General features: G+C 43.2%; 3 protein-coding genes across 12 annotated transcripts; 1 reads left to right on the plus strand and 2 right to left on the minus strand.

Moving 5' to 3' along the window:
* The first annotated feature begins 1,554 nt into the window (after positions 1–1,554).
* LOC135252858 (transcription factor JunD-like) lies at positions 1,555–3,391 on the plus strand. Its single transcript, XM_064331452.1, has one exon. The coding sequence runs from the start codon at positions 1,943–1,945 to the stop codon at positions 2,822–2,824; it is 882 nt and encodes a 293-aa protein (XP_064187522.1). The 5' UTR covers positions 1,555–1,942; the 3' UTR covers positions 2,825–3,391.
* Positions 3,392–6,311: 2,920 nt separating this feature from the next.
* LOC135252859 (ras-related protein Rab-3A) lies at positions 6,312–20,807 on the minus strand. The gene is made up of 5 exons (XM_064331453.1): positions 20,657–20,807; positions 13,663–13,890; positions 11,330–11,448; positions 10,903–11,027; positions 6,312–10,564 (listed from the first exon to the last, which is right to left on the minus strand). Exons 2-5 carry the CDS (start codon positions 13,888–13,890, stop codon positions 10,374–10,376), a joined length of 663 nt encoding a protein of 220 aa, XP_064187523.1. The 5' UTR covers positions 20,657–20,807; the 3' UTR covers positions 6,312–10,373.
* Positions 20,808–27,114: 6,307 nt separating this feature from the next.
* Positions 27,115–118,675, minus strand: LOC135252860 (3',5'-cyclic-AMP phosphodiesterase 4D-like). Of its 10 annotated transcripts, XM_064331454.1 has the most exons (18): positions 118,545–118,675; positions 114,742–114,808; positions 104,998–105,212; positions 41,630–41,821; positions 40,539–40,580; positions 39,706–39,742; positions 38,722–38,795; positions 38,182–38,231; positions 36,767–36,879; positions 31,747–31,840; positions 30,233–30,405; positions 29,987–30,085; positions 29,571–29,735; positions 29,367–29,466; positions 28,685–28,839; positions 28,234–28,356; positions 27,875–28,057; positions 27,115–27,758 (listed from the first exon to the last, which is right to left on the minus strand). In XM_064331454.1, the coding sequence occupies exons 2-18, from the start codon at positions 114,760–114,762 to the stop codon at positions 27,243–27,245; spliced, it is 2,352 nt and encodes a 783-aa protein (XP_064187524.1). In that variant the 5' UTR covers positions 114,763–114,808; positions 118,545–118,675; the 3' UTR covers positions 27,115–27,242. The 10 variants fall into 10 exon arrangements, with proteins under 10 accessions (XP_064187524.1, XP_064187525.1, XP_064187530.1 ...); XM_064331457.1 differs by lacking the exon at positions 40,539–40,580 and having other exon boundaries at positions 27,128–27,758; positions 118,545–118,668; XM_064331455.1 differs by lacking the exons at positions 104,998–105,212; positions 114,742–114,808; positions 118,545–118,675 and adding an exon at positions 82,041–82,579.
* Positions 118,676–121,896: the final 3,221 nt, after the last annotated feature.

Consider the following 121,896-nt stretch of genomic DNA (forward strand, 5'->3'; position numbering starts at 1 on the left):
TTTTGATGGATAGGTGGATGATGCACATATTTAAAGACTGATGCTATATGTGTGTTTCCCTGAACTATCTAGATTATTGTGATAAATTATTTGAAAATGTGTTTTAGTTGAGATCAACTGTATGCTTTAAAAAATTGTATCTATTGTCTTTTTACCTTTCTATCATTGTAGAGCATGTCTTTGTCTAATTATATAATTTACAATATTTGCCACTGCTTACTTTTAATTCAATGGGTTAAAAATTCAAGGTTATATTTTATGAATTTGCTAAGTAAAACCACCTAAGTTGCATAAAACTTCACCAATATTCATTCTAATACTTTTTTCTCAGCAATAGGCCTACTTACATGCATCACTTTAAAAAAGATTGTGGTAAACTATTTGGTTAACAGCTGTGATGAATGATAAATTGGCAGTTATAGAGAATGGAAAACTAAAATTTATTGAAAGGCACAATTGTTGTGTATTCCTGATGCAGCAACAAAGCAAAAAAAAAATAGTTTGTGGTACTGAGCATTATGTGAAGCTGAATCCAGTTGTAGTTTTTTCACAGAAGTGCAGCACTGGAGCCACTTGATTAATAAAACTGAGAAAAAGTAAATCATAGAGAGATCTCTTGACCTAGATGAGAACTGGTCTGTGGGAGACAGATGTTTCTGTTTGACTCGCAACGCCATGCACCATACTTCAGCAATCATAAACCATAATAATAGAGTGGGGTGGGGTGGGGGTGGGGGCACAGGCTTATCAACAGTAAGTGTATACCAGCACAGGAATGCCAAAGGTCCAGTTGAAAGAAAATTTCTGAACTTCCCATCACTGTGTCTACGCCTGTGATTCTGACATTTTAATTCTCGTAACAGAAACCACTGAAATTCAGAAACTCTACCAATTTAATTATGGGGTGCAAAACAGAGATGTTTGGGAATTCCACCATATATATATAATTTCTTTTCTTTTTTTTTACGAGAGAGGGGAACCCCGTCTTGTTTGGGAGATGTTTTTTCACTCATACCCCTTGATGACAGTGACTGGTGTTTGTCATTGCTGTTAACAAAATCATCCAAAGGATAATTAGGCCATCCAAACACGAATGCGCATGATGGTATTTCATGCTTTTGGACGTATGGTTCATTTAAGTAAGTTTTTTTATTCTAGAAGTAAATTAGGCTACTCTGTTGTCAGTCGGGAAGAGAGTAAGATAACTTCTGATGGCACTCCCTATGCATATGCTAAATATGTACGATGCTGGATATGTCGATCTGAAAGCAAATTATACAAACACCATGTGTTCCCACCCTCCTCCTTTCCCTTGTCGGTGAGGTTCTCACATTTCTCCCAACAATCCTATTGCACCCTCAACGACCCTGGATTCGCTATGACATCAAACCACAATGCACTGCTCTGTTTGCAGTTTACCCGCCTTCTCCATGGCAATAGGAGCTAGTACGTCCCCTTATTCAAATAAAACAGGAAGAAAACGTCATTTCTGTCCAATCTGAGGGCTTTCTAATGACATAATGGAATTTCGAAGGCTAGAAAAGCTAGCAGCTGCGCGTCGGCGCTCATAGCGCCAGCCAACAGGGACACGGAACGTAACGTAGCATAGGAGAAGTTTCTCTATATACAGTGCCAGCTTGAGCCCTAATGAAGTAGTTCATACCATTTGCCACATAGGAGACGGATCGATTACGCGACATAGGCCTAATATAGGGGAAAAACGCTTGTATTGTTTTAGTGTAGCCTATGGGAGCGTCTGAACAAATAGAAAAAACTTACGCCGAAAGGAGGAAGTTAGTTAGCCGGATTGGCTAGTTTATTAGCAAAGCACATTGAACGACTCCCGAGACGACAGTTTCATCTGCCGACTGACTGCTGACTACTAATCGCCACTTGTTCTGAGCAAGATCGTTTTTCCCCTTCGAGTGCGAAGGGGAATAATATGGAAACTGCCTTCTATCATGATGATGTGTTGAATACTACTAGCGGAATCACGAGTGTGCTCTCTTACTACAACATGATGAAGAAGGATATGAACCTAAATCTGAGTGACCCAAGCTCCGACCTGAAGTCACCTCTTCGAGAAGCTGATGGCATCCTCAGCTCCACGGACCTCGGGCTCCTGAAGCTGGCTTCTCCTGAGCTGGAGCGACTTATCATTCAGTCAAACGGCATGGTTACGACCACACCGTCGTCTCAATTTCTGTTCCAGAAGTCTTTGAGTGACGAGCAGGAGTTCGCAGAGGGCTTCGTCAGGGCTTTGGAAGATCTACATAAACAGAACCAGCTGAATGCGGGAGTGGATGTGCCAACGAGCAGCCTAGATCTGACGAGTAACACTGCACCCGTCACCATTCATCATGATCTACCCGTTTACACGAACCTGAACAGCTACGGTAGCGGCCCATTGGGGACCACAGTCAATTACTCTACGGACACTGTCCCTTTCCCACCACCCCCATCACATCAGCAGCACGCGCATGCACAGCTCCCGTCCTTGAAGGATGAACCGCAGATCGTGCCGGACGTGCAGAGCTTTGGAGACAGCCCGCCTTTGTCGCCTATCAACATGGACACACAGGAGCGCATAAAGGCGGAGAGGAAAAAGCTCCGCAACAGGATCGCCGCGTCCAAGTGCAGAAAGCGGAAATTGGAACGAATTTCCAGACTGGAGGACAAAGTGAAAATCCTGAAAACGCAAAATACTGACCTGGCATCCACAGCGAGTCTCCTTAGGGAGCAAGTGGCCCAACTGAAACAGAAGGTGATGAATCATGTTAACAGTGGTTGCCAGTTACTACCGAATCAAATCCAGGCGTATTAGAGGTGATGCGACGGGTTTCGGTCCACATAAGCTTTCGGACAGTTTACTGATTGCCGAGGACTATGCCTTTGAAGACACTATTGAGTCACGCAGTTATGTGTTAATGAGGATATGTTTACAATTTATTTGAAATCTGTTCAAAACTCACGTTCCTTCTCAGAATTAAAAAAGAGCAAGTCACCTTTTTTATATTGTTTAACATCAGCCTTGCTGAATTACTAAACTGAGGGGTGGGGTGGGGGTGAGGGGTTGCATGTTTTAGACAAACTCGATGAATACTGTCAAACTGCAGGGTGTCATTGAGTGCATGCCCTTAACGTTTATTATGCCTTAAATGTTTACAAGCACTTATGAACAGATGACAAATGTATATTTTCTTTAAAGTTACCTGCAGTGTCTTATTTTAATGTTTTCACTTTAAATGTGAAGCAGTTATGTGTGTAGTAAGCTTTTATTTGCTCAGTTTATTAATGTCGTACTGTGTGTTGTCTCACATTCCAGGTCTATATTTCTACTTGGTTATTGTGTCCTAAAGTGTTCTCAAATAAATTTTGCTAAATAATTTCATCTACTTGTCAGTTGATTAAAATTTCATTGAATATTGATATAATTATTTTGTCTTGTACCATTGCAATACTCATCACACATTTTACATCAATGAACATTTATATGGTATCAGACAGTATCAGATTTTACTGTAAGCCCACTACTGATTTGAGTAATGCCCCGTTTTGGGTAGCCTGGTGCACCAGACCATGTGGTACTAGCAGTGGCGCAAGCTGTGAAAACCAGGCTATGTCTTGAGTACATAAAGACATACTATGCAGCTAAATCCCTCAATGTATTAGTTAAAATATAATTTTGTTTATATTTGAAATACTTGAGGTTAGGACACAGTGCACTGTTCACTACAAATTTGGCATATGCAGTTAGAGGAGGAGGGGAGTGCAATGGCTTCTTGCATAATTGATTTAAGATGTTAAAATTCTAGTGGTGAGATATAAAAATGCATCTGAACACAACATAGGGCTGGCACTGTCTTGCACCTGCACAGAGTCAGAAAACAGCGTCTTATGTTCCGTCATGCAAATGTTTAATCAGGCTAATGGGTGGCCATGAAATATGGTCAAATATTAATCTTCCCATATTAGGCTACATTTGTCAAACAATGATGAGCACAGGTATTGTGAGATTTTGAAATGTGTGGTGTACAGTTGAACAACATACCAACAATAACCTCCTGACAACTCTGGCTGTACAATCAATTACAGCATGACATAGGTACAGTAAGTCCCCCTGCTGAGAACTGTAGGTTAATGCATGTGCTTTGTTACTCTGATGTTATATTTCAATAGAATATCAACTCCCAAGAAATGCAAAAATTAAACAGTTTATTTATAAGTACAACATGTAATCATTCTACATTTTATTTAGAAACCAACTAGAATGTGTATAGCAGTTCAAAGAGGTTCTTTCTTTTGTAATGTTTATTAATTAATTTGCCTTATCCACGTCAACATACAGAACATAGAAAGAGGGCATGCACTTAGTACTACAATATAGTATTGTAAGTGACCATTCATTTTGAACTGAAATCACACCAATAGCATAATAAGTTTCAATTAATGAAACAACTTGATATGAATCAATCAAATAAAATTAAAAAAACAACAAAGAAATGACACAAAAATAACATCACAGGTGACCTAATAACAACATGAGAATCCAGGGATATGCGGAACAAGATACAAGATAAATAGCAGTTCAAAAATATCTGAAATAAATAATAATCATGGTAAGTAGAGCTGATGAACATCTGAACCTTTCAAAAATGAAATGAAGAAAAAGATTCTGGATAGATTAAATTAAATGACATAGAAGGAAAAGGAAGAGTCTTGAAACAGTCAGTCAGTCCAGTCCAGGTCAACCACAGATCAATTATTGGAAGAGCACAAGTTAAACTTTGTGTCATGTGTTAATCACAAAATGCAGGTCTGATACGGGGAATGCAATCAGTCTAAAGCAACAACATCAGAAAACAACTGGTGATGTGTGACTATCTGGCATTGATGTATTATTGAGTACACAGAAAAAAGAAGGTCCGTAGAAATGTAGGAATGGTGCTCTTCTGGTTAACTTACACTAGTGCTAGTTCGATGCATACAAAACAAATGTCTCGTCGAATTACGGACATGCACTGATAAAACCGATACCTGAAATTCTGTTATTAACGTGGTATTGTGTGCCCTCTAGTGGTGTAATTTGATATAATATTGCTTTCAATGAAGACATTCCGTTGACCTAGGTAAACACCAGCGCGTTGCATTGAAAATGAACTAAACCACAAAATCAAGTGATACTGTAATACTTTGCTGACTTTTATAATTGGGAGACATATAGTGCTAAGGTCGGTTAAAAATCTGTGCAGTGTATTTCAAGAAACCCCTCACCTCATTTGCATTGAATAGACTGTGTCAGTATATATTATCATTAGAACATTTCTAAATGCAGAAGAGAAGGCTGAGCTCAGAATTATACATCAGTTTTAATCCCAAAATGAAGACTCTGTTTTTAAAAGGGAGCATTTTCAGGTAATTCCCCTAGTCTTAATGTTATATCTGAAGATAAAGAGGCTAGGAAGTATCAAATGCCTATGCACCATTGATATTTAGTTTTAATAGCATTTTCTAGACTAACATATCCAGTAATATTTATATTAGGAGCCTGTCATTGAATATGACTGATTAAATTAATTAATTTAATCAGTCATATTCAAAGGATATGTAGCATGTTAACAAGTGGGGGTTGTCCAATGATTGATGAATTGATCTTCAATAGAGTCAATAATCTTGGTTGTTTGTTGAAAAAAGCACACAAGAAGTCAAACAGGGAAGTGGTTATTGGTTCAGATCTACTCTGATCCCAGTATCAGAAGCCTAGGCTAAAAATAAAGGTGGAGAGGAGACAAAGGATCGCCATTGGATCCGTTTAAATAGGCTTAGCTCTCAAAGCTGAGAGGGTAAGACTCAGCGGAGGCCAGGAAAGCCACTGCCATGTTCGTGTGTGTGTGTGTGCGCGCGTGTGAGTGTGTGTGTGTGTGAGAGTGTGTGTGCGTGTATGTGTACGTGTGAGCATGTGAGTGTGTGTGTGTGTGTGGTTGCAGGTTAGTGGTCATTAAGTATGTCTCTGGGACGAATACCTTTGTTTGATTTGTTCTACTATACTACCGAAACAAACAACACAAGTGTCCAGCAACATTAATCTCACTCTACCTCTTTACAGAAGTGGTTGCGATCCATCAATGGTGGCATAGGACAGAACGACATAATCTGTAAAGAAAATGCACAAACATTTCAAAAGTTTGGATTAATCCCAAATATCGTAATTTTCTTTTTTAAACTGAAGTGTGTGAAAATACAATGTCAGTGTTCATAATCCATCCATCTCAGTCCTGGCATATTTCATACCAAAAAATAAAAAATCTGGAAACTGTAGCCTCTTAACGGCACAAACTTTTATTTTTGTAGTTTTATTGATTTTCCACAACATGTACAGCAGATTTGGAAATTTTCACAATCTAACAGTTTGACACCATTTTTTTCCTTCTTGTCATAGTGTAAACTACTGCATAAGTAACTTTATTTTCATGTATACACTATAGACCCGCAAAAGTAAAACAAATAAAAAATGTACAAAAACCCAGAAAACATATCTTGCAGTGCAATGTCCAAGTGGATGCACATGAAAACAAAATTTGATCATAAATTCAAAAACAAACACTTAAAACAAACAGGGTCTTTTTCACTGGTATACACAGGGGGAAAAAACCATAAAACAGACCAGTGCCTTGCAAGAGGTTGTAAAGCAGCAGTAACAAATAGTAGTAAGACTAGACAGAATACTTGTATTTCATATAAGTGGTTACACCGTTTGATTTTTAAGGATTTATTCATTTTGGTCCAGCTCAGAACATTGTCAGATCCGAATACAGAGTACTACTGTATTGCCTGCTACTGTCAAGTAACCACAAAAAGACGCTTATGCCATCATGGAATTTGGGTAAACTGGCGTACTAAAGCCCACACTGTCAAACCAAAATGCACTATTTCCTTCAGAATGAATTTAAAATGTTACATTTTTCCATTCATTTTTGCCGCAGCCACACTGATTATTGTTTGTATGAAAATCATGAAACCTGCCTGAATTTGTTTCTCAAAATCACAAAAAACTGATGCTGTGTTCATTATGCTGTGTAAATTTTGGCTTGGATAATATTGAATATTGAACCAGACCTTAGACTGAAGAAAACTGAAATTACTCTTCAGCACAGAGATGCCAGTCTTGCTTTAGTGTTTTGATATTGCGTTTTTCTTCAATAGAAGAAAAACTTTGAAGGTGTTTTACAAGAATTAAATGAATATGTGTGGTTGAGTGAGAAATGAGGTATTTATTATTTCATTATTAAATATTTATTCAGTTCCAGTGACCTAAAAGCCACTCCAATGGTAGCCATAAAGTCCCTGCTATTAAAAAAAGATCACAAATAAAAAACCACTGGAAAAGCACACAGGCCAAAAAATATGAACATAACACAGACACTGTTCCATGCCTAAAGCAAACCTTGTGAACATTATAGAAAAAGAGCCTCATTTGTCTCCTTTCTTCCTTCCCCAAAATGAAAATCACCATAAAACACACAAAATGTTCACAGCTGCTATCAACAACCTCTTTTACATTTTAAATGACTCTAATTTCATATATTGCTTTGTACTAAGGTGACACAATCATTCACAAGCAAGACTAAAATGAATGCAGAGAAAATAAGTATTTTTTTTAGAAGTATATTTTAGTTTAATTTCCATATTTTGCTTTTCTTTTTGCAAGCCTGGAGGAATCATTACAGCACAATTCACACAAACAAAAGACTAAAACCTATTTACAATCAGTATTTACAGAAAGGAAGACCATTCTGGGGGACAGGAGGGGGGTGGATGCATGATGTTTACAACAGTTTGTCGTAAAAGAAACCTGCGGATTAACTGGGAGGAGGGAGAAATTGGTCACAAGGCATGCTTACAGATACGCGTAACTTCCAGTAAAGCAGCGAACGTCCTCACTAATGCATAAAGCTGTCCCTTTATAAAGATAACGGTATTTATAATCAGACCACTAGTTCATTTCTCAGAATCACACTGCCATGCTAATTCGCTTACAATATTACTTCTCTTTCTGAAATGCAAGACATGCTCTCAATAAAATAATTTCAAAAAGCCACATCAGGAAATTTTTTGCCATTTCATCCTTTCCAGTTGTATTAGTCCACAGAAGATTCCATATATAAATCACATGCACAAATAATTAAGATGAATCACTTTCCTCATAGTCGACTTCCTGGCGTAAATAAGTTTTTGGAAAGCCCTACCTTTGGCGACACTCAATCACTGTGACATTCTCATTTGGAGTCACGGTGTGTAGCATGACTGCAGAATTTTACACAAGAAGAGGACACTGAGAAAACAAAGTGCTTGTTGGCTGCTAACATTTGGAACCTACAAGACCAAAACCTACCCGTAACCATTGTATCAAAGTCACTGTAAGCTACCAATCAGTCCTACCAGACAGTTCATAAATTCCACACTTCAGTACACGCTCCTGTTGCAGACAGAACTGTGATTGGCACCTGTGCTTTCATCACACTCAAAGCCCAGTCGATAGCAACTCAGAAAATAATCTAAGGGACACGTCTGGCTGCTACAGTGGACAACAACTGACTTAGCTTTAGCCACATCACAAGCAAATCCTTCAAATAAGGACAATTACAATGCAAATGCTTCATTAGTATATTGCACTGCCTTTGGAGTTCAGTAAAAAAAAAAAAAAACACCTTCTATGCCCAGTGATTTATTTATTAAAATATTTGGGGGAAGGGGGGTATTGTGCCTGAACAGTCCTTGTCATTAGCGCCAGGTTTTCTGTCATTGTCAAGTCGTTATTTTCAACCGTAGTCTTTCACTCCCTTCCCTGATGTACTCACTTCTTTCAAACCTAGGTTCACTGCATGGGAATCCGGAACAGCATTCACAGGCATACGTCACAGACAGAAGATCTACCGCTAACTCCTATGAATGGCCTTATGCACAGAATGGGTGGAACGAAAACAGCAACGTCATCCCAGCAGCAGCAGAACAAATGCGTTATTTATACCACAGAATATGACACTCAAATAATAAATAAAAATAAATACAGAATAATAAATAACAATGTGTAAATTGTGTGTGTATGTTTTTAGAAGATTGGCAGAGTTATACCTTAAGTTATTCTCTCTTCATATTTGTAGTTCATTGCTAATATGCTTTCTTTCATGCTTTTAATTGTAACATCTATGCAACTGAGCAGGGCCACTGTATATAAAGATGAAATTGTTTCAATATTTCTGTATTACTGAAAGAAAAACCAACAAACAAACAAAAATAATATACTGACCTCTGCAGTAACGTTGTGTCTGCTGCATTTGTGATACAATGACTACAAATGTACCATTCTTGTTAAGGATATGATTTTTGTTAGTGTTTGAGTATGTGTCATACAGTATACATAGTGTCCAAATTGGTTTGTACATGTCTTAACATATTTATAGTGCCAATTACTTAAGGGTGGTACTAGAATCTTCAGCAGCAAATGTTAAGAATCGTTTGTTTTAACTTAGGGCAGGCTACTGAAGATTTCATCCCATCTGCGACAAACAGAAAAATGATTCATTTCAGGGGGACTGACTGTGTGACAATTCCCTTTAAAAATAAACTTAGATACTTCTAAGACATAGGCCTCTCATTTTGTACAGATCTTTTAAAGTTATCTAGATATTTTAAAATGCATTTTCAAAAACATATATCTATAGATATAATATACTGCACATTCTTTATATACACATTTAAAAACAAAAAATAAGGACATATTTATCATATCTACCAGTTATTGTGGTTAAAGATCACTGCTTTCTTCCGACAGTTTGTTCATAGAATACACGAAAGCATGAAAAAAATGATTGTGAAAACAAACTTTCAAGATTACACAGAAAATGAAGGCAATCAATTGATTAGATGCAGGCAGATTTGGGGTTCTAGAAGAGACAAGGATGAAAAAGGAGCTACATTGGCAATATAAAACACATCTACATGTACCTATTTCACACCGTGGGGAATAAGACTTGCACACAACCAGTTTGGGTTGTCTGGGTTTTGGAAAACAAACGAACTCTGTCCCAATTGCTTGCCTTGTTTAAAAAATAGATTCAATATGGCGTTTCCAGTTTCAGACACAGACTGACTACAAGCTAAAACTACTGGTGGACCCTGAAGAAAAGACGTCAAAATCCCCTCAGCTTTAAGACCACAGTGGGGAAGGAGGGAGGCGGCCAGAGGACACTGAACAGGGGGAGGGGGGAGGAGCCTAGTTTTGCCTGCCCCACCCACCCATAACAGGTGGTGGTGTCAAGGGTCAGACAGTGCGGGTGAGGGATGATTGGGGGGTAGGGCAGGGCGGGGGGGCTTTAGCAAGCACAGTCCTGGTGAGGGGCCGCCGGCTGCTCGGTGAGCTGGGGCCCCTGCTTGGCCCCCGTGACGGCGGGGTCTGCAGCATCCAGACTCTCAGACATCTTCTCGCAGATAATGTCCACCAGACGCTCGAACGTCTGCTTCACGTTGATGTTGTCCTTAGCGCTAGCCTCGAAGAACTCGAAGCCTGTCGAAAGCCCAGTGAAACCACAGAAAGCCATTAGACAGGACACACAACAACCTGTCACTTTCTCCAGCATATTTCTTAGTATTCATCATCTTTAGTAAAACTGCACTATAGCAAGCTTTTTGCTGTGGCATATCGCAACATTTGCCAAGGTATACTCTTGTTGTTCAAAGGCCATTTAATAAATTATTCAGCAAATATAACCTCACCTGTGGCTACACCATGTGGTTACACCACATACTTGACCTTACCAGCAGAGAATATATCTGTGAATCTCATCCAGGAGGAAGTGGAAGTGTTTCTAATGCGCCCATGTGGAATAGTTCCGTTACACTCACCAAGATGTTCAGAAAGCTGCCTGCCTCTCTCTCCTGCAACCACCCTCTCATCTTCCATGTCACACTTGTTTCCCACCAGCAGCACTTGTGCATTGTCCCAGGAGTACGTCTTGATCTGAGTGGACCTGCAGCAAACACACAAAGAGTACGACACCTAAGCAAAGCTAAGCCCTATAAGGCTACGGCAGTCCATCCACACCTTTAGCTATCCTTAGGAATGAACTAGCATTTCCACTCAAAGAAGTTCCTGTAATACATGTTGGGGGATTTTCATATTTTCTTGTAAATTTCACCAATGATAAGCAACTTTTAAAAAATTTAATTTCATTTAACACCCGTTAAACAGTACCAGCTCTCGTTGCTGTCTAAAAACAGCGTGGCAACAATCGTTGTGACGTCAGCACGTTCCCGTTCACGGGTCACCTACCAGTCCTGCACGGCGTTGAAGGACTCCTCGTTAGTGATGTCATACATGAGGATGAAGCCCATGGCTCCCCTGTAGTAGGCGGTGGTGATGGTTCTGTAGCGCTCCTGACCGGCCGTGTCCTGCAGAGACAGGGCAACAGCAGGACTAAAAAGACAAGCACGCCCAGTAGCCGTATAAAACCAACACTAATGCCAATCTCACCCATTTCCCTCTACAGACCTACAAAAGTTTTTATCAGTTACACACAACTGTCCGTTGCATTTGTAAGCAGTGCAATCACGGGTCAGCATAGCTCTACGGGATTCTCTGCATTCTGAATATGCGCTCCTAACACTGGTGCCCTTATGCAAAAATAATGCAGACAGATTCAGTTCAGTGACGTGGCTTGGCAGACATTTGGCTGATACTGGCAGTCTTGCGCTGTCGGACTGCCTGATTAAGTTACCAGCTAAGCTCTAATGAACGCTCAGAGAATTAAGCTTTGCCGTACTGATGCTCAGCACTGCCTTCTCTGAAAGGCGACTTGTAATAACATCTTGTAACATCACTGCAGGGTTACACAGGTTTAAAGTATTCTCATGTTCAGGACATGCCAATTCATCACATCTCTATTCAGGAACATTTTAAATGCTCAGAATAATGTACAATAAAAAGCTGTTGATTTTCAAATATATACCTAGGTATGAAGGCATATGAATGTATACGGGACATGATTTTCTATGGCTTCACATGCTTCACGTAATGTGTACAAGCATTCTGTACAGTTATAGTACATCCCCTATAGCAATACACTAAAGGTCCTTGCTAAGCTGACTGCAGGGTGTGGAGTGTACAGTGTAGTGGGGGATGGGCTGCTCGGTGGGGGGTGTATCCACAGGGAAAATGTGTGGAGTGGGGGGAGGGGAACTACCCACTCTGGCTGAACCCTCCTTCTGATAGCGTACGCAGCTTGCTAGCCGCCCTCTAGCCGCCAGCTGCTGCGGCGTGTATGCTTACGAGTCTGAGCGAGGGCTTATGGGCCACTTGTGCTCAGAATGCGGACACTGGGGTAATGTGAAGCGAAGGCCCTCGCTCACCAGGACCAATAGTGTGCCCATTATAGCATTCTGTGCGATGACATCACTTTGTGGTTGCGGACACTCATGCAGCATGGGATGCTGCATTTCAGATCAGCCCTAACACAGACAGTGCTGCTCGTGACTCCTGCTACCAGTTTAAATTCTCCTCCCTCCCCTTTAATTGTAGGGTTAACAAAATGTAGCAAAATGTTGAAAACGATGTATAATCCAGCAGTCCGGGCAAAACACCAGGTTGCATTTTAGAACATGAAAGAGTAACAATATAGGTAGTGTGTGAATTAAAGCAAATCCACAAGATATGGAAATGGTTGTCGGCAGTCCAGGTTTTCATTGGTCGATAAATCATCCACAGACTCAGCACAGTTTAAATTAAACCAGCATAGGGAGTAGCAAAAAGCCAAGCACATTTCTGAATGATACAAATATTCTATTACTATTCTGGTGCTGGCACCAAGCTAAGAAAGTTGATGGCAGAAAGCTCCATTTTAAATCACAACCAATGAATTAAAAAAAACACTTTAAAGTAAATGTACCACACTCAAGTTCCATCTCGGAATTAGGCAAAAAAATGGTTTGAGTACACAAATATGATACATTCTCCAAGCCCTGGCCTATCAAACCAAACATTGCTTTCATTGGCCCACAACAATATCATATTTTACCTTTATTTATCACACAAAACTAGTGAAGTGAAATATGCATGTTTAAATGGTTAACTGTTTAAATTTTCCTCATCACAATAACATAATTTACAACCACTGGCAGCCATTATGTTCTTCGTCAATGCTGTTCATTGCTGTTATTCCATTTTCTCATGTAAAACCATGACTCGTCTGAAATACCGCAATAAACTATGCATGCTTGCTGTAATAAACACGGTGGTAACTAAATGTGTTAAACACTATGCTCAAAATAAAATGGCTCCCAGATCATCTCCATCAACAATATCTAATCAGTGCTGAGTAGCTGGAGCTACTTTCGTTAAGTCCCTTTACACTGGAAATTTTGAGCACAGTAGGCTAGATCAGGGGTGTGCAACCATATCTGAACTGCAATTCTGCTCTTAATTTTAAATCAGCCCGATCACTTTTTCGATCTAAATCGTTTTTATAAATGTGTGTGCCACAGCTGCAGATTGTACCAGCACTGATGACTACAGTCTTCTATAATAATAGCAGATGCAATAACAGCAGAATAACTGGGAGTGGTGCACCCCCTGAGCTGGACAGCCTTTGAAAACAGGGTCTCGCTCACCCAGATCTGCAGCTTAATCCTCTTGTCGTTCCTGTAGATGGTCTTGACCTTGAAGTCGATGCCGACCGTGCTGACGAAGGCCGGGGTGAAGGAGTCGTCGGCGTAGCGGAACAGGAAGCTGGTCTTGCCCACGCTGCTGTTGCCGATAATCAGGATCTTGAACATGTAGTCAAAGTTCTGGTCAGAGGACTCCTTCTGCCCATAGCGTGCATCAGTAGCTGAAGCCATCTGACAGAGCAGCAAATGAGAAAGTTTAGAGTCTTGCATTTGAGTTTATTTATGTCTGATCTAGACTGCAGATAGTGAAGTCCTCAATCTGTCAAGAAGAGTTTTATTCCACCAAAAAAAGGAGAGAATTTCAGTTTTATTCTGCCAAATACTACAGCCAAATCTTATTGAATAATTCACAAAATAACATACAACGTTTATATAGTAAACATTATATAATAATGTGTATTGCATAGTGTGCTTGTAGAGAATTTCAGCCCTGGTTCTCGTGGAATCTTGGTGTCATAACATTTATTACCCAGCAGCTTGCTCATAGAAGGATGGAATATATGTAACTCAAAGTTGGTTCATACTGAGAAACTAAAAGATAATTATCTTCTCCATTTAGGAAATTCACCATTTCAAATAAGAAACTCATTCAAAAGTACTCATCATAACGCCTATCTTTCATGTTAATAAAATAACGGACTAGTGAAACATAAGGCATATGATGAGAGTCGGCTTGGTCTCAGGGTTGAGAGCCAGTCATGCACAGTGCCAAGAACCTGGACATTAGTGATTAAACAGCAGGGAAGGCCTGCAGCCGCCAGAGCCAAACTCAGCTCCAGCGGGTACTAAAAAAAGGAGCAAATCGATCAAAAGAGCAATTCATCAGTCCGCACAGAGCCCGTAGAATTAATCAATGAGACACAGCTCTTGTACATCAATAAACCAGGGGCACTCAAGAGGGACATCTCTTCAAACACTCTTTCATCATTTTCCCCCCAAACAGGCTCTTCCCTTATTTAACACAATGGATCAGTTATGCTACACAGTGGAGTAAAAGTGATCAGTGATTTCCATGAAAGACAAGTTAATACTCACTTGATGGAAATCGGAGCCTTTACTTAACACAATCGTTATCCTCTCACCTCAGACCTATTTAAATTAGCTTTGGCGCGGTGCCACCAACCACTGCATCACTAACGAGTTAGCTATTTACGGTACTTGATTTGGTTTCCAAATCTTCCGTTTGAGCAGCTCACAATCTAATTAATCATACTCCTTGCTATACCGACTGCAAGACTCCATATTTTTAATTCAATATTTTGTTATAACATATATTTATTGAATATATTCATAAAATATTTATGTATTTAACAGTAATTGTCCTAAAAAATATATCTATTACTACATTTCCTGAGAGACTAAGAAATAGCTGCCTTTTTTGTGACTTAAGAAAGTTGGTGTTATTCAGTCAATAATTGTCCTTTGAATGAAACAGAAATAGTTTTTTTTACTGCAGCCTGGTGAATTAGTTTGGTGATTACCAGACTATGCATGCGAGGGAAAAACAGTCAAAGAACAAATGTTGACTGAATCCAGGCCTAATTCTTTTAACCTCTATATATTTTTTAAACCAGTTTCACAGATGGGCAAACACAGAGTTCCAGGGTACTGTCACAGACACCAACATGTTATTTCAGTAAGGCAGAGAAGCACACCACAGAAGTACACAATATAATTTCATGCCAACAACTGTTTCTTTTCTGCACTGAACACTGTGTGATTCCTTTAGAAAGCAGTTGAAACAGTGGGAAAAAATCTATTCAAATCCAAATAAACAAAGAAAACTTGAAAAGAATATCTTGGTTCATTGGATAAGGGATCTTACATCTGTGGGAACACAAAGATCGTGATTCTCCTTCATGCAGAAACAAAAACAAGTAATTTCAGTGCAACAACCATAATGGGTGAGAACACTGACCTACTGTACGGGTGACAAAAATGAAGCAGTAAGAACAATGAATACGGCAACCGTCAACCATACTGGGCATGACTAAGAACCATGAGCAATGACAGGCAGCTTGCACACATGGACCATCAGATCCAGTCTGAAAGCCTGGCTATCAGCAGAGCCACCAACGAACAGCACTGGATTTGATTAGATCTGGAGTACAGGGTAGGCTTCTGAAACGTACTGACTGATGCAGCTCCACCTGAATGTCCTTTGTGGCACACCATGACTTGCGTTACAGGCAGACTAGACTACACCTGTTTTAAGAGTCGAGGCACGCTCGCTCTGGCGGTGATGGGATTCCACGTGTGAACAAGATGCAAGAAGAAATGTTCAAGAGGAACTGAAGCGATTGCGAAACACCAAATAGGGATGACAAGACAGACCTGCAGTGACTTTCATTCTAGGCAGTACAGACAGACATGAAAAACAACCCCAGAGAGAAACAAATGAACGAAAGGCAGCCCAGTCTTCAGGGGGGAACACCTGGGTAAATATTAAGCCAGGTTCCACTTCAATAACGCATTGTTTAAGGTGTACCCTAAGTGATCTAAGATATTTCTTTATAGAATGACTGAAGGGCAGAGGAAGTAACCCAGAATGAAAGCTCCCACCCTCAAAATGACTCAGATACAGATGCCCACCCCCCCACCCCCCAAATGTGTATATAAGGCCCAATCTTCAAACAGTAAAGCAAATGAAGAGACATATCAGTCGCCTATAAATGACATTTGCATCTGTCCACATCACTGCAAATAACTTTTTCCATAAGAAAATATGGTTCCTTTTACCCACAAGAGTAGTTGCACAAGTGGAGAATGTGTGATATGACATCACAGTACATGAGCGTGCAGTGCAATGAGTCAGACCAATGAGACAGTTAGATCAGCCAATGGAAAAACCCGTTATGGTGACAGGTAAGCTTGTGACAATATTGGGTGACCTAATAAAGCACCTTTCTCACAGCTACTCCCCACACTGTCTGCTACAAGACAAAACCATGCTCATAAATGATCAGACTGACTCATCTTCACTACTTCATTAAAGCATACCTCAACCATGCTTCTTATAATTCTTGTAATATATCCACACAAACATCTCACGGGTTGGATACAAGTCTTATTCTGTCCTTGTCCGCCAATGAGGTAATAAGATGTTATTTTAAAAATTCTAGCTGGTTTGGATTAATAAATCTTTCTTTCATTCCATTTGCCTTAAATCTGAGATATTATGTTTTTATAAAATAAACTGGCTGCTTATGTCATTGTTGATGGAATCACCTTTCTTTAATTTTCCATTTGCTTTATTTCTCACATTTTTTGATTTTCACACTGCACACTGCAGTAGACTCTTAAATAAGTGTAAGGAATACTGTGACCTGAGCTCACCTTACCCCAGCTGACTGATGTCCATTGGACTGCATGCAGGCCACACCCTGCACTTTAACTAGAAATGTCTTGTGTTTCAGGCTTTGTAGAAAGGAATAAGTATCTAAATGGCGGTTCAAGCAGCAGTCACAAATAAGGCACGGTCACAAATTTGTCATTGTTGTTATTTTCTGTCGATACTGGTTGACTTTTGAGAAAAAACTGAAATTAAAGGTCAACAAGGGCAGAATAATGTCAAATATCCTTGAACTTTAATTGCAAGAGGAAAATTTGTTTGACAATTTGCCAGGGTATATTAAGCCAATATTTAAATAAAAGTTTAAAGCATATTTAATTAGTCTATTTTGACACAATTTAATCAAATAAAGCAACTGTTTTACATCTATCAACAGAGCTATTAAAAATTCTTCCTTGTAGCCAACTTGTTTCTGCAGTTTAATGTTGCTTTCACTTTGAATGTTTTTTTACATAGATCCAATGTAGATGCACAAAGAGGGAAATCACAATCACAGAGACAAGGGCTGCATATGGATCTCTGAATTTTGATTTGATATTTAACTTTAAAATAAATAAAAAATAGAATACAAAAAAGAAAATATATTTCTTTGTTTAACCATAGTTGTGTTTAACAGTCGTCTTTAACCGGTTTTGTTTGCGCTTTTATCTTTTGAAAATAAAGCCTTGAAAACATCTATTGGTATTTACTTAACTCTACAGGGATGGTGTAAAAATATCCCGCACAGTTCATGCAGCAGGCAGATCAACAAAAACATGCTGGTGTAGAGCCAGCAAAAACAGCAGGGAATGTATTTAGTGAAGACAAAGTACATTGTGTAAGAGTGCCTGTATACAGCAAATATTAGATGACCTGGTTTCAAACAAGCCACAGCTCGCAGATTTAAGCAGAAAGACAATATTACTGTCCTCATCCCTTACACTGTACTGCAGAAGTGATTAAGGAGATGACGGCAAACCCCAATTACCTGAAACTTCTGTCAAGCAGACTTTACCCACGTCTTACCTTTAGCATTTTTGGTTTTAACTCTTAGTGCTTCCTTTTGTCCTTAACTCTCTTATGCAGTATGGCACAAATGGCACAATGGCACAAATGTCACAATAACAACAGTATCTCTAATAATAATACGATGCTACCAAAGACAATTTGACATCACTGAAGTGCATCTTACATGCAATCTGTAAACTCTAATGGTGTTTGCTGTGTGAAATGCACTTTTGTAAGTTGTATTGCCTAAAAGCATCTGCCAAATGTTTACATTGTAAATTTAATTGCTGGATGTTTACTGTGTCCACACAAAAGCTTATGGCAATGTGGGGATGATTGTGATGCAGTATATTATTATAGGGTCTATTGTGGTGCTATGTATGTTAACTATTTTCCCAATTTTGTATTCTCATAAATACACCTGAACCCTCATAGACTTCATGTTGTCCTCCACAAAACACATTACAGATGTGTAGCATGAAGCTGCTATTAAAAGACCAGTTTCAAAGAAATAAAGAAAAGCAAAGAATCCCAGTGGAATCCTAAGTATCATTTCATACACTATACCTAAATAATACATGTTTCATACATTAATATTTATGCAGAAGAAACCAATCCTACATGTAGAACATTATTTTGTCATACCAAATCACATGATTTACATCTCATTAAAGTTTATATTGCATACCATTTTATGCATTGCACATATTAATGTACAATGAATAGCATTTTGCTGAACAGAAATATAAAATTGTTAGTTCCTATGGGTGGGGCGGATCTACAGAATCTGCATGGCAATGCCACGCTGCAAACAAACGCATTTTTGCAGCACAACATGCCGACACAAAAATGCTCCAGCGGTTCATTTAGCCTTATCCTGTTCATCCCTATTTGATTAAACATTACAGACGCAATCAAGCTATAGCTAAACAAAGCAAAATTTTGGGCAGTTTTTCTGAGCCAATTTCATTACAGGAAGAATACGTTCCGAAAAGCTTGCCACTGTCTATGTGAGGGATAGCAATTACAGGAGTGTGTGTGTATGTGGGGGGGTGCATTAGAGGGATGGGGGTGTTTTAGATTTGCGAAGATGGGGAAAAAAATCTGCTGCAGTAAGGCTGGCTTGGGGATGCATGCAAATCTAATGGATATTGCGGTCCATACTGACAGGAGAGCACTATTAAACCATTAAACATTGAAGAGGTTCTGTCACTTTTTTTCCATAGCTACTGCCCCCTGTTATTCTTTCAATGCTTTTATTTCCAAAGTCATTTGTCTGCACAGGGCTTTACAGTAGGAAACATTGCAATTCATCTCTCAACGATAATAAAGCACCCTTACCATGCATAGCCTGTGTTTGAAATAATGACTTGCAAGGATATGGGTAGTCATCAAGGAGGACTGGGTGGTTTTTCACACTGAAGAGGAGCTAAAATGTTTACTGGAATACTAGCTTCTTTGCTGAACGCTATCAGTAACATTAATAAATATGCCTTAACTGATCCAATGTATCTATTGTATGTATAATATTATACAAATGTAGCCAGCCATGATAGGCCTGGTTCAACAGGAGAGTAGACGTCTGTCTAAATTCGACGTATTGGCAGATGCACGTTATGCTTCTCATGGCGTGTAATGAAACAGTGGGCTGGTGAACTTTAACCAAATAAAAACGGACTACTGTATTACAATTACATTTATAGGCTACCGAAAAAAGCACTGTCAACAGAGCTGTTCCACCCAAACAGGCAAGGAAGACAGCCCTAAAATCCCTTAATGATTCTCGCTCAGGTTTGGCCCACGACAAAGCGGAGCTTAAAGGTGCATTTTTTTTCAACGGACAGAAAAAAGGATGGTCCATAATGAAACTTTTAAATACATTTGTAACACTACAACCATAGATAAACACTTAAAAGGTTTAAAATGATAGAATGTGTAGCATACTCAGAAGAGTCTATAATTGTTCATAGGACCTGTCCGGTGTCCTTTTGTATTCTTTTGAGTAGCCCATCTACCCATAAATAGACACGAGTTTTTTGTTTTTTTTACAACAGCATCGTGTTCCTCCATTTCCAACGTATTCACCGCGTTGTGGATAAGCTACATATTGCCGTTTCCATCGCGCAGACAGTCATTTATTCAGAGATTACGCCAAATGTCTACAATAGACTCAACCCATCAAGTCGCAATGAGAACAATATTTTGCTATTTTTTCTGATTATGTTTACAATTGTGAAAATCATTTTGATCCCCTAAATGAACGGAGTAGCAAGATGTCGCGGAACGTATGGGCTAGCCTGATGGATATTACTTTCAGGTCTCAATAGAGTAACGCTACATTCAAGATGCGCGCTCCGAACGCTGCTGTAACATACCGTGCGAAAATAATACGCAAACCTGCCGCACGAAAAAAAAACAAAATATTTTTTGTAAGTATATCTAGTTATTGCTGCTCCTCGCCGAAGCATCCGATGTCAAATGAAGGTTATTCTTTCCTTATTACATGAAACAAACGTCCTCCAATAATACCGCTGGTGTTATTGCAAATTCAACAACATCTTCATAATAACCGTTTTGAAAATACAGCCATCTTCTTACCGTTTAATGTCAATTTTAATTGCAGTTTCTATTGCTTCGATGCAGCACTTCGTCTTGCACCTGCAGAAGCACGAACGTCACTTGATTAGGCTACAAGAGGCGGGCTTCTGATGCAGCTGGAGGTTGATTGATACCTTAGAACACTAATCCGGACTGCGCTCTCACGCAAATCTTAAAATATTCATTACGTGTTAAACCAAACGTCATTCATTATTGATTCCGCCATCTGAGCTTCTCCATCATTTATGAGGAAAGCAGTCTTTTAAAAATACTTAATAAACAGACTACCATGTGTTTTTAATGATTGTAGCACTGTAATAATCTGTCGTTGTTCTTGCAAGACAACTGAAAACAGACGCAGACTAATTATCGTATATCAGTTTAGGTCCAAGCGAAGCAACTCAACCATAGTGTTTAAATAGTTAACGGAATATTATATCGATAGCTAAATATGGCATCAAAGAAATAAACGCGTTGTCATTGGTATGATAATGGCTACATCAAAAAATAAGGGTAATCATGAAGCAAAGGTGATATTAGTGGTAATGTTGTTGACGTTGTTGTTATGATGATGATGCTGATGATGAAGGTTATTATTATTAATCGACGTAGTAGTCGTATTAGGAGTAGAAGTAGTATAAGTAGTAGTAGGTAATGACAATATGTCAATATTCACTTCCTGGAAAAATTATGATTTAATTTCTTTAAGCGAGCGATAATTATAATGATTAATTTTGTGAATCAGCCTGAACAGAAAATGATAATGATGTATAATAAAATTAATTCCTTATCTTCAGTCATAGTGGCCTATTCGTCTTTCCAATATTCACATAATATTACTAATGGAATACGTATTAACGCCCCCAAACCCTCCTCCGCCCCTCCACCCCCCCTGCCAAACTCATGTACTGGAGTATCTAACCATAATAATGTATAGTGCCCTATAGTTGTAATGGTTGCTTAAACTAATATGTATCTCACTGTGAAGAAAAGATATATTCCAAAATACAAAATCAACAAGTGTAAGAGTCTTGGGAACTGTAAATTAATTGGCGCTCGGGGGCCACTCAGGTGAGATTTAAATTCAGTTAAATAATTTCACATCTTATTTAAAAAAGAAACAACTGAATCATACGTCTTACCTAATTTGGCACACCTGATTCTACTAATTAGCAGCTCAGAGAGATCTAGCAGGATCTCTAGCTGTTGAATGAGATGCGCTTTGTTAAGGTTGGAATGAAAGCATACAGGACAGCAGATCTCCAGGAACAGGATTGGGCAGCCTTGCTATAGAACATGACTTAGGACAGGGGTGTCACACTGAATTCCAAGGGGGCCACAGGGTCTGAAAGTTTTTGAGTTTTCCTTTCAATCAGCTGCCAATTAAGACCTTGAGAACAAGTAACGCTGTGGCCCTCCAGGACTGGAGTTTTACACCGGTGATGTAGGATATCCTTGCCCAGCAGCATCAAACACCAGAAGAGGATTCGGAATGGGTGTGTTCTGTGGTGTCCTATGGAGATGGCAGGTGCAATGTCTATCTGTCTCATGCATAAGCAATGAGACACGGTGAGGGTTGTATGGTTTCTGAGGATCCCCTGAAAGGCATGTGTATCAAACAACTGAAACAAGTTTGTTACATCACCTTATAAAGCAGGTGCGCTTTGTATGAAACAAAAATGTTCCATTTTGTCATTACATTTTTTCCCCTTTCCTGACATGACCATACACGGGATGTCTGCGTGACATATATAGATATAATAAAACACCATTACATTTCTCAACAGAGCAGCACTAACCCAGTACTGGAAATATGAAATTGTGTATCTAGTATGAGTCCAAAAACAAATGTAATTACCATCCATCCATTATCCATTCTCGCTTATCCTGGGCAGGGTTCTGGAGCCGATCCCAGCGTGCATCGGGCGAGAGGCAGGAATACTCCCTGGACGGGCCACCAATCCATCGCAGGGCACACACACCATTTACTCGCCATTCACTCATACCTACATGCATGTCTTTGGACTGTGGGAGGAAACTGGAGTACCCGGAGGTAACCCATGTGTACATGGGGAGAACATGTAAAGTCCACACAGAAAGGCCCAGGCCTGATTCGATCCCAGGACCTTCTTGCTGTGTGGTGACAACGCTACCTACTGCAGCACCGTGTGGCCAATAAACGTTTTTTTTTTTTTTTTTCAATAAAAAATGATGAATTATCTTGAGGAAATGTTGCAAAAGGTAGTTGCTCCAGGTAGCTCACATAATCAGGGAGGTAAGAACTAAAATTGTTTTGTCTCAAAGTTGATGCCATGGGTTCAATCCCCGGCAGCGGTACTTCCGGCTTGGTCAGACGTTCGCGGGTGGGAAAGCCAGTGAGGGTATGAGTCCTGATCGTTGCATTAGCGACTCCTACTGGTTGGTTGAGGTGCCTGTTCAGCAGGGAGGGGATCTTGGGGAGATAGCGTGAACCTCCACGTGCGTTACGCTCTCCCAGTGAAACTCCTCGCTGTCAGGTGAAAAGAAGCGGCTGACGACTCCACATGTATCGGAGGAGGCATGTGGTAGTGTACACCCTCCCCAAAAAAGTTGATGCCATGAAAGTGTCCATACAGTCGAGTGCTTGCTGGGTAGACATACCATTACAGACATTAACTTTTTTTGGCTGGACCGCAACAGTGGGGCCAGCCCTACAAACACGAATGTCTGTGACTGACTGAGCGAGTGATTGAGTGAGTGATGAAGTTACACCATTGGTCGGCCAGATCACGTGTGTTAGGTCCAGCCATAGACTAGGTTTTAACCTGGTCTTGTTGTTTAATGTATCACCACAGTCTCGTATACTGTACTTTGTTATTTTTAATAGCATCAATCTAACTGGCATAGTTTCTGCAACTAATAATTATTTTAGATATATTCAGTTATACATGTTTTTTCAGTTATGTTTATGCATTTGACTGATGTATTCCATTTTGAGCATCAGAGAACAAATACAATGCAAATAATCGTAATGTCCATGACTATGCCTCAAATAACATCCAGAATTCAAAGAACATGACCCTTCTTTCCTTTAATGACACAGACAGGTACAATCGTCAGATAAATTGGGAACTACAAATCAGTAAAGGTTGTTTGGATTGTCAAGACTGACTGCAGCACAAGTCAGACCAGAACAGAGACAACAACAAAACTTAACATCACATAGGACAGGTTCCTAAATTATTTATTAGTATTTCTTTCTCTAGTACAACCTGAATTATGGAGTCTTTTTGGCTTTTTCAATGGTAAACAAAATGGAACAAATAAACACGTTGGAGTGGTTAAAAAATGTTCCGTTTCTTTTCTTGGAAGGTACACTTGAATTCTTAGGCTCCAAGACACACAAAAAAATTAAAGTCCTTGTACAGTACTTCATTTCTGACAGATACGCACAAAGAATAAATAGCAAATATTACACAATGTAAAATAATAAGAAAATAATAAACAAAGAGAAAATGAAATGAACGGCATACTATGACATGGCACTGTTCCAAAGCCGAGCGAGCGAAAGACAAACGCACACTTGGCTAGAGGCCTGACTGTCAGCACTTGCACATTGTATGGCACTGGGTATCCTGCAGTTTGTACCCTCTATAGGGTTGAGTTACTCTTCAATGAAATTTAAGGCTCTGAAATTTCAGACGCTTGAGTATTCATTACAGAACAGCTGACCGGATAAAATACTGCTGTATGAGCAGACTGGCGAATGTACATTTTTCTTAATCAGGAGATAAAAAAGGCAGTTTGCCACTATGGCTATAATTGTGAATAAATACAACAGATATTGTGAATAAATACGACACATGTTTTATGCAGTATTTACATGAACAATTAAATGTAGTGTACATTTAAATCCTTCCTTTACATAGTAGTGGTCCTACCCTATCTATGTTTGAAATGGAAACGATACAGAAGCTGCAATGATAAGAATACTGAGGGCAACATATACACACATAAAACAAAGATCTAGTGTTAAGAGCCACGTTCAAGGACCTGAACTGCACTCCATAAAGGGTTTTTGATACAGACTTTGAACTGAAGTCAGGACACCAAGCCGTACTGTAGTTGCCTTAACCTAATATTTGTAAAATGTATTGATCTGTATTATTTTCCATAATTTCTGTTAAGTTTTGAACTTTTAAATGAGTCATGATTTACGTTTATTAACGGTATCTGCAATTTATTCGTAGCTCACAGTGATTTTTTAATGGACTGTTTCCATTGGCGTAGATGACCAACATGAATGGCACCCTTGATTTCATAAATATTTCAATCATGTGCTTTTGCGAGAGAGAGACAGAGAGAGAGAGAGAGAGAGAGAGAGAGATGTGTGAGCATGTGTATGTGTGTGCATGCTTTGAAAGTCTGCATGTGTATGTGTGTGTATATAAGTGCATATCTGGGTTTAAATATATGTGTGTGTGTGTGTGTGTGTATGTGTGTGCGTGTGCTTTGAAAGTGTACATGTGTATGTGTGTATATAAGTGCATATCTGGGTTTAGAGATCTGTGTATGTGTGTGTGTGTGCGTGCATTTCAGATAGTAAATAGGGATGCAATAATAAAAATGCAGCCATCAATGGAAATTAGCCTGTGGCCAATGGAAATTACAGTACGCGTTGTGTCATGCTTGCTTGGCACTTACATTGTCATTGGCTGTGCCTCTGCAAAGAGCAGGACAATAATCAATAGTGGTAAAAGAAAAAAAAAGGTCTGGAAGAGAGGTTGTCTTGTGGCTCAACATACACAATTAATCTGAACGCAATCAGACTGAATAACCGCAAAGCAAAACAGCAGGTTAGTTGCGACTCAACAGCACCCCTCAGTCAGTTGGTCTGTGAATGAACGTGGTCTGGCTCAAGCCCTTTGAAGCTGGATGGTGTCTGTGGCTAAGTTGGTAAAGTGCTGTAGTGGAGGCAGCCTGATAACACATCAACAAAGGTCAAGAAGACACAAACGTGCAGACAAAAATAATTATAATACAATGAAATTCCAATCAAATCAAATTTTAAATCTGACAAGAAAATAAGGTGTCACATAAAAATAATACAAAAATGAGTGTAAGTGGTGTTTCTAAATCTAAAATTATTCGTTTTGGGTACCCCTGAACCTGGACCACAGCAGACCAAAAATATTTGGGAAAATACTATGAATGTCATAATATTTCAGCTATACACTCCCCATTCTATATATATATATATATATATATATATATATATATCCAGCACCCAACCATGTTGATTACCATTTCAAATTGCTTTAGTTCCCAAACTATGGGTGAAGTTCAAAAATGGTACAGTGGATGGCGCCAGACACACAGAAATAATTAGCCTCAAATCCAAGCCTTTTTCAAGACCGTTTTTAAAACTCACAGAGCCTTGTAAGAAGTGGTGCAGACTCAAGACAAACAGCCTAGCTATGGGGGTACCCAAGAAGTCATTGCTACATTAAAACATTATTCTCTTCATCCCCTGAGGTTAATGTCACGGTTTTCTCACTAATCTGGTACATATTTGGTGAAACTGCAGCCACAGCTTACTGATCACTCTAAAATTGTTTTAAGCTACTAAACAAAGAAATAAAATAGTGAATTAATTTTAAGTCAAATAAATTTCTTCAATTAACAGTTTTGGTACAAAAGTTCCAGGACCCTGTAAAGTGAATATATTCCATCCTCTTCTTCTGCCGAGCATCATGTAGAGTCATTCAAAGGAAGACTGTTTTCAGTAGAATTCCTTGCTCTGTCAGTAGACCTTATTGTGGCTGGTTTGCCCGCAGTTATGTTCAGGAACTGTGTAATCCCACAGCCAAATACAGCAGTCGGTGTCTAAGACACTTAACCCAACAATAACATGAAAGGAGGGGAAAACAGGCGTATCTGGCAAAAAAACAATAAAAATAAAGCATTCATTCTTGTTCTACAAGATCAAAAAACACAAAAAAAAAAAAAAGTCAAACAACTGTGGGCTTATTTCAGAGGCATCTCCAGTGTAAGGCGACAGTAGTCTGAGTTCAGACTCGCTGGAAGCACACCCTCTCTACCACTGTGCTCCTCTGTGCTACCGCTCAGCCCACCACACACGCGTGCACACTCACCGGGAGGGAGAGAGGGACACACACACACACACACACACACACACCGGGACGGAGGGAGGGACGCACACACACACCGGGAGGGAGGAGGGAGGGACACACACACACACACACACACCGGGAGGGAGGGAGGGACGCACACACACACCGGGAGGGAGGGAGGGACGCACACACACACCGGGAGGGAGGGAGGGACACACACACACACACCGGGAGGGAGGGAGGGACACACACACACACACACACACACACAGGAGGGAGGGAGGGACACACACACACACCGAGGGAGGGAGGGAGGGAGGGACGCACACACACACCGGGAGGGAGGGAGGGACACACACACACACACACACACACACACCGGGAGGGAGGGAGAGACACACACACACACCGGGAGGGAGGGAGGGACACACACACACACACACAGACGCAGAGACAGGGTCGTGAGTCCGCTGTTATGTGCCGTGCTGTTGAAGTGTCACGCTGTTTCCTGCCGGGACAGGCTCTCTGTCCTCGGCCTCGCTCTCCGGGGCCCCGTCCGCCTCGGAGGGCAACGTCCTGTGGAGGGGGCTCCTAACCCCAATGCTGGCCAGGCTCAGGGCGTGGCCCAGGCAGGGGGAGGCCGGCCCGGCTTGGCCGTCCGCAGGAGTCCTGGAGGGCTCCCCCGAGCCGGGCGTCAGCTGCTCGTCCTCGGGGGGGCTCTCGGTGTCCGATTCCCCCTCCTCCTCCAGGGTCAGCTCAAACTGGAACTTGTCTCCTCCTGACGCTCCACTGGCCCCTCCCACTCCCACGCCCCCCGCGCCGCCCTCCTTGTCCTGGTCCTCAGGAGTGGGGGAGGGGCTGTGGGGGATCATGCTCTGGTACCATTCCCGGTTGTCCTCCAGCGTGTCCAGGATCTCTTGGGCATCTGGGTGAACCAGATCTGCCCAGGTCTCCCACAGTGGGTGGACAATGTAGTCAATGAATCCAACCTAGAGGAGGAGGAAAAGAGACGTTAAGGCTTTGGATAAAGAGGCCTCTTCTCACTCTACTCTGCCCCAGTACCAGTCTGTGTCTAATTAACAGAACTGAACTCCATTCTACTGACCTGGGTCTTCTCGATGGAGGCATTCTGCTTGTCACACATGGGGCTGATCTCCATTCCCTTGTCCCTCTCACGGTCTCCCTGGGTGAAGAACTCCCCCATGATGCGGTCGGTCCACTGCCGATAGATCTCTAGCGGCTTGGTGGGGTTGCTTAGATCAGCACAATGCACCATGTTCTGGAGGACCTGGAGAAGGAGCAAGAGACCTGTATGAGACCTGCTCCAGTAAAGATACAGGCCAACTAGGTGCTGCTAGCCACACTCCTACAACTATATAATGTTTACAAGCGATCCAAAAGAAGAGATTCAACCCAGCCTTTATGGATGTTTGATCACAACGTTTAAACGTGGTGTGCTCTCACCTGGATGCGGTCAGAGTAGTTGTCCAGCAGGAGCACCCCTAGACTGGTCACCTTCTTGGTCTCCACCATGGTCTTCAGGTCTGCCAGCAGGTTCATGTGTTTGGACATGTCTGTGGCCAAAACCTGCAAAGAAAAACACGGTTTACGGTATTCCTTTCTCCTTTCTACCATTACCAGCCTGTAGACAAAACACCTGGCCATGAGGTAATGCACTCTCTTCACTGGATTCAATGAATCCTCACCAAACAAGACCTTCGGTTTCATTTTCCCGCTAATTTAATTGTGATATTGGAATTTTACAACACACCACTTCAACTACTAAAGCTCATGTGATTAATCTAAAGCAAAAGCAGCAACATGACATCTAGGCTAACTGACTAAAGAATCACTCCAGGTCATCTTTTTCCCCACAGCGTTGAGCTCCTGCCTGTCAGTCCGCCGTCCCCCTCACCATGTCGATGACCATCTTGCGCAGGGACTGCCTCTGCTTCTTGCTCAGGTTCTGGAAGATGTCACAGTTGTCCTCCTGCAGCAGCTTGAAGCCCACAGCCAGGTGGTGGTTCTCCAGCACTGAGGCATCATTGTACATCAGTGCCAGCTCAGAGTCTGAACACAAAAAGACAGCAACACATGTCAGTGAGTGAGCCCACAGACACATGGCTTGATCGGTATGCTTCTCATAAGTCTTAAATGGCTTTTTAAAATGCATTTTGTTTCCATACAGTAACTATGAAAGGGTCCACTAATTTCAGCTCACGGGATCACCAAAGATGGCTCTAGATTAGAGAAGCATACAAGTACAAACAGATGTAATCAAAAAGATGGCCTCGTTCATCCAAAACAGTTTTACCAAAGCATGTGCAATGCCTAGCCAAAACCCGACCCCAATCCAAACTGTAACTGAATTTTTACACGCCAGTGGGATGGCATCCATCCATAGTGCTAGGATCCTGCAGTGCGGCGCAAGGCATTTTGAATAAGAACTCCAGGTGACCCACTTGATTTCTCAAATCCAAACTCTGAGTCCCAGAGCGCTTCTGCTATACTGGCCGGTTTCCTGGAGGAGAGGCCGTGACCAGAGGAGGACTTACTGGTGTTGATGAGGAACTTACTGGTGTTGATGAGGAACTTACTGGTGTTGATGAGGAACTGGTTTGAGACCCCTGGATGGTCCACATCGTGTATGGCACTGGCGAACAGAGCCGCCAGGATTTCCAGGTCAGTGAAGACAGCCTAGGAGAGACAGGTGAGAAATGAGCAGTCCAGCCAAGCCGAAAAAAAAAAAAAAGTAAAAACACTGAATATTTAGTCCTTTTACTCTCTCAGTCAAAACTCACCTCCAGAGCAGGAGTGGACAGAAGGACGTGGGTGGACTGCACCACGTCGGCGGCGTGGATGTTGTTGTGGTAGGCCACGTCGGCGTGGTAGTGGTCCTCCAGAGTCATCATGAAGGTGATGAAGGTGTCTGCGGGGATCTTAAAGGACTTGAGCAAGTCTCTCTCCTGTGGACGAACAGGGCAGTTACCAGTCAACAAGTGCATCGACCTTACCATTGCCATCATCATGAGTAACAACACAAACATTACTATCATCATCAACATCATAAACATCCAATCACATAACGTTTTTTTCTGCACAGCAGTAAAGAGAAGACAAAGACAGCTCATAACAAATCTATGGACAGGAACAACACCAGTAAATAGCCTAATCTAGGCTCCAGTGAGGACTGAATACTTCGTCCACTTGCTCTTACCTGAAAAACTGAGTACATCACTACCGTCAGCGGGCGGTTCCCAGAATATTCTGATATCTTGAAAACGTCTAGGCCCCATCGATTGATTTCTTCAAACTCCTGAAATCAAAACCATTCCATCCCAGTGAGGAAAACAGAAACTGAAAAAAAGCCCTCTTCCAAATGTGGCGTCTGGTCCGCCACAGCGTCTTTTAAAAATAAACGGTGGTCTGTGTACGCATCTGGACCCACAGGGGCCCCACCCACCTTGGCCAGAGGACCCTCCTGGTCGGTGGTGACCCCGAAGCGTGGGATGCTGGTGGGGGCCAGGCTGGGGCTGTGGGCCAGCTTCTTCACCCCGCTGATCTGGGACATGGGCCGCTTCTTCTTGTCCTTCTCCTTGGGGGGCTGGGACATGATCTCCACATCTTGCTGTTTCTCTGCACCACGCGCACAAAGTGCATTTTAATATTTACCGCTGCTTCAGATTGGTTACGCTAATAGAACCAAATTTTCCCCCCTCCCCCCTCCCCCCTCCCCCAGAACATGTATGTGTGTGTTATAGTCAGTATCTTTGTGTCTCCCCTAAGCGCAATAAGAATCCAAGAGATTTGCATACAGTTTTCACATACTGTACTGCAAGCACCAGCTGATCAGCTCATGTTTTCTGAACTTTTCAGGGCACACTCAGGGTACAGCAGATCACACTCAAGTAGCACATCTTCAGTTCACACAGTGAAATCCAGGAAATTGTTAAAGAGACGCCCTTTCAAGTCGAATGAGTTCATAAAAACTTGACACAAGGAAGCATAGCTTCACATCTACAACCGACTCAACAGTTACTGCACCCGGCCAAAATGCACATCACAAAAAAAGAAGCTGGAACAAGACTTGATTTAGATACTGTGAAGTATCTGAAATTCTACAGGGCACACCAGTCTTTAGGCAGGAACGAAGTCTCACCCACAGGTACTTTACATTTCTCCTCTATTTCTGTCACCGAAGCTTTCATGCCGAAGTTCTCATTGTTAAAATTAATGCCAAAACAAAATGAATGATCTTAAATGTACTAACATCACTGAGGTTTATCATCTCCCCATCTGTACCCATTTCAGTGCAGCTCCATTCCATTACAATATTAGTTAAACACTGAGTATTGACGCAATAATAGTCTAATAATATTACTGTCCCCATGGCAACAACAGACAATGTGTCGTGGAATGTTGGTTATTCCTTTAAGACCACGTTACTGTCCCTTACTTTCAACTCTGAAGCATATGCTCACACACTTGCTCGAATATACACATGCAAACACATGCCTTTACAAATTCCCTATAAAACCTGTTGTACATACACATTTTAAAAGACAATTTAAGCACACTCAAAGGTGTGTGACTTTTTTTTTACATATTTATACAAAATGTAAAATTATAATATAAATTAGCAACACATTCTCAAACATATTCATATTTACATATGCATATGCAAAAAGACGTGTACAAACTTTGCGTAAGTGTAAGTGGGTTCACAATCATAGTCCAGTACTCATAACTCATAAGTCATAAATCACCACTTGTGTACATTTATGCTTACTATGCTTACCATAGATGTTAATGCTTGCTCTCCAAAATTGTTTTAAAAAGGTTTCAAATATTTTCAGTCTTTAAAGATGTCCCTCTTTAAATGTATCCTTATTGTGAAATACCTCCATGTTTGTCTGAACAGTTTCAAGTTTAGCTATAGAAAGATGGCCCCCTTCATTTGACGGCTTAGTCACTTACCTAAAAACGTGTTGGCGATATACTCTGACACCTGGTTTCCTGACCGACTGGTTTCTGACAGCTGGGTGAGCTCCCGATTCAGCATCCTTTTAAACTAGGGATCAAACAGAAAACACAGAGCATGAGTCTACCTACCCACACACAGTATTTAACCCTTTAAGGTGTAAGATCACAAATATGTGATTAGCAATGTTTTCACTCCACAATCTAAAGCTGATGATACAATCACTACGGGTGGTTGAATGCAAAGCAAAGTTCTAGAACACTACCTTGGAATTTTGAAAAATCATTCCAGAAAAACTACTCTTGAAAGTGCAGGTGCTTCAAATTAGGTTTAGTGCCAGAAGGAGATAGCCAGAGCAATAAACATCTTTACATCATTGAGTTTCTCCCCAAATACAAGTCAATGGCATTTTTTTAAAACTAGCTTTAGCTTCCTTCATGAACAGAAAGCTGCAAGACCAAGAAATCAATTTATACTTAGTTTGTATTGAAGAACCACATTTTCCATATAAAAGATTACATTTACCACAAGTATAAAACTACCCTGCATCCTATAAACATGAGTAAGCACTCTGAGGGTTAGTGAGCTATAAGAACCAAAATAATGAAGATTATTCTGATAATACCACCAGAAAAAAATACTTTTTAAAACACACTTTAGAAAATAAAAAAGTAAAACAGGCAAAAACAGGTCCTGTAAGTCTGTCAAAGCCAGTCAGAAAGCAACAGGAAGGCTGCACTGCGTGAGACAATATGCCTGAAAATATTGGTAAGCATATTGGGAAACACAGAATCAAATTTTATGGAATGTTAAGGAACATTCGGTAGCAGTAATAAACAAACATAATAAATGGAGAGAGGTGAGCTTAGGCCATCAGGACAGTCTTCAAGAGAGACAAACAGCAGGATATCCAGCATGAGTTACAGTTCTGAAACAAGAATCGAACGCTTCGCAGTAGCTGCGGCTCCCCCTTACATTTCTGCACTCAAGTTAACTTTCTGAGACCGTCAGTCAGTCAGTCAGTCAGTCAGGCATTCAGTCAGGCATTCAATCAGTCAGGCAGTCAGTCAGTCAGTCAGTCAGGCAGGGGCACTAGTGTTTCAAGGGCGGCTTCCACACAGTACAGCACAGTCTGTATAGAATCATGAATTGGCGTTTCATCATGCAATAATGTTCCGTCATGTTTATATTCCTTCATTTACAACAAATGAACCATCAAACCATAAGACATAATATAAAATATTAAATAAGTATACATACATAAAACAATGTTCTAAAAGTGAGCTCTCTTGACTGTTTTGAAGCGTAAAAAATCTCCATATCCGTTCTCCGAACTGCAACACGTTAAGTATAGGGGTAAAGTGAGGCAAAGTGTCATGCTGTTGAAGTGGGTAAAACCGCTTGTGAGGCACATCCTGTACATAGCTCTCCATGCACCCTGTACCACCACACTACCACTCAGAGTGGCTACAGGCATCTGGGAGCAATGCTTACTCTCTTGGGGGGGGGGGGGGATCAGTCTTTCATCTGTGCAGAGGCTCTTATGTAATCATACACGTGGGCACAAAATCAAACTGTAATGAAACAGCGTGGAGACACGCGCACGCCTGCCTGTGCACAGAACCGCTCGTTTCCAAAAGCTCTCCCGCAGCAAAGACATCAGCCAAACAAACACGAAACCCCAGCTTCCTCTGTACATCACAACACAACCAGTTTAGCCTAATTACTGACATTTCCAGCACTCCGGCTTAAAAGGCTGCAGCCGAACTAAAAAATCATGCAGCACTTCACGCTCTGCAGACACAAAGCACACGAGCGATAGCAGCAGTTTAATTTCTCTTTGAAAGAGTGAGTGTTCAGTCTGCAGAAGGGAAGCGCGACCCTGCACACACTTTTCCGAGCGGCGGCGTCCACGTGCGCTGAACTCTCTTACCTGAACGAACGTCCGCGAGACAGAAATCAGGAGGTTGACTTCGGGCATTTCCGCGCGGGAAGACGCGTGCGGGGAGGACGTAAACGAGGAGGTCCGCGCGCAGGCTTGCGTGCGCCTGTCCTGGCTGCCCAAGCTTCAGAGTTCCAGTGCGATCGGACCCTCCGCGGCGCGGGGAGGCGGGGGGGGGAGAGGCGCTTAACTGAAGACCAGGTGTCCCAGCAGCCACGGGCGGACACGGAGCAGGGAGGGGGGCAGGGGCGTGCGTCCGGCCGGACGGACCGCACGGGGACGCATGACTGACTCGCGATCTCACCTTCTCTCCTCCCCGCAGCACTCGCTCCCCAGCAAACTGAGGCAGGCTGAGAGAAGAAGGTTCTCTCCAGTTCACTCCCTCCACCCCCCCCCCCCTTCCCGCTACGCATCTACCCTTGAACTACCCGCACGCGGGATGCCCCCTCAGCCAATCGGCAGCTCTCAGCAACAGAGACTGGGAAGACTGCGGCAATCCGATTGGTGGGCCTCGGTAAAGGGGGGGCGGTGCCGGTTGGAAGGAGCTGGATGAGAGGGGGTGGGGGATGCACAGCGCGCCTGGAGTGCGAAGCGCGAGGACGGAGCGATCAATAGGCTGCTTAACTCTTTCAACGGGACGCTCCATTCATGCGTGCGCACGCCTGAGCCAGGGCGCCGGAGCTGCCTGGAAGGGGCGTGTGAAGGAAGCCGGAGCAGAGCGCTGAGGGTGAGCGCTCGATTCAGAGCTGGATTCAGAGCGCGTTTCAGCGCTCGTTTCAGCGCCCCTGAAACACTGCAGTGTGAAAACGGTCATCTCTTCACGCCGAAACACAAAGCATGCACAGGGCACCACTGGCGCACTCGTCCAGACCCTGCTCAACCTCCAAACGCACCCTGGCAATACTTTTGTGCTCTAGAGCAATTTACTGCATTCTAACTGCATTAACAGGTTACAGAATGTGTAAACACACCACCGCTTCACAGACGAAGGAAGTGTGCTAGAATATTTCAGCTATGTGCCAGTTTTCATTGTTGAGAGTAAATTTAATGTCAGTGTAGCTAAATTCTTTCAATTTAAGAACCTATGCTCAAGGCTGAAATAAAACCAAATTCTACTTATATGTAAAAACTTGATAAATAACATTTTAAAATAATAAAGGATGTACTGTGCTAAGAAGGTAATGTAATAAAACTCAGAATTCAAATAAATAACAAGAATCAAGCCTGTAATCCCCCCAATTTAGGAGAGTAAGGGTAACGGTGTAGAAGCCAAATAAAGGTTTTTGTGGTGGTCTGAAGCACAGCAGAAACAGCTCTCATGATGGCCTCCTGAGCCAACTCTCATCCTCCTCTGCTGAAGCCCCTCGGTAATGGGAGGGAGATGTAGAGCAGTGTGTGTGTGTGCGTGCATCTGCATGGGATTGTTGTGTGAGTGTGTGTGGGTGTGCACGCATGTGTGTATTTACATATGACTGTGTGTGCATATGTATACGTGTTTGGGTGTGTGTGCGTGTGTGTATGTGCACGTGTGAGAGAATGTGTGCATGTATATATGTGTGTGGGTGTGCGTGTGTGTGTATGAGCATGTGTGTGTGTGAACGTGTGTATGTGCATATGTGAGTGTGTTGTGTGCATATGTATACGTGTTTGGGTGTGTGTGCGTGTGTGTATGTGCATGTGTGTGTGTGAACGTGTGTGCATGTGTATATGTGTGTGTGCGTGGGTGTGCATGTGCATATGTGTGTGCGTGTGTGTGCATGTGTATATGTGTGTGTGAACGTGTGTGCATGTGCATATGTGTGAGAGAATGTGTGTATGAGCATAGGTGTGTGCATGTGTGTGCATGTGTATATGTGTGTGTGGGTGTGCGCGTGTGCTGTACACATGACTGTAGCATGAAGCAGGTCAGCAGTCTGAGAGATGAGCCAATGGTGGAGTCCCACAAGCGTAGAGCTGCAGTGTGGGCGGGGGATGGGGTTAGCTCGCTGTAGTGTAACGTGACATCACATCCTCAGCCCCACACTCATTCACATTTTCCAGCACACGACAGGGAAGGAGGAGGGAGCTGGAGCAGTGGGGCATGTGCAAACACCGCTTCATTCAAAAATAGCAGGAAGTTTTCCATTCAAGAAGACGGCAGAAACACGGCAGTAATGGTGGCCGATTCACCTTACTGTAGCTGGCCTCTGCGTTACAAACGCCAGAGACGCCAGCCCGCCGAACAGGCAGCGCTCAACATAACCGCCTCACACGCAGCTCACCAGCACCCGCGTGCGGCTGAGACCTCGCTGAAACACACGCAGCCAATCAGAAAATGTGTGGGGAGCGAGACGTTATGCCGTTGTACTCAGGCACTTAACCTAAATTGCTTCAGCAAAGCAGAGAATGTAAGCCATGCACGTCCCGGCGGATGAGACCATCTGCTAAATGGCGTAAAAAAGAAGCGTGAGCGCACAGCTGTCCTGAATGGAAGTGTCACGGGACGCCAGTGACGTCCTGCGGAATTGGACCGCGTTCAGAAACTACGCCAGCGCTCTCCTGGGAGTTGCGCTGCGTCGCACCTCCGTCACCTGATTACATTAGTTCCCCTCCTGACTGAATGAGGTTAACCCTATTCACATCCACAGGCTGGTGGAGCAGGGTTGCCAGATTTAGAATTTGTGAGAACCGGACGGCAGCGCGCAGATCTGAAAGCTTTGCTGCAAACGAGGTGGGCAGCTGTCGGAAACGATGGCAGACCGGGGGGTGGTAGGGGTATGGGGGTGTTGGGGTGATGGGGGGGGAGGTGTCACTGTCAGGACTGATGGTAGACCAAATCACAGACTGGGCATAGTTGAGATGGCCATTCATTACAAACTAACAGTAATTGTTTTCCCATCAATTACACACACCGGATATTATATCGTCCAGTCAGCACCACAAACCGGACCCTTACAAATAAATGAAATCTGGACATTCCGGAAGAAAACCAGGCATCTGGCAACCCTGCAGTGGAAGGCCACAGATCTGCAGGCCTGGGCGTGGGGTGTGGGGCGGGCCACAGGGCCCGCAGGCCCCGAGCGTGCGCTGCTCACCTTGTTGGAGGCCATCTCGCTGACCGAGTGGCGCGTCTGCAGGGTCTCCAGCTGGTCCAGACACCAGTCCAGCTCCTCCAGCGTCTCGATGGCCAGCTTCTGATAGGTCTCCTCTGCGGGGCACAGGCACATTCGCGGGCTCAGCTCTCCGTCGCCTCCCCGGGTGCCCGCCGCCACCCCGCGCCTCCCCGGCCGCGCCGCCGCCTCCGCGGGCAGCCTCCCCTCATCGCCGGGACCTTCCGCCGCCGCGTCCCGCCCTCTAAACGGCCCCCTCCCCCCCCCCCGCCGCAGCCGCGATAGACCCCCTACCCCGCCGCTTCGGCAGTCAGACCCCCCTCCTCCGCTCCTGCTGCCTCCAGGATTAAGTGTCTGCTGCGGACTGTCTGGGCTCGGTCCGGACGGCCATTCACAGTGGCGTTCGGAAGAGAGAGCTTTTGTGTCTGACTTTATCCCTGAGCACCCTTCATTCCCTCTGCTCTCCCTCTGCAGCAGGTGAGCAAAGAGCTCTTTGTTTTGGGTCTGGCGGAGGAGGCTTCATTCAAAGCTGGAGACGCTCCCGTTCATTCAGTCAGTTCGCTTTTCTCTTCCTCCCTTCTAATAAAAGGTTCATTAAAATCTAAAAAAAATTTAAAAAAACATTCAACCAGCCTCTTTTTACAGCTAGATGCCTGAAAAAACTAACGGTACTCCTTCTGAGTAGTTCTGTCAGCGAACGGCCATCTTGTGTTACCATAGAAACCGTGGCCCATGTTTACATTTGTGATAAGCAAAAAAAAAAAAAAAAAAAAAGGAGGGAAAAAGGGAGAGGGATGTGATTTTCATTACTGACACCTTCGGGCTCTGTATGAGCCCATTTATAATCCTTTTGAATTAGATTTATTAACTGGCAGAATGCACACAATTTTGAATGGAATTCATTTGTATCTTAGATCAAAGGGGAAAAAATAAGGCTTGAAGGGAATATAGCACACAGACAATCAGACACATAGAAATCAGCATAGTATTCGGCTGTTTTAGTGTTTATACCATCATTTAAGGGTGCCTGACGGACTGAGGTGAAATCACAAAAGGCTCTACACAAACTCAAAACGACCTTTTCTTGCTTTCCTTACTAAAACCTTAACAGAATTATAGAAATGCAATATAACACTAACAGAAGGAAAGCACTCACAAGCATACAGCCCTGCTGCATGCTACACCTCCCTACTGTAATGTCATGGTGGTTACCAGGATTTTCTTCATGGGGTGGCCACGTGGGCCACACTATTGCCAAACAGTAACATTAGCCAATGATAATGCAGTGTTTTAGGTGGAAAAATAGGGGAGGCCAATCAAGTTCCAGAGGTGGCCAGTGCCACCCCGGCCACCCTATGTGACACGCCCTGTGTAGTGTGTGGCTGTGCTTTTGCACTCACCTGGCAGGCTTGGCTTGCACATGGACTGAGGATTGCTCCCGGGAGTCCTCCTGTAGGAGTGGACAGGCAGCATGAGTGAGCAGGAGCAGGCAGAATCATGTCTGCACATACACAACCTGAAACCCGCAATACCCCATTCCACCTGGCCCTTTCTCTCTGCTGGGCCTGTGGTGCTTCGTTAATATATGGGTTTCTGTACTGCCTAAATAATATTTAATACAAACCTGAAAAATGTTCATTAAAAAATGACTCTCTGCATTCAGGTTGGGCCTTATGGTTGCCAGGTCAGACCAGGTTAACTATGACTAGAATCCACAGAAGTGGGACACATATTGCCAGGAACTGGCAACCACAGGTGCCCATAGGCTACCAGACAAGCCCCTCCTTTCAATCAGTATAAGTTATCCCATATTACTCATTCGATGTTTGGTTATACATTTAGGTACGTTCATTGTATGAAAGCACTTTGAGTGACAGTTTCATAGTGTAAGGGGTTGACCGAGACGCTGGAATGTTGGGAATTTGTGTCCAACAACTTACTTTCCGGCCACTCGATCTTGTAGATGAGTCAAAACCGCAAAGTTGCTCCTCACCGTCCGCAGACTGGCAAGAACCTACAACAGAGGAGGGCCACGGTGTGCGATCACCCCACAGTTTCAGCGACAGCGTCACACGGTCCGAGAGCCCCGCGGCCCCCCCGTCAGCAGCCAGCACGTAAACGCTCTCGCCTTTCCTAAACCTAGAGGATTCCTCGCCCGTCAGCATCCGCCACCGACGCACTCGGTGTCGGGTTCGCCACTTGTTTGGCAACCTGAGCGGAGCGGTGACACTCGCTCCTCGTAATGCGTGCCTCAGCACATGAAGAGGGCGCAGACCCCGCGTCTGACTCCGGGGCCACGGAACCCCCTCCTCACTGACTGCGCCCTGGCGCTCCTTCCTGATCGAGCTGCCTCGGGCTTGAGTGACAGCTTTTGGCCAGATTTGAAGGCAACAGACAGCTGAGTGGAGGATAGGCTGGTTCTGTAAGCATTAAAAAAGCCAGTATCCGCAGAAACTCACCGCTGAAGGGTTTAGTATGTGTACACATCTTCTCCACTCAGCACTGTAAAGCCAATTTCTATTAATTGTGCTTTGTAATTATTTTTTCCAATTACTGTGACTGCAAAGCTTGTCATCATTATGTTGAATGTTACATTTTAAATGGGACCCCATCATGTTTTACTGTGTTTGGGGTGTGGGGGGGAGGTTAGGGTGTGGTGGGTGGTGGGTAAGCTTGTCTGTTGATTTGGGCACAAACAGCTCCAGCACCTGTTACAGAGTATGAACAAACAGTGCCGTTTGTGCAGTGCTGGCACAATTTTCTGAAATATCTTCCAAGTGTTCAAATATGTACACACTCACAAGCATCCTGTTGCCAGTGTTTGTTTTTAATGAGTAATATTATTAAAATCAATATATTTAAAACATAAAATCCTAGAAGCAAAAATCAATAAAACACAAATATAGTATTCCATTTAAACTGACCTGTGCAAATGGCGTCACAATCATGTCTTCTCCATGTCTAAAGCAACAAAAAGAAAATGAAAGTGATATGATTCACAGAGCACACAGAGGAAAACATGCATCAAGGAATGAAAGAGAATTCATCAGACTTTCAGCGAAAGCCTGGTCCCAGTGTCATCTAAAAATAGCCCAACTGTCCCAGGAAAACCAGATCCCCGGGCCTGCGCCAAAGCCAGCGCAAGCAAGCATGACCCTTACATACGGGGACAGGTCAAGGAGGGACTCAGATGCATGACCACAAAAAATACATACAATGCTGTACACTTGCAGCGGCTAAATAACTGCACAGGCTAGAGGAGTGCTTTGATGGGATAGCCATACTTCAAGTATCTGACACTGAAACTCCCAGACATAAAAACTATTTTAGAAAATATAAAAAACACTGTTTTATTTCCACATACATGGTTAATTAAACACTTAGGTCCAAAATATTAAGCAACTGAAAAGCAAAGCTCTGTGGAGACAAGGAGAGCGAGTGGCATGCATGTAAACTGTAAAAACTGTGGGAGAAGAAAAAGTCAGACCCATTTAAATTAATGGGTCACGCACAAAGGCATCTTAATACGGTAGCCAAAGTAGCTAAGACAGCTCCCTTGCAGTTATACATGCAGCACACACACCAGCTAAGCTAGGACTGACACTTCGTGTTAGCAGGGATTGTGAGGTGTTAGGGCGGGTCAGGTAGGGTCAGGCGGGGATGTGTTACAGGTAGAAGGGAGAGAATCTCTCTGACCCTCGTGAAGGAGCAGCGCTTTTAAGGAAAAAGACAACAATTTTTCACACGCTTCTCTCACCGAGCCAGCCAGCTGACTTCCCAGTGCTTCAAGCCCTCTTCCCTTTAAAAACACAAGCAAGAGTTGACCTGTGACTGCGCAATGCCTTCTGTAACTATGTTATTCAGAAAAAAGGGGGCCTGGCTTCCGCCCAGGCTGGAAAAACAAACAAACAGAAATAAAATGGCCGCCTGTGGACTGAGCGGCCCTCACAGAAAAAAGCCCCGTGTGCAAACGTGGCTGGGATGGAAAGAGCATCTGGACGGGGGTACTGGCGGCTTTTAAACCGGAGCTCATGACACATTTTCCAAACCCACAGAAGGGCAATATGGTTTCATGAGTTGCGCTAATTTGCCTTTGAATTTTTTAGAAAACTCAGCCTTTTTATTGGATTCAGTCTGCTGAGCTGAAACGTGTTTGAAGTCTTTCTGCTTCCCAAAAGGACATTTCTAATTTAACTTCATAAAACGCAACCCTGCAAGTATACCAAGAGACTGTGATTATAAAACTTCACTGCCCAATGTCATAACAGGATCTTTTGAAATATTTGAATATTAAATACTGTTGCTTGGACCCCGGCTTGTATTCAGTCAACATTTCTGCTTAACTTTGACTTGCAAATAAATGCAAGTGGCAGTTTGTGTTCACATGGTCTGTTTGACAAGATTGCTAAACTCACTAAACTCTGTGTTTGTAAAGAAAAAAGACTTGTTATTCAAAGTTAGGGGGGCAAATCCTGACTGAACCCCAGCCCCAGTCTTTTTCTTTTAAACTAATGGTTGTAATGTTCATTTGGGCAAAAATATCATAGTCCTATGAAGTGGACAAGGCATTTCTGAGAGCAGAACTTGATTATCATTCCCAGTTATATTTAATAATAAAGACTTAACAGTGCATCCTGGGTCACCATCTTGCCAGAATGTCATTAGCCCCAAACAACCTCTATGTCTCTATGTCAAAGGCTCCGGTCCCCCATGTCTGCCCCAACAGAAACATCTAGTCTGATTACTTAAAACACAACAGAAAATGGTGTATGTCATGTCTGATTGGGAGGGGGGGTGGGGGGGGGGGTTGAGAGTGTCCAGATGACCTGAGAGGGTCAGTGTACTCACAGCTCGCTGGCGGTTGAGGAGTTCCTGGACATTGCCTTGGGCGAGAGGTCGAAGTCCGAGTCGGACCGATACAGGAAGGACTCCCGGCGCTGGCTGTGCGGGAAGTTGGCCTGCAGCACGAGGCCCGACCCCGGGCTGGCCTGGGGGTCCAGGGGGCTGCGGCCCACGGACAGGCCATTCTCAACATCAAAACTGAGAGACAGAAAGAGAGGGATACAGAGAGGGAGGGAGGGAGGGAGAGAGGGATAGGTGTCAGCATTAGTGCACTGGAAAGGGCCCCCTCCTTCAACTCAAACGCCTTCAAAGGAATGAAGACACCCAAGGCAAGCAAGGAATCCTGACACTGCTACGAGCAGCGCTACTTTCTGCGCCTGATGGACTGCACACTGTGAATTATGTTTGGCAAATGCAATTTCATCCACCGTCATGCTCTCCCTGCCAGCAGTAATTCCGCGCACTGTAGTAAGATGAGAAGAAATTCATTCATGAATTCAACTGTGTTTTTGTTGCCAACTATTAATTTCACAAACTGTATTAGCACAAATCACCGTGTTCACGCAATTCTGTACGCCTGTGTTTTGTTCTGAAAAGGCAACAAAAAAAAGGACAGTGGGAAGGACTGAGAGGCAGAGCTAGCGCTGAATAGAGGTGTCCGGGGTGGCGTTGAATCAGAAGCTCTGTGCGTATAAAGAGCCTTTTCTTTAACTCAATCGCACTGACGTCAGCGCTGACTTCACCTGCACCCTTCAGACGCGCCCAGCCTTCGCCTCTCTTCCGCCGCGCGCACTGAAACAAAGTGCGTGGCGGCTGACACCAGACTCGCAACCGCTCTCGCTTTCTAAACCCGACCTAAAAATATCAAGCAATCAATCTATAACCAGTTAATTTCACCAAAGGGTCATTTAGACCATTCATGCACAATGGCAGCATTTCCCGGAAAAGACGCTCGGACCGTTACGCACGTCATCCCGCTCGCCTGCCCCCGTTACGCGCGCTCCAGAATGCGGGAACGCCGAGGGACGGCAGCCCCCCGGTCACGCAAGCACGGGCTCACACTCGGCACGCTCTCCCTAGCTGGATCGGCGGCGTGTGATTGGACGGCGGGGCTGCTCTTACGCCGGCTCTCTCTCTCTCTCTCTCTCTCTCTCTCTCTCGGTGGGAAAGGAGAAGTAGTTCAACGATGGCGATTCAGGCGGCAGCTGCAAGGTCACTGTGATGTATGAGGCGGAGTTCTAAAAATAGCTCTCCCTCACTGATGTCGGAGCATCTGCGGCTATAAATAGGCCCCTTCAGGTGTAGTAAAATCCCAATCACTTGGCCTATCGCCATTTTTGCCCACTCCACTCTATGAAGAAAAAAATTTCACATCCTTTGCATACCTGTCTGTAACAATTACAGCTTACAACCTCGCTCCTCTGATGCCTGTGTGGTAATGGGAAATAGCATTTAAATCATTGCTGAAGGAGCAGCACTCTTAGATGCCACAGTGCCTATTCAGAGATTTTGGTAGCAAAACATAAACAGGAGTTAAAATTAATTTATTCCAGCCTTTATTTTAATGAGACATTTTCCCCTTTGTCCACAGGTGAAGTGTGGGGCATATTATCTTTCTTTTTTGGTCCAAAATAGACCAGAAGCACTACATGCATCGGACTATAGACACGACCACTACCAACAGCAATAATGAGGGGCATCTGGAAAAACGGACTGAACGAAGAAGCAAGTGAAGGAGTGATAGGGACATCACCAACCCCGAGTGCAGGCAGTTCAGTGCAGTTTCTCTCTGCAGTACAATAGCGTCCTTTGGTTTTAGTTCTGCAAGGAGCACGGACGAGTTCTTCAATGCCCACTAGCTGATGCATGAGGAGCAGATATTACGTAATCTGCAGCGAACGCTCCATTCATGTGAGAGAATATCTGTATGTATGAGAGAGAGGGGGGCGGGGCGGCTGCACGTGGCTCAGATACGCGTATCGAAAGCGCGGTTGTTTACATGCAGTGGATTCACAGGAATGGCGGGGGGACTCTGAGGGAAAGCGTGGGCGGCGGGTGGGAGGGCGGGCCTTCTAAAAATACCGGCGCTCGGGGCCGGCGCTGTCGCTGCGCCTTCTCCTCTTGCTCCTCCGCCTCGTTCCCTCCTCGCCGTGCGTCTCCTCCTCGCCGTGCGTCTCCTCGATCCGCGTCCACGCGCCCTGACAGCCGGGCTTCAGTGCCACATGGCCGCACTGGTCAGGCTAAAAATAGCTTCCTTCGGCGAAGGAGCGGAGACACTCGTCTATTTATAGCTTCTCAGGTAGAGTGAGCGCTCGACTGCACCGGTCCCAGATGCATCTCCCCATTCATAAATATTCATGTATGTAGCTTTTGAAGGCTCTGCCTTGCTATTTGTGTCCTTTGGGGGGAGAAAGAAAAGATCCACCCATGCCTTTTCTTCATACTATCTTCTCTGTTAATTTATAAGGTTCCCCTTCTGAGAGTGGATGTTACTTTTCATGAATTGATTGTGCTTCCTTTTTCTTAGCATAGGCTACAGGTTGTGTGAAGTATCACAGTCCACACAGAATGGTTCCTGTGCACATTCTGACCCACTGTAGGGGCCCGCAACAGCAAACAACGTGATAGACCACGGAAAACTACTGCAGTGGCTGACCATAGAAAACTTTTAATTGTGAAGAAAAACACTTTTTCAGTTTCCTCAGAGGGTTCACTGCAAGATGCAGACCACTGGTAAGCCTCAAGAACAGAATGGAACAAAAAGGTTAGAGTTTGCCAAAAAAAACCTGTTACGGTGTACTGAAACAAACTCTTATGGACGGATGAGATGAATATTAACTTGCACCAAAGCGATAGAAAGAGGAAAGTGTGGGGCAGGAAAGGAACTGCTCATGATCCAAAGCACCCTGCTTCTTCTTTAAACATGGTGGAGGGAGTGTTACAGCAGCTTGATGAATTCTGATCAGAAACAACTTATCTGCACACTTACACCTTCAATCATTGCAAGTAACACCCCCAACAAACCCAAGGTTCTGCAAAGTGAACCATGACCTGAAAACCTGTAGAACCATGACCAATTTATGAACAGACAAGGAGAACTCAGCATTGCAATGTAGCATCAAGCAAAAAGCAGGTTGTGACTTTAGTGTGGTGACAGCAGAGATGGCCTTTTGGCAGAGGACTGGAATTAGCAAGCCTGGCATTTTGTTTATATATCTGTACACTACAGAGAACAGAATAAACATAAATGAATAAATAAATATGCAGCCCCATTCTCAGGCTATCATCTCCAGACATCTAAAATAAGCCTTGAATGACAAATTCCTGAAAAACTCCTTCCTAGAATCGATATGTTTTCGCTGGGGTCCGATTAAAGGAAAGCTTAACTTCGGCGTGGATTTATTAGGCAGTTATACAACGATAACAAGAATGTTTGCATAGTATTATAAGGCTCCCAGTCCTATTTCAAGGAGTCTGATTGTAACTGTTGTTCATAAGTGTTGCCTAGGGAAGCTGAAGGAACTGGAGACACTGGGCCTGATAGGCCGGTGAAGTTTAGCGCAGATTAAAACCATATAGCTTGATTATGTAGAAGTATGACTCAGAGGCACTGATTTGAGAATGAAACTGAATAGTTTACATATTACATTGTACATTTAGTCTTTTGGTGGATGTAGGGAAAGTGTTTTTCATTAACGAAATGCATAAATACAATGTACTGCCCAAAGAAGAAACTGAATATGCCTCTATCTCCACTTTCTTCACAATTTTTTTTTCTCACTTGATATTTAACATTTAAGATTTAACAGTGTATCATCAATCCCCGCTGCACAGTAGACCACCTCAAATACGAACATGGCCTTAAAAGGTATAATGTAACCAAACAAATTGTGTGGAATGGCCAGGGCGTTTGTGGGGAACGTGGAGGGGGACTGACTGACGCTCCAGTTGCGGCCAAACAGGAAGCGCTCAGTGCACTTATCAGGGCCCCCCTGCCTGACGGACTGCAAGCCAGCGCCATTGTCCCCACACCTTTCACAAAGATCCCCATTCACTCAGGATGGCAAAAACAACAGCCAAGGAAGAGAGAATGACAAGAAAAATAGCCCCAAAATAAACTGGGTGAAAGAAAGGTTGAGAAACGCGGGGGCGCATCGCACGTTATTGTTATTCATGAATGCCATGCTGACAGCTGAAGGGCTTCCTCTTGGGAGAGGTTCCCTCTACTGGGCGGAATTAAAACCTCATATTAAAATATCTGTAAAATCAAAATTGCAGAGGCCGTGTGAGAGGAGGACAGGAGAAAGTACGTTACAGACCAAAACAGTGCATTCAAGGCACTAAAAGCTCGAATGTTCTTTTCTTTGAAATTGTATGTAAAGAAGAAGGGACTCAGTGTTTCAGTAATTCACACGGCAAATAGAAACACAAAGAAGGCTCGCGTGCTGTTTCCGACTCTCTTATCTACAGAATACTCCAGGGACAAATTATGCATGGCCAAAGTTTTTAAGCATTATATCCAAAACCAGTACATAACTGGTTTGGACACATACCTGTATTTCTTTTTCAGTACAAGTAGTGGTTTTTCTATTATTACAACAGTCTAATGTATGCTAGATGCATCCCAGCTGGTGAAGATTAGCTTTTTTTTTTAAATTGATGGCACTTCCCTCTCCTTTGCTTGCATGTCTTACTAAGTATCACCTTTCACACAGAAAGGTTCCTGTGAGCATTCTGACTCCTTGGAGAAGCCCATATCTACACATGAAGACATGTCTGTATTTAAAAATGTGAAAATATTTCACTATGATACCTTGAACTATTGCATATAATACCCCTAAATAATCCTTGTAAAGTGAACCTTTATCTTGACACCTGTTGACTCATGACCATGAATTTATTAACAGACATGGGGAACATAGTGCTCCCATGTAACATCAATTAGAAAGCAGTTTGTGACTTCAGACAAAAGTATTTAGTCTGCCAAGAAGGCCTTTTTTTAGCAGTGGACTGGAATTAACAAGTCTTTTGTTGATACCTGCACAGAGAACAGCATAAACGTCTGATGAATAAATATGCTGCACCACTCTCAGGCTATGGGATGCATCTAGCCTGTCGTTGACTAGTGTAGACATGTTGATTTTTATTTTCCGGTGGCTTTTTTAGAAAATACGTTGTGCCAGAGGAAGTGTTAAAATTAGACAGCACTCACCAACAGACCATCATTCTCAGAAATAAGAATATCTTGCAGCTCACAGTGCAAGAAATACGTCTAAAGGAAACTCTGTCAGCTAGTTAGCTCTGTACAATACATTACTGCTGTTGATACTGTATGTAAGCTAATAATCAGAAAAGACTATAATTAGAACCTGTTTTTTCTGCCCAGACCAGGGAAGACACTGGTCCATCGCTCTGACATCTGCTTTCTCTACAAATCCAGGCATTGTTTGTCTGCTTTGACATTTTGTTGGGTTGGCAGTTGCTCATACAGAAGGAGACTCTGGATTATTTGTCCATGTTCCATTTGGGGTTTCTCCCATGGAGGTTACCATTGCATTGAAACTGAGCCAGCCTTCCAAAGCCAGCAGAACACACACACGCACGCACACACGCACGCACACGCACGCACGCACGGTCGCACGCACTCACACTCACTCACACACTCTCTCTCTCTCTCACACACACACAAACAAAACAGACACACATACACACACACACACACTCACATACCCACAGCCCTGGCCCCACAGAAACTGTGAATGTCACACTGTACACTGACAATTAAAACTTTAACGAGCACTGCATAGCAACATTGAGAAAGGCATTGCTGGCACACCTTTATTTGCTCCTTTGAGGTCATGAACACTGGCACCGAACAATAAAACTATGACCTTTAAGTTAGAGTATCTCATACATAAACCATTGGAATAAACTAAATGTGTCAAAGGCACTGTCCATGGATAAAACAAAAGCAGCCTCAAAAATACCTCACACCTAAGGGTCTATCTGCACCGATGTTATGGACATATTTCAATTCAGAAATTCAATCAGAAAGAAAAATTTAAATGTATTTATTTAACCTTTATTTTACTAACTTAGTCCCACAGCTGTTTTTGTATAGATTCACCTTGTCATTCTTGGTACTGCAGTAATAAGGGATTGTCATAAAAGCCGGGGAAACTGATGCACAGGGAGCCATCCTGTGTCACCGCTGGCCATCGGCGCCTTGCAGATTGACACCAGCTGAGTGGGATTGGGATGTCCATGGGAACCCATGGGAGGGGGGGGGCAGGATCTGAGCACATGCTCCTTTTTGTTCTGAGAAGCAGATGTTATCATTGCAGAGTAGTGCTAATTCCAGACCAGAGGTTGACTGACACAGCGCCTGTTAAAAAAAAAAAACCCTGTTTTTTTTTCTTTCAGTAGCGTGTGAAAGAACAGAGCGGTGTTTTGTTCAAAGACCAGTGACAATCGGGGGGAAAAAAGCATATACGTTTGTTTTGATGCAATTCCTGAGGCCTGCGAGAGCCGCAGGGGTGAACACCGGGCACACGAAGCCCCGCCGTTTGAACGCTCCCCTCCGTGTTGCATAACCAGTCTACAGGGACCCCCAGTTCCTGGTCTGGTCTGTTTACTGCTTATTCTGCATGCCCTCTATTGTACATAATCAGACCTCCACAGCCCTAAAGACGAAAAGAGTGCACGATGATCCACGTCTATAAAGGATGTGCATTTATTACCTTTTAATGGACCCATCCACGTACCAACAAGGGATCAGCCAGCAGCCAGGAACTTTGTTTTTTGTGGCCTTGAGAAGAACACAAGCTGTTTTACGACAGCCAGCCAGGCCTTGACTCAGTTTCCTTACTTTGATTTCACGTTTATTTGTTCTTTTATTTACAAGCTTTCCTGCCAGGTAACAACAAACAAAAACATGTAATTTTTCATCACTTCGTGCATACACTTCATTTTGCACATTTCATTTTAATTCAAACAGTAAAATGGGGATGTTTGGATTGGGTGCCTCAAGTGTTGAACACTGACATATAATCCCTCCTTTGCCAGTTGGTAAGGCACTGGGATTGCTTTGGGGACTAATAAGTGTAAAATGTGTAAAATATAAACACTAACTGACGCCAGTGGTAACCTCAGAGTAGAGCATGGTATGGGCTGTCCCGGAAAAGGCAGTCAGTGAATCTGGGGTCAGTCAGAGGATGGAGGACATCCTCGTTTCCAAACATCATATTCATCATTTCAAGGTGTACAGCCTTTTGCTAATAAGAGCCTTTTACTCAGAAAACACAGAGTTCAGATTTTGGTGGATATGTACTACGAACACCATACATCCACCTGCCCCTGTAATGCCACTGACGAATCTGCACAGACACAGGGAAATGGAACCCAAGAGAAATCCCTGGCTTGTTCTCAAACCTGGGATCCTGTACCTGGTAATCTCTCCAGAAGGGGGCTTCATCCAATTTGAAACATGTCAAAAGGAGATACCAAGCATGGATCAATGAGAGAGGGCCAACGGGGACAATTCCTGTTGGGTCGCACCCTGTTGGGGTCTTCTTCAATAATTGGGTTAGAAGAAAATACATCAGTATTGATTTACATAGGATAAGATGGAATTTTCCACAACAGCCTCCCTGACCTGTAACTGGGAGGGAATGCCTTATCCGTATGCACCATTTGTTGACCTACACCCATTATGGAATGTAGAGTGTTACCATTTGCTGTAGAAGCACATTGTAAATTGTGGTTTGCTCTTGTAATCTGCTCTGACTTTGTGTCTACTAATTCTCTGTAAGATGCTTTGGAAATGCACTTCTGTCCAATAAAAAGAATAAAACAATAACTCAACCATGCTGATTCATCTTTCTTCAAAAGCTGATAGTAATAACAAATTTGCCATGGCATATCAAACCGATGGTAAGTTTTGACTGTTGCACATATGAAAAGATGACACCAAGCCAACAGAGTGCTTCCCATAACTGCACAGGTTTATAATTTCTGCAGTGGCCTTTTGCCTACCTACTGTCGCTCGCTGCACTCCAGAATGTTTGGCTGGGTTCCCACAGCGAGGAACAACAGGATGATCTCCCATAAGACGCTGACAAATGGCCCACAGCAGGACAGAAATCGGCGCTGCTGCGTCAAGTTTTACAAATTACAACCACACTGACCTCTGCCCCCCAAGTTATATTTGTTTTGCGGCTTTACTGTATATATGGGTGCATCAACCTGGGACGGTAACCTATTTCCCATCCACTTGTCGAGTCCATTCTGAACTCTGAACTTTGAACATGCTGGAAGAGAAAGGCACGCATAGTTGAATGGTCAACTGCATACAACTTGAACAGTATCAGTTAGGCCTATAGCACTGAAACTTAAAGGATGTATAGCCCTGTTGCAGTTCTGACCTTGCGCCATAACTTCCAGTGCAAGCAAGGTAGAATTGAAGCAGGATCTGCAAACACTGAATAGCACTGCCCTTTAGAAATGGCATTACATTCTCAAATGGAACGGGACCTTTCAAAACAGAAATGTCCTGTCAAAACTGAATCAAATATTTTTCACAGCCATATAATTTATAGCAAAACAACTGGCATCATGAGCTAAAAATATCTGTAACTCCTGCAGTATATACAGGACATTAATCTTAGTGGTGAGCAGATTGATAGCAGCGTATGAATACTGCCAACACCAGATGAATATTAAAAGTATCAAAACAGATGACAAAGCATGATTACTTCTGATTACATCAACAAGAAATGCTTGATGATGTAATTGGAAAATGAGCAGAGTTCAGCAAATCAGCATAATCTCAAACATATTTCATGAGTCAAAAACAGTCAATTATTTTGCGTCATTATATCATCAAGAGGTACTGTGTGTCAAAGTGTTGTATCTATGCAGTGCTTTTGTATTTCTCTTGCTGGGTTTTGCCAAGTCTGGGAATGAGCCCCCATCACTGCCTGTTCCGTACTTTTCCGTACTTAACAATTACCAAAGCCCCTGAACTAATGGTGACAGACAGACAGCTGCTCGCCAGAGAGCAACAAAAAATGGCTGCCAAGAAATGTGTGCAGATCAAGCTTCAGAATGAGACAGCTAATGAATGAGAAAACTGTAACGATTATATAACCAACTGTGAGTTGTTCACAGGTTTTGTTTGGTTGGATCCTGCTTATGGTCGAGTTACTGAATTGACATACTGGACAGATGATTGATAAGCTTACTTTACACTGTACACAATTATTTAGCACAATATACTGTGTAACACTATCATAGTCGGGTCCTGAATTAATGGATACTTGATAAAGTTCACAAAAAAGAAAACAAATAACACCATTTCTGAGTACTCCATTCATGATTCAATGGAATCAACAAAAATATCATGCAAGGATAAAAGCACTGAGCCTTTTCCCAAATATGTGATAAGGTTGGAGAACATATTTGAAGGGATCTTGAACCATTCCTCCATAACCATTGGAGATGCTCAATAACCTTAGGTTTGGACACATGGACTCCCTCTTCAATTCAGACTACAGGTTTTCAATATGGTCTAAGTGTGACTCAGATGGCCAATGGAAAACACTGCTTCATTGCTTTTCTTTTCACAGAACTATTTTTGTTTTGAACCTGAGATATGTTTGGGGTCATGGTCTTGATGAAAGACCCACTTACTGCCAAGTCTCAGCCATTCAGCTTCCTGGCAGAAGCGACCAGGTTTTCAACTGAAATGTTCCAGCACTTGGTGGAATTCATTACGCTAGCAATCTTAACAAGAACTCCTAGACAATGACAGTAAAACAGCACCAAAACCTCAATGATCCACCTCCATATCTGATAGTAGGTATGAGGTGTTCTTCCTTGTATGCATTCCTCATTTTATGCCAAACATGGCAGCAGTGTACGTGGCCAAAAGTTTAATTTTAATCTCTTCTGACCAAAGCACCTGGTTCCATTCATAGTTACAATGACGTTTAGAAAAGTCCAGACCCTTGAATTTGCATAGTACTCTCATTATGGCTTTCTTGTTGCAACCCCTCAAGAAAGTTAGTTGGAACAGAGGTGGCATTTCATGATTGATTTAGAGTCTTTGTGACCCTGAGATGCAATTAAACTGCAGTTCTTAAACTGGTATTTTTGAGTTCTTTCCCTCACCATATTCCTCACTGTGGGTGGGGACAAAAGTACTTGCACTCACTTTCTGGCAAGGTTGAAACTGTTGCATATGTTTCAGACTTTTTGATAATTACACAGTGCTTAGTGGCTTATCAACCCATTAACGTATTTTTATACCCATTACCTAATTCGTGTAGGTCAACAACCATCTGTCTCTACTGATTTGACAGTTCTTTGGCTTTCGCAATGGGGATGGATGGCAAAGGGATTTTTCCATGTGTTAACTCATTTTAATAGCCCAATGAAACAGGAGATGATGGAAAGCCATGAAACCGTTCCTTAAGACTGAGATTAATTTATACCTTTTGAATTTCACTGCAGATTTAACCTTGTTTTAATTTACTTAAAATAATCTCTATTGGTGCCAATCATTTGTACACCTATGTTTTGATAAAATAGTATTACTCAATGAATTTTTTTAAAGAAAGATTTCATTTGTAATAAACAGTATATAGTTTTAAAATTATGTTTGAGTGTTAAATATAGTACTTATCTGTGTTGTTTATATTATAGAGTCTTTTCCATTCATTTTCATCAAGGGTGCAAATAATTCTGGGTCAGACTGTATATGCTCAGACCTCTTTCTTTTAATTGTGGCAAAAGGATATCCACTGCAGTTTAATGGTTGTGGCACTGGGCATGCAACTCAAAGATTGTGGGTTTGATTCCCAGCTGAGGCAATCCTGCAATACAGAGGAACAATGTATTTAACCGGTATTTCAGTAAAATATCCAGCTGCATGGGCTTTATGTAAAAACAGAAAAAGTAATCTGTGTAAGACTCTCAGGATAAGTCTGCTAAATTTCAAATTTAACATACTGTCCAGGTGAACAGGTGCTTGTGCACCTTCTCACCACTGACTGAGCAGCTAAACCAGTTTACCACAGTTCAGAGGACAGTGCCCGTGCTCCCTGGTGCTCAGGAACTGTTTTCTCTTGTTTAAAGCCAACCATACCGCACCCCTGTGAAGTCTTTAAAATGTTTATATTACTCCAAACTAACCGTCTGTTCCTCAGCTCACTTCCCTTTCCTCCCCTTCCAAGGTCTCCCATCTGCGCCGAAAGAAAAGCAAGACTCTGATCGGCCTTGCGGAGCTTTCCAAGAGATGCCGCCAACCTGAAGGCCCCTCAGTAAGCCCCTCCCCCGCAAGGATCAGTCAATACCCACCACACAGTCACTCTTAATAGGGAGGAAACAGTAATTACCTCCAGGGGTACAGACACCTGTTTATTAACAAGCAGGAACCACTCCGTTTTCAGAGTGCAAGAAAACAGCAGCTCACTTTCCATGTGTCAGTGACTGCGCACGGAACTTAAAATAAATCTGTGCTAGTTCAAAATTCCAGAACCTTGCCAAGTCAGATCAGCCCACGGAAGGCAAGGTGCAGCTTATTCAGGGGATGGGAAATGCACATTTGGAAAATGTAACGAAATGACAGTCAGGTAAGATCGCGCATGGGTAAGAAAGCACACGCAAGCGGAGAGAGCGGGTCACAGCGCACCGCTGAAGGCAAACAGAGCTAGCGTGGGCTGCGGCACGTCCCACTCTAAAATACGTGCGATCGAGCTGAACTCGGTGGAGGTGACAGCAGTAAACTGTGCCCGACACTTGGAAGTAAAGAAAGCAGGACATGAATGTTGGGGCCCACAGCTTATGAATGTTCCAGGGTGGACAAGGGAGCCGTACCATCATCTGTAGAATCATTAAAGTACAATCACAGAACTGAATGACTGTCAGAGCATTAGGACCATCAGAGTAGATACAGAGTAATCCTTGGCCTTAGCTATTACTTGTTTTTTTGTTCTAATATGTTGAATGAGGGCAAAGTGAGAAGAAAGCTCAAGATGCAATAGACATTTTCCTCATGTTGCATAATCTTATGGACAGCAGCCAAAAATGTTTAAATGTAGGTTTTCACCCCTGGTTTGTGCAGTAGACACTGAGTAAAGTGGCAGGTTGGGGGAGTGTCTCCCAGAACCTCACAGAACTATGACAGAACTCAGGAACTCTGAACTTCTACCAAAACCATCTTTCAGTATCCTGCCAGATCACAGCGCAACACCAGATACTCTTGGATCCAACATTCTCAGAAGGTTAGGGAAGAGAAGACATCAGAAAACGTACTAAATTGCGTATTTACCCACAGGGCAGTCAGTCAATTCATTATTATTTTTTTCCATTATTATTCTTACTAGTACTGCATCCATTTATAATCTATTTCATGCAAAACCTATTCTTGCCAAATGGTCTTCAAGAAACATAACCTATATTTCCATCCACAGTATCATTTGGGCATCTCTATCCTGTCAGACAATAACTTCAATCAAAAATAACATGGAATGTTTCAATAAATAACAGTGTAATATAAATATTTTTTCTGATTTATTAATTATTCCCCAGTCAATACTGCTCCGACAGAACAACAGTACTACACTAATACTGCTGCAGTAAATAATGAGATGAGGGAAAGTAGGCAAAGGTTTATACCTAAAACTAAAAGCAACAGAAAAAGTAAATATTTTTAGTTGAGGACAGACAAAATACAAACCACTGTACAAGGTTCTGGGGTTAAGAGGTGAGGTCTGGGACAACAGCAGGCCTCTCGTGGAAAGGTTTTTATGCGTAACCTTTGCACCTCTGCCTTATTCATCATCGGAATATGACTGAACTCCACACTGGCCTGCATGAATCAACAATGTGAGACAAAAAGTGGCGGCATTAAGTAATATATTATCAAGCAGGACGACACCGCTAGTTTCCTAACGGTATATGTACACACACACACACTTCCATTAACCCACAGCCAGGGAGCCTGTCTATTTAAGTGGCAGTACTCCAGAGCATGTGTATCAAATGAGGCCACCCTGCTTCTAGAATGTCACCGCTGTTGCATTCCAGAACACTGAACTATCAATCCTAGCTGCCCGTGTGACGTCAGAACGGCCTGTTCCACAGTCTGAAAAAGACAGATAAGCTGCTGTCAGACCATGTGGGCCCATCGCTGGCCTAACCACAGAGCGAAAACTGCCACTGCAGGATACCAGTAAGGGGGGGCGGGGGGGTTTACAGAGAGAATGCACTTTTTCTGCTCAATAAGACGGACTCTGTGACACATTCTTCTTCGAGTACCCTGCGCATCTACTTGCTTCCTCTAAAATCTGCCGGTGCTTGACTTTTCCTGGACGAGCCAAAGAGGAAAAACAGAGCAGGTCGGCGTAAACATGCCAAAGCCATGTAACCCGATAAAGAGATAGAGGAAGGGGTCCTGGCACTCGCAAAAATATCTCGCTCACCTTGAATTGAAACCACGCGGCGAGAAATGAAATCCAACCATTCACCAGCCTCTCTCATACCAGCGCCAGGCTCCCTTACAAAGTATGTCAAAGCATCGATCACTGACCCCTCTGTCACACACAGCGGCCTCCACTCTTCGTGCACTACCTGCGCCTCTAGCTCTTTGTTCATACCCCCCCCCCCCCCAATGGGAAACCAGATAACTGGCAGCCATAAGGCAAATATTAGTAACAAATATGAGAAGCAGGGAGAGGGAGGCTACACCACGCATGAAATGCATGTTACATAATTAAACGTGTGATGTATTTACTTATTTATACATCTTATCTTTACTTTTTCCAGGCTTCAGGCAGGTTATTTTCAGTGCATCTCGCTGCCAGCACTAGGCTGGACCTGTCTTGGCTCCTTTGGCTTTATTTGTATTTTAAGTAGATTGCTTTGTTTAACCACCTACTTGAAAAAGGGGAGCGCTGCTGTCTGTTGTGCTGATAGGTGGAATGCTCGGGAATGGAATCAGAGCAGAGATATGGGGGGGGGGTGGGGGGCTCGTCCGAAGCGGTAATCTCTGCCTTCTCATCTCTCGGAAAAACAAAGATGTGGAAAAGCGGAGGACGTATTTTTGCAGCGGGGGCCTGCAACCTCTTTGCTGAAAATGGGCCGGCCCACGTGCAGCTGGCGGCTGACGTCAAACACATCTGTAAGAGCCCTCCCCAGCGCCGCGGCGCCTCTGCAGCGGCTGTTTGTTTGGAGACGGTGCCGTTCGCGTCTGGAGATGCGCCCTTGCAGGAGAATAACAGACGAGGGCCCGGCCCACAGTGTCTCCCGGCCCGGCTGGTGGTTTGACTAATACTGTGCCGCGCCGCGATTGGTGGATTATGCACTGGGATTAAACACCTCCGTGTTCACACAGACAATGAAGAGAGAGGCTCTGAATGAGGCCCTCTAATTTCTCACAGTCCCTTAGACTTTTACACAACAGTGAGCTGTAAAACCACACCGTAAACTGCTGTGCGTTGAGGCCACACAATTAATCCAGGGATCGCCAAGCGGAACACAGAGTTCTACTGACAGTAATTTGAAGCTTAGTCAGTACTCTTCAAAACAAAAGAATGAGAAAGAGGGCAGTTCAGATGTAACCCACACATGTGCACAAGAACATGCACACACACGCACACACTCACACACTAACACGCACGCGCACACACACATAGGGTTAGAACACACACACTCACACAAACACACAAAAACACACATGCACACACACACATGGGCACACGCATGCATGCACACACACACACAGATGCACACGCACACACTCACACATTAACACGCACGCGCACACACATAGGGTTTAAACACACACACTCACACACATGCACACACACACACACATACACACATGCACACACACACATGCACACACACATACACATACACACACACGCACACACACACACACACACACACACACGCACACACACCTGAGAGCAGTCCGAGCCCATCCCCCAGAGAGGACAGTGACAGCTCTCTGGCTGGCGCACGCTCGCAGCCGTGTGCCTGTGGAGCCTGATTATGGTGACAGCAGAGGAGTTCTTTATTTGGACCCGGCGTCGATGCCGATCGATCACCCTATACCATTCATTGACCGCCACAATTAAGCAGTGGAGCAGCTGGGCATACAGGCTCAATCTGCGAGAAACGGAGAGAGGGGCGAGACTGCCTGTTTTTCTCTCGGAAAAAACAACGAGGGGAGGAGGAGGGAGGGCACGGCGCAGAAAAGCTTTATAGAGAAGCTCCTGTGGCTTTAATAGGTACGTTTCAATGAGCGAGTGATTAAGGCCGGGCAAAAGCCGCCTATGCCACCTCCACTCTAAGTAAGCCATTACAGCCTGAGGTGGAACAAAGAGCAGGGTGAGCTCGGAGTGAAGCTCGGCAGTCTCCCCTCCTCTCCTCCCCCTCCTCTCCTCTCCTCTCAGCTCGCACCACCACCCCTCAAATGATGAAGAAATGCAGCAGCATGACTGGATTGCAAAAACAATGGGGGGAAATGTTAGAAATCATAAAGGAGGGAACATTCCAGGTGCCCCTCTCGTATCACAAAGCCTTCAACGTTTCATTTTATGCACGGACATGACAAATATATTGTCAAGGACAATATACAAGGAAAATGCCACAGAACTTCTCTTCTACTCAGAACTCAGTTTTTTGGATAACTTTGTCTTCATCCTTTCTATGTGGTGCTGGATTCTAAGAAGAGATCATGCGTAGCCACATACATGATTATTCCAATATCTGCACAGCAGCGCTTATCATTGTCCACAAGTGCCCAGTCACTGAACACAGCTTTCTTGGCTCTGAACTGTTTCAGAATGCGCTTCAGATGTATTTTAAAAAGGCGTTTTTTAGCAACAGTTCCTGATAATTTGTTATTATTTAAGAAGGCAAATTAACTTGTGGCCCATTGAATAAACAGGCCGTGAAAAAGGTCACTCAACAACAAAATCGAACACAAAGTTTTTTGTCATCATAGAGATGAGCTGTGCCTTCTAAGACCTTTCCATTCAAGCAAATAGCATGGCTTAGCAGCGCTGAGTAAAACTGACCTCTGTGAAATTATAGCCAGACGTCTTCGGTAACATCAGTCCAAACTTCTTATTGCATACAAGTGATCCTGTGCATTTCGGCTGAAGTGATGCCAATTAATCAAACTCTTCCCTTCATAATTACCTCACCAAGCCAGCCAGGTCAGAGGCCAACAGGATATTCAAGAAGCCGTCCAGACTTAAAATATTGCAGCTGATGTTTAACTCTCATTTACACAAAAAAACCTGCCACAACAGTGCACCTAAATAGAAACAAGAATCCCATATTTCAGACATATTTATTGAGTTACAGATACAGTAGAAGTTGATTTTGACCGCAACTGATGCCTTCAGTACCAAGGCTTGCTTTAAATCAGCAGATCCATGTGCACCCAGTCACAAATACAGGTACACCAAATCAACGCTACTGATATATACATACATACATTTATATACTGAATACACATTCATTCATTCACACACACACACACACACACACAGAAATACAATATATGTAAAATGTTTGCGTCTGCTCATCTGTTCATATTTTCCAGCCCAGCTTTCAGCTTCTTCAGAGATGAAGAAGCGGCACGGGCACTAAAGCTCAGAGCAAGGAAAGGACACCGAGCTGAATCACTCTCCACTGGCAGATCTGTGACGTACCGCGTGGCCTGGCGCCTCCTCCGTCCGACGCCTGTCACAGATCCTCACAACAGTCGCAAATGAAACTCATCATCTGCAAGATGTGAAGTGAATCACGTCCGTTTGAACGCTGCCAGACGAGGGACACTCAACATGAAACAGTTCGTTTTCGGTGGGCGGACTCTAACCAGTATGAAAAGCACAAATTGAGAACTACGCTGCGAAATGAGGAGAAATTATTAGTTAAGCATCCAGCAAATGAAATACAGAAAATGGATGCAGAAAGACCACAATATTCAGTTGTCTTATGGTTGTCATTACGTATTATGATGATTACCTGCTTATGTGGTCATCTATTGCATGTAGTAGGAACAAAAAGGCACTATTATAAGTGGACACTGATATTGCACGCACGGACCAAACACAGCTTTTGTGATGGAGTCAGGAAACTAGAGCAGGATTACTTTGAAACATGATCAGTTGGATCCCCAGAACAACCAGTTTAATAATCACCTTAATCCAATTAATGATATGGTTTTAATGAGGCTGACATCCACAGTCAGAAACACGCAAGTAAGACACACCATATTTACTGTACATGTGCCAGATAATCACTTCTCAGGCTGCACTGTAATCTGTCTGTTATGATCAGACAAGGATTTTACCTGCAATACAGGGGGAATATCCCTTAATGAAAATCACTTTATAAGCATGGGTGTTTTATCACTGACTATGTGTATATGACTATACTAATTGATGGTGAATTCCAAAATGACAAGAAAACCTCCCCGTATACACTCCTAGGCTTCTCTATCCATGTTTCTGTCAGGTATACTGTCATGATAAACTTTTATGCCTACATCTGAATTTCCCTTCTGCTGACTTAATTTCCCTTCTGAACAGTATGGAGGACATTTCTGGATTCTTCTACTCCCGTTACTTTACTGTTAATGATGGCAAGAATACAAATAATTGTTGCTAACTGGACAGTGCACATTGGACAGGGCCCTGGCAAGCAAGGAGCATGTTGGGCTTTGTAATAACTTTCACAGATGTTACCTTATACACTGCCTAAGTCCAATAACAGGCTATCCCTACTGTGCAGATAAAAGCAACACATTTGTCATAAAGCCATCTTATGACACAGTCATTTATTTTGACTGAGGAGCTCTCCTGAACTTTTTTTTAAAACAGAACCCCCAAAGTATTCAAGGGGAAAACAATTTATATAATTACTAATGCAGTTTTCCAAGGTTCCAGGGTCATGAGAAGTTCAGTACTCTCACTCTGATATTTGCTATTCATGTAATAAGGACCACACATGAACAAAATGAAACCCCTCACAACACATTTTTGCTCTGCATAAAACAAAATGACATTTTATGAGGAAAAAGAACAGTAACCAAGAGAATGTTATCCTTTTCAATAAGATAAAAGTTGGCTAAAAGTTACTTGATCTAATTTGACGAGATCTCAAGTAACTTGAAATCATAGAAGAACTATAACTGTTAACTGCAGGAAGCTGAACTGGTCACATGGGCATCATATTGGGTGTTCCCAACTCCAGTAAATAGGGCATAGATGGTAAATGGTGGAGAGTAGGGAATATCGCAGTGAACAGACAGTAAAGAAGCTGTGAACAGGGAGGACAGAGATGCATACAATCTGACTCCAGACACCCTAGCTATGGTATCAGCTTCTGCGCATCATTTCCTGTCCACCCCTAACGACAAACCACTATTACAGTATTTTACAGTACACATATACCCTCCGAAATAATGTGACGGAGTGGATATTTTTTTACTATGCGTCTTTTTTGCAGTATTCAAAACACAAGAAATTTCTATTTAAGTTCTAACTGACAGGCAGAATCTTTTCACTGAGCAGATGGGCTGAAGCCCATGCAACACTACAGCTCTGACTGACTTATTATCTGTACCTCAGCTTCTGAATTTACCTTCTGAAGAAGACAACAGCGTGAATATATCTGAACTTATTTCACCAATCTACCTCTCGTACAAGAGCTTGCCATCTCGGATATAAAATGTCAGATTGCTCATATTTCCTCAGCAGTTCCGACCTTTGACAGGAGCAGGGTAACTTGCATACATGTGTGTCCTTGTGGAATGAAATATAATGGTTCCTTTCAGTCACTGCCATCTGCTAGAGTCTACACTGTGTCCTGTGTGTCATGCAACAAAGCATAAAGGACACAAGTAAATGAGACTTTTAAAAAAGAGAGTCCACTGAACGAAACTGAACAGTCCCCACTTCACCTGTGTAACAGAGCAATGTGTTTGCAATTAAGTGCAACCTTAGGCCAGACCTTAGGCTCCGCCCACCAGGAAGCAGAAGTAGCCACCGCTGCAGCTGTGTGTTTCTTTCTTACTGCGTGGGGGACGGAAACCACAAGCTGAGCCACCTAGGATGAAAAAAGTCCAACCCCAACCCTAACGTACACCAGCTGGCACGGTATGCTGTGGCACTGTGGGATGCCACCCGTGGAAAGTCTCAACAGCGATGGTCAAATCAAGCATCTCGCTATCTCCTTTCAGAACCACACCAACCCCTGAAACTACAAAGACAACCAGTGAGGATGCCGTTAGGCGATGGTGCTTCAGAGAGCCCTCGAGGTTCAGGAACACAGAAAGTAAAGGAAAAATAATTACCGCCTGCGCTTCTGGACGATGTCAATGGGTCGGTTGACCGCACACGGGGATCCACAGATGTTCCCATTTCGCACTGTAAATGCCCGATCAGCAGGGGCGAGAAACGCACAGTTCGTTGGCAAACTCATATTTCCCGCGGTCTCTTTTTCTCCTCTCTCTCTCTCTCTCACACACGCTAGCTCTCTCGCTCCTTCTCTCGTTAGCTCCTTCCTTCTCGGCAGGAGCGGGAGCCCTAACGTGTGCCTGTGCCCTTCCTTTCGCGCGACCCTGGTTTCCTCAAGCTAAACCTGGTTCCCATAGCCGCTCAAACGTTACGTCCGAAAGGAAAAAGTGGAAAAGTGGCAAGAACAATAACGGTGTCCTTCCGAGAGCTTACTCAAGCTGTAACGGGCAATTCTCCTTGTTCGTCTCTCTCATAACTCTTCTCAGAAACACAAATCAAATCTTGCTCCCGCAGATCCCATTTGTCAAATAATCACATTTTCATTCAGTGACAGCCTTCGGGCTGGCTGTGCTGGTGAGATTTCTTTCAGTGGGGAACTTGCCATCCACATGCTTCATGCACAGCCTGGCAAGAATGCAACACACTGTTGAAGATCTTGAAGAAAGTGTCCAGATTCGCCCAAGGCTGAGGCAGAATCGATCACAAGAAAACCAGACCCGTTACCTGGGCTCTCTCTTCTCTGTTAAAATGTGTCCTGCTTTCACCGCCTTTTTGCAGTTATCCATGGTTTCATTCTTTAAACAGCTCTCATGCTCACATGCTCCTTCACTCTCTTCGTCTCCGTCTCCGTCTCTCTCTCTCTCTCTCTCGGTCTCCCCTGCGCCGCTCAGCTCCCCACCAGCCACGACTCCCTCTGACAGCTGAAGTCATGCAAGAGCAAGAGACTGTCTTCCGCACACCCAGACACACGAGCCCTGCGCTGTGTGTGTGTGTGTGTGCATGTGTGTGAACAAGTGCCAATTTAACTGTGAGGTCACAGCTCTGAAAAGGGGTGGGCTCAGGGGCAGCATGGCTGTAGCCTCCTCAGACTGTCTCCAGGGTTAACCCTTCACTGCACAGCCCTCAGCCTGAGAGTCGCTTCACAACCCAGGCAGCACAACGGGAAGGGAACTCTGCAACCTCTCACATGCTGCTTCAATTAAACAGATGAAACCTGAAGAAGGAAACATTCAGAGCGCTGTTTGGCTTTCAGCTTGAGGTGCTTTTGTAGTTTTCTTTTCTCAGATCCAAACGAGAGTTAAAATGTCAGTCAGTGAGAATGAGCCACAAAATTCTAAATTCTACATTCTGTGAAACTTGTTTATTTCACACAGTCATATGGCTTCAGGTTAAAGCTTTAAATGATGATTGGGGAATAATAAAAAGGGAGCAGTCTCACACACCATTCATAAAAAGAGAGTATATATAAAGACAGAGTAAGCTTCAGGTTACAACTAGTCATAAGAAAATAATTATACAGTTTACAGTCTATTTGAGTATTCAGCTTAAGGTAAATAACATATGGTAAAGCAAGCAAACTAGCATGAATGACATCATCTAAAAGAAAACCAACACCAATGTCAGTTTACAGATCAAACCATGAGGCCAGGAAATAGACGCTGGATGCCTGCCACAGTAATATCCCCCAGCCTGCCCACAGACCTGGACTCTGGTCCAAAATCACTCACTCAGAAAAGTGGACTTTAACTGCAGTGTCACCAGCGGGAACCTGCAGGGTCGAAACCAGTAACTCACTGTAAATATTTATTCAACTGGGGAGTAGATCCCATCCAGATGTGAGTGAGGGTCAGTGGGCAGGGGGGGGAGGCATTTTCCCATCACAGTTAGGTTAGGACGTCCTACGTACTGCATCACACTCGGGTGAGTGCGAGCGTGGGTTTTACCGATTCCCGGAACCTGTTTTGGACAGGAGCTGGATTCATAACCATGACTACCCTACCACCCCCACCCCCCCCAACAAACACATCCTGTTGATGATAAGAGGACATTGAAACAGCTTCTGCTGACTTCCAAGGCCAGAGCTCTGAAGATTCATGGTCCTGAAGAATGAAACATGAATCTTTTGGGCTCGTGTTACCAGGATCAGTGCCACGCAGTGAATCACAAAGAGACGTGAACAGAGCCTTCTGATTTACTGATCGTTTTTATGCTCCGTAAATGACTGCTAGACATGGACTAGCGATAATTATCTCAGCAGAGCAAAATAGGTACAGGCCTGTAGATCAGAAAGACCAGAAGTGGAATGGTCTAAAGAGGTAGGAAGTGTTATATCTTATGTGTTAAAAGAACAAAGTGTATATTTAACAGGTTATAAAACTGCTTTCATTCAGGAAAAAAAAAACAAGAAAAAGACACAAAATAAAGATAACTGCACTGCACAATGATGTTACAAGATGTACATTTTCACTGTGGTACAGCAGAAAATTGCACCACTGTTTAGAGGGTTGATTGTGCTGCTTTGCTTACACATATGTGCAGACCTCTGAAGCATATTAACCCAAAACAGTACATTGATAGTGTAGCCACAGTACTTGCCGTACACAAGCGATACAGCACAACCACAGCTCACTCTAAACACAGATGTTATCCCAGCGGGAGAGGAGCACAGCAGACATGGACTACAGTTCAGCTCAAACTATCTAGCGTTTCTAAACTTCTCATATTCATCCAAGACATGTTGCGAACCACTTTGCATAGCAGGTATACAGCACAGGGCTTGCATCTGTCAGGCTAGTTTCCGTTCACTAACCCAGAGCAGACGATAGACCACAGCAGAGGCAGGTGGAGGCCCACGGAATGAATCATAGTTTTTAAAAAGTCACACTTCCGGCAGAACTTTACTTTCATACAGCTCGCTCACAAGGGCTGAGGAACTGTCCCCATATATACATAGAACAGAACAGAGCCAGACCATTTACACAAAATCAGAGTGGGCAGGGCAAGTTTATGCCATGTATACTTCATTACACTTAATCCTCTATTTCCATTTATTTATAGACCAACGCCCATTAAAACATTTCTGTTGGTTAAAAATGATTTTTGTTTATTGTTGTTTATCTTCAGCGATTAACCCTCTCAGTGGCGAAGCAACACTGCATCAAATTAATTTTAATATACCACAAGGCCATTTTAGAAATATAGTTTTCTTCCATTAATTTGGCATTCAAACCACATCTACCCCACCTGATTGCATTTCCTCATTTCTGCTCTGTGGAAATGTGTTAATAAACAAGCAATGTTATGGTTAAAAAAAATATCCAGATAACTTACTGTATTCCCAGACAACATTTTCCAAAAGTCCTTGTGCAGCATTACGCCAGGTTCTCTAAGCAACGGGTAAACGAGTAATATCTGAAAAAGGCTGAGAAAGTCACATGACGATGCTTCAAGTTTTAACAAAAAAGGACCGAATGAACCCACCCACGGACAAAAGTAGCATTCAGCAGCTGAGATGCATCATCCTTTTAGGGGAGACAGGACATCCAACATAGCCATTATCGTGTGTTAGCTGGTGAGCTCTATAAATAATTGGCTACATCCTGTCCGTTATCACACACCCTTGTTTCTCTTTATATAAAGCATCTTCCTATAATTAAAAGCTATAAAGCTGTGCATACGTACATGCGTCAGCAGGATCCTTTCGCTCACTTGTTACCTCATCCCCTCACAATGAACAGAAGGAAAACGATATTGAACAAAAGCAAGGAGCACTGACTCCCCCTCCCAACTACACACACCCAAGCTGGAGATCCTACCTCATTCAACTTCAGAATTACCACTCCATTATTCCCTGGCCTTATAGAAGTATAAAGGCTTTAATACATGTCTCAGCAAACAACTGAGGGCCAGCTATCTGCCAAAATACAGAGAAATGAGACACATTAGAGACACAATTGTCTGCAGTACTGGGCTGCGATTGCTACACTATGGATGAGGATTTTGATGCATGTGACCGTGAAATCATGCACGAGAAATCCTTTCTCTTCGTTTTCTTTTCATGCGAGACGTTTACTTGTCTTAAACTGCAAAGAAGTGGCTGAAGTGAGGAGCTACAGTCACAACCTAGTAGTGGTCGCAGGTTTGATTCCTGTGAGGGACCCCGTGACTGCAACCTTGAGCAAGGCACCAGAACTGAACCAGCTCCACAAAGATCCAGTTGCACTGTAAAAAGGATCATGGCGAGGAGGAATGCAAGCTATATAAGCCACCTGTGGAAAGGGTGTGTCCTAAGAAAATAAAAAACGAGTCATTTCGGGTCAAACAAAATGAGGAGTAAATGAAAACCACAAGGCACTGGGGACACTAAGGCTTTCCGTTTCACTGCACAGCCCTGTTAAATCCGTTACCCAAACCTTCCACATCCGTTTCCCTGCCGTGACGCGGTGCTTGGGCAGAGCGAGTGGCTCCACCCCTGTAGGTCTGATCTCAGCTCAGCGTGGTCCAACGAGCCTGTGAACAACACTACATCATCTCAAGTGTTTCAAGTGTCGTCGTCCCCCCCCCCCGCCCCCCCAGAGCAGCTGTTGCTCACAAGGCCCGAAAGCGCAGGCCACCGCCCTTTTGGCCCCAGGCTTTTCTCATGTGTGCGTCACCATCTTGGACATCCCCGCATGCGCTGCGCTCTGAGAACAGGAAGCCGGGCAGCAGCGGACTGCCTTCTGGCTGTATAAAGGAAGGGGCTGGACCCGGCCGCGTGCGTTTACTTCGCTACAGGATGACTCTTGAGCAAACAACTTCCACCGTGGACTCTGGGCCAATAAACACACTGTGACAAAGAGGCGGGTGAGAGGCCAGCCAAGACTGTGTGATTAACATCCCGCATATCAGATGGGTGATTGCGATGGAAATTTTGTTTTCCGGGCCTCGTAAATGAATGTGCTTTCCCTAACCTTTCTGCTTGAATTCCATTAGTTTTATTCAAAGGAAATGTTTTTGTTGTTTTCTCAAGTCCGGCTAATCGCTTCGTAATCTGTCTCAGGGTCTGGTTCAGGAAGGTGAGTCTACTGCTCTGCCCATCTCCTCTGTGGCCGCTGACAAGGGAATCAATTACCCAGACCTTTCAGCTGTACTTCTGGCTTTTCCCTGGTTGGCTTGGATATTGAACAAAGGAAGGAGAGGGTACAGGTAATATCTCTACCCACACTTTTAAGATGTAGCTATAATTTAGAGAGATCACATAAGCAAAATGACATCTGGCAATAGCAGGGAGCACTAAATCTCCACAATGGCACAGAAGCCTCAAACCAGCCCGGTCATAAAGATGTCCTGTGGTCGGTCACACATTTTCAGCCTACCCCAGAAAAGTGGTACAGTCCACAACGGTAGAATAGTAAAAACAGCTAAACCTGAAAGCGTGTGGGAAAATGTCAAAGATTTAAAGCGCATAATTCCACCTCGCAGTTATATAGCTCTATGTCACCCTGGCCTGTGAGTCAAAAAAGGTTACATTACTTACAAAACCTTACTGCGTCAACACAGTTAAACTTCAGCTACAAGCTCTCAGCTTGTAGATAACAAGTGTTCCATTTCACCCTTTCTGCTTAGTCAGTGTACTTCTGATACTGTACCCCAAAAGTCAAACAAAAAAAGACACCAGGAACATCTTCCACTAATATTTGTCTATTACTTGATCACACTGTCCCTAGCGATACAGAATGTTGAGAGGACCAATCACATATAGAATGTGGAGAGGAACAATCTCATACAGAGTGTGGAGAGAACCAATCATATACAGAATGTGGAGAGGACCAATCACAACAGAATGTGGAGAGGACCAATCACGAAACAAAAAGCTGAAAAAAGAGAGAAAATTACAGGCACAGTCAAAATGCAGGACTCACAAAAGGGAGTTTCCTGGAAGATTAAAATACATTGAGTCTGACAGCAACATGTGCCTTTTTTGAGCTCAGAACCAAACAGATCCCACAGTGCAGTGGGTTTGGAAGCACTGCTTTCAGCTTGTTCCCTGCCCGGTGAACAGCGTGGTGCTGGAACAATGCGTGATGTTTCACAGGTGGTGTGAAAAACAAAGCTCAGGTGCCTGAACCGCTCTGGTTTTGGATGACGTGTAAAATGGCATTGACTTACCCCACGCAAATGCAGCACAGCTCGTACACTACATGACCAAATGTATCTGGACACCCCTTGGTCTGGGGATATTTTTACTGGTTTGGGCTAGGTCCTTTGTACCAGTGAAGGCAAATCTTAATGCTACAGCATGCAATCACATTCTAGAGGATTTTGTGTATCCCCAACAGTTTGGGGAAGACTCTTTCATGTTTCAGCATGACAGAGCCCCCTGGACACACAGCAAGGTTGATAGAAATGGTTTTGTCAAGAATGGTGTGGAAGAACTTGACTGGCCTGCACAGAGCCCTGACCTCAACATCCAACACCTTTGGGATCAATTGGAAAGCCAACTGCCAGCCAGGCCTAATCACCCAATCAGTGCCCGACCTCACTGATGCTCTTCTGGCTGAATGGAAGCAAATCCCTGCAGCGATGCTCCAACATCTAGTATAAAGTCTTCACAGAGGAGTGGAGGTTGTAATAGCAGACAAAGGGTAGACCAACTCCATATTAATGGATATTGGAGATGTTGGATGTCAGGCGTCCACATAATTTTGGCCATCTAGTGGATCATACACCCACAGCAAGGCAGGTCAGCTCTCACTGCCCCCTCAAAGACGGACAAGGATGCTAAACCTGTGAGGAGAAAAAACCCTCAGAATATCTGCTCATGTGAATTGATCTCAGAGAAAACCAAGCCAGATTTGTTCTGTGTAATCAATTCAGTTTCCACAGAGCGGAGCATAGGAGCCCTGTATAAAATATGGAACATCACACATTCATTGTATTCATTTTGCAAGCTGACAGAGTGCATATCTCTCCAGTCAGTTATTATCCATAGAGAATTAATGGTTTCATGCAGCACACTTCAGGAATAGTGGGGGTTGATTATTTGAGCATTAAACCTTAGCAGCCATGGAACACTGTAATTATTTCAACTGTACTGACATAAAAATCATCCTTATATTTAGCCACTCACAATATTAAAAATATGAAATGCTTTTTTCCCCCCATATTCTTGTGTTCCCCCCTCTTCTCAGCTGTTTGCAAGAAACAGTCTCAAGTGTTGTTCTGAATCATCGCTCCTTATATGGTTGGCCAATCCGCTGCACAACTTTTCGGGGCAAAAATAAACGGCTTTTCGGACCAGTGACTAATCGTGCATTATGCAGATGGATAGTACATTTGAGCAAATATGATCAGCAAAAGCCCCATTGACCTGAAAGTCTCGGGGGATGAAGAATGAGAGCCTGGGAGAGAGCTTCACATGTGACGCATCAATGCAGATGCAGGCCTCTCCTTACAGCAAAAGTACAGGCATTAACCGGCCGGTCCTCACAGTGCAAAACACAGACACACACACACACACACACACACACCTCCCACAGCTGAGCTGGAGGCCGCAGGACGGCTGAGGTCTGCCAGACTCCCATGTTTAGGCCTGGTACGTTTCTCTCTGTGTGGTTTCACTGGTATCTTAAGAAGACAGAGACCAGTATAAGCAAACAATGGGAAGGGCCAGCCTCAGGCCAATGGCTTGGCTAAATTTTACAGGATGATACACAAAGACTGATAAGAATTTGTCATCTAAACACTTATCCATGTTTGAGCAGATAAAAGGAGCAGAGTGTTTATAAGGTCTTTGCAGTAAAATATACCTAAGTGGTCCACAGGAAATTTTTTCACAGCTATTTGCGGGGTTTGCCTTTGATTGAAATAATCTTGGCTCTTCTGGACACAATGCCAGGCAGTAGTTGTACTGTAATTCAAAATAATGAGGGAAAGAGAATGTTGCACCAGAAACAGCACAAAGTGCAGTGACTGTTCAATCAGGAAACCTACAATATACTTTCACTTGTCTCACATTTGGTAGTGAAACCTTGCGCTGTGTCCATTTTGAGGAACCTTGCCAATCCAAAAGAAAATTTAAACTAGCTTTGCCTTATTCCGTATTCAAAACAAAGAGTAGGAGATAGCTAAAGCCCAACCACCCGCTTAACCTGTCATCTGAGATTGGGAAGTCATTATCATTAGAAGTCAGGCAGGAGTATCTATCAGAAAATGATTTGTGAGGAATGACGCTGCCACTGATGCAATGACAGAGGTTTACTGCTAGAGCTTGACCTTCACACTTGCTACAAATAAACTAAAATAGACCTGCACTGTAGACAGTCAAATCAAATCCACCTGTCCACTGCAGAGTACAGGGTAGAAAATTCCAGAACATTACCGCAGGTAAGATGGGAGTAAAAAAAAAAAGTACAGTTCCAGTGGAAAAGGTCAATTCCAGCAGGAGGAAGGAGGTCCAAGAAGAGTCACTGGGCTCTGGGACAGGCATTTGCCTTGGTAGAAGATGGCATGGGCCCAGGGCACTGCCGTGTACCAGGACACCATGTGTGATCCGTATAAAGAACCAGCGATGTGCCAGAGACAGAACGCTGCTCATGAAAAAGACACAAGGAGGCTGGCCAAGAATGTGCCATGTTCCGTGCCACATGGCCTCCCGCTGGGGAACCATACCCAGAGATCCCTGGCATGCAGATATTCCGTGCCTGCACCCAGGGGCTGAATAATGTGCTAGGCACACCCCAGCTTACAGGCACAGCAAGTGCCAGGAGAGCAACTTACAAAAGCCATATAACAGCAATAGAAGCACCACGATACAGTATGAGCAGGTGTGTACATGTTAATGTATTTATGTAGGTGTGCACGGCCTGAAAAGTGTATTGAATTTAATCAATCCACTACATTTTATTCATACTGCACATTTTGCAAAGAATGTGCTTCTCATTATATCCTGGCCCAAACCCCTGCAAATCAGCAAATTATTACTTTTTGATAAAATTAAGCTACAAAATATACAGTGGGAGCTGGATAAACTGTTGCACATATAATAGTGTATTACAGAGGTTTTGAAATATCAATAATACATGTCTTTTTTTTTTTACAATAGGATACCTTACAGTGTCTCCAGTGCAGTAAGAGTCTTCAGCTTAGACTCTTGCACCCCCTTGTGGAACTTTGGAACAATCAAAGCATTTACAAGTATCACAATATTACACAAAGGACACGTTTATTAGTACAAAACAATACATTTTGCCACTGTAGTGCTGAAATAGCTGAAAAGGTTTAGTATTGAGAGGCATACTGTGCCTGAAAAATGTAAATACTATACCATACAATACAAACAACTGAACACCGTAAGTCATTCCGATCATCATGTGGTAGGTAAACAAAAAATGCTGCCACTAACAGATTTTAAATGTTTTTTTAAACTAAATTCTACTATATAAAAGTCAATTTTACATTATAAAAACTGTACAGCTGAAGAGGAGCCAAGTGAAAGGGGGCAGCTCTATAAGAGCATTGTTTCATTTGGAACGGAGCCATCGAAATCGCTGGGCGTTTGAGTGAGCGGGGGAGTCGTTCGTGCCGAACGCACGGGACACTGAATTGACACAAGCGGGCGCTCGCAGATCAGCGTGCGGCTCTGTCGGCCGTAGCAACCGAAGCGCTGTTCCCCGGCTCTGGCCACAGTGACACTGCTGCTGCCTTAATCGCTGTCGTATCACTTTCCAGGAAATACAGCAACATTGTGACGCACACCTTACCTTCAGCATGGCATTATGGGCGGGGAGGGAAGCGCAGAAATTTGGACTTGCAGATCAAGAAACTTGTTCTCACAGACCCAAGGCCCTAGCAGTGGCAGAGACCCAATGAATATTCAAACCCAGGCTGTACACTGTGGACACCCTCCAGTCTGAAGATAAATTATGAGCCTGGATGGGCTGAATGGTTTCCCTCACTGTGTATTCTGCAGTTCTTCGACTTTGGCCCTGATTCACTAAGACTTTTAGCATGTGCAAAGCCCTTTTTAGCACACACATAAGCAATAACCTGACCCATGATTGGTCAGTGTTTGTTTTGCACCAATCATTGGTTGTGTTATTAGTTTTGTGTGAGCTAAAATGTTTTTGCACATGCTACAGTTCTTAGTAAATCAGGCCCTTAGACTAACACCCGTATTCAGGGCTAGCTGAATTATCTCACACAAGTGGTTGTGAAGACTTCTACGGTTAAAGCGCTCCAACCATCTTTAAGGCCCCTTAACTTTGCCATTATCTGACAGACTGACACACGCGATTAACCAGCCAGTCCAGCCAGCTGTGTCCTCTGAGCCTCCCCCAGCACAGGAGAGCAGGAGTGGGGGGGGGGAGGGGGGGATCGCCCGTCACAACAGGCCATTCATCTGAGAGCAGCGGCAGGTGTTGCTCTGCAGAGCCCGCATCAGACCACTCATTGTGGAGAGCCACATCTGCAAACCGCTGGAGCACAGGCAGCTGTTTGTCTGAGCCCCGGGAGGGGGGAGGGGGTGAACTGTTGTTTTTGAGCGTGAAAAAGGCTTCCCTTGTGAGCGGAACCAAACCGCGACTGTGGGAAGCTGCGACGGGACCATGAGGGAAAAATTTGGCAGGGGCCAACGCTTTTTACCGTTATTTTGCCTCGGAACACGTTCGCAGGCAGTTTTTGGGGAGTTTTTGACAGCTGAAGAAAGAGGATCAAAACCAGTATCCCCAGAAACATGCAGCCAATTCCCCCAGGCTTGCTGCTAATCCTGATAAACCACCTCAGCCAGCCCTTCCCCACCGTAAGCCCCTCCCCTTCCCCTCTATTCCTCATAGCTTCAATTGTTTGGTATTCCGGCAGGCTAAAAGGCTTCATCCTGAGGGATGGGAATCTCATTTCTGCGCTGCGATGGAATGTTTGGACTACGCCGTGGAGATAATTAGTACGCCACTCTGGAACTCCGCTCTCATCTGACCGCCGGCTTGCTTAGAAGGCCGCGCCTTTGATGTGTTCATGTGATTATGACATCAGCACATCTGGAAGGGGTTGGAGAAGGCCTTGAGGCACCGCGCGGGGTTAACACTGTAAGTAACGGCACGGTGCTTTGAATCGCTCCAAAAAAGTTTTTTTTTTTAAAAAGCAGGGCGGGACCGCGTTACATTTTAATCAAAAGCTGCTTTCGGCTCTCATTTCCAATATATCGGCAAGTAACGCGAGTACAGGTTCACCCATACAGGCAATCCAGTTAAAGATGGCCAAAGAGAAAACCCTCAATGCCCTGCCGTGCTCTGGCATTGAGTTGGAAAATTAATTCAGCTCCAGCTCCAAGACCAATCCAAATAACCCACAAAACACTAAAGCACTTCAGTACAGACTGTAATGTGCTTGTGAGGTGGGGGAGAGCCCCATAAACGGTACTTGCAAAACAGAAAAAGTTGTATCCCAAAATGGGATCACGATGTGCCTAAGCACCCCGTAACCCCCCCTTCCATCAGATTCGACATCAGTGGACACTAACGGTGCCATCGATCGCCTGGCTCTCCTCCCCCCAGGGCAGCCAATCTCCATCACTGCCAAGTGCACAAACACACAGAGCAGTGGCATCCCATAACTCCCTCACACAAACGCCACACACGCAACGCAAGAAACCCACTAAAACTAACTATAAACACACATGTAACACAAGGAACCCACTAAAACCAGCTATAAACACACACACACAACCAAAGGAACCCACTAAAACCAGCTGCAAACACACACAAAACCAAAGGAACCCACTAAAATCAGCTACAAACACACACACACAACCAAAGGAACCCACTAAAACCAGCTGCAAACACACACACAACCAAAGGAACCCACTAAAACCAGTTACAAACACTCGCACAATGCAACAATGCGTTCCCACATACACAACACTGCCACCCTGTCCCAACCCCTCCAATTCCAAAATCCACAACAAGCTCTAAACATACAGCAACCCATGCAGGTTCTGTAGTATCATAAAGGCAATGAACAACTCATTTATATTTCTAATACTGCACAAAAATCACAAATAACAGACATCTGAATTACAAGATGTTTAGGAAATGTCCAACACACAAGTCTACTGCTAAGAGATATAGCATCCATATATATTGCATCAACTTTATTTTGATGTGTCCTACCAAGAGTTACAGTTTCAGTATGACTTTGGCTGCATTCATACACATAGGGCACTATAGTACAGTACTGTAGAGTGTACAGTACAGTGTTTTTTAGTGAACTCCTTCGCTGCGTGATGAAAGACAGATTTGTATCTGTCATGTGCAGGGCCAAAACAATAGGATAACATGAAGCCTACTGAAGGTATGTGTGTGGCCACTCTCGAGGATCTGTCAGGCTTTAGTGCCCATCTGGTCACCATGACCATCAGCGGTTTACAACACAGGGGCATATTCTGGGGCCACTCCAATTTGCAGAGCAAAATCTTCTGCATGGCTATAAATACACCAGGTTTAATTCCCTCCAGCGTTCTGCATTCCCAGCAGAGATGGGGCTTTTAAAGGGAGCCAAATGAACCGGAGCACTAGTGCAAGAGCTTTAAAGAGCCAGACAACAAGAGGCTGGTGGCTCGGTGGAGTGATGAGTTTCATCAGCATATGCAGGGAAGCCATAAGACGTCTCCCAACGATCGGAGAACTCATTGAGCAGGCTGGTAGAGTTACACACGTAGTCCTGTGCTCCCATATAGTTTAGGGACGTCCTTTTCAACTACCGATGACTGCCACTGTCAGCGGGAAAGTGAGGTATTCTATAGCTTCAAGTTTCAACAAGTTTTCCTCAGACTTTGTTTCTACGCACAACGGTGACTCTTCGTAAATACACAAGTTATTTGCTTGTATAAATATAAAGTCTTTCAGACGCGAAAAGTAAATGGAAATCCGATATGTTATGATGACAGAGGAAATGTGATACAAAATGAAGGTTAAAGGGTACATACCCTATGCAAGAGTGCCTCCGAGCAGAACCATGGTTTAACAGCATACCCTTCCTGGGGAAGCGAGAGTCTTTATTCATCATAGCTGCAGCTTATCGGCACGACTGCCAGTCGTCACCAGCAGAAGAAGCGTGTAGAGGGCTTTGGATGGCTGCAAAAGAATGAACCGGAAGGCATGCTTTCCAATGGTCCTCCACAGCCTGTCCCCAAAGCGCACGGTGTCGAGGAAGACAAAGAAAGCTGGAGCGCGGTGCCCGTCGACAGCCTCCAGCCCGGCCCGGGGCGCCGCGGGAGAGGACACCTTCTTCACAGGCGAATATCTCCTCACAAAATCAGCATTAAGGCGAACTGCCGTAAAAACGACAACCCGAAAGGCAGGATCCTAAGCAGAGGGAGGAAATGAGACTCTGTGCAAATTCTCTGGTTCATTTGCCCTTCAGAGTTTTTCTTTTTTTTTGTGGCGGTACTTTCAGGTCCATTGAAAGGGACCTCCTATAAAGGAGGCTGGGCACCCAGTGATGTGCTTGAGGACTAAAGGAAACGTCCGCCCTCACATGGGCTGTGAGGTGTTGGGAGCAGCTGCTTCCAAAAACGAGGAGGAGTCCATGGAGTACAAGTCCCGACAAGGCTCAGGGTGACACACAAAACCTATAGTGTTTAATATCCGGCAGGCAGGGCTGATTTCACTCTGCCGTTTGTGGATGATATCGGCTGGCAGCGCACATTTGCAGCTACTTCTCTGCTTGATTCGCTTGGGTGCCTACCATTGCACAGACATGGTCAATCTTAAATACTGACTTGCTCATGCCTACATGAGGAATGGCAAATTCCTTCTGCCTTTCAACTGCAGAATAATGGAGTTAATCCCTCCAAATATGGTTCTTCCCAAGTCACTCTATTCTCCACAGTCCAACAAATAAGCCCTGTTCATCGTAAAGAAAAGCTAAATCCCTCAGATTTACCAGCGATGAGAAAGAGAAATGGGAAAAGTTAAATATTTTTTAAAAATCTATTCCTCTCTGCAAAGCGGCCTGGCACAATCCCTTCAGTCCCATCAAGTATCCATGTTAACTTCCTTCTTTTAATGGGTATCCGCGAGCTGGAACGGAAAAATTTCCCCACCGCCGGCCACTGACGCACGCCTGTTTCCACGCAGCGCTGAAGGGACCCAGGCGGAGCGAACTGAGCGTGCTCAGAAGGAAGTGGGCGTGACGACGCTCTCGAGACCTTCGGGAGACGCCGGGGTTCCGAGGTCTTGTTTTCCGGCGCGTGGTCTGGGAGCCCAGACTTGCCCGAGACCCTCCCGCCTGACGCGCGCTCACACCGGGCGCCCCGGCCCGGCCTGCCCACACGGGCTCCCCCTGACACATGGAATCGACATGCTCTCCAACAAGCCAGCAGCTCGCTCGCCCTGCAGCTAAATAATGACAGTGGGTATTGTTAGCTCAAATAGATAAGGGGAGGGGCGTGTGTGTGGTGTGTGTGTGGAGGGGAGTTGGGGGAGGGGGGGGGTGAGGGCAGTGGGGGTGGGGATATGCACTGAACATTTAACACATTCTTCCCAAGAGAAGCATTCGATTTAAGTTCGTTTTCCATACAGAGCTGACGAGGAAGGCCTGTGTAGACACCCTACAGCATGCATTTTTTGATGAGTTTCAAATCCCCGTCCATTTCATGAACGTGCACATTTCCAGCACTACACTCTGCCCTGCTAGAAGCCAGCCCCTTAAAGTTCAGAGCTTTTGTTTCCGTAAGTTCCTCATAATTGACACATGGATGAGGGGGTGGTTTAAGACGGAAACAGTGCAGCAGGTATGTGTCGGCTCTAACTAAACAGGTTTTGGATTTGACTGCAAGTTCTGGAATGTTGTCCTGCCATTCTACTGTTAACATTACCTGTACATTCAAACACACTGGGGGAAAATACACACGCTATTGCAGTGGCATACAGTAAACAAGCCTGCTTTTCTTTTCTCTCTCTTTTCCTCTTTTGCTTTCCTTTCTTCATCCATGTTGTCTTTTTCTTTATTCCTGTCATATTTTCCTCACTACTCTATTTGACGATCCCATTTGACCACCCCTACTCAAAAGCATTTCTGTGAAGGACTTAGGTCTAGGCCAGCTCTCTTCCTCAGCTCAGTTCTTTTGGAATTCTGATGTAGCATATGGGTTTGGAACTCTTCATATTGCAGTGTGCACTCTGCTCTGCTTTTTCCAACATGCCAACCAAAATAGTAAGCCTCAGTCCTTCTGTCCAAAGAGCCCACAAGTCAGAGTTGCAGGGAGATCAAACAGACTCATTAGAGCATGAAACTGACACAAATAAATGCTTGTCAACCTGTCAGTCACCACAGGGTTTTACAGAAAGAGGGAATCTCTGTTTGTTAGGCCAGAACTGGAAGTGAAAGTAAATACTGTAGGTTAAAACTTAAATTTCAGGCCTGCCTAACCTCACTGCCAAGACACAGTGCCAGAAAACAACCCGCCTTTCTGCCCCCAACTAAATTATCCACCCACAAAAACTCTGCTGCGCCCTCTGCTGTTTGTTTCAGGAACTACCAGTATATGATTGATATTGAAGATATTGATTCAACCCTGTTTTTACTGAGTCTCTATGGTTTTGGATCCTTATGGAACCACTTTACCAAAATCAACACCGTGACGCACTACAGTTTGGCAGATATAATGCAGAAGTATTCTCCATTCACATAAAATTTTTGTTGTTTAACAAATTAGCTTACAACAATCAGTGTTGTTATGTTGAAAACATTAACTGTAGCAAGCTCTATTCTTGCATGTTGAGTTAAGGGAAAAAAAATATTTAGTTTAGGAAAGTTTAAGAAACTCACTGATTATTTTCCTCACAAATCTAGTCCGTAGGTCTACATGTTTATGAACACAATACTGAAGTATTAGTGCACTGAATTTTCCTGGATTTCTTTCTAAATAAAAGATGAAATACAGCTTTGTTTTACGGTGGGGCCGATGTTTGGACAGGATAAAATGAACATGTCTAATCTTGTTAAAGTTTACGAGACACTCCACTGCTGATGAGCCGTTCAAGGGTACACTGCAAGCTAACATGTTTTCCCCTGGGGTTTCAGTGATATTGCTATTATAAAGCACAGCAACAGCTACAAAATCAATAGAGAGGCCAAAGAAAGTACTTAAATGCTAATTATCTAGCTGGCATTGATACAGTGATTCATGTTTCCTTTTGATCAATGCCCCTTTTTTCCCATTAGAACCTGGTCTTTTTCTGGTGTCCCAAAAAGGCTAGCAGTCAAGAAAATTAAAAAGATATGAACAACTTAATCTGAAATATACAAGCTTCTGGAGCGCTATTCACTGTAACAAGTGCCATTCTGTAATGCCGAACAGAAGAAATTCTGCGTTACTTTCATTCACGTATTACTTATGGTCATGCCTGGGCTTCTGCAAAACTCACAAACCGAATACAAATTTACCAACAGCAGTTTTTTTTTTCCCTTTTTCAAAAATTTTTTTTGGTTCTCAGCGTTACTTCTCAGTCCAGAGAAGGGGCCCAGGAATAGACCGTGGAGGCGCTGGTCTGCCTCTCGTCATGGGCGTGGAAGCTGAGGGGGAGCCTGTGGCTCTGTGGCTCTGTGGCTCCAGCAATGCTAAAAAGCAGAGGTCGCGGGGGAGAGCACACAATCACACGGGTAATCACATGCGCTGCAGGGACGCCAGCTTAGAACAGCACTTTTGATTCGGCCTGTGATTTCCTATCCTGCGTTATCATCTCCAATGTGATTTTCCGCAAAGGTGGGGCGACGAACAATATGTCAGAGGAAACTGACTTCATGCAATAGCGTCGGACATCTGATCAAAACAAATAGCCTTATAAGATGGTATCTGACCAGATTTGAACAGAGGAGGCAATGAAACACACGCACCATCTGAGTCATATGGAATTAATTAAATTCATATGAACAAGCACATACAATGCAGCTTAATCTCGGTTGTGTAGATGAGTATGTAAATATACACCATCACAAATATATCCCTTCCAGCCATCTCCTGTGGGGGTCTCTGATTTCCAAATGCCTGTCAAGACTTGTTGACTGAATATGACAGCTTTAATTCATTAAGGCAACAGAAAATATCAATTTTCAGCTCCTAAAGCAGAAAGAATCAGGAAAGAATGCTTTTTGTTGAAATACCTCACATAACTGGAACACATTAAGAAATCACGTCAAATCCATCACAAATTATACCCCATTAAGAATATCTCCATTCTTGTTTCTTGTGTTATTGATCTCATGAGATTCAACCTTGGTTGGTTGTACGACATCTGAATCTCATGTGGTTTCGGTTATTCTTTAATCTATTTTTATTGGTTACTTACTGAATCTTTAATCTATTAAGTATTGTATGTTCTTAACACAGTGCTAATAGGATATTTAGTTACCCATTTACTATAACCTCTAACTGACTACGTTTGACTAGATATCTGACTCACAAGTTTTATCTTAGTGTGCATTGTAATCCTTGCCTTAACTGTATTAGCTGTAAGGAGAAATGCATTTTTCTAAAAACCTCCTCGATAATAAAGGGTTTAGGTCGACCATAAACTTTCAAATTAAAGTAAAATAAAAATCTACCGCACGTCCGCTGTCTAAGCAATGTGTTTCTCTGACAAACCCACACATGCTTTGTAAGTCACATGTTCACAAGCTACAGGCACATGTACGCACATGCAACAGGGACACATGCACTTTAAGCACTTTGCTGACAGGAGAAATCACACAGCTGCTCACTGATAGAGCGTCATTGTGTTTATTCTGCCACGTGTTTATGTTCCACAGACCCTCGCTAACCACAGCACCTCCAGAAGCCTTTAAAGGGTCCCTGTGAAACAACGTCTACATCCTCCCTGCCGTTCCAGCTTCATTTATCTTTGGTGACACTAAAGCAAATAATTTATGCCGGGATCTGAGCCTCCTCCCTCCAGAACACCACGGCTCCTTGTACTACTTCAGACACATGTGCAGGTCTGTTTTCGTTCCACCCCTTCCGTAACTATTCTGCTATTGATTACCTTTTACACAGCTTGCCTAGTTTTAGTTCCTGAGTGATAAACTGTGCTTTGGCTTTAATGTCCAGCTGAACATTACACTTATGCAAAATTATATATTTAATAAAATTATAGTTTACACGGCACTACCACAAGTAACCAGTCAAATATTTAAATTGAATTGCCTATTTCTACATAAAACACTAATAAACCATGGTGATTTACTGTTTATTAACATCTTTCAATCAGAAGTAGGAAACCAATATTATTTTAATGGTGAGGTGCAAAATAGAAAAAAGCAATCTTATGACAAACACACAGATGAAAAGGTAGTTGTGACAAGAATTTATAAGACCATAAAATGGTTTATGGCACAGTAAATTTGCGTTTTTGGGTACAACTATGTACACAATTCCTTTAAATTATGTTTCAGAACTAAATCTATGCGAAAAGGATCAGATATAGACACAAGCTAAATTCCAGCAATATCTGTTAGTTTGAAGATATATCCATTTACCCACAAACATGTACTGTACCACAAATACACATACACACAAAAACACATGCGCACACACACAAAAACACACAGACAGACACACACAAGCAAATCAGTTCTATTTATTTCATTTATTTGTCAGGGACCATGTACGGTGCTTAACGCAGATATGGCCATTTGATGTACTGCAGCAGAGCTAGCCAAGGCTAATTTTCGGCTGCAGTCCCTGGGCAGGTTAAAACCACATGATACAATGACTGAAAATAGAGAGAATGCACAAAATGTTCAAGCTGAGGGCACTCAACCACAGCCAACTACAGCAGATGGTTTAGTTTATTAATCAGCCCTAAATCAACAGCGAGAATGGGAGATAATGGAATGACAGGAGATTCTGCTTTGTGATTGGGCTCTGCAAGGCCAGGCCGAACTGTGCGGCTAATCCTCACCCATCTGGGTAATTTTGGTACTGACAAGGCACAGATCGCAGTCCTAACAACACCACTGATTTTTTCCACATTACGTTTCACATTTGTCTTTTACTTTCCTGTCTGATCCTCGGTCGTCAAACCCGAACACTCCACCATGCCTCAAGGACATCCAAACAGCAGATTAAAAAAAGAGTAACATTTGAAAACAGATTTCTGGAGCACCTGTCCCCTTCCCATGGCTGTATGGGAAGACTGTTCATGACGAATGCACTGCAGTTTTTCTACTTGTCACTGAATTGACAGCCCATTTGTAAACCAAATCCACAGCTAAGTTAGACGCACATCTGTTTCATTCTGAATGGTTGCTCAATGCAACACCTCTAATATCTGTTTGCCACCTACAGTATGACTTTTACATGATTTTCAGTCTGGGTTCCAAAACCTAGTACTGAAAACCATTCCAAAGCACATACCACTGTACCTCTTCTGCGTGTACGTACAAAAATCCTTAAAAAAGCAGAAAAGTAGGGCCTTCCAGTGGTCTGCTGCACAGAACCGCTCTAACTCATCTTCAAAATGTAACATGGCTCATATACAGAAGAAACTTCATACTGACAGAAGAAGCTGTTCTTTGGGAAAATACAGGTAAACTCTGCTTTGAGTTTCCTAGACAACCTTTGTGACATCACACGCAGCCTGCTATGCTGTAATCATCACACAGATCAACTTCTACAGCACACAAATCAGACTACATTTGAATAATCGCAATTAGTGAAAAACTCAAATCACTGTAGTGTTGAGGAGCCCAAATAATTTCACACCGAATTTCATTAATTCTTTAAAATGTGACATTACAGCACAATGAGGAATTAAACAATTTAAACTGGATGGCAGTAACACAATTTACGATAATGAGGCCAATATGAATATCTGATATTAACTGGAATGTGGTATGATTACAAAGACAGTGATATTTCAAAGGGGTATGGCTTAAAAAATTACATGTTTTTCTAATTTACCAGACTCATCCGTTTAAAAACAGCATTCCATTGATCTCGGGGACATGCTCTATGTCTTACTGAAGAGCTCATACTGAACTGCGCTGAACCGCAGCAGCACTTAGCAATGTGAATCATCTGAGGTCAACTGTGCACTTCACATAAACATTTTAATACGGTTTCTGCTCGTACGAACCCAGGGAACAGTGTCCTTTGGGCAGGAAGGAATGATCCACCGCAAATTAATGAAGAGTGAGTGAAGCGCACGGCAGGAGAGGAAAGCTTATTAACTGAAGAGCGAGCTCGAAACCGTCACGAGCGCCGAGCCGCATCTACCCATTAACTCAAAGCAAACAAAGTCCAGAAAAGGGGACGGAGGAGAAGCGCGCAGCGCGCGGAGGGAGAGTGTTTAGATTGGTGTCCCTGAGGCTTAAACAGGGCCCCCTTCGCTCTTCAGTCCCCTCTGTGTGTCTCTCTGCTTCTCTGGGGTTGGGTTGGGGTGGGGTGGGGGGGGATCTTCTTAGGACAGCTGGCTTGTTTCGGCTGCCTCTGTTTCCCTGGTAGAGTAAAACGCGGAGTAGTTGCGCAGGCAGATGTTGACCAAATAAACTAGGAGGACTGGCAAAAAAGGGCTGTGCCTCGGCCAAGAAATCATTTGATAGAAATATCCAGAGATTGAAAGGATTCTTGTTTTGCCGACTCAGGTTACTGTTTGCAAAATAGCAACAGAACGGCACACGGGAACAGCCTGATGCTGCACTGCAACCAGAACACCTCGGGTCTTTTTCTCTCGGCCAGAAACAAAGGAACACATTCATGGAGCAGTACAGAACCTCACTTAGATCCATTCCTAGAGCCACTACTGATCACTACAACTGGGAGTTACCTTCAGAACAGGCCAAGTGGCTCTGTGCTGGGGCGCGCAAAGCTGCCTTGTGACCCCGACTTACGTGACGAATGCGAGCGTCACAGGCGGCAGTGTGATGTTTTGCGAAAAGAAGCCTGATTATCACAATGCCACTGGCCGAGATCGCCGGCAGGTTGGCTTCTCAAAGGAAGACCCGGTCAAGGATTCCTCGGAGCGCGAGAGATAAGAGGCACGCAGCCGAGAGCGGCGACAGCGCAGAGATAAGCAGCGAGCCGATGAAAGGCGGGGAGCCGCGCCGAGGCGGAACTCTACCTGGGCGTGTGAGCCAGCGTGAAGCGCCGCTGCAGGGCCAGGCTGCGGTTCATCATCAGCTTCCGGAAGAGCAGCGGGGAGTTCCGCGGGGAGTTGAGCGGGGAGTTCCGGGGCGACGGCCTGGGCGAGCCGGCGGGGGACGCTCCGGAGGACCTGGGCTTGGGCTTGACGGCCGGGGTCCCCGTGGGGGAGCCCGGCTCCTCCGGGTCCTCCCAGACCACCTCGCTCATGCCGTCCCGCGCCGCCTCGGTCCCGCCCGCTGCCGCTGGCCCGCGGCTTCCGTCTGTCCCGCTCTCTGCCGCGCAGGCCCGCTCAAATTTAGGGAAGAAACTTTCCCGAGTTCAGCGGGAGAGATACTGCAGGCCTTGTTTCCATAAGCACGGCGTCCATGCTGGCGCTGGCGCTAGACAGACCTATCTGGAAACAGACCAGCTAGAAATCTGCTACTCCTGTCCTCATTTTAAACCTTCTCCCTTTCGGGAACAGCCAACCTCGCTTCCAAAATCACCGTCCCTCCTGACAAACACAGTCAATATTAGAGTGCAAGCCCTCCCCTCTGAACTGGTTTGTTTACATAGCTACAAACCCTTCCCACCCGCAGACTAAATATGGCCAGATGAATTATAGTAAGTTTGCACTGCAGTAGAACAGCCCCCCCCCGCTTCCAACGAGCAGGGTAGCCCGCAGAGGACACGTCCATTTTCAAAAAAAAAAGTTTACTTTATAATGACTTCCTCTCTCAGCCCATCGGCACGTAAACACAAACCAGCGGCCCTTTCGCTCCCCGATCCTCTCCACAAACACGCGCTCAGACCCTTCCATTCTGGCCCCGCTTCTTATCACGTACCGCGGTTTCTTTTTCACATGCTCAAAGTTTGCGAGAAACGGTCACATGAGAGGTGAGGACTATAAAAAAAAGAGAGAAAGATAAGAGCAAAGAGGGCTGCCAGTGTCACGATGGCTCAGGATCTGTGACCCGGGAGCCTACCCCCTGTGGGTTTTGTTTATCGGAGGGGGGGCAAAAAAAAACAAAAAACAAAAAAAAAAACCCCACCGTTCGATCTTGCGAGTCCCAGCTGAGCGTGCTCTCCTTCCAGGGAAAATAACCTAAGACCTCATTGTTTTTCAAGGACTCCGCCATGGAAATGAGCCTGAGAATACAGAGCAGATTTCTCTCCCGCTTGTGCCCTGCTCCTCTAGCTTCTGGGCAATCAAAGTGCATCTCCAGGAAAAAATTATAATAATACGTTTGATAGCTGTGCTATTCCACTGCAATATTAATTGCCTTAAACTGAATAAGATCTGGAAAGTTAATGGTGCTAAATGAACTGAATGCATAATTACTACATTGATAGGTGTACATTGTGATACTGGCACACACATATGAAGGCTATATTACAGGATTACTTCCCACTTTAGTGCAGGCACATTCTTAAACCGCTTGCCTAGAAACCTCTACTTGTCTATAAAGAACAGGATTTTAACACAGTGTACAAAAAAACACTGAAAGGAGTGAAATCACACACAATTAGCATTAGCTTTCCCTCGTTCTTCTCTCGGTTTCATTGTTTTTGAGTGCCGACAGGCTGAAGAGCAAAGCAAACATAATCCAGGAATTTCCAGTACGGTTTGATCAAACAAAAACACAGCTGCGAAAGCAATGTTTGTCAAATATGGCCACCAGATGGAGCAACGAGAGAGAAGACTTCTCTGCCCAGAACAGCACTGACTGCTGACAGACGGGCACCATGTCAATAACTGTTTCATCAGAAAACTATGAGTCATGTTTGCCCTCAAATATTAGCAAAAATAAGCAATTACCTGTATATCAACAGAAGCACTGTGTCACCATATCTGCATTCCACAATCTCTCGTGCAGAGAGTCGAGTTTTTAGCCGACAGCAGATTCCTATTATCTGGTATCTGCCGTTGACACCATTTCAGGATACATTTTTGAACTAAACATTAAAATGTACCAACATTTCTGTCATCCGAGGCCTAAAATGGCATGTTTATAATTAACTGAACTGAGAACCTAACGGTGTTTCTTACAATACAATTTTCAAGTGTGTACTACAGTCAGCCTCCATCTGTAGCTCTGAAGCTCTGAGTTCTTTATTTTTCATTCTGCGTCTAACAAAAAGATTTTGGTGTGTCAAGTGTCAAAGGCTCTGCACACCCAAATCAGCTTTGGCAAGTTAAGAATGAATCTGGTAACTACCGGCTTGGCATCGCCTCAGCAATATATTGAGCCCTTTGACTGGCTGCCAAAGACATTGTTAACAAACGGGTAAGTAACTCTCAACCTAATTTTGCATTCCTGAGTCATTTCAGTGCCGTGTCATATGAAGCACCACTTCGCTACTGTTCGCACCTTGAGAAGTGAGAAATATTTATGTCATCTTTCATATGTTGCTGATACCTTAATGGCTGCTACACTTTGAATATGCATGACTCTTGCTCTTATGAATTTGCGCATTCCCCTCACGTACAAATAAACAAATCATCCACACTTCCGCAGCGCATGGCTCACACCTTCGGATCATAAATGACATCAATTTATGGTAGCGGTGCAATCCTGCTGTTTTACCTGGCAACTGTGCATATGTGCAAATAATTCCAGCAGAGACGAGGCAAGTGTGATGCAGCGCAGAGGGCAAGAAGCTACTGTTTTGTGATTTTTCAATTCTGGCCTTGAGGGGGCTTTAATCACACACGACGGAAACGTACTGCCACTTCCGAGCAACGTGTGACCACTTTGTCCTAAAATGGAGGACGGTGATGGGAAGAACAGTCATCAACTGTATCCCACAAAAACAGTGAATACATGTTTCTCCTAATTTCCCAGAGAGCCAAAAAAATATACTCATTCACCAGTATGAGGCCTGAAGACTTATTGCCTGAAGAATTATTTAACTTTTTTAACTTTTTTCCAAATATGCAATCTGCACAGAATAAATGTTTGTTTTTCATTGATACAATAACCTAGAATATGCCTCCAGTAAATGTTTGAGTTAGTCTGCTCCATGTGCAGCCTCACACCATAATAGAGCATCTAGTTTTTTTTGTTGATAATTTTGCACATTTTTGATAATGTCGCATTCCATGATATTTAAGGACTGATTACACTTGCGCTAGTCCGTCGTTCTTTCCAACGAAAATTCCAAAAATTCAAACCCCAGCCTCTAACTATAGTTCAGTTCAATGCACACAGCATGTGTACAAAACTCTATTTCTTTACACTTTTGAAAGATTATCTGAACAAATAATGTAAAATCTTGGATGGAGGAATGTGGACAGTGTGGCTTCTTATCAGTCCCATCGCGGATCAGAGATTTACTGCTTCAGATCTGAAGCTGCGATGTATCCGTTTTTACACCCAGCAAACACAGGTTTTTAACTACCTTTAACTGCCATCCACTTTTAGTGTGGGTGTGTGTAATGCTCAAATAGGCTTTGCTCTGCACCCTGCCGTGCGTTACACTAGTAAATGCACAATGACTGTTTAAACAGCACCACAATATTTCTGCAGGGACCTGGCCAATGTAAAGTTTACATTGCAAACTAAATTGCGCACAGTCCTCCATTTGCACTGCGCCATTGGCTAACACCGGCAGCTCATTTAAATGGAGGGCAGAACCGACGTGCCAAGCAACAGCCCAAACAGCGGTCAGAGCGGTTTCGCATCCTGCAGACGATCCGCTTGCACCGCGCCGCACGCTAGCGTGGAGGCTGTGACGCACTGGGCGAAAGGCGCGCGTGCACAGGGCGTGCGCACACCCGGTTCCAGAGAGAGCCGAGCACCGGCAGGTTGGGCGTGGCGCCGAGCGCCGCCCACTCCCTGCTCCGCTGGCGCTGCTCCGGGAGCGACTGACTCACGCGCCTCTCTCGCTCGCTCGCGGGGTCATTAGCACCCGGGGAAAAGCAACAAGCCGCCGCCGCCGCCGCCACAGTCTGAGAATAAAAAAGCCTGCATGCTGATCGAACAAAACCAAAACCTCAGTCAGGTCCAGACAGCCACTGTAGAAAAACAAGGATCCCGCTGTCAGCTCCTCACCCGCGCTCCTTCCGTCTAAAGCATCGCGAGGCCCCCCGGTTCTCACGCGAGCACTACAGGGGGAGCGCTAAACGCGCGCAGCATCCTCTGGCGAGGGCTTTAACAGCGACCGCGACAGCTCAGCAGCAGTGAGGAGCACGCTGTGTGACAATGGGGACCGCATCACACCTTTACCGTCTCACCGCGCACGCAAGTTCCTACTGGGGTAATTCAGCAACACCCACCCACGAGGTACTACAACGCGCGGTACCACAGCGGAAAGAAATGCGTTGTTTTTCGACCCGATGACGCCCTGCGGTTTTCTTTTTTTAGAATTTAAGAAAACTCCGCCCTTAATTTAGTCCCTCTTGCTCATCGCTGTGCCACCTGCGCCATTTGGAGCTCCGCTCCGCTGAGACGCTCGCCCGCTCGCCCGCGCGCCCGCGGATCGGATGTCGGAGAGGCGGCGCATTGCTCATCCGTGAAAGCCGGTAAACGTGGAGCGGCTGGAAAGCCACCGGGAGGAAACGGCGGCAGAGGTAACCGGAGACGGCTGCCGGGGCGAGGCCGGTCGTGCCCTGCCTGGGCCAACGACTGAGACCGCGGCCGGCGATCTCCGAGCCAATCGGTCCTCCGTTCAGACTGAGAAAACACACCGCCAGCGCCGCACATGCTCAATGATTCCAGGATATGAGGAATATGTTTAAACGGAGACCATTTTCACAGAAGGGACACCCCCTATGTAAACGTTACATGATGGTGGGATACACACAGTGGTTTCCATGTAACTCAAGCACATATAAAACTAGCAGACACTCCCCTATATTCAGTCAAACACACTAAGCCAGTTTACGGGCACACGCAATTAAATTTAATCACGTTTCAGTTTCAATTAAATAAGTCTTTAAGCTTCTTATGACTTAAAAATCCAAGAAACAGGAAAGAGGTGAAGTACTGTAGGACTGTGGCGCCCAGGCTGGAGGTGGGAGCTTTTTTGAAAGAACAAGAGAACGCACAGTACCCTTTGCAAAGAATCTGCTTTTCTGTCCCCAGCTGCACAGTTCTCACGGTTTTAATACTGTTTTAATAACACACAATTAAAGACAGGAGGGAACCAAACATGGGTAAGTCAAAATAAGTTGTTTAGAGTAGAAGCAATTTCAACTGCTGACAGTAGAAACAAACCTATCATAAGTTATTATTTTATATGATGTTTAATATGTTAGGATTATTTTAAACTTATTTTAATGTAAAATATGCATACATACATCCATACATACATGGATTTAGAACGAGCACTGTAGCTTGCACCTGGTTAAAATGACTAGCCATTACAATATTTCTGTTCAATTGCTTCATGAGAGCTAATTTTCACTGAATCTACTCCTTCCAGTCTCCATGCTGAGATACTGTGAGCAAAGTATTCTTTACTGAGATAAGGCGCCAGATTCATTCAGGGGGTTTGAATGAATTGCATATGCCCTCACAGTCTAGATGTGGTTGATTGAATCCTCCCCACTGCCAAAGCCCAGACTGTTAGATTAGTGTCTGAAGAACACAAAAGCTGAAAAGCAAATAGGTTTGTCCCAGCAGACCCCAGGAGAACTGAAAGCGTTTGAATTAGTAGTGCTAGCAACACCATGGGGATTCGTACTCTCTTACTCCACAGCATTTCTGTTCAATTTCACCCGGCATAGTCTCTCTTTCAGTGTTATCATCCAGGTGACACCCTATGGTAACCTTACATAGTTTTCCAACATTGAGAAAACAAAGAAATTTACATAGAAACTCACTATGATAACGGTAAGTGAGCAATGTTGCTAAGATCAATGGAGATGAACGCTTTAACCACAGAGGCTTGTGCCAAACAAGAATTAAGATCCACAAACAGAAGAACAATCCAAAAACAAAAAAAGTGATAAGTGCTCAGTGAATGGTGGCGAGCCACTGAATGATCTCCAGAAGGTTCTCTGGGGGGCGGGGACGAGAACCCTGAGTGACGGCTGGAGAAGACTGAAGCAGAACTGAGGCAGATGCCACCCTTACATCTGCGTGACAGCCCATCAATCAGAAATGCCAGTAAAAAGTCCCACTGCACAGAGCTTCGTCGCACTGCCAAAGCCATGCCAGGCCTTAAGAAGTCTGTCAATAACCAGGGGAAGGGAAACTATTGCTGTACTCATTTATGCTGTTTCAAGCAATCAAATCTAAAAAAATAAAATAAAATAAAATAAAAAAAACAAATGCACTGTTATGACAAAACTACACCTTGCCAAAATTAAAACAGAATTTTCTGTGCCTATTACAGGATGCCAAATCACCTAGGCAACCATTATTGTACCAAAAGCAAATACAGTATTCTATGAAAAGCAATTGAAGGTCTGACAGTCACCTTCTCCGTCCCTGAATCTGCAATGAGTACGCTTTTAAATAGGCCAAGGATAATAGCGTAGCTCTGCAAAAATAATGACCTCACAGAAGAGTACATGCACAGTCACAGCCATAGAAACACAGGAAACCAGCCTTCCAGAGGCAGGAAACATTTAAGGACCTCAGCGGCAAGCTGCAAAAGGGCTATGGCTGCCAGTGCTAAATGGCTGGCAATTAAACCACAGCATAAATGCCACAGAAGGTGCTGCACTGTAGCAAGCTGCAAACTCACTCTGCCATTAGCAATTTAACGTCTTGCACTTGCGTACAGTCGGCAAAGTAAAATACCAAAGTGGGGAAAATCCCAAATAAACATGGACTCCCAACAGTTTGTTTACAAAGTTCAAGCCCATTCTCCCCTGCTCTTTCTGGAGGAGGCAATGAGCTATTTTTAATAAATGCTTTCATCTCCTGCCATGGAGTAGCTCCTTAAACGCAATGTACTGTGGCCTTTTGGTTTCATAACACTCATGACACATCTCAGATTCTGAGAAGATAAAGCTCTCTCTAAAAGAAACTTTATAAACTTTCTCACTTTTTTTGGTTCTTATTGTCATTGCTGCTGGAACATTCCCCAGAACATAGCTTAAAGTCAAAACTACATAGACCAGAGCCACAATCGTGACCATATGGGTCATTTATAGTAAAGCTAGAACCTTCTGTCATTTTGTCTTCTGTCATTTTGTCATGGTGAGGCCAATTCTAGCTGCTTAACTGCTGCAGATTTAAATATACTTTCCTATTATAGACACCAAAGTCAGAACAATGGAAAATGTTGATAATCCTGCCACAAATAGCCTCAGAACCTCAGAACCTCAATGCTGCCTCCTTGTGAGCAAAAGCCAAAGTCACATTCTGCAGTTTGAACACAGGTCTGGCCCAGGGTCACCCTATAAGCTATTGTCTGGTAATAGCTTCAGGGAGTGTTTGGAGAGACTGATCACAAAATAAACGTGATCCCAAAAAATAATTTTCAATCCAATAGCGTAACAGATAAAAAAAACTCGCTGGAAAAAAAAGAAAGAGGTGATAAAAAGAAAAAACAAAAGACACGCATTTAATGTTAAAAAAAATAAAAATAAATAAATCAAAGCCCGGAGTGGAATATACCAGGGGGATTAAGCTTTATTTCCTGCAAAGACATTCCCAAAGCCAGAAAAAATTAGCTAGGCTGAGTCACACCCGGTAAGGTGGCTCTCTCTCTCTCCCCCACATATCTCTGTCTCTCTCTCACTTTCAGCGTAGTGGTACAGAGGCTTTATCGATACCCAAATCCCTGTCGTAGCACCGTCACCAAAAAACAAAACCCATCACCCGCAGTGAGGGTGGCCTTACACCAGCATCCCATCTCCCCACGCTCAAAAACATTTCCAAAAGCACAGCGGGATGGCTCTTCAAGGCCATCGAACTGTGGGAATTGCATTTCCGCACATCCCCCACACCAAGCACGACTCCCAGACCGTCAGCAAGCAGAGGGGATACCTCAGTTTTTTTCCTTCATCATCATCATTTTTTTTCCATTGTGCAAATGTTTCAAACGCAGCTTCGCAGGGTCAAGGAGCGGCTATTTTTAAGAGCAAAATGATACAATCTCCATCTGTACAACACACTGATGAAATTCGGTATTATGTTTGCATCTGTTTTCCCTAAACAAGGTAAGATAAGGACCATCAGCTGTGAAGCCATGCTGAATAGAAACTGTATGCATTGTCTCTGTCTATGATGGATTATAATATTCCATCATGGTATTCCAGATAGTATTTCTGGGTAACCACAAACCCTTTTCAAACAATGTTCCTGTCCTATCTCCCTCTTCCCTCTTTGGAAAACCCAGTTAGTTCCTACTGAGTTGTGCCTCAAGGGGCTTTGCAGCTGAACAATGTGCACTCATCTGATGCATTTACCTGTAAGCCAGTGACTGCATCACACCCGAAAGGCCACACACCTCAAAACCAGCTGGCCCCCATTGAAGGAGAGCTGTAGAGCACCTCTCACATCTGGTAGGATTTGGGCTCCTAGCATGTAATTGGGAGTAACTAATGTGAAGGTATCTCAAGCTGACTTAAACCCACCCAACCCCCTGGGAAGATGAGGTCAGCTGTGATCTCACAGCTGGCTGATGACATCGCTGAGAATGAGCCGCAGAGCTGCGACTACAGAGCCCAGCCTTCACCGAGTCAATGAGCCAATCTGAGGCCACTATGTACCTTTTTCTGATTGTTCACATCACACCGCACACCACAGGAGATGTCGAAGAATGAGTAATGAATACATTTTTCAATAAACTTAGGAACTGTCAGCAAATATGGTTACAGAACAGCGCACGAAGATGCTTTGTACACTGTCAAGCATGGCAAAACATTGCACCTACAATTCTGCTTTCAGAAGCAGGACTTAATCTTGAGCCCATAATTATAAACATGACTGATCAACTTTAATTCGATTAAAGAAGAAGAAAAAAAACATTTGGGGCTTTCTAGCGAGACTGCCTGCATATTAATAGAAAATCAAGCACGATCATTTGTCACTTTTATGAACCACAATTAAGTCCTAACAAATGGCTTAGTCTGGGAGACATGCCTTGCCCCAGGTCCAGTTTTTTTCAACTTTTACATTTTAAGTAATGCTTTAATTTAATTTAACTCATAACAGCATGTGTGACAGAGTGTCATTAAAATAGATTTTGGGGATCCTAAATGGCGTATCCAGCCAACTCATTTTCAGTGTAGTAATGTGCCTTACTATGGTCAGAATAATATGGCATGTCACTATTTTCACATGACTGGACTATTCTTTGCATCATCACACATCCGAGAAACCTCATGCCAGGGGTAGGGAATTTAACCCTTTGAAGAGTCGGCTTCTTGGAATATTCTTTCAAAATTTGAAGCCAGTGTACTAAAACACTAGAATTAATTTAAAAACATTCAAATCACATATTTCTGACCTTGCACCTTAACCCTTTGAAGAGTAGGCTTTTTCCTAGTTCTGTGTTCAAGAACTCCATTGCTTTCAATTACCAGTAGTGATTGTTACATCAGCTTTAGAGTGTTCAGTTATGCATTTGTGATCTTACACCTTCAAGGGTTAAAGGGTGGCTGCTTGTGCAACCTGTACAGCTACCTGGTGGACTACAAAGTGAAGCAGACAGTCAGTTTTGGTATTGCAATGATGGGACAGATCTATAATTATGAAATTATGAATAATGAATTATGAAGGGAAATAGGTCAATTTGGAAAGCGGCAAGAACCGAGAAAAGACCATTATTTCACATTTAATAGAGACAGAAAAATAAGAAAATAATGTCCTTCTACAAACATGGAATTAGAAGGCTAAAAAGCTTTGTTGTGTATAGCTAGTATTTATCCACACAATGTCTTAGTAAAATACTTGAGCAGATATGAGCATGTATTCTCCAGTAATGCATTTGCATTTTGCACAGACTGGTTCCAATGTTTGAATCTTTGCCTTTTTCCAGGAAACATCAGATAAAGCTCAGATTTCAATTAGCTACACATATTAAACTGCAATTGAATTAATCGACAGACGAAGAATAGCCCTGGGTGCCCATTAAATTTCCATTTATACAGCTTTGCAGCCACTCAGTTACAAGCCTAGTTCCCTAACCATTATGTTACACTCCCGCACAATGTATGTAAAACAACGTGGACATAATGGCATTGACATTTTACCTGATTTAACACAGTGTTTTCTAGATTTTGCTGCTATGTGTGTGTGTATGCGTACGTGTGTGCGTGCGTGTGTAAGTGTGTGCGTGTGTGTGTGTGTGTGTGTGTGTGTATGCGTACGTGTGTGCGTGCGTGTGTGTGTGTGCGTGTGTATGCGTACGTGTGTGCGTGCGTGTGTGTGTGTGCGTGTGTATGCGTACGTGTGTGTGTGCGTGCGTGTGTGTGTGCGTGTGTGTGAGTATGTGTGTGTGTGCGTGTGTGTGTATGTGTGCGTGCGTGTGAGTATGTGTGTGTGTGCGTGTGTATGTGTGCGTGCGTGTGAGTATGTGTGTGTGTGTGTGTGTGTGTGTGCGTGTGTGTGTGTATGCGTGCGTGTGTGCGTGCGTGTGTGTGTGTATGTGTGCGTGCGAGTATGTGTGCGCGTGTGTGTGTGTGTGCGTGTGAGTACATGTGTGTGTGCGTGTGTGTGTGTGTATGCGTGCGTGTGCATGTGATCGTTCTCTAACAGCAGGTGCGTCTGTGCAAAGGCCTGTGAGTGCAGAGGGGAGCGGGGCTCTGCTAATGAAAGCGGAGAGTTAGCGGAGTGCCTCCGCCGGCCCGTGATCAGATAAGAACCGCCTGAGAGCGCCACGGATCGACTGCACCGCTGCGGGAGCGACTGGTCACAGCGCCCCCTCTCTTCCTCATCAAACCCCCTCTCCACAGAGGGCAAGCTGAAATAACAAGCTTGAAGCCTCACGGAGGGGATGAGGTCGGTGTTTCGTGCGGTGGAGAATCCCCCGCTGGACGTTCGGGAGCGCAACATTTAATCAGAACGTGCCTCTGAGTCGCACTACACCGGGGCACTTGTGAGACAAACTTTCCCCCAGGAGCAAAAGATGGCTGAGAGAGGAAGAAGGTCTGCTCTGACACTGACGGTAGTTCTGCCGCACGGACCCCAGTGTGTGCCGAAAAACTGCAGCACAGCCAGTCTCCATCGCTCTCCATATTCACAAAACGAAAAAATGTCATTGGCAGGCAACTGATACTGGATGCACGCACATGTGAGTATAGGGACAGGCAGACATTGTGAATACTGCAATAACAGCCCAACACGACAGTGTATACTGCATATATATATACACAGTATATATATATATATATATATATACATACACATACATAGATATATTTTGGGCCATGCAGGAATGCATATATATACACATGCTGCACGGCCCAAAATATACAGATCAGTCTGTATAATAATTGACAAATTTACAAAATCAGAAATTTTGTCAAATAAGTATATGAATCTAAGAACCTCGGCCATGTGTGGTCAACGTTCTCTCCCTATGCACCTTTATAGTATATGGTAAAATCAGACAAATACTGGAAAGAAACAGTGCTTATACTGTAGTACTGTATTATACTTTAAAAGCATTTACAAGTTTATGTCTTATAAAATCACATTTTGATTACAAATACTATACTAATGCTTTATAGTCATAATTGGTCATTTCTTAAAACAAATAGATTTGAAATAAAGTTACTTCAGTTTTATTGCTTTTAGTGTTTTTGAATACACATTTAATCCAGTGTAACTGAAAAGCAATGTATTCATAAATCATTTGAAATTTTGATATAAAGTCATGTAGTGCTGCAAAAATAATGCTTAAAATACAATATTCTAATGAAAGATTGCATTTTCTCAAACAATTTCCACGGTGTTGATCAGGTGAAAATAACTGGTATGGGCAAACCACTGTGTGAAATTACAGGCCCCGGTATCAGACTACTAATCTGTATTCAGTCCCTGAAATAAACAGAGAGAATACTGACGCTAGAATGCAGAGATTTCACGAAGATACGCAAAAAGCCCATCGGCTCTTGCTACGGTTGTTCTAACAATAACATGAGTGCATCAGCGTATCCATCAGTATGGAAAGGCTGTTCTGGGCACAGCAGTAATGTGGGGTGTTTTCGCACTACAGGCAGCCGTGGCCGCATGAAAAGGTGCGTTAAACAGAGCTTTGGCCACATTTTAGCGACGTTAGCTGAACGCTGTGAGCGTTGTTCTCGTGCTCTGTGCTGTGTTGAGCTTGTGTGACAGCAACCGATTGCAAAGAATTCCATTGAGACGGTTTGGCAGTATGATAAAGTCACATGACACTTCACTCTCCTAGTCCCTACCCAAACATACTGGCAGAGACAAATATGACATACTGTACATTCTGTGCTAGTTCACTTAGTGTATACAGAGGCAAATAAGGAGGATTTATTTGTAATACATAAATTACACACAAACTGAAGTGTGATTATTTCATGTTCCAGAGGATAAGCTACTAGAGCATACACTTTATATCTTCAGATATGGTGGAAAAATTAATTTTCTACTCGGTGATGGATGAGGATGCCCAGAATTCTGGCTTTCGGCTTGTAGACGGCATTTTCAAATTGCAGAGTGCGACAAGCAAATGACAAGAAGCAGCAGGATTCCTGCCTTCTAATGATTACTTCTCCCCAGCACATCATCCTGTCTGTAAGGGTCACGACCTTGCGGGTAACTGCAGAAAGGATGTTGTGGTTTTATGCGCTGTGCAGTATTGACAAGTGAATCCCGCAGAGGCTCTACTCCCTAATACTTTCACCCCAGACAATTAACGGTTTGACACCGTCTGCGATTCAGACAGCACGCTCCTCTCTTCTCCTCCGCACCGCGCCCCAAAGGGGGAGTTGGAAAGGGGAGGTGGGATGCGTGGGTTGCAGAACAGGCCCAGTAAAGGAGAAAATACCTAAATTATTGTTGGCTGATAAAAGGTGGAATATATTCATGACTAGGTATTGCAATTCATGTTAATGTAATCAATTAGTCTAGCTATACTGAGTATCCTCTGATCGGTGTGCTGGGGCAGACACAGACGTCTGGAGAGTTATGATTGCCGCCGTTACCTTGATCCCCCCCGCAGGGCGAGACTGATTGTTCCATCTCTACCCCCACCCCACCCCCCCGGTCTGTACATCTCCCCCTCTCCTCCGGGACCAAGCATCCTCCCAATCCTTTTCCAAACACCCTGCACAAACTATTGTTTTCCCACAGCCCAATGTGCAAACCCATCTGCCCGTGAGGCATTCTGAGCAGAGCAGAGCCCAAATGGCCGTCTACGTGCGTGAGAGGCCCCGGGGAGACGAAGACCAGCTTATCCCCAGGAAGTAACACGGCACCGCGCGAGAGGACGCTGTTCTTTTCGCGCTCCGCGCTGGATGAGTTTGGGGGGATTAGTCATAGGTTGCAGTGAGCTGAATCACCGGCATGCGGAGCGGGAGACTCCTGTGGTCGTTCACGACTAGGGCCGCTGTGCCAGAGCAGGTGTGCTGCATCACAGCCTTCAGCTGGGAGGACTGCACCCGGAGGCCACGGAGCAGAGAGCGGGTAAGCCGCCCCCGGCTCCCAGCCGCCCGCCCGGAGAACAGCGACCCACGCGCCGGCGGGCTGGGGGAACGCGTATCTGCATACGCACCGACAGACACCAGGTCAGGCAAACAGAGACGGCAGCCGTGCTTAAAGGTGCTCAGCACTCAACAGCGTGAAGCTCCCCGCGCCGCCTCCCCACACACGTTCCCCTTTCCCCCAACTGATCCGGAAAAATGTTAAACTAGAATCCTCACGGTACGAAAACAAACCTGGTGGGCAAACTTAATTTTCGTTCAAAATACAGAGAGTGGTAAAGGGGAGGCTCTCCGCACGGGAAACGCCAGTCAGGATGGCCGGGGAGGTCGCCACGGGCCAGGAAAAGTGAAAGGTGTGCACGGAAACGGCGGCCTCCCCGGACCCCGGTGAGCATGTGCATATTTCCTCAGAGCCAAGGGCAAGTCCTCAATGCTGAACAAGAAGCTCGTTTGAAAAATTGTAATGAGAACAGGAAATGTGGTCTAGATGCAGCGCTGTGTTGATCCCAGAGGGCAACAAATGGCTCCGTCGCCCTGAGATACGGGCAAAATAAAGCCAAACCCCTGTCATCAATCCGGAAAGCAAATCATCAAATCTGTGCTGCTTTGCATTTTGATTACACTGCTTCGTCACAAGGAAAGGAAAAAGACAAATCGGAGCAGGGTCCGGACGTTCTCCTCACAAGACAAACAGCCGGCATTAAATGTTACCCTCACTGGAGGTCAATGAAGCATTAGCAATCGATGTTCCATTAAACAGAACAGCTGGCTGTTAATGCCAATATCACCAGTAACTAACAGCATAACAACTAATTGATTCTCTCACCCTTTCTTTTAAATACGGATCCTTTTACTGGCTGATGAGACCTTTCCATATCACCCTCCTTTCGTGGGCAGCAAGCAATTTCCCACAATGCAAAGTGCTGTAAAACAGGCCTCTCTACCACCTCGCTGCATCTTACCAATAAATATGTAATTTAAAAAAGCTATCAGTAAGCAAATTGCACTATTTTCTTTCTTCAGCCAAAATAAGCTATCACACTGGTCCAAGTTAAAATCATTAACTCAATAACAGTGATTAAAACAAAGTAACCTGCTTAGTACAATGTCTTTCTCTTCAAGGCAAAATGGATAGACGTCGATGAATCTCCAAAAAGTACTCAAACTGCGGAAACAAATGCAAGAAACAAGAATTTGTTTCCAAGAAACAAATCAAACATTCACAGATTTTAGTTTCTAGGTCAATTTCTCTGACAAGTCATTAAATTGTTAGAAAAAAGGGTTGAGAAGGAACTGCTCCAGAAAACACAGAATTGTTTACTCCTGCTGTGGTTTGTCTACAGGGCTAATAATGGGGTAGAAGGTGTTACAGTGGCACTACTTAACTTTCTTTATAAGCATCTGGAGGGCTCTAAAACACATGCCAGACTTTTATTTATGAACATATCATCACCTTTTAATAAGATCCAGTTCCGCATTTTAGTATAAGGAATGACTGGCAATTTTAATTATATGTTGCCCAGTCTAATGCCCCGTTATGTCAAACTGTTTGTTTTTATTGATTCTGTCTCCACAACAACAACCCTCTGGGATAAAACAAAAAAAGATGAACTAGACTTCGACTTTTACAAAGTTAACATTTTGAGAGAACATTTTTGGCTGTCCTATCTTTAAGGCTAAATGAGCATTCTAAATTGGGATTTAATGTCATTACATATGCATGTAATAAGCTTTTTAGAACACTGCTGAGCATGATGGTCCAGTGAATGAAGCAAATAATGTCAGTGTGAAAATAACAGCTTGTGGAACTGTATATACAGTATGTTCTACAGTTTTAATTGCTGTAGATGTCTTCGGGACCCTTCAGACAAACCAATAGTAGATTAATCCCATCTCCAACCCATAATTCCCCTCTCCTTAATGTTTGAAGTAACTTGTATGAGGCTCTACTGAAGATAAGACCTGCTATCCATACGAAAGGGATGTTTTTTTTTCTTTCTTGAATGATGCTTTTCACACTTTAATGCGTCTTAATACATAGTGTATGGGGTTTGTTAAAATTCACTTAACACTGCAGGTCAATTAAACCGTGATCTAGGCCAAAAAGTAATAAGACGATTTGAGAACAAATAATCATGTGACATCCGAACATGGTGAGAAGAAAAAGTTCTGTGGAAGAAATTGTTTTTTTTTAGCGCCCAGATAACCCTTAAGTTTGTCATACTCCTAAATGCCACTGCCATGACTACGACCCATGAACTTTTGAAGGCTTATTTATCCCCGATTCTGGCAAGTCCAGATGATCCATTAGGATTCTGTCTAAGTAACGCTACCACTTTTCTACCCACTGGATTAAGCAGAAAGAATGGATTTTACGATTACATCACATCAACTGCAACTGCAAGTCCCCTTCCCTCTGTGTGAGATCTGGTGAGGAATCATGATGATCTAATTAAAATAAACCTGTAAATGTACCTATTTGCCATAGGTCCTGTTCTGCCCCATTGAACGCGGCGGTGAAAAACAGTTACTGACTGTTTCAACTGGGGCTCAATTATAGTCCTTTGATAGGACCTGCTGGGCCTGACCTGACTGGAGCATGGTTTGATAAAGAACTCTTCAATAAATCATTCAAGCCCCGCCGGGTATTTTAGAGACTTTTACCATGCATGCTGATGAGCACTAAGCAATCACTCCGCCTGAGGAGAGCAGGCGGGCCTCGGGAAAAACAGCCGCTGCTCTTTCAAGACGGGCAAAGGAAAACAGCTCTGTTGGTCGTGTCATTTGAAGTGGCATTTTATGCCCTGTTTCCCCCGCCTTCCAGTCAGTTTCCACCTGCAGCAGCGCTAAGACCCACTGTCTGTGCCCGAGGGAGCACTGAACCGGAGAGGTTTAGGACAGAGAGTGGGCGAGCCGTCATATGCCACAGCAGTACGCACAGCACAGGTGCATCTCTCCCGTCTGAAACACGATCGTGCCCCAAATCACAACTGTCCACCCAGCTAGCTACACTCTGAAATTATCAGCATTTAAGTAACAAGCTTTCAAGTACATGAACCACTTACTTAATTTAATCATTTTCATTATTGGCACAGAAATAATTACACCATAAACAATGGCAATGCGCCTAATTATGCCTGGTGATTGTACCTTGTAAGAATTTTGATATCAATGGTGGATAATTAAGTACTTTTCCATGTATGTGTTCCTTTTTCCCATAGGAAAAAATGGCAAATGCAATATATGCTCTTATACATATACGCATGCACACTCATGCACATACACACACACACACACACACACATTCCATATACCCGAACAATAGAACCTCCTGGAAGTTACCTCATTTTATTTGAACTTTCTAAACACAGGCTGGAGAGAGTCTAGACTTGTGGTAATCCACAAGATTCTCCAGGCCCACAGATCAGTACTAGCGTTACACATACATTTCCAGCGTAATCAGTTCCACCTCCACATGTGCTCGATAGTGAGGGACACGGGCTAACGTGAACACTGGGAAACTGTCGTTCCTCAAACAGGTGGGTTTCCAAAGCAATTCCATTGCAATCACAGTCTGCTCACGCTGTCCACGCTCATTTCAGCAAGAGGCAAGTCACACACTGGTGACAAAGGAATCCACTGGAGACATCTTCCCTTTCTTCTGGCTCATAGATCAAGATGACATAGCAGCACCGCCATACATAAAAAGTTCTATTTGCATGCAGCGTACAGAGATCTTCCGAAGCACCACAAGCTACACTCCACTGCCTTTCTACGCCTCTTTTATCAGAGTAAATTGGACATTTTTCTCCTCCTTTCTAAACCCAAACCTGATCTGAATGAAAGATGACAGGTGGCAACGGTTGTGTATTCTTATATTTACCCAGTACTACGGGAGGGAACTACTGATTGCAGTAAAGTAAGTACTGCTGGGTTTCGTAGGCGCTTACAGGATCTAATGCAGTGGCAACCTAAGGAACCTTAACTTATTTACAGGCATTACAAATGCATCTTTCAACAAGCCTGCAGTATGATCCCAAAAAACAATCAACCAAGAAATGGTTAACAGAACAAAAGATTTCTGTTTTGCACTGGCCATGCTAGTCACCAGCTTGATAACAGTCTGAATTTTGTGATTTGAATTAGGGGCCATTTCACAAGTGCAGACCAAAGGACCTGAAAGATCTCAAAAGATTCTTTATGAAAAAATGCGGGCTGTGAATATTTGTGACAATTATATTTAGCTGAACAAATTTTGAAATAAGGTGTCATTTTGGTTGATTCCACCAAATCATTATTAAAGTAGAATATTTCCCACAGATTAAAAAAACTGAAATATAGCTCAGTACTTTATTCGAAACAGTCTTTTTGGGCATGAATGATACAATAAATGAAGCAACAAAAATAACTCACAAGGTTCCCATTAGATCTGCATTTCAGGTTTTTTTTAAAAAACTGTACAGTGTATAATGAAGGACGTTTTCTTTTTCTCTCTCTTCCGATTTCAAAGCTCTGCAAGTCAGCATAAACTCCCACCAGCTTCTGTACTGCAGCCATTCACAAGGTGCTGCGGACGGAATTTTACCCACTCTGGTATTTATCTACCGTCATGGTGCCGATGTGTTCTGCTTGCATAGTTTCTTTTTTTTTGTACATTAACCAACAAGACCATAATCATTAACTAAATGCATTAGTTGCCCTCAAGCTTTCGGTCCAAGAGGCAGTGCATTCATCTCCCTACCTTGGCAGAGCATATTGAGTCATCCAGTGTGGGATATAAATGCCACGGGACGACAGAAAAGATATGTTTATAAATAAAAAAATTATTAAATAAAGGTGTCTGAAGTACAATGCTATGACTCACGTCTCTACTCCTACTTCCAGCACTCTGCTTCTCAGCTATTCAAATCTCAATGCCGAACAATCAGCTGCAACTTTTCCATGACAGATCTCTGTGGTGCTGTACATATTGCAGTGCATTAGTACGGCACCACAACCGGAGTGTTTCAGCCACAAACATCATGCCTGCTCTGAGCAATAAGGAGACACAGTCTGAGTGCTGGGGGAAAAGCTTTTCCCAAAGTTGGCTTGCAGTTTCCAGTTATAGCAAAAGTAAATAATATAGTATATATATATATATATATATATATATATATATATATATATATATATATATATATATATATATATATAAATACAGTATATTTGGATAGTTATCTAGATATCCAACTCATTTCAGTTCACAGTGCAATGTTGCTGCATTAAAACAGGGTGACTGAGTTACCCACAATGCTTGATAGCTAATGACATAACTATTTATAGTTCTTTATGTTTAGCTACAGTAGCGTTGATTGTATGAAAGGTGTGACATGATTCTGGCTGTTGAGAAACCTTGAATATGTTAGCAGCTCAGACTGAATATAAGGAACCCATATGTCACCACAAACAGCATGGGATTATATTGTCTCTTTGGGGGCTAGCAACAGAGAAAGCTCTAGATAGCCAGTCTTTTTTTGGCAGTTATGCTGCTTGTGATCTGTTAAAATAATGAACATAATCTCATGTAGTGTAAATATAAAAAGAAAAATAAATTTCTATTCTGCACTCACATCACCAGCATTCATGTCACCAATAAATTATTTGCTAAATAAAGACGAATACGATTTGCCTCCTGGAAAGTATCACAAATTATTCTCACTGAAGGTGTAGCTACAATAAGCACCATCAGCAAATTAAATACATTTCGTTTTTATTGTTATAGTTGAATTATATAATAAATATGATTTGATATGTGTTATCAGTATTCAATTTTTTTTTTTTTACTGTGATAATGAATTGTCATGTGATGGTATTGTACGCTAGCATTCTTTATACACTAACACATGTGAGTTACATTATAATGTATCCAAGTACTTAACACCGTCAGGTGACCCAATGCAATAACTTACAATCAACTAGTGCAACTCCACCGAGGGGATATGAAGTTCTGGTACAGATCTTCATTTGTACTGTTCACTTTGAGTACTTTCTGTAATCCTCAGTATGTTATTGGCTCGTGATCAAAAGTTTAACTTCATTCACATTTCCTAATTTACTTTTAAATCGTGGGGAATAAGGCAACAGACGGGTAGGCAAAATCAGCAATTAAGAGAAGAGGCTACATAAATGGCTAAATCGTCAAGACCGAATTGGTATTACCATTTGTGAAATGACGACGGCCAGGACATCCGAGGTTTTTTTAGCCCCGGACGGTGCTTTTCCATCGTTCTGCTGCAACATAAGTACCGTTCGGTGTCGGAGTGATAGCGCTGCTTGATCCGTATGTGAGTTCTGGGCTGCCGCCACAAATGTTTTGGAGGTTTGGCGAAACCAGCCCCTTCTCGGCTTAAAGCTGTGCAATCCATTCTTGGAAGTCGCTCAGTTCGTCTTGTTTTTTCCGATCTGGCTCACAGTCGCGGTAACAACGAAACCTACCAAACCGCTTCACTTTCCTTAAGGTTCTTTTTAAGGCAAAGGCGTTGAATCAGTCCAGCGGTATTTTCATGTAAACGTCTGACAGCTGAAGAACGCAATTATCTGCGAACTTTGAAAACAAACGGTGCTTTGTTTGGCGCACAGAGCTGTCCACGGAGACAGGTGCTGAAATGTGTAGGTCGTCGCTCGCTTCTCATCTACGCAGACCGGGGAAAGTTGTATTCAGTTGCCACGCCGAGAGGAAGATGATCTTTCTCGACGAGGAAAAATGACTCTGTGCTGGTCCGTTTTTTCGTTAAAATGTAACATCCGAATTCTAAACTAACACTGGCAAACACAGAACATCAGCCCACACATGGTGCAGTATTTTGCCCACACTTTCAGTTCCATCTCTTTAAATATTGTGTTCTAAAATTAACCAAAAGAGATCAGCAAGTTCAGTACAAATGTTTTGGATTTTAAAAAAAGAAAGAAAAATTACCGTCAAAATCCATAATGCGTGGCTACCAGCGAACGACTGCCGAATGAAAACACACCGTTCAGGTTTCGCAGCACTTCACACTGAAAGGCAGCGCTCTCCAGCATTTTAACAAGACGGAGTGGCCGCCTCATCCGCGTGCGTTATAAAGGCCAGCCAGCCGACCATTTTTTTCCACGATCACTCACTGCCGAGTAGCAGAGGAGACTTGCGATATTGATATTACATCATCGGAAGGGCGATAATTCTGCGAATTAATGTTAATCCAATTTTCTTCTGCAAGCTTGATATAGCTTGATTTGACAAGCAGGAAGCTGGAATAATTCAATTATCTCTTCAAAAAAAACTATAACTGTACAGTAATAGCTTTATTATAAATGCCTCAATTAAAATTGTATGTATATATAGATTTACTAATTAGTATGCCCTCTACAGTTGATTGATTGCGATCCTCATTAATTTTCATTTCTTCTCTGTCGTACATGTAGTATCTGCTATATCTAAAGCATTTGACGTTTTAGTTTAAATTTCAATAACATTTGAATAGAAAGAAAGAAAGAAATCAAAAAGACACCATGCAACAGTAGTAAGTCAGGTGATACGAAGTGAGAAGCTCCTAACATCACTGAGTGCAACTTGTGTGAACTATGAAATAATTTTAAACAGGAAACCTCCAAAAGTCTGTTTCTAACATGGTGGTAATTCAGGGATTGTGCTGCTGAAATATTTATTTCAATACCGGTAAATAAATGACTATCTCTCTCCCTCCTATTTGCAATCCTTCTGCATGTCACTGTGCCCTTTTGCTGGGTCTGCAGACAACATGAACTGTATCAGAGCATGTCCAGAGTGAGGGGTGCAGAGAGCGAGACAGGACCAGCTGAGCACCCCCCCCCTCCCCAGCGACCTTTAATCTCCTATATCATCCCCGGCCCTCCCTGGCATCACAGCCAACGCCTAATTAAGATTTGCCAGAAAATTCTTGGAGGAGAAGCGAGGGGGCGGGGGCAATGACACCTGGGCCTCCGGAACAGACGGCGTCCCTCAACTCCTGGCGATTTCGCTCCCGCTATGCGATGAACGCCTGCTTCCAGTCTCCCGCTCACAAATCAAGAGCGCGTGGCAACAAGGGAGTCTGAGAGCCACAGACAAAATAATGCAATCTGTGAACACGCAAACACACAATGAAGGACGCGACCTCTCGCAACCTACAGCTGAAAGAGAAATGTCAGCCGCCTTCAGATACGAGATCTTATTATAACCCTTTGTGGATAAATCAAACAGACAATACTGGTGTGGCTGTCCATATTCTGAATGGGGTAGTAAAAATCAATCCATTATAAATCCCATACCATCTCATCAGATATACTTTATCCTTGGATTGAGAGATTTACTTGGAGGTGAAAACATTTTTTAAATCATTGCTTGACTGGTGTGAAAAATACATTTTCATGTATGTTTGTTTCCTGTTTTTTTTTTGTTTGTTTTTTGTTTTTTGCAGAGTATGTAGTAAAAAAAAATTGTAATTTGGTAATTGGTTTCCAAAGGTTAATCTTTTATTTTGGCCTCACAACCTTATAATTCCACAGCTTTGACCAACAACACTTTGGCTTTGAATCTCTTCATTTACATTTACGGATATTTAAAAATATCCTGTATTTAAAAAACACAACGGACAAAACAGCATTGGTCTAATCAATTCTAGAGCTCATTACCCAATCTTTTTTACAATCATAAGTCTAGTCACACTTTCTGTAAATTAATTGTTTCTACAGTATTAGGTCCCCAAAGGATGATGTGTGGAATTTTAATTAGTGTGTCTGTTTTTGCCTGGAAACTCTCCATCGCGCGAGGCTCTCTGTTTACATATTAACACCTGGCAGAAGGCCCCAATGTAACCAGAGGCAGCCACACATCGCTAACAGCACACGGAGAAACACCGCGGATACAAATCGGGGGGGGGGGCAGGATAAGAAAGAAAAGGATGGGAGGGCAGGCGGGAGAAATGGGGGAGAAATGAGTCTCCTTATGGTAGGAGAAGAGAAGTGGTGAGAATAGCTGTCTTTACGGTACGTGAAAAGGAGCGAGTGAAATAGCTCTTCTTATGGTGCGCTAGCTAGTATGAAATCAACGGTCATTTCCAAGTAGAATCAGTAGGTGTATTCCAACATGTTAGTCTCACAAAGTGAAATCTGCAGTTGCTGAAAACTGCAACAGAAAATAAAATGAAGGCTGGTATTCCTAAAATTGGTCAACAGCATATTTAAAGAAAATAGCCAAAGTTAATATGTTTAAGTTAATGCTGGTCTTTTAGAAAATAAAGGTATAAAAAAGGTACAGACACCAAGCCCAAATGGTAAAACAGTGTTGTGGGAACAGACTCCCCTCATTGTAAAACAGAGGCACAGAGCATGGAGCATTTACCTGGCCTCTGGATGGGCATCTGTAATCTTGTCCAGGCTCCTTGCTGCCAGCCTGCACCGCGCCAGCTTGGATAAAGCCTCCAGATCAAGCACCTTCCTGCCATCCTGGACCGAGTGTCGGCGAGAGAGGGGTGGAAGGTGAATGGAGCCGGAGAACCTCCTTCGCACCGCGTAGCTGGGGTCCAGCAAACAGTGCTCCACCGAGTCTGGCCGTCTCTGGACCAAACAGGACACACAGACACACACACACACACACACACACACACACGCACGCACAAACATACACACACGCACACACATACACATAAACACACACACAAATGCATGCACACACACATACACACACACACAGACAAAACCATTTCAGTGTGACACACAAACGAAGCAAGAGTTCCGAAACACAATTTCCTGTCATATAATCCTTGTGCCAATATCCTTTTCAAATCACATTAAAAGGGATATTTGATATGTTACGGAAATGCTGTAATGCAACATGCACTTGTTACTTGCACTCTGATAAAGTACTAGAATCTCACAAATAATTGCTATAAAAACAGCATAATGACAGCATTTTTCTCTCTATCCATTGTTTATCAATACATCCAATAACAAACCAAACAGTTAAGAAGCTGAAAGAGAGGAAGTGTAGTTTAGCCCCATGAAGTCACCACACCACGAAAGACCTGAGTAATTAGGTGTCTCTTTTATTACAAGCATCTCTGTAGGAAGAAGTGGGGGGAAAGAAACGTGTCATCCAATTTAGGCAGTGCGAAATCAGAATGTTGTGAAAGATAACAGATATCCTGCATCCAGGCCTCGCCTGTGAACTCCAATTTAGAGGCAAGCGACAGACCCGGGACCCAGGGCTACGCTCGCTCCCTCCCTCCCTCTCCTTAAATGACAGCTTTCTGCCCGATTGGCCCCTGCGTCTGAGCGGACGCAGGGCCATCGATCCCGCCTGAGCGGACGCACCTGCGGCCCTCGTTGCTAACGGGCACCGCCGCGAGGCTCGTGCTGCGCGCGGGTCCTCCCAGGGCCCGCCGGTCCGCCGCCGAGGCGTCGGCCGGGACGCCCAACCTCTCCGGCAGCCCGCGGGCAGGCCGCCGCCGCTGCGTCCGGACGCGCGACCCGCTGCGATTCGATAAAGGGCCGGCGCGGCGCTCGGGCGCCACGGCGAGGCCGCTTTCCGAGCGAGGCCCGGCCGACGCTTCCATGGGAGGTTCGAGAAAAGAAAAAACAAACGTTTTGAATTTGAAGCCTCTTTGTAGCACGGCTAGCGCCTACTTCATCACGGCACAGCCTTCTCCAGCAGTCCCAGGCATGAAGCAGGCGCTCCGAGGCACCGAGGGCAGGCCTGAATGAGCCAGAGCCGGCTCCTACACCAGTAACTCTCATCAGAAAACACCAAACTTGAAAAGCACCACATGGCAAGTCCTGTCAGACAGTATTCGGACAGCACTCAGGGCCAAACCATACACCGAGTGACCTGATCTGCGGACACCAACTCTTCAGAGATTCTTACGTGCATTTATTTTATTGTTGAAGTCAATGACAGAATGCACACTGTTGTGCCCAAGAACACACGCACACGTACTGGCACAGACTCACGAAAGTCACCGGTCAGTCAACACCTGGTCCTCTGAACCACTCTGTTATTTTAAAACACACAATAAAAGTCCATCATTTTACTTTTTAAGATTCTTCAATTACATTTTTATGATTGGATACTGAACGCACCAATGCTTTTATCTCACACAATTTCATGGAGCGAGTTTTGTCGACAACAATAAAATCACCCTTGCTCAAGACGTGCGAGACGTTTTTCCGACGAGAATAGCAGCGGACCTGACAGCTCGTAGCTAACACAATCCGAAAGATACGATTTCTAGAGAAGATCTTTCAGGCGCTAGGTGAGGTGACTGTTTCAAACGCCACTGAATAGTGGCATTGCCATTATTTTCATGGCTCCCTCTGGATATTTGAGTATTTTCACATTTCATATTTCTGACAATCTGCATATCATTTGGTAATCTGGACTGAGAAAGAAAATCGATTAAAAAAATTCACTGATGTGAGATTTTATGCAATATTAGCTAGTATACAGTAGTTGTAGAGAAATGAATTTCTCTCAGACAGCTCATCAAGTTAAAACACAGCAGGTGCCGTGAGAACTGCTCATATTTTTAGTGCAATGGGCTAATATTACAGGGATGCTGCAAAGGAGGTTAGTCATCCTTTTGTTCCTCACTGTCAAGTAAGTTTTATAACACAGAATGAATGAATGAGTGAAAAGACGTGCCCAGGTCTGTGAAGCTCAGCGTAATTGGGCTCAGATCCATGGTGAATTTGAGCTGTGTTGCAGCCAGGAATATCACACAATTCTCATGAATTCAATTCATTCCATTTATCTACGAAACGAGAACAGAACATGGTAGTGTAACCCAAACACTACTGTAACAGACCTAGAGGCATACTATTAAGGGTGAGAAAAGGGAATTTGTATTTTATTTTTTTTTAAAACATGCAGAGTTTTCGTGTTTTGAATGGGAATTTAATTAAAACTCAAGGCTGCGGAGACTAAGGCGAATGACATTTACCGTATGAATGAGATATAAAGGTTTTGTTGAGCTGTGTTTTGGATTTGTAATGAAGAAGAAGAAGCTTTTTTCACAGGCTTAGTCATAGCAGAAAGCCCAGCCTGGAGAGCAACAGCCCACTCAGCCCCAAATGACCAAGACAAGCATCAAAAGTGGGGAGCGTGATGACAAGGCTGCCGCAATAAGCTTGCCAACGGTGGAAATGACAGGGTTAGGCTCGATGCAGTCAAAGAGAGCCAATGGCACAAAAGCATCCCCACATCAGAACAGAGTCAGCGAGTCTAGTGGAATGAACAGTTACCGCGGCAATGCCGTGCATGTTAAAGAAATGGCGTGAGTCAGTTAGCAAAGAAAGCACGCCCCGTCTGAAGGCTAAACCCTGGTGGAAAAGCTCCGTGGAAAAAGGCAGTGCTGATGATTACCGCTCAGAGAAAATTGCTCGTGTTCAATTCCATGTTTCAAGTTCCCTTTCTTTTTTAGAGGAGGGATTCCCAAACCTTTTCATCTCACGGACCATTAAAATAACTAGCCTGTGGCTGGAGGCCACCACATCAATAAGGCAGGTAATGTTTGATACCCTTTTTCCATCCACATGGAAGCATGTCTAAATAATGATGTACAATACTGAATCATTGCAACGATCACAATTATTAACATTTTATTTCAACCAACGTTTATGTTACAGTAAATGTCCTTTAATGAACATAATGAAAATAAACAAAAATGCACTTGAAAAGGATTTGCCTTTTTGGATAAAAGGATAAAAAGGAGGAGGACATCCCAGGATTCCTTCAAAGCCCCCTAACTGAGAAATCCTGGTGTAAGTATAATGAACACAACAAAGCATGGTTCTGTGATGGTTTTAAAAAGGAGACATCACTGCGTGCGACCCCTACAGCGTGCATTATGCAGGAACTAACAAGCTGACAGAAACGCATGCTGAAATGTGCATTGCTGAAATGAAAGCTGAGGCAATGTGTTTTTACCCTGTACAGCACAGCTAATCAGAAATCTCCTCCTGAACTCAGTCGTGTAGAATTATTTCAAGGCTAAGAAGAACAGTGATTCTGCCTGCAGACTGAATGAAGTGAGAATTAAGATTATTAGTTGGCAATCGCAGCCACCTGATTTAAATGCAATTTAAAAGAAGCTTAAGGACCACGCTGTAACCAAAGCACACATGCTGAGTAAGCCCTGGGATGGCTGCTCTATGGTAAAAGTCAGGGTAAACAGCACCACAACAGCACTTCCTGACTGGGTGCAGCTCCTATGAAACCATTTGTGGACCTAAAGATATAAACACATAATGTGCGGCATGCGTGGAATCCACACACTGTCAAAATCCATTTTTTATACATTTGGTTGTCTTCCAGGTCCGCAGCCCTTTTTTGGTGTATTTCTAAAACACCATCCATCGGGTCATTTCAGCTGGGTTGGGAGAATTTGTCACTGTCAGAATTTTCATCAAGCTGCAAACAGAAATAAATAGCACTACACAGTTTTGCTCAATAAAAACTACATCCAGGTTATTGCACCACACAAGAAATTCTTCAGACACAAATTTGAGTTTTGAATAAATTGAGCAGGATTGGTTAGTAAGCACCTGTACTATTACTATTAAAAATAATATACAAATAAATATAATAATAAAATAATCACATAGCTGTTCTATGCACTAAGTGTAGTAATACCGGCTCCATCCATCCTTTATCTATACCCGCTTATCCTGAGCAGGGTCGCGGGAGGTGCTAGAGACTATCCCAGCGTGCATTGGGCGAGAGGCAGGAATACACCCTGGACAGGCCACCAATCTACCGCAGGGCACACACCATTCACTCACACTCTCAAACCTATGGGCAATTTAGAGTCTCCAACTAGCCTACCTGCATGTCTTCGGACTGTGAAAGGAAACCGGAGTACCCGGAGGAAACCCACACGGGTAATACCAGTTATTTTTACTACTTATATTATGCTAAACTCATCAAAAAGCTATTCATTACACTACATTTATATAGTCAACACTACTGAAAATGCGCACTATACTCTGCCGATACTTTAGCCCTTTTCATCTGCCTTCATGTTCATATCTATAACTTCCCCAGCATATAACCTCTGAGCCCAGTCACAATGAACAGCATGCAGCACACTGATAATAGAGATGACATTTCCAGCTTTTGAGGAGCCTGAGAAATCAGTAGGGGCCATCACATTCAGGAACCTGACTGCACTGCAATGCACTGTGGCTCCCAGCCACAGCAAAGAGTCAGACAGCGAATTTACACATTTACACATGCTAAGTGACCATGCATTATATTTCAAATAGATTTGAATAAACATTTTCCATTAGGCCTTGATGACTAATAACATAAGTGCAGTCTTTTGTCAGTTGTTAATATGTTTCAGTTGAATACTGACAGAAAGGTAGCCTAAATATTAATGACAGTCAATAACCCAATAAACAATAGAGGAAAGTAAAATTCTTTTGTCACAGCATGCTAATACTGCAAAATCTAATCCCACAAGCAAAATAAATGTTTTTTATATGCAAATGAGGAAATGTTGCAATTCTGATTAGCATAATAAATCTGTGCAAATGGGAGAAAGGAGAAAGTGCAAGCAAACTATAATCTATGTCCCGGTAGTGCACGTCCTCATTGTACATTCTCTCTTCAGGTGTCTGTGAAAACACAAAGTTGACTCAATTATGCCTGATTATACGTTATTAAATGCACTCAAGCTGTGCAACATCCATTATCAGACAAGGCCTTCCTGACTGCCTTCAAACGTATCCATTTTTCTTCCTTTGTCTTTCTTTCAAAGCTCTTATATCTTTCTCTTTTTGAGTATGGCTCCAATTTGAGTTGTTTTCCTGCACTGCATTTAAAAATCATCAATGTCTGGCAAACACAGGACACGAAAGAACACCACAGACCTTTTTTTAAAAATCTAGAGTGCACAGTCCCCCATCCACCTCCAAGGCACTTTCCCGACAACCCACACTACTGATTTCTCAGAGTCAAGTGCTGTTCCAAAAGCGTTGCCTCTCAATCTCTATATTCAAAAATTGTATATTGTTGAGTGGTGAGTTCTTGGATGCTTTGCAAGTACTGCAAAACGCACACGTGCCAAATTAACAGCAAGTGGTGATCACAGTCATATGGCGCGTATAAAGCAAAGAAAGAGTCGATGCGGTCCCTCCCTCTCTATTGCTGCAGTAACAGTCTTAAGAAAAACAGAAGAAGGAAACCTGCAACAACATCACCTTACAAAAGCGCAGCCACGGGGAGGCATCTGTGCTGCTGTGCACTGCCGGCCTCTTCCTGGCCTTTGACTGCGCGCACGCTACGCAGCCGCGCGACGCAGGGAGCCAGAGCCGAGCTAGCCGCAGGGGCCTCGGGCGTGCCCGAGCCAGACCAGGCTCCCATCTGCCCTCCACACTGGAGCTCCGGCCTCTCGGCCCGCTGCCCTTCCCGCCAGTCCAACAAAGCGGATTTAGGGGCTCAATAAAACGCTGCTTCTTTATTACACCGCTGTTTGCTCGCCGCAGCTCACTGCACACCATGGCCAGGCGCCTCACAGCCTTGTAATTCAAAGGTAAACATTGTGCGGAAAGAGTTTAAATGAGAAGCATTCTTCAGAGGGTTGATATTTCGTGACAGTGCGCTATATTTTTTAAAGCCGTGAGCTGCCCATATTCTGGGCTCGTGACAGGCCGGTGAAGACGAATGCAAATTAAAAAGAGCAGAAAAATGAAACCAGGCATATCCATTTCTCACTCAGGTATTTCAGTTAAATAATACATTAGGTTCTCTTACATTTTTTAAAATGCAATTTAAAATATAGTTAGCTCTGCTGATGACATGATTTGGGTTGTTTTGGTGACAAAGTGCATCACAGACCGAGATTTGTTTTTAAATGAGTAGGCAAGATTTTTTATACATTAAAAATAAATGTGGTGATAACTTCCTGTTTTTTTTTCCCCCCGCAGTGTCAATTTGCACGTGCATGTTGACAACGCTACAGTAAGTCGCTAACACCTCTTCACGGCAGCAGGAAGACCTTTCACCAAATGTCACAGCCAGAGTAATTGACTCCATCAACTGCCAAATGAGCAACATCAATAAGGCTGTCGTCACGCTTCTGGCAGAGTCCTCATCAATGATGAATGCGAGATTATTACAGTAAATAATGACTCATGGGGAATTCTTAATCACATAAACTTTCAAACAATATCCTGCGGGGGGCAACCTAATCTATAGAAATCATACAAAATGTATTTGTTTGATTTTATTTCATTTGCAAAGGCTCTTACCCAAAAATTTGGCATTCTATCCATGTATGCAGCTAGATATATACAGAAGTAATTCAGGTTTCATACCTTGCAGAAGTGTCACATCTGAGATCTAAATCTGCAAACATCTGAGGTACATTTTGATTTTAAATATAAGAACTCACTAATCGCCTGATTCCAAAATTTATATCCATGGCATCCCCCATTCATGAAAAAATAAAAGACAATATTCGTTACATATTATTATTGTTGATGTTGTTGTAGTTGTTGTAGATGATGATGATTATGGTAATAATACTAATATTCATAATATTAATAATAATGATAAGAAGAATCATCACCATCATCATCATCGTAATTACCCTGTCAATATGCAGATCCCGTGATGTACGCTGCCCTTCTGGTGGAAGTGTAATGTTATCTCCCTGAGGGAAATAATGTTGATGGCACCCTGGGTGAGAGTGCACGGACCCCTGTGGTATTTCACCTCCTCAGATATGATAACAGGATTGATCACTCATGCATCAGAAATGCTCCGTACAGCCCTTTTTTCAGAATAATAATAAGACTGTGTGTTGCTTGTTTTAACGTATCTTAGTACAGTGCCATGTACGACAGTACACAATACCCACAGAAAGTATTCGCCCATGTTTACATCCGGTTGCCTTAGAACTTTAAATAATGACATGTATAATTATTAACTAAATAAATACAATGATAATGTATTTAAAATAAAACAATCAAAATGTCAACAATGTGCAACAGTCTTAAAATTAAAATTTTAATCAGAAATGGTTTTTTAACATTTATTTTGGCAGCAGTATTTACCATTTAGTAGGATTTTCCATGTCTTCGCTTGAGTACACGCTTTTTTTCTTCCTCACAGCCATTTTCCCTCTTCTCCCTCCCCAATTAGGAATCTCTCAAGCTACCATAGTGAGCATCAGCACCCGCGCAGCAGAGCCCTGCAGCCAGAGCCGGCACACTGCTCCGAGGCGCTCACCGGCAAGCCAGAGGCCCTTTTACTCCGTACACACAACACAAGAGGAGCCCCAGCACCAACAGAAATGAAGCTGCTGTTCTCACTGACGTGAACTGACGGCCCATGGCCACCGGCGCCTGACAAGTTGCAGCATTAACCCCAGGAACCGCGGGTTACCCGCCCTTCCTCTTTTGTCCCAGCACCGCAGACTTGTGGTCGTACTCGGCTGATGAAACTGCCGAGGCCCAGGCTCAAGGCTGCAACTACGGCGCCCAGCCCTCATTCACAATGAGCCCTCACTTCACCGACTAAACTACCTGGGAGCCACTCCGACGGCCATTTTGGATCAAACTCACTTTCCTTTCAAATCCGATCAATCACATCTCCAGTTTAGTTTAATTCCTACAAGATTATGGTGAGATGACAAACTAAAATACGCTCAACAGCCCGTTTGTCTTATTATGCTGTGCTTTAGGTCCCCTGTCCTCTATCTCTGGCTCTCGTAGTAAAAAAATATTTGTCAGATATGCACCGTTCAAATCACTTTCAAAGAACCCAGATCCATCAACCCACGGCTACTCTTTTTGCCTTGGAGCAAAAAAAAGTGTTTGTGGCTGTATTTCAGTGTAAGAGAGGTGGTATAGTTTGTAAAGCTGCATGCATAATAATTAATTAACTGCATAATTTTTCTTCCATGATGAGTATAATTATTCCAAAGACCAGAAGAATGACAAAAAAAACACCATCTGAGAGCTCTTATTCAGGAGACCTTGATTAGCTCTGCAAGAGCGGTTTACACAACATGCTATATTTACATGTCTATTCCATTTAATCATGATACTATAAAAATATGAGATTAGTGGAAATTAATGCAACTCCATTTGGTTAACCAGCCATGCCACAAGCCAAAATATTTACTATTGGAAGCAGAAGTGAACGTCTACACACAGGACATAACGCGTTGCAAAGTAACAAAATAGAAAGGCAAAAAGAGAAATTATTTACATTATCTTCCAAAGTAAAACACGCTGAAACAAGCCCATGTTGTGAGAAGAATCTTTTGAACAAGAATGCTTTTACTTTGATGGTTATTATCACAGTGTTTTCTGCAATACAGATTCTCTTTGCACATAAAGAAGAGTGAAAGGGACACCTAATCAAGACTGTGAAATCACCATAATCCATGGCTCCAAAAAATGAGTGCATTTTCCATACTGCATTCTCACTTTCGGTCAACAAGGTCATAAATCAATTAGGTCAATGAATGATGCACTGTTTATGAATTTAAGCATGCCGGAAAATCCCTAGAGGGTTATGCAACAAGATGTTGTATTTCTGGTTGAGTTTGCGTTCCCAAAAGAGCAAAATACAAGATAAGGGAAGAAATACAAGAAATTCATGAAATGAAGGCACTGGTAACATGCTACTCAAACTACACTTGTTAAGTAAACGATCACACAATTAGCTTAGCAACTGGTTCTCAAAATGATTCAATCCAACGTCACTGTTCTTGATTCAACAGAGGTAATGATTGTTCTTTCATAGTAATTAATCGTGGGACCATGCAGATTTTTTTTATTGACAAGCTTTGATTTAACCTCCTGTGGCGCATTTCGGGGGGTTGCAGTGCCAAGTCACGTGTAAGGAATTTACAAAAGCACAGATAAGAGTTTATGACAGGACATCTTACACGCCCACCCACAATTACACACATACTTAGCAAAGGCATTTGACTGAGATAGCAGAGCATTAACGCAAGGAGTTTTAGTGCTTGACGCATAAGGGATAATTATTTCAGTGTGACGCAGAGAGTTCAGCTATCTCATATGCTTTCATCAGAGATAAAGAGAGACAAAAAAACTTTTATCTTCTTACCTCTGCTGCTAAGAAAGACATCGAAGCAAAACACTTTTCTTCTCTATCACCAGTCTGTCAAGAGGCCCTGCTGAAACAGATGCAAATCAGACAAGTCCAGTTTAAAGCCCTAATTATTATTTCTCTTTTAAAGACATGATAATGTTGCTAAAGCACTAAATTCATCAACAGAACAGAAACATGGCACCATAATACCTAGTTTCTTCTGAGGGTCTTCCTCCGTGCTCTGTCACAACTGAACAAGGCCTATCCAACTTCGCCTACGTGTTCTTACCATTCACAGCTCTGTCTTGCTTTTTAAGCACAGTGTGCTATGTCTGCTACGTGTATGTGTATCTTTGTTAGACTACTATGTGCATGGTCAAATGTTTACTCTCCCTTAGTTGGGAGTGCAGGGCTCCTGCCCTTCCCAAACAGTTCTCTGCTTTCTGGAAATAGAGACGTGTACACTGCAAACCCTGATGCCAGAGGTGGTTAGGGTGTGCATCAAAAATGCTGCGAACAACAAAAAACAGGATCGGCCCATTTATTTTGACAATTAAACCATTCTCTCCATGTAACGGAAATTAAAACATGGGCAAATGCAACTTTCAAAGCACTTACCAAATTAATTAATCAAGAATGACCTTAAAAGCTTTGTCCCTCATGCCACACTAAAAGCAGCAAAATGACTGTCTCTCAAACATTAACTTCACTGCCCCCCTTTTCACTTTCATTTTCTGGAACTATTAACCCCAGCTATGCTTCTATGGTGTTGCCATAAAGAGTCTACTTTGAAGTGTGCTACAAAATGATGTACACAAATGTCAACGTACCCCTATGATATGCGCTAGGCCACTAATTATTTATAGTGTAAACCTACATGTGAAAGAATTTTGATAGAAGCAAAGTACACTTTGAAGAAGTGCTAATAAACCCCATTTTCGTCCCATACTGTAGCCTTGCTTAGGCTCGATGATTATTGCCTACATTTAAAAAAAGCTACAGAAACGTGCTTGTGTCTGTGTACCAACGCCATTGTATGTGACAGGTTTCTGTGCAATATTTCTGCTTGCCGTCAGAAGCAAAGGTGCAGCCTAACCCGCATATCAATTACCAGCTTTGGACAGAAGTGCCCATGGGCTAGAGACATTGCGCATTTGGGCATGGCAGTGCAGTAAATATTTGCAGATCAGACAAATGTTACAGAGTTTACATACTTTGTTGATAAGAAATAGGAGCTGAAATCTCTAGGTTTGTTGGAGAAGTACACCATCTAGAGGAAACCAGTGGTATTCCTGCTGGTCAGAAAAAGTACAGGTCCCCAACCCTGGTCCTGGAGAGCTACATGGTCTGCTGGTTTTTGTTTTCACCTTAAAATCAGCACCCAATTGAGACCCAAGACACCAGGTGAGTTGAGTTAACTGTGTAATCAACTGCTCTAATTGATTCATGAAGTGCAGAGTCACTATGAAAACCAGCAGACCCTGTAGCTCTCCAGGACCAGGGTTGGAGACCACTGGTATAGACTATGTTGTTATCCACCTAGTCTAAACAGTACAAACGTCTGTTTCCTTACTCTTATGTCCATAAAAGACCGAACAGTGCATAGCAACCAACTGTGGAAAGATTCTAGTTCCTGAGTAGATTATTGTTCATTAGATGTTAAATTTACCTGACACAGACGCAGACACACTTGGGGATTACATGGAGTATGAATGCTGCTCTGCATTAGCCTTTACTTGACAGAGAGAATATAGGCCTACTTGCTTGGCCTCATACACAATGTGGCATGACTTGGCAGTATAAATAATGCAGCATAACTCTTACGGGGAAGTAAAACAAAACAAACGAAAAATATATGTATAAACCATTCTAAAATCCTTGCTCTCTGAAGGCTTAAAAATGTCAAATTACTGACATTGCATAATGTTCTCAGAAATTGTACAGCAATCATTGGAAACACTCCCCCATCATTCTCTCTAACAAAACCACATCACATTACAGAAAGAGGCCTGAGAGAGCAATGGTGAAACATATTTTGTGAAACCAATGCTAAGAAACATACCATATGCTAGTGTCACAGTTAAAAGTCCACTTTTATGATGCTAAAGGTACATATTTTCAGTTAATCATTTAACATAATGCCTAAGTTACACGGTAGCATTTTCCTTGATGTTTTAACTGATTGTTGTTGAAGTAAAGAACAGGACAACAGATTTCCTAATAAAGTCATGCTGTTTAACCTCAGCCAATGAGGAAGGACACACCTATTCCAGTAGCAGCAACTGTGGTTCTATGGTAATTTACCCAGTGTCCTCAGTTTGAATGGTCACTGAGATGCAGTGACATCAGTTCACATTCAAGGTTGGTTGGTTTCAATTAGGTTTATTCAAATATCTGAATAACAAATCATTGATGGGAGAAGTCAATCTTGTGCCAGAGAAGTTTTACAATCATAAAGACACCATGATTCCCTTACAAATGTTATGAACAAAAGAGTTTGGCAAAAGGGACATTCCCCACCACGTGTAGAAATCTGGAGTCTGCAGTCCCTGGTTAACATTTGTGTGGATGCCAAAAAAAGCAAATAAGTGACAGGTTTGATTCCATATTTAAATCTCTTCCTTTGTGCAGGGGGTTTGGCAGTTTCTTCAAAGGAGATGAGACTTTTATTCACATTGTATTTTTGTACATGTTGCACTTACTCCTTATTGTAGCACAAATACATTGAAGGGTTTGCTATCAGATATAGCCTAAGACTTATTCAAGCAAAACACACAAAACTGCTTTCTCTGCAACTTTGTGTTCAGCTTACTGGAGCTACAATCAATTACAATACTTTTATTTCTCTCTTGCCCTCAAAAACAAACAAGTCAGGTATTCCATTGCGGGGAAAATGAAGCAGTGAGAAAAATACTGAATGACTCTCCATATTGTGTAAAATTTAGGCAAGCTAAATACTGATGCTGTCAACGCATTGTAAACAGAACAGAGATACGCCAGGACACCGCAGTACACTGAATTGCCTCAGCAAAAATATCCAGCTGTATAAATGGCTTGAATATAAATAAATAAATAAGTAAATAAGTAAATAAATAAATAAATAAATGGCAACTGAACTGTTGAAGGCTCCAGGTAGGCTATATCGTCTCCCACATCAGATACCACATTTACAAAGTGGAATGGAATTTGCCACTTAGTGTCAATTAAGCCAGCATCCTCACTAATTATGTAATGCTTGTTTAAATCCAGGCATATTTTTATTTGTGAACGTAGTTGTGGCATATTCTGCTCACTAGTCTCAAAGTTTTAATGCATTTTAGTAACCTATATAGTAGACTAACCTTACCAACGATACAAAACAGTTCGTCATCATTTTCCTTCATTAAGTACATATTTTTGCATGGTTGTAACATTTGTAATTTGCCTCATAAATAGTAACGTGCAAGTTAAACACTCAGGCTTTCGTGTTAGTTAGTAATAAAGCTGGTAGTGTAGGGCTGTGTCTATTTAATAAGAAATGTCATAGCTAAGCTGCTGTTAGCCAATACCTGAGGCACTCGAGGTTCAACTAATGTGCCAGAAACCTCCACTTTCTATAATGCGGTCACGGCACATCGTTTCTAAACAAAATATAGCTAATACACTGTAACTTGCACTTAAACAACGTTCCAAAAACAATAAACTATACGTTGGTTGGGTATCGGCAATATTTTCCCTCCAATTTGAAAAAAAATTCTGCCAACTTCACAGCAGGTATAAGAGAACGTGAGAGTAATATCGGAATATGCTTTCTGTTTTCTATTAAAACGCAGTCTTACCAGTAGTTTCTGCCTCTTCGTCGGTTCCGTTAAGATCTTGTTCAGTTTTCCCCGCTGTGGACTAATGCCACTGTGAAATTAAAAGTTATAGTAAAGAACCTATGCCTGTCCGGAATGCCACTTCAGACTTCAAACTCTGACCCACGCGAATTTCGTTGAGTGACGCTAATCTGGTCACGTGCCATCGTTGGTCTTTAGATGTCAACATTGTAAATGTGCACATGAAGGGGCCGCGCCTTCCCGCGGGGTAGTGTAAAAGAGTGCGTGAGGAATGACTCTTTTCAGGATTCCATGGCAACTTCTGTTATTCTTAATGATTAAATTCGGTCTCTCACATTGTTTATCTGGCATTTTTTAGAGGACATCCAGACACCATATGTATCAACCCATAGACCAGTATAGCATCCTTGTGCTCCCCTGATGTAGTATGTTTGAGTTTGAATAAGAAAAGCAATTTCTATAGGATATAAATGGTGTGTGTGTCCGTGTGGTGTGGGGTATGGTGTGGGGTGTGAGAATGGTAGAGGTTTTCTTTCAACCAGAAGTCACAGGCACAAGACAAGTTAACACTTGTTTTATTCAGAAAAAAAGAAAAGAAAAAAAAAACATGACATGTGGGTTCCACATAGTGGCTTTTCTCAAAATGCAAATTTTAAATACATAAAAGACAGAAAACAAGTGAAAGTGCCACTCCCAATATGGTAATGCATATTATTTTGTAGATTTAAGCAACAGTGAACTTACGCAAACATACATTTTCTGTTGTGCAAATATTGATTTTTGGCCAGGTTTTTCAGAGGTCTGTTATTATTTTGGAGGGTAACGGGCAAATGGTGATTCCTCATTCATCTTGTTCTATAAAGCAAAATTTAGAAAAGTTATTTTTTGTTATGAAATTTTTTATTGAATAAAATTCTATATATAAATTTCATATAAAGACTATATGAAAATGTTCTGCTAACACATTCTACTTATTACTGCTTCTGAAATTGAGATACAGGAGTCAAACTGGATGAACACTTCGATGAAGCTCGTGACTGTATCTTTAAGAACAGAATGTCCCCTAAGGGTCTCACACTGGGGTCCTTCAACCAAGATGGGCAACTCACCATTTGCACATCATCCAGCTTCTCAAACGGGGGCTTTTTGGAACTCATGGACTTCGTAATGGCTACTACCAATAGCAGTGCTAGCACTATGAAGAAGATACAGAGGACTGCAACCAATCCTGGTTTCCTTGCTAGGTCTGTACCATGTTGCCCACCTAAACCATTGAATCAGTAAAGAGCACAAAAAAGAACAGTAGAGAGGAAAATAAACACATCATTATTTTAAAATCTGATTTTACCCAATCCATTAATTCACAAGGTTCGGCCATCCTCACATCTCAAAAGTCAAAGGGCCTCATTCACAAAACATTTCTTAAATTATTTTTACTTTTGTTCTTAAAAATGTTCCTACGAAAAACCATTATGGGATTCCTGACATGAGCAGACCTTTGTTTTTGTGGATATCCCAGGTGCATGAGATGAAGAATACTGACTGTAGAAAAGTACAATCTGTATATCAAAAGTTAATTCTGTGCGTCATGCCACCGAAACCCAATGCTTCTAGCAGGACAAGAAATCTAAAGAACCATAAGACAAGATGTACTGTACCTAGACTGGAGTTGGTGTTCACATGGGCAGAGGTAAGGTCAGAATTGTTTGAAAAAGAGGTGACAGTTGAAAATGAGATTGGATGAAGACCTGTAGAGGTCTTGTTGAGCGTGCTGAAACTGGAGTTTGGCGAAATTGTCAATTGCCTTGTAGAAGAGCTCTCAACTGGGAGTTTAGGGGTAGTAGAAATGTTGTTTGCTATTGTAGTATTTGAATGACTTGTGTTAGTGGCTGAGAGAGCAGGAGCTGTTGTGGTTAAACCTGAAGAGGAAGTCATTCTGGAAGTTAATCTGGATATAGAAGTTGTTGCCTGTGCCTCAGTTGATGTTGATACTGTTGAAATGGGTGTCTCTGTTGCACAAGAGAAATAGAAACAAATTCAGTTATAAAGGTGTACTATTAAAAATCTTTTATAAACAGACTTTTCACATGTAATGATGATGGGTATCATCTGGATATACCATATGCCTAATCAAGTTATACATGTATATATACATATACATATAAAAGTTACTGTTAGGGGTTGATGTACAGATATTGACCATTTCTCTTGTTTCTTAAATTTTTGTCAGTGGTGAAAATATATTTTGTCTGCCATATTGAATAATTAAGTCGCAATCTTAGCTTCCGATACATTAGCATTTCCATTTTTACAATAGTGGCCTGGGCTACTAATGGAGGAGTTAGACTAGAGGAACTCCTTAATTGGTACAGCTTTCACATGCTGTCTAACACTGGCTTGCATGAATCAATGAAAAGACATTACTCTCCACAGGAGAACCCTATAATTAACACTATAAATAACATGATGGGTTCACCTTTAGGATTTCATGACTCATCACCCTCCTGTCATTACTTTTTTAATTGCTGAATAGCCCAATCATTTATTAAGCTGGACATTTTTCAAGAGTACTAAAATAACATTATAGCTGAAGACTGCACATGTGACCTGTACTGAAATATTATGTGCAGTGTGTTTTGAGAATGGTACATAAACTTACACTGCTGCCTAACTGAAGCAATTAAGCCACAACTGGAGCAATAGGGCTTCATGAATCCCATGAATAGTGCTTCATGAATCATGATGAATACCGAAGATTGTTATCCGTTATCATGTGATCAATCATGTGAGCTAATCATTGCATTATGGCTGTGGGCTCAAGTTGTTTTGAATGGTTCAATGAAGTCAGAGATTCACAGGTTGTTGTAGCTCCACCCATTATATAATTAATGAAACCTCACTCCATTAATTGGGGGTCGACATAGCTCAGGAGGTAAAACCGATTGTCTGGCAGTCAGAGGGTTGCCGGTTCGAACCCTGCCCTGGGCATGTCGAAGTGTCCTTGAGCAAGACACCTAACCCCTAACTGCTCTGGCGAATGAGAGGCATCAATTGTAAAGCGCTTTGGATAAAAGCGCTATATAAATGCAGTCCATTTACTCCAGCATAACTGCAAATAAGATTAGCTGCACGCAGGTACATCAGTCCTTCAGTGATTTAATGTCATACGCCTGCTTTGATCTTTTCGGTCAGGCAGAATTTTTCCGTTAGTGATCACCATGTACAGTGCACTGGAGTTCACTGAAATCTGCCTTAAGTAATTAAATTTTGCTAAATAGCATATGCGATAGTACTTCTTTCACATATGTTTGTTAATGTATGCCTTCTGGCTAATCAATTTAAGATCAACATA

This window comes from Anguilla rostrata, chromosome 4 (assembly GCF_018555375.3).
Source record: "Anguilla rostrata isolate EN2019 chromosome 4, ASM1855537v3, whole genome shotgun sequence".
Classification (NCBI taxonomy): domain Eukaryota; kingdom Metazoa; phylum Chordata; class Actinopteri; order Anguilliformes; family Anguillidae; genus Anguilla; species Anguilla rostrata.

Bases quoted from the DNA above. Each gene is read 5' to 3' on its own strand.
- LOC135252860 (XM_064331454.1), bottom strand. From the start codon at position 114,762: ATGTCTTTCTTAGCAGCAGAG. The intron at 36,880-38,181 runs GTGAGTGCAAAA...TGTGCCCCGCAG, and splicing joins GTGCAAGCCAAGCCTGCCAG to AGGAGACCTATCAGAAGCTG. The intron at 31,841-36,766 runs GTGAGCAGCGCA...TTTGATCCCTAG, and splicing joins GCGAGATGGCCTCCAACAAG to TTTAAAAGGATGCTGAATCG.
- LOC135252859 (XM_064331453.1), bottom strand. From the start codon at position 13,890: ATGGCTTCAGCTACTGATGCACGCTATGGGCAGAAGGAGTCCTCTGAC. The intron at 11,449-13,662 runs GTGAGCGAGACC...CTGTCTCTGCAG, and splicing joins GGATTAAGCTGCAGATCTGG to GACACGGCCGGTCAGGAGCG. The intron at 10,565-10,902 runs GTGAGTGTAACG...GGCTTTCGACAG, and splicing joins GCAGCTTTCTGAACATCTTG to GCTTCGAGTTCTTCGAGGCT.
- LOC135252858 (XM_064331452.1), top strand. From the start codon at position 1,943: ATGGAAACTGCCTTCTATCATGATGATGTGTTGAATACTACTAGCGGA.